Source organism: Pyrus communis, chromosome 8 (genome assembly GCF_963583255.1).
Source record: "Pyrus communis chromosome 8, drPyrComm1.1, whole genome shotgun sequence".
NCBI classification, from domain to species: Eukaryota; Viridiplantae; Streptophyta; class Magnoliopsida; order Rosales; family Rosaceae; genus Pyrus; species Pyrus communis.
In genome coordinates this window covers 21848054-21992232 of record NC_084810.1, presented here as the reverse complement: position 1 = coordinate 21992232, position 144179 = coordinate 21848054, and the positions used below count along the sequence as shown (strand labels likewise).

General features: G+C 36.1%; 8 protein-coding genes and 3 pseudogenes across 10 annotated transcripts; 4 read left to right on the top strand and 7 right to left on the bottom strand.

Moving 5' to 3' along the window:
- Window positions 1-5003: 5003 nt before the first annotated feature.
- LOC137743937 (deoxypodophyllotoxin synthase-like) lies at window positions 5004-7266 on the bottom strand. Its single transcript, XM_068483867.1, has 3 exons — window positions 6841-7266; window positions 6013-6337; window positions 5004-5705 (listed from the first exon to the last, which is right to left on the bottom strand). The coding sequence occupies exons 1-3, from the start codon at window positions 7212-7214 to the stop codon at window positions 5448-5450; spliced, it is 957 nt and encodes a 318-aa protein (XP_068339968.1). The 5' UTR covers window positions 7215-7266; the 3' UTR covers window positions 5004-5447.
- A 12357-nt stretch (window positions 7267-19623) lies between these two features.
- On the top strand, window positions 19624-21592 carry LOC137742511 (uncharacterized). The gene is made up of 2 exons (XM_068482396.1): window positions 19624-20083; window positions 21040-21592. The coding sequence occupies exons 1-2, from the start codon at window positions 19732-19734 to the stop codon at window positions 21567-21569; spliced, it is 882 nt and encodes a 293-aa protein (XP_068338497.1). The 5' UTR covers window positions 19624-19731; the 3' UTR covers window positions 21570-21592.
- Window positions 21593-28797: 7205 nt separating this feature from the next.
- Window positions 28798-33182, top strand: LOC137742441 (methylsterol monooxygenase 2-2-like). Its single transcript, XM_068482305.1, has 7 exons — window positions 28798-29005; window positions 30364-30501; window positions 31439-31584; window positions 31755-31874; window positions 31951-32163; window positions 32272-32352; window positions 32869-33182. Exons 1-7 carry the CDS (start codon window positions 28976-28978, stop codon window positions 32948-32950), a joined length of 810 nt encoding a protein of 269 aa, XP_068338406.1. The 5' UTR covers window positions 28798-28975; the 3' UTR covers window positions 32951-33182.
- A 6756-nt stretch (window positions 33183-39938) lies between these two features.
- LOC137743378 (probable protein phosphatase 2C 24) lies at window positions 39939-41963 on the bottom strand. Its single transcript, XM_068483261.1, has 4 exons — window positions 41349-41963; window positions 40942-41253; window positions 40712-40817; window positions 39939-40632 (listed from the first exon to the last, which is right to left on the bottom strand). The coding sequence occupies exons 1-4, from the start codon at window positions 41826-41828 to the stop codon at window positions 40316-40318; spliced, it is 1215 nt and encodes a 404-aa protein (XP_068339362.1). The 5' UTR covers window positions 41829-41963; the 3' UTR covers window positions 39939-40315.
- Window positions 41964-79926: 37963 nt separating this feature from the next.
- Window positions 79927-83063, top strand: LOC137743132 (RHOMBOID-like protein 1). The gene is made up of 4 exons (XM_068483033.1): window positions 79927-80136; window positions 81446-81569; window positions 82255-82418; window positions 82998-83063. Exons 1-4 carry the CDS (start codon window positions 79927-79929, stop codon window positions 83061-83063), a joined length of 564 nt encoding a protein of 187 aa, XP_068339134.1.
- A 2456-nt stretch (window positions 83064-85519) lies between these two features.
- Window positions 85520-89492, top strand: LOC137741347 (probable LRR receptor-like serine/threonine-protein kinase At3g47570). Its single transcript, XM_068481070.1, has 2 exons — window positions 85520-88971; window positions 89067-89492. Exons 1-2 carry the CDS (start codon window positions 86253-86255, stop codon window positions 89432-89434), a joined length of 3087 nt encoding a protein of 1028 aa, XP_068337171.1. The 5' UTR covers window positions 85520-86252; the 3' UTR covers window positions 89435-89492.
- A 3668-nt stretch (window positions 89493-93160) lies between these two features.
- Window positions 93161-100273, bottom strand: LOC137743382 (tropinone reductase homolog At1g07440-like; annotated as a pseudogene).
- Window positions 100274-104433: 4160 nt separating this feature from the next.
- On the bottom strand, window positions 104434-106986 carry LOC137743765 (tropinone reductase homolog At2g29330-like; annotated as a pseudogene).
- Window positions 106987-108503: 1517 nt separating this feature from the next.
- Window positions 108504-114596, bottom strand: LOC137743762 (tropinone reductase homolog At2g29330-like). Its single transcript, XM_068483707.1, has 5 exons — window positions 114523-114596; window positions 112776-112983; window positions 112303-112519; window positions 111934-112040; window positions 108504-108850 (listed from the first exon to the last, which is right to left on the bottom strand). The coding sequence occupies exons 1-5, from the start codon at window positions 114594-114596 to the stop codon at window positions 108662-108664; spliced, it is 795 nt and encodes a 264-aa protein (XP_068339808.1). The 3' UTR covers window positions 108504-108661.
- A 6474-nt stretch (window positions 114597-121070) lies between these two features.
- Window positions 121071-124078, bottom strand: LOC137743761 (tropinone reductase homolog At1g07440-like). 3 transcript variants are annotated; one of them, XM_068483704.1, is made up of 5 exons: window positions 123926-124078; window positions 123570-123741; window positions 122915-123131; window positions 122011-122117; window positions 121071-121430 (listed from the first exon to the last, which is right to left on the bottom strand). In XM_068483704.1, the coding sequence occupies exons 1-5, from the start codon at window positions 123997-123999 to the stop codon at window positions 121242-121244; spliced, it is 759 nt and encodes a 252-aa protein (XP_068339805.1). In that variant the 5' UTR covers window positions 124000-124078; the 3' UTR covers window positions 121071-121241. The 3 variants fall into 3 exon arrangements, with proteins under 3 accessions (XP_068339805.1, XP_068339807.1, XP_068339806.1); XM_068483706.1 differs by having other exon boundaries at window positions 121080-121430; window positions 123534-123752; window positions 123926-123994; XM_068483705.1 differs by having other exon boundaries at window positions 121081-121430; window positions 123534-123741; window positions 123926-123999.
- Window positions 124079-126567: 2489 nt separating this feature from the next.
- LOC137743295 (tropinone reductase homolog At1g07440-like) lies at window positions 126568-141319 on the bottom strand (annotated as a pseudogene).
- Window positions 141320-144179: the final 2860 nt, after the last annotated feature.

Below are 144179 nucleotides of genomic sequence, written 5' to 3'. Positions count from 1 at the left end.
ATGGCCGGCCACCCTTGAGGAAAACATCTAGCAATCTTACTTCCTTAAGGTCACTCATTTCTTCTCCAATCTTACCTTGGTGTGGAGACTTAGAGGTTCTCAATTTTGGGAACTTGGAGAAACCTTTTCATCCATCCAAATCCATGGATCTAAGATGCAAGGAATGAAGGCCCTCTCTTTGGGTGATTAGCCTTTGCTTATGCAAAGAGGAATCTACAAAGGTATTGATTTCTCAACTCACTTTGTTTTGAGTTGAGTCTTGGTTCACCTATCTACTAGGCTTTGAAGTTCATGGGTTAAGTTTTGTTTTTGAGTGCATATAAACATGATTCCGCCTTTTAATTGTTAATTGCATGTTGTTGATGTTGCTCAAATGAATTTGTTTTTCACAAATCTTCCTTCACTAATCACGTCCAAAATTGCTCCAAATTCTTATGCAGGAGGTGTGTACTGTTAATACTGAGCACTTTTAGGCCCGTCTAAGAGTATCAGACATGAAGGGAGCCATGAAGAAGCCCAAGGCAAAGTTATGAAGGCCAATAGCCCAAGAAGCTTAGGGTGGGACACACCCAAGCATGAGAGACCAACAACTCGTCACTCTTATGCATTAAATGCCGAGACAAGAGCATGTGGCAAACTAACAGCTTTATCGCATAAGCCTCTAAGGAAAGGTCTACTCAAATGTCATTCGCGCTGCTTAATGACTCGAAGTCAACTGGAGGGACCCAAGATGGGACACAAAGCAAGTCGAAAAGGTGCTTGGAGGGATTGGATTGGATAACCAAGACCGACCGAGAAGGATGGTGCACTTTACTCTGAGAACCTGTGTAGCTTCGACTAGACACCAATCACTTCACCGCCGAATGTCAAGTTGGCAAGTGAAAAGATGCCAGTAAGCTAGTCTACGTATGTGGCGCAACAAATGATAGTGGGAATAACCCAACGCAAGGGTTTCCTAATGGTCTATATAGTGAAAACCCCTAATACCGGGGCCAAACAACAAGACATAGAAATTATATGTATTAGACGGGCGCTATTTTAGTCTTGCAATCAATAGAATTTGTGCAACATGAAATTTGTTTAATCTAAATAGAGGAGGGATATTTGAATTCGAAACCTGAATAAAAGACCTTATGTATTTTAGTAAGAAATTTACCGTCATGAATAAAAACCTTATGTGTAATCAATTACGTGCCTTGATTTTTTTTCATGATAAATGATTGGATCATAATTTTTTATCCTACGATCAATGAGATCATCATTTTGTTTTGGGGAAATTATAATCAAACATGGAATTTATATGAAAAGTTTAGTATTGAGACAATTATATTATAAGAACAAAAGTTGTTTACGAGTTTTGATAGGATTACCACACTATATTCAAATAAAAAGTTAAAGTCATGGCGTAAAACTATATTACTATGATATTTTCTTTCAATGTAACTGGATCTTCCTCTAAATCGTATAGACCTTCATATATATGAACTGACAAAAAAGAAATTAATATTTATATGGTAAAACATAAGGCTAGATATAAGGCTGGGTTTAAGATAAACAAAAATATATATTTAAGGACCAGCAAGTTTTGAATCCATGCTTGTTTGAAACTAACAAATTATACTCACCGACCCATGTTATTTATTGTCTAATCTTGCACATAATTGATATACATTAGAAAATTTTTCGAATGGACCTGAACTAACCCTGACCCCAAGTGGCTCCGTCACTGATCAGACTAGACCATCAGTTATTCAGGATATTTGGATGCGCTCTTGTAATTATTTCAATACTATTTCTTTGTGAAATGTTTCTAGAAAGGCTAACTTTAGACGGATACATAAAGTTTCTCGAAGTTTACTACATATCTTTATTTAGATTAATAAATTTAGGTCGGCAGGGAATAATTTATAGACCTATTAGTTGGACCTACATGTCAATAAAATGTGAAAAAGATTTCAATAATTTATCATGCCAATAATAAGAATATAAAACACACGTGAACTAAACTACTTATTGACATGCAATCGACATGGATGCATGAATTTCAAGCCTGTAGAATGCCTATGCTAAGTCTAGAAGCTCGGAATCTTGCATTCACATGCTGGAGAAATTTTATTGTCAGGTATTATTGACATGTACTTAAAGGATGAGTATTTCTAAGTGAAAAACTATATTCTATAGTAAAATGATTTTCACACGATTTTTTAGTTAAAATGATTTATGAGATTGACATAATTTTTTATTTGGTCCATGAGATTTAAAATTAATAGAACTGGATCCTGAGTTTGTTTATTGTCAAGCATTTTGGTCCTTATGTTAAAAAATTTCGTTAATAATGACAAAATGACAAAAATACCCTCAATTTTGTAAAACTATTTTGGCCCATTGTTTACTAATTTGAAAGTATTTTTGTTATTTTGGTCCTTGGTTAATAGAGATTTTTCACGAAATGACCATCTCAGAGACCATTTTGACCAAAAAGAGAAGTTATATTAATCTCAGAGACCATTTTGGCTAAAAAAAAAACATTTTCACACTCTATTTTCTCTTCTTACACATTCTCTCGCTGTTAATTTGAATACGACTAAGGAGAATTAAATGATAGAAATTAACATAATGTATACTAAAATGGTAAAATGTGTGTGTGGAGATCACCCCTAACACATACTCGCACATGGAAGGGCAAAACGGCAGATAGAGAACTTGTGTTAGGTAGCAAGCCAACATGGCACATTTTGGTTTTGTTCAGGCTAGATTGTCCCTTATACAACTCCCCATGTCTTGCCTGTCGGGCAAGGTTTGCTGTTTGGTTCACTACAACATGAGTTTGAAATTAGTTTGAATGGTGCATTTGTGAGGCCTTTATTAGGTCTTCAGGCTCACAATCAAAACTAATATAGAACTGAACGTGCCACTGTTGTCTTTGTTTAACATACTGTCTTTTTTATTATTAGATTCATTGATTACTTGCACCACAAGTCACAACTTCTTAATTTAATCGAATTGCTTACAGATGGGTTAAATTTGTATCAAGTTCTTTTTCTTGCCTTGTAAACAAGGATTTCAGTTGAATATCATATGACCAATTATAAGAAAGTTCATGTTCTTTTAAGTGCTTTCCTTAGTAACAACAAGGAAATAAGAGCAATCAGTTTTACATGATAAAACATATAGAAAAACCTTTAAAGAAAGCAATGGAAATGACATGAAGACTAAATAAGATGCATAGAAGTCAGATCCACTTTACACAAATGCAAATAAAGGACATTTGGACAAGGTTACAACCTTGTGGGGCAAGGTTTATCTCATGTGGGTCACTTCTTCTTGTGTTTTACAATGGCTGGTGCTTTTATAAAATAGAATAACAACAAAGGCTTACAAAAAGGATTTGGTATTACAAAAGGAATGTGCAGCAGAGCTTCTAAAATTGACAAGAAAAGGCTTTTCTATGGTGGATCTATAACTTGAAAAAGGATAAACAAAACAAAGCTATCTAATTTTTTGGTGTCAAGTTCAGAGTTGAGTGTGTTGAGAGAGCTTTCTACTTGCAATCTTTGCTGCTTTTATAGACCTTTTAGCCCGGATGTCCAAACCTTCTCTTTTTTTAGTGTACTTCCCTCTCAGTGATGGCTTATGGAACAAAGTGAGTCACCATTTGCTTTTTTTATATTTACCTATCCTTGCCATGAAAAAGTACTTCTTATTGAGGGTGAGCTGCCCTCTACCCTTTGTCACTTCCATCAGACCAAGTCCAGCAGGGCCTTTAGCCCGATGGACCGTAGATTGCACAGGAGCAAATTGTTGGGGCGATCAACTCCAGTCCATGCGGGCTTCAGTGCAGGAGGGGTCCTGAGCAATAGGCCTGGCACGAATCGATGGCCCGAGAGCCCGAGGTGGGCATTTGCAACGCTGAAGTTGCTCTCATAGGCTTGTTGCCTATTAGCTGCCAAGTAATAGTATTATATTCACCATGGGTTGCCTCCTTCACCAGCCGAAAGCCAATAAGTTTTTTGCAAACTTGGCCTTTACTGAATTGAGCCCAATATTAGTTATTCACTCAAATAGGTTTCAGTAGTGGTGATTTTTGATCGAATCAAATTGGAAGCAGATTTTCTAACCAAAATATTTCAAATACTATAAGGTTGACTCATATTCCTATATATCTAGCGAGCCTAGATAGCTTCATGAGTTTGGCTAATTGTTAGATTGATTAGTTTGCTTGTATTTGGATCAATCTTTATTTGCAAATTAAAGTTCCATTAGAGACAGCACGGATTACTTATATTTGATGCTAGAACAGTGCATGTTAGAGCACTCTTTTGAGAAATGAGAATGACTGGTTTTAATTAGGATCTTTCCACTGATAATTAAATAATAGTATATATTTGATCCTAAAAAAGGCACACAGAACAACATGCTAAGCAAAAGCACTAAAACAAGCGAAACCATTTTTACCAAAAAAAAAAAACAAGTGAAACCATGTCAAATGCAGGTCATCAGAAATAAATAAACACATTCCTTTTAACTTCTCACATACTTCTGTTGAATCGTGTTCGTTGATTTTATTTGATCCATTCAATTAGATGGCCAAATATTAAAGAGAGATGAGAGAAGTTAAAAGAGGTGCGTGAAAATCACATATCAATAAGTGGAGCAGGAAGACCTTATCCACCCGTCGCAATTACTCTTAAAGCTAGAAATTGTTTTGCTATTGACGCTTCAATCCATCCAATAATCAACTTAACTGTTATTATTTTTTAAAAGGAATCAGCTGGTGGCGAAGCCACGACAGTCCATCCTTCTAGAGATTAGAAAGACACTTATAGGCATTTCAGCTTTTTTCTAGGCACATATTAGGTCACCATGGTCCATATTTCTATATGTATGTAGGTTAAGAATTTTATTATAATAAATCTTTTTTTGATGTCCATATAACATTTGTTAACAATTCAACATCAATATGACTCCATATACGAGAAAGACAGGTCAATTAAGAAAGAGTTCTTTTACAGGTAGGGACCAAAATGTTACTTGCTCTAAACTAGAAGGTGTAAATTGTAATTAACCCATTTCTAACACAACAGATATTGCGAGTTAGGAAATCAAACAAAACGATCAAATACAGTAATGAATGTTCTCAATCATCTGAACTATAAACTACTTGCGACTTGTGATAACTTTTTCCTACTGATTTCATTTGTACTGGTTTGGACTTTGTTTATTGGGTTGCCTTCTTTCAGGCCTCGCTTTTTTCTTTTGTGAACAATGATAGCTAGGAGAGGTTTAGAAAGCAAATAATATATTTACACTTGCAGGAGGCTTTGTATGGTATGGGTGTATCCTTCAGTGACGTTTCATGCCAATACTACAATATATTACTATCCAGCATCAAAACAAAAAAGTATTATTATCCAGCATCAAGGTTGAGTCCTCCTCAGTCTTGCATATTAGGCTGTAGAATTTGTAACACCACAAAAGGTCTTGAGAGGAGAGACTAAATTCCTGGCCTCACCTCTACTGTGAAACCTCATATACTCAAGACTAACCAATGGGTTATAGAGCAGTGGGTGCCTCTCGTCCACCAGTTCTTCTGGTACCTGTATTATTCCGTTGTTGAATGTAAACAACCCAAGTGAGTACCTCGTCTTATCTCCACAATGCTTCACTCGATGATGACATGCTTTTATTCTATCATTGCTCCATACCTAATCAAACCAAGTCAAAATAACAAAAACAAAATTGTTACTATTTGTAGCACGCCCACATCAAACAATGCGTAAATTAGTGTATTATCACCTAACTAGCTGACATTTTTGTATTTTCCTCGCATTTGTATATGAAATAGGTGTATGTTGAATTGGTCAGGTATATATTGTTGAAGACAAGAATATAGAAATAATAGAATAATTAAAAAACTAATAGGGAGTTAGCTGAGCTAAGTAGCACTAGTATATATTGTAATTGAAAGCTAAGTACTTGATGGTATTTAATTATATGGCAATGGGAACAAACCTGCAATCCATCACCGGCCATGAACAAGAACTGTGAAGGTGCGGACTCAATGTTAATCCAGTCACCATCCTTGGTCTTAACCTCCAAACCACCAACGTCGTGTTGAACGACGATGGTGGTGAAGTTCTTGTCTGTATGGCTCGCAAATCTCAAGGTAGCACGATCAGCTTCCTCTGGTTTATTATACTTGAGGAATCTAAGAAGGTGGCTGTTGGCACTAGCAACAGACTCGTACTGCTTTTCTGCTCCATAGCTTTTAAATAGCATTTGTTCAACTTTGTGCTCCAACTCTGATAATAATTGGGCAAATGAATCTGTAGTTTCACTGCAGCAAAACAAGAAGAAAAAAAAATTATAACTATGTATGATACATTTTAAACGAAATTCAACGTTTGATTTATGTTAAGTGGGTTGTGTTCTCTTTTTAGACATGTTTGACACTGCTTCAAGTAAAATTTATGCTTATGCTTTTATTAGAAGTGCTTTTTAGAAATACAGCTGGAAGTGTTTATTAATTGAACAAGCAACTTCTAAAAGCGCTTTTATAAGCGAGAATTATTTTCATGTTTTTCTGAAAGTTGCAGTCATAAATGTTTTCGCCGTCACGCAAGCGTCTTTATTTTTTCTAGAAGCAATAATCCTAAATATGACTTTAGAAATAAGAAAATAATTTAGTTATGTTGGTAGACTAGGAATTAGACCATCTTCTAGATAATAATCAACAGGATCAACAGATTCACAGTTTAGAATGTAGACAATTTGGCAAGAAAGCATTTTGTTTTTAATTTAACCAACATGTAAAATACAAAGAACACTACAACTGCTTACCAGAAATTGCTCTTTCCATCGCGCCACATGAGATTTTTGAACTTCTGAGTTTCTTGTGGGGATGTGACATTATCAATGGCGATACCTTCATAGAGTGGCATGAGGTGGTTGGGTCCAATATACCCACGATATGGTTCATCACTAACGTTCTTCACTTTGTTTTCCAAAGGAACCTCAAACAAATCTTTGGCCTGCCCAAAGATATTGTTCAGAAGTTGTGCAGAAACTTGATCGTACTGCGCCACGAAACAACCGTACTCTTCGAGTGCATATCGAACTTGTTTGGAGGTGGACAGCCAAGAACTTGAGCCAGGCTTCAAGGCATCGATGGAGAAATTGATGGTAGGAAGCTTTGGAAGTGTTAAGGAACCCATTAGTTTCACTGGTACAAAAGATGCTGTGCAGTACTTTTCTGATCTCTACTAGGTGAGGAAACTGATGGGTGGCAAAGTGAGATGTTTCATGCTGCTTTTATAGTGGTCATGCAATTTGGGTCCCCTATAGTCGTAATAAATTAAAATGAATATTAGTACGTCGAGCATGTAAATATTCCGGTCATATTTTTTATTTTTATAACTTTATGTGGTCATCAGGTTTCGTCATTTTGAATTTTTGAATTTCTTATGTTGTCCTAATCATGTTAACTACATTTCACACTCTTTATTTTTGAGTGAATTTCAAAATAGATCACGAGGTTTTAATTTTCTTATATTGTCTCATAAGCATTAAGGTTTTGAAATTGTATCAATTTACACATTTTGATTGACTAAGGATTTGAATCTTCATTAAATTTATGACATAGTGAGCATAAAACCTGTAACTGGATCGACATGTAAACCACGTTGCACCACATAACCTAAAAACTCATCAATTTAATGAATAATAGATGTTCAAATAAAGGAAATGTGTGTTTAGATACAATTCAAAACCTTAGAGGGTAATGCGAAAAAATTGAAATCTCATGTCTTATTTAAAAATCACCTCAAACTTGAAGATATAAAATGTAATTAGTCTTTTCTGTTAAAAAAATGTAATTGGTCTTATTTTTTATTTGTCTAAAAGACATTAACTTTGTTGGTAATTCATATTATAATATTAATTTTCAAAATATAACAGTTTTTTTCCATTGGAACACATTACAACACTTAAACAACAATAACACACAATCTTTCCTTGACGAATGTGATTGTTAATTATATAGTTGGTGGATTCTGTGACTATTAGTGTCCTGATATAAAACTCATTTCGATCACTTAATTCAATGGGTGGTCAAAATGCGCATGCGCCCTTCCTGTCTCAATTACTGCCTCTTTCGTTAGGTATGACGTTTTAATTTAATTATTGGGATATTTGATATAGGCTTGCTGATTTTGAATTTTTTAGACTAAACATATATGTTTTTTAGAAATTTGATTAAACATTTAAAAAAAAAAACATGTATTAGAATTAATCATTTTCTATACCAAAATTGCATGACCTGTCACTACACTATAATTCCTAAAATCTCACTCCAAAAATATACACATCATACTGAAACAAATTTCTTATAATCTAACATTTTTATTACTTTCTCCTCCTTTAGAGATAATTGTTAAAAAAAGGTGATTGGTTCAATTTATCGTCACAATATCCCTACAATTTAGCAATGATTATCTATGATTTAAATATATATTTTTTCCAAAACGGGTTTAATTTTTTTTTTTTTTTACCAAATCAGTTTTTCTTTTAGTACATTAAGAGAAAGTAGGACTAACAACAATATAAACATAAATAAACAATGTGTACGAAATTGAACGTACCAAAATAAAAAATAATGTACCAAATCAAACGTCCCAAAACTGCAATAAATGTACCAATTAACGATTTTTACGAATTCAAATGTACCCATTGATTACATATATACAATGTATTGTACCTAATAATAGTTCATCAACAACTCTAAGTTAAAAAAACAACAAAGGAAAATAGTTTCACAAAAATATTGAAAAAATTACACATAACTTTTATGTTGGATCACCAACTATTTGGAAAAATAATCAATAAAAACAAAGCATTTTGGAAAAAGAGATAATGTTAATGTATGTAGAACAAAAAAATATTATGATCGAAAAAACGTATTTGGAAGAAGAGAAAATATATTAGTAACTAATATCTCCACTAAATAAGAAAAACTCATCAAGCAATTAAAAGTTAAATTAAAAAAATATAATAATGACATGTAATTTAACTTAACAAAAATTGTTGAGGTGAATATTAATCAAAGCGCTTTAGTCAAATCTTAAAAATACTAAGGTGGGTATTGGTCAGCTTTAGACACGTCTAAAAACACGTGGGTCATGCAGGTTGGTGCTTCGAATTAAGTTAATGGGGTTCAGGAATGGCTCTGGCTTCTGAGTCGACTTTCCAAAATAGGAAAGTTGGGTCTTCTGACTTCTGAAGGTCAAATTTTTCATTAATAGCACATTTTGGTCCAAATGACCAAAATGCGTTCCAAATTAAAACACTTTTAATTTATTCGTTTTAACTCTGATTCACAAATAGATTTCACTGATACGTTTGTGAGGTTGAGCTCTATCTAACCAACTCAATAGTTGACCCAAAAGGTCAAATAAAATTTAAAATGACAAAAATACTTGTCATTTCATTTTTCTCAAAACCTGACAATATAACAAACTAACTTCAACTAGATCTCTGAAATACTTCTATAAATGAAATAAAATACTTAAATTGAGGACGGGATATCACATACGTCCTGCTTGTGAATGCAGTGTGCCAACTCGCTTCTGAACTCAGTCGAACGAATAAAATAGATGTGGCGGTGGTATTGAATACGTTGCTGACTTCTGCACCGAAGTGATTACAACCGATGAACAAACATGTCTTAGCCTTGGGTTCTAGAATATAAAGACAAGGTTACTAGGTCTTCATTGCGCCGAACAAGGGGTAACTGGGTATTTAATGAGATAGCATTTTGAGATGAGAAAAATGAGAGTTCTTCGTCCACAGAGACTTAAATAGATAATCAACCAATCAGTTATAGTGTTATTCACTGATCTTAACTGAAGGTGACTTCAATAGACAATCAACCAATCAGTTATAGTGTTATTCACTGATCTTAACTGAAGGTGCTTTGAATCGCCTGTTATACGGCTCCACTGCTATTAATGCAAATTGAAGATGTCGCCAGTTGTCAACACTTGTCTGAATTTTTTTTTTCTCATGGATATGAGCAAGGTTTCTTGTAGAGCGTTTTGGGTTGTTTGTCGAGTTAAAGAAGGTTCTCTACGTTGAAAAACCTCCTTTATTTATAAGTAATCCGTAATGGTCAAGACAAAAAATATAAATTGATACAATTTCAAAATCTCTTAGCCCTAGTTTGGTACTGAGGTGATTCTGAAAAAATAAAAAAATAAATAAAAAGTGGCTATCAAAAAAAGCTGGGAGCTTTTTTATGTTTGGTAAACATTCAGTTTCAGTTTTTTTTCACAGTTTTAGGTGAAAAAAAGCCAAAAACACAAAGCTGCAAAACCCAGCTTTGAAAAACCAACTTTTTTTCACATCTGTTTCACATAAAAGTTTATCAAACACTATAATACTGTTTCTTTTTTGTTTCAAAAACACTTTTACAAAAAAGTTTACCAAACATTCTGTGGGGCGTGGAGCAAACCCCGCGACATGTAACACGAGATGAGTTTGGTAACTCTCGGTCTAGGAGAAGAGAAAGACTCGGATCCAGGGAGGGAAAAATACCGGTATCCCAGCTCCATTTCAAGCCTAAGCTCTCCCTCCGCTTATAATTAAAACTTCACCACTTAATTTGAAAAGCACGTCAAACCCAAAAAATGTAAATGTAATTCGCATATTTTATTATTATTTTTTTAATTTATGAAATTCATCGAAAGAAGAAAGATGCTCAGTGATATTATGTGACATCCCACATCGCCCAGGGGAGTGATCCTTAAATGTATATTCTCATCCCTACCTAGCATGAGGCCTTTTGGGAGCTCACTGGCTTCGGGTTTCGTAAGAACTTCGAAGTTAAGCGAGAAGGGGGCTAGAGCACTCCCAGGATGGGTGACCCACTGGGAAGTTGCTCGTGAGTTCCCAAAAACAAAACCGTGAGGGAATGATAAGCCCAAAGCGGACAATATCGTGCTACGGTGGTGGAGCGGGCCCAGGAAGTGATCCGCCCTGGGCCGGGATGTGACATATTAGACCAAGGAGGTAGATTGTCTGCCCTTCTCTTACCGTGCCCTTCTCATCCCCTTATATTTGTGCAGTTACAGTTAAACCACGTCAACATTTTATATTCCTATTACTTTTTGTCTTATTATCTCTATTAAAAAAATTAATATAAAATGTTGACGTGGCTTAACTGTGACTGCACAAATAGAAGAGGATGGGAAGGGGACGGTAAGAGGATGACAGACAATCCACCACCTTAGACCAAAACACAAAGAAGCACGTGGAGGCACTAGAAATTTGTATTTAATTAGTTAGTTTAGTACTTTTGATTCTTTGAGTGGAGATATTTTTCAGTGTGATCGGTACACGGCGTGGTACACCACGTGTCATTAAACAAATGGAGGGATATGTGTGCTAAAAAGTTAATAACTTAAAAAATAAAATTTCCCACCATTCCTATTAAAACACTTGGTGTACCACTTCTGTTCTCGTCACAACTAAAAATTTCTCCTTTGAGTGTCTACTATTTTGCAGTTCAATTATTGTTTTGTTTAGGGTGAGGATTAATTTAAGGCTTTTTTTATTAGCATCTCATGTACTGTTGAATACACCCCACATTCAAATTTGATATTAAATAACTTATACACTCTACTATGCAATGTTAATTTTGAGTTTATTAAGTTTTAAAATAAAAAATAAAAAATTTCTGAATAAACCTTAAATCATTTTCAACGTATTATTTATCTACTTTTTTTTATCTTCCCAACAAATGCGAGCAAAATGATGAAACTGCCGGATTAGAACTTGAATGGAGTGCGAAGAAATTAACAATATTTCCTTATGTATGTCGTCTCACGGCATAACCCCAATTTAAAGAAATGATAATAGTAATAAAATGGCTAAACACAATCTCTGTTCTGCAATTCAACACCAATAAATAAATATGTTTTCTTTTTTTTTCATACATCTGAAAATGCAATGAAACTACATCAACATTCAGCTACGTTTTTGCCAATCTGGGCAAAGTCCTAGTGCCATTCACATTACAAGAGACCCTCTGATTGTTCTCCTTTCCCTTGCTGCTTTTACCCTCGAATTTTTGTCATTAAACCTCAGCGAATTACCTCGCCTGCCACCCTCTCCAGAGTCTCAGCAGCCTCATCTTCCTCCAATCTTGATTGTGACTGAGTATTATAAGATGTGAAGAATGTGGGATGTGTATAGAAAGCGTAAGGTGTATGATGAAAATGGGGGTGGGAGGGTAATATGGGGAAGTAAATGAGGTATATTAAGATAAAATTTAATTGAAAAAATAAATGCAAGATATATGTGGAGTTTATTTAACAATATATGAAGTGTACATATAATAAGCCTTAATTTAAACAATTATTACAAGTCGGATGGTGGGTTGAGAGATAGATCGAGTGGGCGTATAATATTCTTGCTAATGCTCTAATGGTGCATTTTGGTGGTTAATCTTATCCCACTGCCCATATCTGCAGCATGCATATATTCGGTGAATAATATAATAATTTGCATCTTTCTTCTAGAAGTAGATTAACTTATGTACTAAAGTAATTAACAAGAATATGATAATTTCAAACTCATGAAAAGGACAGTTCTTTTACGTGTATGTACTAAAGTCCACCAACTCTGACCAAAAACAGTATTAGGGTTATCTTATAGCCTTCTAGAGACCTTTTTCATCTTTCGGCTTGGAAAAAGTCCACCAACTCTGACCAAAATTTAAAAATCCAAAAAAACCAAAGAAGTCCACTACAGTTTAAAAGAGATTGAGGAAACCAAGTCCAACAAAAATAGTACCTGGACTAACAAAATTCTCTTTCTTATTTTTTTAACTTTTGCTAGAATTTATATTCAGTACCCGTTTGAAAGTATTTATAAAAAATGATTCAAAATATTTTTAGAAAAAATATTTTTGAGTTTCAAAAGTACTTGGAGTGTTTTTCAAGTTTCACTTGCATGTTTACCAAGAATGATTCTAAAAAAAAAAATCACAAAAAGCATTTTCACTAATTTTAAAGACACTTCTAAACAAACCTTTAAAATTTTATCAAAACAAAAGAAGCTGTAACTGTACTTTCTTATTGTATTTTTTTTTTCAATTAATATTGTTTTTAAAAAGGAAATACGATATCAATTTCATGAAGAAAAAGGGTATTAAAATATACATATTCATGAAGAACAACTCTCAAAAGGGGTCCTTACAAGTTGCAACAGCATCTAAGCTCCGAAAAAAAATAATAGTATCTGGTAAAATACATTGCAACAAAACTATCAAGATAATGAGTTGGAAATACCTATCTCACTAAGAACTGAAAGAGAGAGAGGATCTATAGAATAGATGAAGTCAATAGTACAGAGACGTGTGAGATGAAACTCTCAATCCAATTTTGGACGGGAAACATGATGCTCAGCTCGTTGAGCTACTTGAAACTCTCAATCCAATTTTGGACTATATCAGGATGGTAGGTGAAAAAATGCCAGCAAGCTTACATATGTGGTGCAATAAATGTCAGTGGAAAGATCCCAACGCAAGGGTTTCCTGATGGCCTATATAGTGAAGACCCCCAATACCGGGGTCAGGCAACAAGAGACAGAGATTATATATATTAGCGGGACGCTATTTTAGTCTTGCAATCAATAGAATTTGTGTAACGTGAAATTTGTTTAATCTAAATAGAGGAGGGGATTTGAATTCGAAACCTAAATAAAAGGCCTATGCATTTTAGTAAGAAATTTACCATCGTGAATAAAAACCTTATGTGTAATCGGTTACGTGCCTTTATTTTTTTTCCATGATAAATGATTGGATCATAATTTTTTATCCCATGATCAATGAGATCATCATTTTGTTTTGGGCAAATTTTAATCAAACAAGAGTGAAGGAACTTTAAAATTTATATGAAAAGTTTAGTATTGAGACGATTATACCATAAGAACAAAAAATTGTTTACAAGCTTTGATTAAAAAAAAAAAAAAAAGATTACCACACTATATTTGAATAAAAAGTTAAATTTATGGCTCAAAACTATTTTACTATAAGATTTTCTTTCAACATTAACTGGATCTTTCTCTAAATCGTATAGGCCTTATTTTATATGAACTGACAAAAAAGGAATTAATACTTATATGGTAAAACATAAGGCTAGGTTAAGATAAACAAAATATGTAAAGACTAGCGAGCTTCAAACTCATGCTTGGTTGAAACTAACAAACTATATTCAGTGAACCCATGTTATTTATTGTCTAATCTTGCACACAATTAATATACACTAGAAGAATTTTCAAATGGACTTGGACCAACCGTGACCTCAATGTGGCTCCTTCACTGATCATATCAGACCATCAATTATTCAGGATATTTGGATGCTCTATCGCAATTAGTTGCATAATTTCTTTGTGAAATGTTTCTAGAAAGGCTAACTTTAGTTAGATTAATAAATTTAGGTCGGAAGGGAATAATTTATTGACCTGTTATTTGGACCTACACGTCAATCAAATGTGAAAAAGGGTTCAATAATTTATCAAGCTTCTAGAATACCTATGCTAAGTCTAGAAGCTCGGAATCTTGCATTAACATGCTAGGGAAATTTTATTGTCAGATATTATTGAAATGTTAAAGGGTGAGTATTTCTAACTTCTAAGTGAAAAACTATATTCTATAGAAAAATGATTTTCACATAATTTTTTAATTATTAATCTTTGAGATTGGCATAATTTTTTATTTGGTCCATGAGATTTAAAGTTGATAGAACTGATCATTGAATTTGTCCACCGTCAATCCTGTTAGTCATTCTGTGAAAAATTTTCATTAAATAACGACATAATGACAAAAACACCCTCAATTATTGTAAAATCATTTTGGCCCATTGTTTACTAATTTGAGAGTATTTTTGTCATTATAGTCTTTGTTTAAGAGAGATTTTTTTTTCTTTCACGAAATGATCAAAATAATTGACGGTGGACAAACTCGAGGACCAATTGTATCGATTTCAAATCTTATGAACAAAAAAGAGAAGTTATACCAATCTCAGAGGTCATTTTGGCTAAAAAGACTTTTCACACTATGTTTTCTCTTCTTAAACATTCTCTTGCCGTTAATTTGAATAGACAAAGGAGAATCAAATGATAGAAATTATAATATGTACTAAAAAGGTAAAATGAGTGTGGAGATCATCCCCCCAACATATACTCGCACACGCAAAGGGCAGAACGGCGGATGTAGAACTTGTGTTATGCAACAAGCCAATGTGGATGGAATCATCACACCAGGTAATTCTATTCATGGCACATTTTGGTTTCAGTAGAGGTGATTTTTGATCGAATCGAATTGGAAGCAGATTTTCCAAACCAAAATATTTCAAATACTAAAAGGTTGAATACGGGTCTAACTCCTTCTTCTTGCACTAAAGATCTTGTCATTTCCGAAGAAACTAGAGTTTACATCTCTTTTCCATTTCCATTGTGTTTCCACACCCCTTCGAGATCCCAAAAAATGGACAACTTCCTTTTTTATGGAACACATACAAGATTCACCACTAGAAAAAGGATAATGGTAACCCCACCATTAACTACTTCATTTATGAACTTCATAGTAATATACATGTCCTACCGAGACATAATTTGTAACTTGCTATTATCTTGCCTAGTAGGTAAAGATTTACCTTCATGGAAAGAAAAATTCATTTGGATTGATATGAGAATCCAACTATATTGCATTGCCAAAATCCAAGTTGAAATTTTGAAAGAGGTTAACCCCCTTTGCATCTCTCATGTTACAATCCTCTTTCGTTATATCCAGCTAGCCAAGGTAACATCATGAGTTTGGCTAATTGCTATATTGAATGGTTTAGTTTTATTTGGATCAATCTTTATTTGCAAATTAGAGTTCCATTACAGCATGGATTACTTTTATTAGAAGGCAAACTAATGAAAATGATTTGAAAACTTTGAGTTTTAACGATAAGAACAAAATAAAGGGTAAAGTGAATAATACTATAATTAACTTTTTAATGTAAAAATATGATTTTTTGTTAAAGTGCACAGTACCAAGAGTTTTTCGTTAAAGTTCTCTTTATTAGATGCTACAGAACAGTGCATGTTAGAGCACTCTTTTGAGAATGACTGGTTTTAATTAGGGTCTTTCCACTGATAATTAAATAACTGTATATATTTGATCCTAAAAAAAAGGCGCACAGAACAACATGCTAAGCAAAAGCATTAAAACAAGCGAAATCATGTCAAACGCGGGTCATCAGAAAATGATAAACAACATTTTTTTTAAGTTCTTATATACTCTTATTGAATCATGTTCGTTGATTTTGTTGATTTATTCAATTTGATTGTCAAATATTAAGGAGAGATGAGAGTTAAAAGAGATGTGTAAAAATCTAGATATCAATAAGTGGAGTGAGAAGACCATATCTGCCCATCACAATTACTCTTAAAGCTAGAAATTGTTTCGCTATTGACGCTTCAATCCGTCCAACAATCAACTTAACTGTTTTTTTTTAAGGACCAGCTGGTGGTCAAGCCACGACAATCCATCATTCAAGGGATCATGAAGACTCACATATGTATTTCAGTTTTTTCTCAATCACATATTAGGTCACCATGGTCCATATCTCTATCTGTATGTAGGTTAAGGATTATATTATGAAAATATCCTTTTTTAATGTCCATATAACATTTGTTAACAATTCAACATCACTCCATACGCGAGAAGGATAGGTAAAGATAGGTCAATAAGTGCTACCTTAAAAAAAGCAAAATAACTTAACAATTGTTTTCACAGATGGCTTAAAAGTGTCAGAATCCCCAACTGAAAGATAAGAAAGTGTCTTCTTTTACAAGGTAGGGACCAAAATGTTACTTGTTCTAAACAAGAAGGTGTAAAGTGTAATCATCCCCATTTCTGACACAATTGATATTGAGAGTTAGGAAATTGAACAAAACGATCAAATGCTGTAATGAATGCTATTAATTAATTAATCATCTGAAGTACAAACCACTTGTGACTTCGGATAACTTTCTCCTATTCATTTGTAGCTGGTTTGGACTTTGTTTATTTGGTTGCCTTCCTTCAGGCTTTTTTCTTTTGGGAACAATGATAGGAGAGGCTTGGAAAGCAAATAATATATTTACACTTGAAGGGTGACTTGTATGGTAAGGGTGTGTCGTTCGGTGACGTCTCATGCCAATACTACAAGAACATGCATTGGTCTTTCTCCACATGTCTTTGTATCATTAACACAAGACGCTACTATGACGTTGTATTTATATCATACAAGTTGCTCTCTTGCACTTGAAACACAACCCTGGGAACCGGCACTATTTGTATCCACTTTGTCATCTACATATACCACCACAAAATTGAACACTCTCGGGCTTTCTCAGACAATGTTTTAGATCTCTTCTCCTTAGCATCTAATAAACATGTGCCATACTATCATTACTCATTAGCCAACACCCTATCAATAGTGATGAAAACACGTCTATATAATTTCACAGATACAACCTTACCTAGCTGCTATCAATCAACGAATAGCACCCATATTCTCCGTGATACATGCGTCCATAATCTTCCTTAGTAAGATTATATGTCCATTTCAACTTTCTAAAGAATCTTTTGGCTTTTTCTTTCATGATTTACATAACATAATCATGTTCATAACTTAAAATTTTTGTATTAGTACAACGCATTAAGAGTTTTTCTGTATTAGTACAACACATCAAAAGTCTTATCCCACGTCCAAAATTGAAGCCTTTCATTATAGTTTAAAATGCGTCTTGATTTTTTTTTGGATGACAAAACGCGTCTTGGTTTCTTCTATTGTCAGTTAGTTTTGAATTAGATGCTTTAATACTACTTCACTTGTTTAACATAATTTACATATGAGGGACGAGCTGAGTGTATAAGTAATAATTGCGTATGTATTATTAAGTATAATCAAAGTAGGTAAAAGAAGCTTTGAACCAATTTGAAAAATGGAAGAATACGAAAGGAAAAGGTTATCGGTCATTACCATGATCGTGTTACACGTCATGATATAAAACTTGTTAAATAAGAAATGATCATGTACAACTAACACGTGCTTTCACAAACCATTCATTCATGCGTCTCTTATAATTTAGATGTTTTGATGCTAATATTCGTTAACCAAAATTAACATGAAGAGCAAAACCACTTGTTTCTGCATACCTACAGGCCGCAAACACAAAGATCATCAAGAGAAACTGCAGGATGATCGGTCGTCTCATTCCAGCTCTCGTCGAAGCCGCAAGAGTAGAGGACATCATGATGGTGCAACGGCTCCTGGTGGTGGTCAGGTTGATGGAGGCACCACCACAGCCGCCGCAGCCTCAAGCAGTGATGTTGGTAGCGCAGCTGTTGTAGTGATGACTGCTGCCCACCTGTCTATTATGGATGGCGGTGACAGTGGTAGTGGTCATGGTGGTGGCGACGGCGGTGGTGGCAACGGTGGTTGATGACACTGTAAAGTTGGTGCTTTCTTTTTGCACTTTTGTTCAATTATTGTCTACAATTACATCGCTATTTATTTATTTATTTTTTTTTATTTGTAAGGAATTTGGGAGGTATCCTTTTGTGTTTGTTGTACTAGGATTGTTTACTGCGTGCGATTGTGAAGTTTTGCATTTGAATGAATGGATTTTCATTTTCTCTGTCTGCAAACCTTTTTTATTGTTGTTCATCATGCATGGTGCCTTCGGTAGCAAATTAATCTGTCTCAAAAGCTTTGTTAGGCTGATCTGCAAACCATCAGTTGGTTGCAATTATCGAAGTCTGACGCAGTGTGACAAAGAGAAGATCAATCAATGTTAATTTTAAAAAACGAGAAATTCAAAATTTATTGATTCATAATTGATAAGATAACAAACCTAAAGCCAAAGAGTCTTATATACTGTGTATCTTAACCCTAGAAGCCCTTGGAGTCGATGATTTTTATTTTAACAAACGATATATCTACACGAAGGGAGAGGGATAGTCTCACAATGGGTTAGCAATTATGTTATTCAAATTCGTTTTTAGCGAGAATCAAACCAAAGACCTCTCACTTACAAGTGAAGAAGAATACCACTAGACCGTAGTACTAAGTGGCAAGTCCATGATTAGAATGAAAAAATTAACAAAATAATGACGTCCATAAAACTTAGAACTCTAATAAAACACTAAAAACGACAGAATTTGGCTAAAAAGTCCATATATCACAACAAAACAATGTGCTTAATGCGCGTCGTCGTCACTTTAACAACATACCATGGCCCAAATTTGACACATAGCAGTGTGGTTGTTGCCCGATTTGCGCCTTTCAACTTGATCCTCAATCCATTCCGCCATATGATCTACATCAAAACTAGATTTCACTATTATACTATTTTGATCACATATGATAGTTAAGATATGAATATGTATTGCACTTTGGAAAGGCCTCCCAGAAGAAATAAAACCAAGCTCACCAGCCCAAAACAAACACTAACGTAATTAAAGGCCCAACAAAACTCAATCCACCAGCGACCAACAACACATGCATAAACCCAACCAAAACGCTTTTGCCTTCATCTCTCTAACTCGGCACACACTCTCTCTCTCACAAAGCCCTAATCTTTAACCCTGAAAAAATCCCCAAATCTCTTCATCTCCTTCCCCCCGCACGTACAGCGATGGCTCTAGTGAGACCCGGATCCGGAAACCAACCCCCAAAGCTCCGATGGGGAGAGCTCGAGGAGGACGACGGCGAAGACCTCGACTTTCTCCTGCCGCCGAGGCAGGTGATTGGGCCCGACGAGGACGGGATCAAGAGGGTGATCGAATACAAGTTCAACGAGGATGGAAATAAGGTCAAGATCACGACCATTACCCGGGTTCGGAGGCTCGCCCAGGCCCGGCTCAGTAAGCGGGCCGTGGAGCGCCGCTCCTGGCCCAAGTTTGGCGACGCCGTGCACGAGGACGTCGGTGCTAGGCTCACCATGGTCTCCACCGAAGAGATCTTTCTCGAGCGCCCCAGGGCTCCTGGTAAGCTTTTGAATTCTTCTTTTCAGGTTCTCGGTATTAGGGTTTTTAATTTCGGATTTTGAGGAAGATTATATGGAATTTGTGTGAAGAACTACATTTGGCTAATTTGGAATATTTCCCATGAGATTTTGGTCATATATTTCTCTGTTGGTATTTGCGATAGACATCTATTAATCCTTTAGATTAAATTTTGACTAAATAAATTTTTGCAATTGGAATAAATGAAGCTAAAATTGAATTGAATTTGTTTTATTTTGTTGTTTGGAGGAAGGAGAGAGTGGAATTTTAAATGGTCGATACGAATAACCTAACCATTACTACGCATTTTCGTTTTATTTCCCTTGCTTTTATCTTGTTTAATGGAAATGTCTGTTTGAGGCAATTTCTATGTTTAAATGAACAAATGCTGGCTTGGTACATGAGTCCGTAGACTGTCTAGCTGACCACCGGGATTGGTTTAAATCTTATAACTTCATACGGACATGCGGGTATGTCTAGTTATACGATGTAGATTTCTAACCCGAGATTGTGAGTATGTTTAGTTTAAATCTTATAACGTCATCTGGTTCCGTGCTCAAATCCCCTAATTAGGTTTGTGGAGAGGTTAAAGGTTGTTTTAGTCAAGTGGCCTACTGTTATTATGGTTACTTTCTCGGATATGATATAGTTCAAATTTGTCGGATCAGTTTGATTTTTGAAGTTACCTTCACTAGCCATGTGATTTAGTTTTGTGGATGATGCATTGTTAACATGGAGTAAAATAGAGGAACTATTTGTTGATGCCCTCATATATTGCATTGCATCTGCGGCTTCTCTGTTATGTCTTTTGTCAGAGATTTGTTTGATTTTCTCTTGATATAGAATAGATTTATTTGTTATCGATCGATGCCAATTGGTCATGGTAATTGGTATGTTGGGTTTTCTGATTATTATTTTCTGTATATGACTGTGAACAGGTAGCAAAGCAGAAGAACCAAAGGCTGGAGGAGACCCTCTGTCTCAACTCACAAAAGGAGGGGCTGCTCTCAAACTTTGTAGGACTTGTGGTAAGAAGGGTGATCACTGGACTTCACATTGCCCGTATAAGGATCTTGCCCCACCGACTGAAGGATTTATTGATAAACCTCCTACAACAGAAGCAGTGCCTGGAACTCCTAGCACAGGTAAGTATGTTCCTCCAGTCCAGAGAGGAGGTGGAGACAGAGTTGGAAGTGATATGAGACGAAGGAATGATGAGAACTCTGTTCGTGTCACCAACCTTTCAGAGGACACTCGTGAGCCTGACTTGCTTGAACTTTTCCGGCCTTTTGGTGCTGTTAGCCGTGTTTACGTTGCTTTGGATAAGAATACTTCCGTTAGCAGAGGATTTGGTTTCGTCAACTTTGTGAACAGGGAAGATGCCCAGAGAGCAATCAACAAACTGAACGGGTACGGTTATGACAATCTCATCCTCAGGGTTGAATGGGCCACACCGAGGACAAATTAGAGCTTCCCCCACCAAGCCCCCCCCCCCCCCCCCCCCCTCCCGCCGTTTTCTATAAAGATATTCACATTAGGAATGTTTTGCAGGATTTTGGGTCCTAATGCTTTGTTTAAACCTATGTTCAGGATTTTGTTGCTCTTGCTTGTAAGAGTACTAAATGAGTAATTAATATTAGTTGCTTTCAGCTTAAAAATTGGTATGCTTGAAAATTTTGATTGTCTTTGAAACATTTTGGAGATGTGCCTGGAGAATTTAGGTTTACGCTGCAACGAAAATTGTTGCTTCTGCTGAATAAACTCGAGGGTTCGAGTTTCGTACACAATTCTTGCATTAGTGAACAAACATTCCATGCAAAAAAAGGAGAATACAAGAAACTCAATAGCGTATCATTATTTTTTCACAATAGGCTCCTGCTATCAACATTTTTCTTAGTTATTCTGTAAGCACCAGGTGCCGATTTCTTGTTAGGATATGAGTGTGCTGGAGGAAGAAGCGCAAACAGGGAACTGGATCCCAGAAGAGGCAATGGGTCGGAAGCTCGGGGGAGGACTCATGGCCGAGGTAGAAGACAAGAGACATTCGGACAGACGGAGTTGGATTTCCGCTCGATCGGAGCTTGCAGAATCTGCCGGACTTGTTATGTATGGCACGACAGGCAATTTGCTGTACCAGGAGTCTTCCATGGTCAGTTGCCCACCGGCCTTATACCGAAGTATCGCCCTGTAAACGAAGGGTATGAGGCCCTCCATCCGAAAAGCGTATGAGAGCCGGAGAGGTGAACTTTCCTTCCGTGGGGGAAAGACTTGGGAGTGGTTATAAGCAAGAGGAGGGATGGATTATGGTTAGTGTCCGGTAGAATGTCATTTTCTTCACGCCTAAAAGTGACCCAGTGAGGTAAAATGAAAGCTCATCTCGCCCACTGTTGGAATGTGGTTGGTGCATTGGTGGATATTCTTTCCACTTCCAATCAAGTGTTCATGAGACTTAAAACTTAGGGTGTCAATTTGGTACGTTGCTTCAGTAATCAACACATTGATCTGTAGTGAATTTGCACAAACAAGCGATTAATTAAAAATTAAAAATCCCTAAAACAACTACCACTAGTCAGGTGCACCAGTACAAATTTGTCAAAAGACCGATATATGCAACAAAACCTATACCAGTGCACACACCGATCTTCGCTGATGAGCAAGGCCACACAACATCATCGCTAGAGGATGAGACCACATAGAGTAACCTCTGAAAGATGAGACCATAGAATCATCGCTCGAAGACGAGACTACATCATCGGCCAAACGCTGAACAAACTCAAATCTCTTCAGCAAAGACAAAATATTGGTAAAAGCACGGACAAAAAACATGAGTCTCTTCTGTATTTCTGTATGCCAAGACAGTTATTTCTTTATAGCTTACTCCACATACTGAGTTGCTGTCTCACTATATAAGTAGTTAGCATTATAGTTTATGAATTGTCCAACAGTGAACTGTGAATGATGGCGACAGGGGACTATTATATTATCAATATCTATTAGATATATATGCTCTGTGAAATTAGATTTAAAATTTTCAGAATCTTTGTTTGATACTGTGTCCTCCTGCCTTTTTAACAAGGGATTTTTCAGTGTGCTCTAGGGTCGTTCGAATTATTGGATTCTTACCAATGTTTGCGTTACTCAAGTCGACATTCTCGCTTCCACTTCGTCCGCCGTCGCTCGCGCAGTTGCTTTACTAAAAAAAAAAATTGGTCTAATACATAAAGTGAAATAATACAATTGGTTGGAAACTTAAAATTATATATACATCTTTTCTTAAAACGGGTCATTATGCAAAATGTGGACCTATCATCTAAAGTTTCAATTTCTTCATGGCGGTACTATCCACATATTTCTTTTTATCTTCTAAGATTCTACACACTTTTTTAACTTTTCGGTCGTCAGGTGGAATGAATTGAAAATGATCAAATAATACAAATTAATAAGAAGTGGTGAGAAATATAAAAAGAAGTGCGTGGATACCATCACCTTGGTACCCTCCCTTTATTCTTCTTTTAGTGAAAAGTTCAATTTCTCTTGTCAATTATTCATGTATTTTATACAGATGACTTAATCGGTTCATAAATGTGATATCCCGTCCCCAAAATTATTATTTTATTTTATTTTATTCTTGATGTATTTCGAAGATTTGATTGGAACTAGTTCTTTATTTCTCCAAATTTAAGAAAACGAAGTGAGGGGTACTTTAGTCATTTCCAATTTTCTCAACCTTTTAGGTCAACTCTTGAATTGGTTAGGTAGAGTTCGATTCCATGAGCGCGTAGGCGTAAACAGATCTTATTTCCAAGTCCGAACGGAGAAGTTAAGTCGTTTGAAGTTGGTGGTGTTTTGGTAATATTACCAAAATGCTATAAATTGGGGGGAAACCTCCAGAAATGGTGGGGTGGGGTTTCAGAAAATGGAAATGGGGTGCTGCCTAACCCGTTTTAGGGGGTAATTGACCCATTAAAACACCAAACTTGACCCGCTTGTATCTTTTTCATCCGAGCTCCGTTTTGGATGATCTTGGTGTCCATGGAAAGCTCTTGACGAGCCCTACATTTCTGTGATTTTAGATTTCTCCATTTCTTTTCCATCTTTGCAGCTCGAGGTCGCAAAGTCCACGACTTTTCCGGCGATTCCGGCAATGATTTCCTACGAGTGAGGTATGAAACTTCATCTACTCTTCATAATCTTCAAGTGGGTATGCTTAGTTTATGCTTTCGTATTCATTTTAGAGTTGGGTGTTTAGAACACCTAGAAATCCGGTTTTCTCCGGTGAAATTGGACGGTTTCCGGTTAGAATTTATCGTCGGCCTAGTTGTGAAAAGTGTTTCCCTTGTTGAGCTCTAGCTACCACGTAAATTTGAGCTCATCTAGTTAATGTTGAAATTCGGGGTTTGTAAACCCTCCACCTTGACTTCCACTGCGTGTGGCGGTGTGTGGGATCGTTCACGAGTGTTGTCTAGGTTTCAAATACCTTCTAGTGATCATGTGAACCTATGTCTAGCTTGGTTGCCAAAGATTCAATTGTTGGGTGTGGTGATCAATTTGGACCGCCACTTGTTTGTGTGATTGACGACAATTCGACCATTGGATCATAATGAAACTTTAGTATGTTATCCTCGAAGCATAATGTGGACTTTGGGAAGTTATGGATCATAAATCTGATTTGCGGATTGTTGTGGACCCCATCGTTGACCGAGAGTTGAATTGTGGTCAACATGTCTCGGCACGTTCTAAATAATAAAATTAGTACTATGGGAGACTTAAGTGAAGTCTAATGGGCCTACATTAGTTAGAGAGTGACTTGAACATATGTGGTATGGTTATTATCTTGATTCCTTATATTGGTATCATCTGTGAATTTTACTTGGTCTTATAATGTGATTCTATTGAAATGTGATTATATATATATTTATATATATTTAGCCATAGACCTATGTTTATCAAACATGATTTGGCTTGTGTACTGATGATGATCGTGATATGTGAATTGACGTGCATATTCGAAAGGTGTTTGATTTACATAGATGGTATGTTATGATGAAATGTGAGTGACTTTAAGATATGTGAATATGAAATGGTTTTATAATCATTTTTCCTATAAATTGTTAATTTTCATATTTAGCCAATGATATAGTTATATGAAGTGGGATTTGACATGCATATTGGAAATATGGTTTGTTTTGTATGATTGGCTTGATATGATGTGGTGAGGGTAAGTGGTGGACCGTTAACCCATTGTCATGGGGTTTGTTGTTTTGAAACATGTGTCAATGCTTGTTTCATTATTTCATATCTTGTTTCGTTGAGTCTTTATAACTGGAGTAACTTGAGTCATGTGTTGTTTCATTGGTTGGTGGTTATGCAATGTACTCCGCGATTCCGTTGAGTGATGGTCCGGAATCGTATCCTGGTTTGGATTCCGTTGAGTGATGGTCTGGAATCCTTCCTACTCCACTCTGCGATTCCGTTGAGTGATGGTCAGGAATCGTATCTTGGTTTGGGTTCCGTTGAGTGATGGTCCGGAATCCCTCTTACTCCACGATCCCGTTGAGTGATGGTCCGGGATTGTATCCACCTTAGTTCATGGAGTTTAGTTTGAGATGGTTGCAAAGTGTAGGCTTTGGATGAACAGTGTCGCCTAATTCTACTTTCATTGTGTGTATGTGAATATGGGTGTGAGATGTTATGGTCGTTTGAAATGAACTTTTGGATGTCTGGGTGCCTCCCTCGGAGTTTTCAAAAGTTTGGTATTGATTTCCTATGAAAGATTTATATTCAAGGTTTATAAATTATGATTGATGGCTGGGTTTATTATTGTATCACATGCTTATTTTATTGTCCCTCACCCGAACCTCTCAGCTTATCTGAGTGCCTGAATTGCCAATGCACCAATTCCATAATATTGGCATTGACTTTACATATGACAGGTCTGGGTAGATTATGAGAAACCGCTTGATATTTTGGTTCCGTTGAGTGGTCCGGAACCTAATGTTGTTGGATTCCGTTGAGTGGTCCGGAATCCTTGCTCTTGTTCATTCCGTAAGGTGATTTAGAATCCTAAATTCGAGTAGATGGGAATTACCCACAATAGATATTGTGAAAATAAATTAGAATTACCATGTTATTATTCGTAACCCAAATTGGGAATTATGTAGAGTTCTTTAATTAAATTTGTGAAATGATATGTTATCTCACTGATTGATTAACGCAATTAAATGTTAATATTGTACTTCGTGATTCCTTGATATGTTACAAGCTATGTATTGAAATATAATGTTAGAAGTATAGTGATTGGTATGATGAAGTGAAATGTGATTTGACTTGTGTATTGGAAATGGTTGTGTCATGTGATTGAAACGCATATTGAATTGCTTGGAAGATGTGAGGTCTAGTAATTGGCCGATAACCCATTGTGATGTGGATTTGTTGCTCGATATTGTTTCGTTTCGTTGAGTTTTTGGGAATTGAGTAACTTGAATCATGTCTTGTTCCTTCGAGCCGTTGTTATGTTTCTTGGACTTCCGTTCAATTCGGTTGGGTGGATTGGAACTGAGTTCTGTTTGGATTCCGTTGAGTGATGGTCCGGAATCCCCTTTGGAGCCTTGGTCCGTTGGGTGGTCCAAAATCCCCTTTTTCAAAGATGTAGTCTTCAACTGAATTGTGTTGCTCTAGCCTTGCGTTTCGACTTGTTGTATGTGTTATTGATTGATGTGATTATGGAATGACGTTGGATATGAGTGGAGTTATCATGAGTATTTTAGTTGATTAATATTTCTAGAGAATAGTATGTACTTTATTAATTCTTAAATATGTTACACGCTATGAAACGCGAATTTATGTGGGAAACGTGATGATTTATGTGATGGATGAAGTGGAAATGTTAATCGTCATGTGGGATTGTTATGTTGGATATCATTGTTATTGTTATGATTAGACTTGTTGATAAATGTGGCTCGAGAATGGTATTGTACATCGTTGGTTCTTTGAAATGATATATGTTGTGAATTGCGGTATCATGTTGTGACATAATGGCCTATATATTGATGGAGGGGAAATCATGATTTTCAGATGGGTTGTTATGTAACCCTGAGTCTAGTATTTTCATGCTTGTCAAGTTCTATTGATTGATTGAGAAATGTTATACCTTTCGACTTAATCGGACTGTGTTATATGTCAATTATTGTGCATGACGAACTACGAATGACTTGATCCTTGTTTAGGGTACGTAGGCAGTCTAACGGGGAGGTTAGATGCAGCCATAAAGCATACGAAAAATAACTATGTGATTCGATTATTGTGTTGTGCTTGCCCATATCTCGGAGGTGAGATATGATAGATACGGATTTTGGTGACGTCACGTGTCAATTCTGGACGTATGTCGGGATTGGGGCGTGACAATAAACATATATTTTTTTCACAAATTATAAATTTTGAATAAATATTTTTTGGCATCAACAAAGTAGAAAATTCGAACTTAAATACTTTTTTAACATCTGTACTGATGAACTACTAGACGTTTTGTCGAACTTAAAATCTTAGAGAGTTAAATTCAGTCACCGTATCGATTAACCCCTAGACGTTTAAAAATTAAGAATAGACGTCTAGACTTGTTTAGGCGGCTGCCTAGACATGCCTAGGCACCCACTTAGATCTTGACTCTCATTTAGACAAAAAATACATCACTTTCATTTGGCTTTTTTTTTATATATAAATTATAAGAGACTTGTTGAATACTTGGATAAACACTTATCATATTATATTTCCCCATGTTTTTATCATGTTTATTACTTTGTAATTTATATGTCATTCTATTTTAATTTATGCATTCTAATAGAATTTTATTTTTATATGATATATAATAAGTTTACTTAAATCCGCCTAGGCGCTAAGCCTCAATTCACCGCCTGATTAGTGCTTAACATCTTTTAGAATCTTGATTTCAACACACATTTGTTCTCCACATTCACACGCTATACTTATTTCTGATGGTTAGATCAAATAAAGTATATAAAAATAAACCAACGAATAAGATAAATTAGCAAAAAATTTTATACAATAAAAATTAAATTTGATTATTTTCTAATATTTAGAAAGAAAAAAAAATACCACTAAATCAAAAGCAAGTTAATTTAAGTTGATTGACTAAGAGATAAGTGGCAGAATTATATGAAATTTGGAGAAGCTGCCTTACCGCCACTAATTACAGCAAGCCAAGTGATTCTTCCCCAATTAAAAATCAACTCCTCAATGGGTAATATATATATATATATATATATATATATATATATATATATATCTACACTAAGAGAAGGTGGTGTGTTTAGCTTCACAATAAACTAGCAATAATATAGTTCAAATTTTCCTTTAGTAAAAATCGAACCTAAGATCTCTCATTTACAATTTAAAAAAAATACTACTAGATCGTAGTACTAAGTTGTCTTAATGGGTAAATATTAAAAATTCAAAATTTTCATATGCAAAGGGATGCAAAGAGGGTAAATTGGGTAAACCACAGAAAGAATCAGAGGAGGAGCAAAACTCCAAAGTGGCAGATAGACGTTGTTTTCAAAAAAATAAATTTATAAAAAAAATAAAAAAATAAAAAATAAAATAAAATAAAATAAAATAAGTGGCAGATTAGACGTGCGCACTCTGAACTCCGCTCGTCAGCTCAGCTAAGGTTATCGTATATAAATCCAACAGGGCCCAAATATACAAAGAGCTCTCCAGATTCCTATTTGCGAGAGACAGTCTGTCTCATCTCGCCTGTGGGCTGCTTCTTGTAACTCTCCTTCTTCTTCTTCTTCCTCTGCATTTTCTTGGGTTCTCAGATATCTGCTTCTTCTGCCCCCCAGAAGCTGCTTTTCCATGGCTTCCATTGTTGAATCTGGCTGGAGGGTACTTTTTCTAACAACCCTTTTGGTTTTATAGCTCAAAGATTTCACTTGGGGTTTATTTATTTATTTGTTTTTTGGACCAAGATTTGATATTTTTGTTGGGCATTGGTTGCTTTTGAATTGGAATTGCTGTGTTTGTTTTTACCCGTGTGTGTGAATTTGGTGATAATGCTGGCATGTGGATTATGATTGGTGTGATAGGTTTTTTTTTTTTTTTTTGGGTGGGATTGGTGTAATGATTTGATCTGTACGGTGCATTTGAGTATTGTGGTTATTGAATTTAGTAATGAGATCGCTGGGTTGTTCTTTTTTGGATTTCTTTTGAGGAATATAGATTAGGGATAGTGGGGCAGCATTAGGTGTTGAAAGTTGATTTTTGGTGAGGATTTTGGAGATATTTTATTAAGATTATGTTTCTTCGCAAAGAAGCGGGTTGGTGTAATTTGTGGTCAAACATTGTGATCATATATTCGAAGCAATGTAATTAGATTCAAGTGTTATTATTTGTTTGTGCGATAACGCAATGATTTGATGTGCCTAGTGCATTTGATTGTCGTTACTGTTTTCATGGTGGCGGGGTTATTTGGTTTTTGGTTCTCTTTCAGTTGTCAATTTCTGTCCTTTTTCCGTTATAGTGACATTAGGGAAGCATTAGATGTTCAAGATTAATGCTGCGGTCGATTTGGAGGCGCTTTGTTAAATTGTTAGGATTATGTTCCTTCAAACATAAGTGAGTTTCACGTAGTTTGTGGTCAAACAGTGTTAGCCCATGATGCTTGGATGTGAAGTAATACAGATTGAAGCGGACAGAGAACTTACTGTACCTGGAGGTATGTGGACAGAGAACTGATACATGGGCAGAGAATTCAAAAGGAGACTCTGTTTCTGTATCTGATTGATCTTGTAATTAGCTGCTATTGAGATCTGACTCAGAAAGTTCTGTTAATCTTTTTTTTTTTTTTTTTTTCTGTGGTTGGTGGTGGTTTTGTTTTGTTTTTTGTTTTTTTTTTGTGTGTGTGTGTGGGGGGATTGAGAAATAAACTTTTTTTTTTCATAGGCGCTGATACATTTTAGGTAGACGGTCCTAAAAATCGTCCAACCTGTATGTCATGCAAGTTCAAACTTCATTAGTTTTTGTAGTATATATTGGGCTACCGAACACATGGATTGGGAACTGAGTCTAGGTTGTGCACATGAAAACTATAAGCGTTCACAAATGAAAGGAAAATGTAACTGATTTCTCTTGAGCAGCTCCTGTGGTATGCGATGATGAATTTTCCTACTTCATGCACCTAATGGTCTCTACTGGTATCTGATATTTTCTTACTTTTTTGAGATTCTTCTATTTTGACTGTGCAGTATCTGATCACAAATTTCAACGACTTTCAACTGGCATGTCTAGGAAGTTTCTTTCTCCATGAAAGTGTTTTCTTCTTTTCTGGACTCCCTTTTATATATCTTGAGAGGGCAGGATGGCTGAGCAAGTACAAGATTCAGGTTCATCTCTCTTCACTGAGCTCTTAGATATGATTCTTTAGAAGATGAAATTTCTTTCCTTTTCTCTAAGATTCATCGGGCTAGTGGCATTTGTAGGACATGTTTTTCCAGCTCTGTTTAATATAGCTTCCTTAAGGAAGTATTTAGTTTGCAATTATTTGGAGATTGTATGGGCAAATGTGGTCTGAACTGTAATTTTAGCTGAAGTCTAAATGATTGGGGATGGTTGGGGTTGCGTGAGGTTAGAATTGAAGGTGATGGAACAGCGTAGTTGGGTGGAGTTTATATTGTAGGAAGAAGTATGAGACCAAAGCTTCTTACTGGGCCTTATTGCGGCTGTCTCAGCTTTTGTCTCTTTGGGGAAGGGCTCAGGGGGCAAGTGATGCTCTAAAGGTAGCCCTTTATACAAAGGGTGCAGGTCTTAAGAAAGTATTGACATTTTATATATGTGAATCTGTGATTAAGAGAAAGGATTATGGTTAACAGGTGTAATTTTAAGAAGGTGGAAGGGGAGGCATTGTATATATTTTGTTTTAGGCATTTAGCTTACAGTGGTCTATGGGTGGGGTGTAATGGGCTATCTCTTTCTTTGATTGGGGTGACTCAGTTTATAGCTAGTTTGGTGAGTGAGCTATTGGGTTCAAATAGTTGAATTGCCATGAAGAAAAATAAAAGTTATGTGTGTTTTGTCTTTGTGGTGGAGTGGAGGAGCTGATGTTCTCTAGTGGAGGTAATGGCACATATGTTGAGAAAGATGTTTGAATGAACTAGATAGGCTATTGCTACTAATTTTGCAGATTCATAATAGTTTTCCTTCTCTTTAATGTTTCTTTGTTATCTTCCATTCATACAGCTCGTGTATGAAGGTTCTGTCCCCATGGCGTTTCAATAAAATCTTATCAAAATAGTGCCATGACTTTATTCTAGTTTTGTGCAGACAAAAAATAACAGCCCTGCAGCCCAGGAGAAATGTATTACTCGCCTAGTCCTGTATCATCTTTGTGTCAATCTGCCAGTTATGATTGCTTCATATCCTGTCTTCAAATTCATGGGCATGCGGAGTAGTCTTCCATTGCCGTCCTGGTATTTTCAGGTTCTTTATATGCTAGAGCATATTTTCTCAGACATCGTGGAGTTTGATGCCATTATCATATGACCCATTTAGAATTAACAAAGACCCTAAACTTTTCCGTTTCTGAACAATTTAGACTTTTAAAATGCTTAGTTCCGTAATTCTGCATTTGGTTTGGCAGGAAAGTTGTTTCCACTCAGATCATTTTCTACTTCATCCTCGAGGATTTTGTATTCTATTGGGGACATAGGGTTCTGCATACAAAATGGCTGTACAAGCATGTGCACAGTATCCATCATGAGTAAGTGAGAGTTATAAGTAACTTACTCAGTGCTAAGAGTTTTGAATGGTGTAATTTATGAGTTGAATCTTTGCAGGTATGCTACACCATTTGGACTGACTTCTGAATATGCTCACCCGGCCGAGATATTATTCCTTGGCTTTGCCACCATTATTGGTCCTGCCATTACTGGGCCCCACCTAATTACTCTGTGGTTATGGATGGTACTTAGAGTGCTGGAGACTGTCGAGGCACATTGTGGTTACCATTTCCCATGGAGCCTCTCAAACTTTTTACCTTTGTATGGAGGGTGAGTGTGCTTTTTTCACCACTTGGTCATTTTTAGCAATGTGTATACAATATATTTTTCTCTGTTTGGTCATTTGTAGCTGAAAATGTTTCTGCTTTCATCGTACAGCGCTGATTTTCACGACTACCATCACCGTTTGCTTTACACCAAGTCTGGCAATTATTCATCAACTTTTGTTTACATGGACAGGTAAAGTTTTACCATGTGTTGCTTAAGTGTCTCTGAACTAATTAGTGAAAAGGAGATTGATCGGTTACGAAGGAATTTCTTTACCTTTTCTTTTACATCTGATTGTTCATTAGTTTAAATAAGTATTTTAACAAGGATAAGTGTTACTAATCTAACAAGAAACCAAATTTTGTTCATTTTAAGAATGTTATTGTTATGACTGACGAGCTCTGTTGCATACTTGTATTTTGCACTTTCCTAATATACCGTCAGTGGTTTGCTTTAAAAATGTTTTATATTACAACATGAACTGGCTCTCGATTTCTTTTTCATTGTTCATATTTGTGCGGATGGATCTTGTTGGCCCAAAGTCTTACCTAACGGTTAAACATTGAGACCAGTGATGCTTCGAGACTCTGGAACTATGACTGGTTTTAACCCAAATGATCAGTCATGTTTCATATCACAAATTAAACCAACAGATGCCACAATGCAGCTGAAGGTACGCTAACCATCCCTTTCTACTATACTTTTCAGGTTATTTGGAACTGATACAGGTTACAGAAAGCTGAAAGTGCTGAAGAAAGCCGGAGTAGAAGATGACGGCAAGGAAATGTGATGTGGGAGCCAGAATTTTTAAGAACCAACTGGACATGAGTAAATCGGTTCTTTGATTTATCGGCAGTGCTGAAGATGTTTGTGTCTGCCCCCGCCTCATCGTGTATTCAACCGCATTTTTGTGTTTGATTTCTTTCTGATTTAGAGCTTATGTTAGTGTGGAATCAGTGGAAATGCTTGATGGACATTTGTGCGCTCCTATTTCTTACATGATTGAAGAAGTTGCCCTTTTATTCTTTCCTCTTCTTTCGGTTCAATTAGGAGCCTCCAAGAAATATGATTATTGAATCATTCAATGATACTATTGAGAATTTTTTTTGGCAACAGACGCAAATTTTGATGAATAGATTTCCAATTTTGCGTGTTTAAGAGAACGAGCTATTGTTTCGCCTAGAAATTCTACTGTAACATAAATACGTAATAGATTTATTATCATACAAATAATGCACCTATTTCAGTTTGGATTCTATGTGCTCATCATCTGGTAATTTGGAAAACTTTTGTGTATTATATCCTACAGAGTTCCTTAATACACTTGAACTCAATGCTTTGCATGTACGAAGCTTCACTTGAAAAATAGGAATGCCTATTTATGTTATTAAGAAATTTAAATCAGTCTTCATGTTTATATAATGGAACTAGAATGGTTAACCCAAATGACTAATAAAGTTATTGAAGCTAAAATACTTTACAGGTAACAACATTAGTTGTAAAGTATTTATCCCTAGAATCGCTCTTTCAACGACATAACACAAATGACTTTTTATTTTTAAAAGACGTCAATTTTCAATTAGGCCATGTTATATCATGCCAATAAATAAAATTCACAGACAATATTTGAAACAAGTTGGATTATATCTTTCCTAACATGTATTCACTCTACATTATCATGAGTTACAGATAAGGTCACAAAATCTTAATAGACAATAATAAAGAAATACTAAATAAATATAAGCATAATGTATAAAGATATTCTTCAAAATTTTATGGCAGGTTGAACTTTATACATGCATTGTTAAATTTTTTTGTATATTTGACAACGATTTACATAATGTTACACATTTGTTTACTAACAATACCATTTTACTTTCAGATTTTTAGCACAATGAACATAGTTCCAATCTGCAATTTGGATGTCTTTCAATCTGCCAAAAATAAAATAAAAATTAGAGTTCACGTGTGCAGAATTTGGAGATTCAAACATTTGAACTCGACAACCAGTCCTCCAACTTGCACATCATAATTAGTTGATGCAATCGTAACCAAATCATTCTCTCATACTATTTTTATCTATTAACTTAATACCTTTCTTCCTGAGCCATGCTTTAAAACCCTCACAATCCATCCTCAAGTGCTCAGAATAATTGCAATGAAAACATCTTTTAAAGTGAGGCTTGTTAGGTTTAAGGTCAGAACTAGTGGTGGCAACATTACCCTTATTAGGTTTGGCAGAACTGTTTGCGTTCTTCTTGGTTCCAGAAGTTCAACCGGACTTCAAATTCTTTGTTTTGGCTTCCACTTTTCTGAGTTTTGAATATCAGCAACCTTTTTCTGAGTTTTGAATATCTGAACGAGATTCACTCTCACTTTTTTTACTTCTTCATCACCTCCCCTCTTGGCAACAAATGGAAATGAGTTCATTAACACTCCAAGTCTCATTTTGAGTGTTTTAGCTCACTTGTAACTACTCATAGCATTGAGGTTGTTGACAAGGTTAACCAACTTGAGGAAATGCAATCTAACACTCTTAAATTTTAGGTAGATGAGCCATGGGCCCACTCTAACAACATTGATACTGTTCCCACTTGGCCACTTGCTCAATCCGTCAGGTGTGAGGTTTTAATACAAAAGGCATCGGTGTTAGTTAGAGTGGGGTAATTCTATTTAAAGAGCTTATTCTTAAGCTCTGTGGCCGATGTGGAACAGAGGAATTCTAACAAACACTTCCAATGTCATCAGGCTTGGCATGGATGAGTTCTGATAGGCAGACACCAGTCTCGACGTTATTTGACCTCTTGCACTTTTCTTCAATTTTCACCATAAACTCATTTGCCAAACCGCAGCTTGGAATGCCAACTCTTATGTGATCCTCCATAGCATTTTGCATGATCAAAAGCGACGTTTGATTTGCTCTATGCCATTTGACAAATTCCTTTCGCTGTTGACTATTGCTATCAGTATTCAGAGCTGAAGGTTGTGGCTGTTTGAAGGTAATATGAAACTCCAACATGCCCAAATGCATCTCGATTTGCCGCTTCCAAGTTTTGAAATTGTCCTCATCCAACTTTTCAATATTAATGAGATTGAGTAGATGTACAACATTATTTGCAAATCCACAAGTTTGTGAAAATTAAGAGAATAATAGCTACTTTGTCACACTAAAGTTATATAACCAGTCACACCTTTGAGCAACTATATATATATATATGAATAAATTACAAGTCTTTGCATAGCCAAGTGTACAACGCAAGAATAAGCAGAAAAGGACATCTTTAGGCAATAACTTTTTACAGAATTTCATCTCAATCATGTCAGTATACATTAGTTTATAATGAACCCAATAGACAAATTTTTTTTTGGAAATAAATATACCTATTTATGTATATAAACTACAAACGGATTTCATGAGAGACTCTCGGAGGAAAAGAATAAATAAACTACTTTGATAATTCATTTAAACAATCCAGAGAGGAATAAAAAAATCAGTCATTTAAGTTATAGGTAAATAACTCATTCATTAGTCGATTTAGACAAAACAAAATTAGGTTTCCATTTTTATTCATTTCAACAAACAACCAATTCATTATCTTGATGACTAGCCAGAACTCATTGTCCAGTTATCAAGATAATTTTGACCAGACGAAAAGAACTGAGAGTTAATATGAATCTAGATTTGTATAGAATATTCACCGAATAAATGTAAAAAAACAAAACGAACAAAATTATCGAAAATAAATGCAGCAACATTTAAACAATATGATTCTGATCTTTAAACGAGTTTAAAGTTTTGATTGACTGACTTTGACACCACATAAAGCATTGCATAGACACCCTAAGCACTATCGAAATTAGTAAAGCCATTAACCACGCTCTATGAATTAGAACGTCTATCAGAAGTTAACCCTAATCAATATTAGTTCGTACCTGCAGAAGACTCAACAAGAATGAGTTCAAACTTTGTGTTGGAAAAAAGCTTTTTAACCAAAATGATCCTAGATATTTGCATAACACATCACTTTGGTCTTTAAGATTGAAAATCAATAGAAATGGTTCCTAAGATTGTCCACCATCTATTATTTTGGTCATTCAGTTAAAAACTCCGTTAAGTATCCTAAAGCTCTTGGCCGGAAGTTTGGGTAACTTTCAAAGCTTTGTAACTCAATCGTTTCTTAACCAAATTTGACCCATAATATATCAAAATGAAGATAGAAAAGTGTAGAACAAGATTTACCTATTTGGAAGCCCAATGATTGCCGGAGTTGGCTAGAAAATAGTCTGAAAGGTGACTGGTCTGCGAAAAACTAGAAAACTCCCCGGAAACTGGGTAAACTTTAAACATTCATAACTTCTTCAATACTCAACGAAATTGAGTGATTCAAAAAGTAAAATCATAATTTTCAACAAGAAAAAGAGAATGGTATGTTTCTTGATTGTTAATTCTCCATGGTTTGGCTGGAAAACGGCTCAAAAGTGGCTAACTCGAGACTAAGACAGCCATTTTCGAGTTGTTTTTCGGCCAAAACGAGGCAATTTAGCCATCGAAAAAGGTACCATTCTCTTCATCTCGTCGAGAAGTATGATTTTTATTTTTAAATCACTTGATTTCGTTGAGTATTGAAGTAGTTATGAACGTTTCAAGTTTACCCAGTTTCCGGCGAGTTTTTCAAGTTTTCCTACGGACCAACCACATTTTAGGCTATTTTACGGTGATCTTCGGCAACCTTTAGGCTTCTAAATAGGTATAATCTTGTTCTACACTTTCCTATCTTCATTTTGATATATTATGGATCAAATTTGGTAAAGAAACGATTGAGTTACGAGGTTTTGAAAATTGTCCAAACTTTCGGCCAAGAGCTCTGGGACACTTAATGGAGTTTTTAACTTAAGGACCAAAATAATTAACGGTGGACAATCTCAGTGACCATTTCTATTGATTTTCAATCTCAAGGACTAATGACACACCCTGACCGAAATCAGGGCATGCTGATCGTCACGTGAGGGTGACGTAACCATGTGCACAGTGCGGAAGCTAAGAATAATAATAAAAGTACGAATAAATCAAAATCAAACTACACACGGAGTAGCTAACAAACATGTGCAAGCGTAAGCGTGAAAAACAATACTCAGTGCACAGAAAACCTAATGCAGTCTAGAGGAACAAACACTAGCTAAACACACCCAGAAGTGGTCCTACATTAGTGATGATCTATCAGATATGTCGTGGATTCCTCGTAAGCCACCAAAAGAGCAACCCAAACTAGAACCTAGAGGGGCACAAAACAGAAAGTGTGAGTGGGCAAAAACAAAGCTTTTCAAAATCATTTCATTAACAAAAGTTCTAACCCCTCACCGTAAAACCTGTATTGTTTCCCAGAAAATAGAATATACACATATATCAAAAACATGCTCAGAAAATGCCATGTGGAATGCCTCTACATAAATAGTAAGTAACCCGGGTAATGTCAATCAATGCAATGTAATATGTCAGTCGAAGTCACCTAACGTGACCTATACGGCTGAATCTAGAGCTCAAATCCCCAACTCACTAACGATACCTGCACACGAGTCGAAACCACCTAAAGTGGTCTGTACGACAGGATTGGGTGTAAATAAATACGCTCAAGTACTACGATCACGTGAAGACTGTGCGAATAATCGCGGGTCACCTACGAGTCGGAACCACCTATAGTGGTCTATCTGTGCACCTAACTTGGATCCAAGATGAGCGTGTGGTGCGGGAGGTGAACATCACGTAAAGGACTGTGTCCGACTCTAGGCGGGAGCACTAACACTGGGGGTGCAAGTTATGAGCTCTCAATGCATCTCACATAACCACTAATTCACAATCATGAACCATAAACTTACCTGGCACTTACCTGTGCGTCTGCAGCACCAACGTACATATATGCAACTACTAATGCATAAATAAATAGGCAACGTAATGCATGACATTTAAAACATATAAACATTCCATATCATTTTCTGGGAAAAACCACGAGTATATAGGTATATATGGAAAACCAAAAGCCCACTCATTGGTATGTGGAAGGGTCGTAACCCCCTTGCCTCGAGTGACTACGCTCGTCCTCGGGATAGGTCTCACCTATATGCGAAACAACTATAAAAACGTTAATTTAAAGCACATAACCAAAATTAGGTAATAACTTCTCATACAATGCTCAAATGGGGTGTGTGAATACACCAACGTGATTTACTCAATCTCATGAACATCCCCATATTTTTAAAATAATTTTCTGACGTCATACGCGCCCCCACGCTCCGGGCACGTGTGGCAACCCTAACGGCGTTAAGGAATATTCCGTTAAAACTAACAGATTCCGTTAAAGTTAACCTAATGCCGTTAAGAATATTCTGTCCAAATTGACGGAATATTCCGTCTTCTTCTCCAGCACACCTCCGGTGCCGTCGCTGTAGCCGGAAAACGGGAAAATTTTCAAACCTTCGTTTCTCACTTGTTTTCCAACCAAATTTCATGAAATTGGTACCAAAATGAAGCTTACAATAAGTAGAACAAAACTTTACCACTTTCAAGCCCTGAAATTCACGGAATCTTGTCGTAGAAACTTCGCAAAATCCGGCCAAACTTGCAACTCACGATCCCGATGTCCAAATCCTTCCAATGAACCACCCCAAGCTTCCTAAGAACCTCACTAAGCTTCCTACAAGCTTCAAATTCCCTGAAACATAACATTTCATGTGTGCATGAACAGTGACCAAAATCGGGGTTATCTGGTTCAACGTGAAATCGAAGGATTTCCTACTTGAAATTGGTATGGTTGAACTTGTATGGTCCTCACGAACACAAAGGTATAGTTTTTTACCTCGATCTGCAACGTTTTCGAAGGTTTTGGGTCTTGTCCGTACAAAGAAGAAGAAGAAGAAGAGAGAGAGAGAGAGAGAGAGAGAGAGAGAAAGAGTGTTCGTAATAGAGAGGGATACGGGAAGGAGATGAGGATAAGAGAGTGTGTGTGTGGTCCAGATGCAGCCAACAAGCCCACAAAACAATCACCCCAAAATGAAACATAACCACTAGGGGCAAAATCGTCATTTCACACCTACGGCACAAATAATTCGGGACGGGCTGTCACAACTAAAGTGATGTGCTATGCAAATCTCAGAGACAATTTTGGCTAAAAAGCCGTTGGAAAAATATAAAAGAAAGTATTTTAGAGATTTGATTTGATTTGATCTACTTTTCCTTGTCTTGTGTACAAAAATTTAATTTACGTAGTTATTTTTTTTTATTATGTGAGTAAAGCTACGTAGACTAAACTAAATGATGTGTCACCAATAACAACGTTAATAACACTTAAGTAAGAATCCAATCATTTAATTTCATGTCATTTAGTTTACATAATTTAGTCTACACGTTTAATCTCCCTAACATTGCCCCTTTATTATGTAGGTTTCATTATTCTCAAGGAGTTAGGTTTACTTTTTAAATTGGTTTACTTAATCAATTTGGTTTGTGTTTTGTACTCTTATACCTCCTTCCGAAGAAGAATAAAATTACAATTGTATTTGAAAATTATGACAATGTAAAAGAATACTAAATTTATTCCTCAACCGTTTAATTTTCTCTCTTGAATCTTCTTTATTCTGAGTTCCTTACGACTCTTGCTAAAAAAGAAAGTGCGCATTTGAACAACGTTAACTGCGAAGAACTACCAAAGACACTGCACATATTGACTATAACCACTCAACTGTTATACCTAATAGGTTATAACCATCTATTAACATAAAATAGGCTCGATTAATTTGTCTTTCATAAATTCAAAACTATTATCTGTTCAATTATTTACACGTCAAAACACATATACATCAACCATAATTTGGTCTCACGCATTAAGAGTAAAACGCTGAACGTAACTTCTAGCTTCTGTCGGTTATAGGAAAACAGACTCCATTAAAACCGACTACAAACACCAGGCAAAGAAACTTTCGATTCAGTCGGCTTTATTTCCTTAATTTGCCGAACAAACCTCTTTCTTCCCCTTTTTTTTTCTTAAAAATGTTCCCAAAAAAAAAAAGAAAAAAAGCAAGCTAGACTTTAAACTTTCGACTCCAAAATAATTAAATAAAAAAATAAAATAAAAAGCTCCAGGCAACAAGTAGCGCAGACTGTCTACGTGTTGAGTCTCAGGTTCACCACGACGACGCTCACGTTGTCAGTGCTCTGCCTGGCCAATGCCAACTTCGTCAGCAGCATCGACGCATCGGAACACGCCTTGTCCAACGCCGCCGCCTCCGGCCCTGCGCGCTCGGCGGCAGCAGCGGCCCGTTCTCTTCTCAGGCACATTCTCGCCACCCCGCACGCCGTGTCGTTCGACACCACGTCCCAGAGCCCGTCGCTTGCCAGGATCAGACACTCGTCCTCCACAGTTCGATCCGTGATCGTCACCTCTGGATCGCAGCTCACGTACGGCTTCAAGTAGTTGTCGCCTGCAAAAGAAACAATTAATATACTGTCGTAAGAAGCCGTCCCACCAAGTTTTTTGCTTTTTTTACAGTTTTCACGTACCTAGGGCTCTTGACATTGCCAAAACTCCGAGAACCCGGGGGCCATCCCAGTATATGACCCGCCCACCCGCCTCCTGGATCCGACTCAACTCATCGGGGCGATCCGGCTGTTACAGTAACAAGAATAAAAAATAATTGACGCAGGTCCATCGAAATAAAGTGGACTCGCATAAATTCCACAGCAACCATACAGAACATAAACAATGCGATGAAGCCAATTGACCAATTGACCTTGTGATCAACAGAGAGGGGAAAGGCCTTGTCGTCGCGGCAGAGCACAGCTCTCGAGTCGCCGCAATTGGCCACGACGATCTTATCCGGAGAGACGATTGCTACGACGGCGGTGGATCCGACAGCCTCGGACTCCGGAGTTTGAAGCTCGCAACGGCAATTGCTCACTCCGACGCCGCCTTCGCGGCTCCACGCCACCACCTCCTTGTCCATCCGCACGAAGCTCCGCTCCATTGCCGTCTTCCAGTCCTCCATGTTCTCCACTTCCTCCTTCACCAGCTCATGCATCCGCTCTCTGCATTTCGTCGCCACCTGTAAAAAATACATAATGACGAAATTAATTTCGAACGACAATTAATTCAAAAGTCGTTTCAGCGAAAAAGAGACTCTGGAGTCGTTTTAAGTACGTGAGAGCAACCGTGGCCGTCGTAGACACCGAAATAATGTAATTGAGCGGTGGCGTCTCGGATGCGCCGGCAAAACAAGGGGTGTACAGACACAGCGTCCTCCATATCTCGACGGCGGCCGCAGACGGAGGCCAGTCCGTACTTCGGGAGCTCTCTCAAACCTTCAGGGATGTTCGATGACGAGGACGCTCGGAACTTCGTTGACTTCTTTTGACTCGGGGGGAATTTCTCTTCGTCGGAAGAACCGGAGCACTGCAGGGCGTTTTCCAACTCGTGAGAAGCCGACGACGTCGTACGTGAAGCGGCTTTCTTCCGCTTCTCGGAATTTTCCGGTGACTCCGGCGCCGGTGGGGCCACTCCGGAGACGAATTTGCAACGTCGGATATCCATCCTCCTCCGCCTCGCAGCTCGTGAACTCGCCTCGCAGGGATTTGAAGACGCGTCGCTTTCACTCACTACTCCGTAGCAGATCTCCGCCATTTCAAAGTTGCCAATTCATGAATGCTGGAAAGTCGGAAAAAAATTTATTTTATTTTTTTAAAAATATATTGAGAAAATGTTGCAAGAGTAGGCTCACGCGCTCATGAGTGAAGCTTATAAAGACAGAGGTTCGGTGGGTTCCCGGGCCCAACCCCAGCTTTTTATGATTGATAAATTTTTTATTGTGACGGAAACACTACTTGATATAATAAATTATCAAGTCGGCTCATTCATCTATATATTGATTGTTATAGGCCTCTTAAATATTCTATTTACCTATTTTCTTTGGTGTTATTTATGTGCAATGCAATTTTACTGTTGTTTTCTTTATTATTAATAGGAATTCTCTTGTTAAGACCTTATGAATTGATTAAAACCTCATATTCATACTAAAACCACGATGATTCAATAAAACCCTTTCAGACTAAGTCTAAGTCCCAAAATTCCTTAAGTAAGAACCAATAAATTATTTATATTATGACACTTGTTATATACTAAATCGTGTTTCTGACCTCTTGAAAAAACCTCCCTTTACGTAGGGAGACATGCAACTCCGGCTTCTCTCTTGCCCGAAGTCGTCTGGGGTAGGCCGGGCTGGGAAAAATGGTGCGTGACGTAGTGCTCCTCTGTCTAAATAGATTCGTAAATTCTTGACCGTCGATCTTGTTATATAGGTTTCATCTCGTCCGTCAAGACCAAACACGTGTACCTAACTTTGCGGGAGGGCTGAGATACGTGGGCGAATCAAAATCCGACAGTCAAGAAGGGAAGTGAGCTTGACACGCATGTGGTCCACTGCGCGGTCCCCCTGGAGCTTTCAACCTTTTTCTGTTCGACATTTCAGTACGTGTAGCCATGTGTCCTCTTCCATCACGAAATAGGGTTTTGTTTGATTAAAGTTAGTGATGACGCATTTTTTATCCCAAATAGTGGTTCATGTTTTTCTTTTTATATTTCAAACTCATCGACATCTAAACACTTTAGTTTTGCGTCTCTAACATTCTTGTTAATTTTTAAAATTTTAATTATTGATATTCTTTAAATATCAGTTTTAAAAATATTTTTTTCTTTAGAATGCAAAAAATTCCGTAAAAAAAATGTAAAAGCAAATACGAGAGAAATAGATCGGCAGTTTCTGGGTCGGGTGCCGGAGCGGTGCGACAGCCGGTTAGAGAGAGAGAGAGAGAGAGAGAGAGAGACAGAGAGAGGATGTCAACTGTAAAGGAAGGTGGGTGGCACTGGGCAGGGACAACAGTAGCGCTGCCTCTCCTCTACCTCCAACCTCACCTCTTTTACATTTTCGAAACCTAATTCGTGAAGGGGCAGACCTTTCTAGTTCCATGTTCGGATGGCTTCTCTGCCCTCCCACTTCTCATACATTCTCATCATCTCTTATTTTGTACGATCACGGTTAAGCTACGTCAACATTTTATATTGATTTTTTTATAAAGATAATAAGATAAAAAACAATATTAATATAAAATATTAAAGTGGTTTAACCATGACCGCATACATAGGAGGGGATGAGAGTGTATGGGAAGTGGGAAGGCAGAGAAGTCAGGTCCTCCATGTTCGTCGTCCCCCCAACTTGCACCAGAGTCATAGCCGACCCCATCCCCACCATCAGTGGCGAATCCAGGAAATAATATTATGGGGGTCAATAAGAATAACGCGTGCAGCGCACAATTTTTTTTTTACCAAAAATAGCATGTATATCGCCATTTCATCAAGTCTTGGTAGGTCTGAAGTTATTTGGAAAGACATAATGCACACTTGTTAATGCTTCATTTGCGAGGGTAACTAACATGTTCTAAGACTGTTCCCATACGAATGTTTAACAAAGAAACACATTTATCTTGAACACACTAATAATGTTTGATTTCATTACATCCCATTAATATGTTTGTTAAAAAATGATGATGTTGGAGGGTATGTATGAAACTAACTCTAATCTTCAAAAGGGCAGCATCCAAGGTATCCATGGATATTCATCGAAGTTCGGAAGATCAGCAACCAAGATATCTATGGACGTTCATAGAAGTTCTGGGGGTCAGCTAACCCCCTTGCCCCTCAATGCATCCGCCCTGCCCACCATATCCTACGGTCCATGATCACCGTTGTCTTCTCCCTGTCATTGTCTTCTTCCCCAACTTTCTTCTCTACGCTTTCCTCAGAGCCGCCATGGCGAATGACTAGCCCCTTATCCCAGTCATGTTCCAATGATTTTCTTGTACCCATTTTTTTATGGTAACGATAGAAAGATTAAATTTGGAATCAAAGTTTAGAAAATTAAATGATATAGAAGTTGATAAGTGGTTTATTACTTAAATGTTGATAAACGTTTTTATTTTTATTAGTGATATATTATTTAGTTTATAAATTTAGTCTTCATAACATTTTTTTATTTTTTTTATGTTTCTAATTCAGCGTTTAATAATAATGCATTTGGCGATTGTTATTTGTTTCGCTTAATAAGGGCCAATAAAGAACGGCAATAGGACAGTCAAATTTTTAAATTAAAATTTATAACCAATTGATGTGGATGGTTTTTTTTTTTCACTAAACAACTGATATTATTTATATTAAAAAGATAAGCTTAGTTTCACAATAATTCAACAATTGATGTGAATTTTAATGATTAAATTATTATTTAAATGTTTAATAGGTTTATTTTTATTGATACCATATTATTTAATTTGTAAATCTAATTAGTCGTCGCAATAATTGAAACAATATCATAAATAAAATTATAAAATAACATTTTTATTTAACATATTAAATATAGCTAAAAATAATTTTAAAATATAATTAACACATAAACCATCCAATATGATTTTCAAGTTTTACATTTGAGGCTCGTTTACGTAACCGTAATCAAAATAAGAGGAATTGGAATGAGGAAGAATTGGATTGAGGAGGAATTGAAATGAAGAGGAATCAGAATCAGATTCATGTTGAAGCTGTTTACTTAAATGTTCAGGAATCAAAATAGAAATGAAACTGAATTCATAGAAGTTGTTTACTAATTTAGCTGAATCGGAATAAAAAGCGATATGATTACTAAAATACCCTTTTTGTCTTATTTATTATATATTTATTTTTAAAAACGTTTAACTACTTATTTTTAGTTATTTAGTTAAATTAAAGAGTTAAATGTCCACAATTGTATAAAAGCTAAAGAAATAACCCAGCCACATTCATCTTCCTCCCTGCAGAAGAAAAAACCCAGAAACAGAAAGCACTGAGCCGTCAAGACCAGACATGCAAGCAATTTGACCCTAGATCTCGAGGTTGCAATCATCAAAGTGATGTCGCAGAAGTAAGGGCCGGCGAGCGAGAAGCATGTTCGTGAGATACGGATGTTGACGTCATCGTCCCGAAGCTATGTCCGTGCATACTTGTCAGCGGTGTCGAAGTGGTTGATCCATCACCTCCTGAACAACGGCGATTCGGTGTTTGGGGATGAGATCTTGTATGGGACTAGTAGATCTCCTGAACCTATAGGCTTTCCAATTCTCTCACCCAACTGGAATTCAAGCTCGTGAGATTAATTTGTTGGGTTATATGGCAGATTGATAAAAGGGCATAATAGGAAGAGCAAATGTATTCCCGATTCCCTCACCCTCCTGGAATTCAATTACCACATTCATAGAGGGAGTCCAATTCCTCCAATCCCAAGAATTGAATTCCATTTTTTGTGGGTCCCATGCATTTTTTATTCCTTCCAATTTTAATAAACACAAGTATAATATGTAATCGGAATCGAATTTCTTATTCTCATTGTAGTTATTTCATTGTAGTTTAATTCAATATTTTAATTTTCCGTTACTTCTATGCATGTTGGTATATGTGGTCCAATCAGATGGCTCTACGTAGAGGAGACTTTATTGCGGGGTGGGACCAGGTGTCTACGTCGTTGACCCTTCCAGGATTTCAAGAGACAACGATTGTCAATACGCGTGTCGCATTCTCGTCTCTCTCGTTCATCCAAAGCCGGGAACACGTTTCAAGCGTTTGGAACGTTTATATCTTCTTGTATAGAAAAGTATAAAATCTTTGTTAAAAAAAATATATATATATATATATTAAATCTCTTTCCCTTGAACTTTGACAGTAACATATTTGTGTGTTTGGGAATCTATAAATGTCTCTCGCAAGCTAAATCTTAACTAAGTCCAACACTGAAAAATTCATTGTAGAAAGAGAATTGCTAACTGACTCTTAAAGTGGAACGGTTTATGAACTCTCGTTATCTCACCGTTTAACATTATTCACTTTGTTTTAGAATATAAAGTTCCAGATAACCGTTAAGAGTCACATTTTTGATAGAGTATTCTTAACATTTTTCTTTGTACAAAACTATTTATCTCCTAAGAGTTTTCAATGGTTTGTACATTTTGTTAGACCAGGTTGTTTACTTAAATTAACTATCAAGAACATGAGTTTGTTGTAATAGAAAAGAAAAAGAATTATATTATGGAGTAATGTTTGTCTTATTGAATATTAGATTAATTTAGAGGGATTCTCGGTACTGTTATAAAAATTTCCACCTTGCGCCGTTAGGTATTGTCTAGACGCTAGGTGATTAGATATTGGCCTGGTTAATCCTTAGGCGTTTAAAAATTAAAAAGAGTGTTTAGACCGACTTATGCATCCATCTAGCCCAGTTAGACGCTTGCCTAGCCTATACCCATTCAGGTACCTGCTTAGGCCATGACTCTCACATAAAAAGAAAATCAATAGCTTTTATTTTGTATTTTTTTTAATAAATTATAACAGATTGGTTGAATACTTGGATAAATACTCTTTATCTGCTTGTTCCTCATGTTTTCAATGTATTTTAATACTATACATTCTACTTTCATTTTATTTTGCAATTTATGTATCTCAATACAATTATATATTATTTAAGTATAAATAAGCACTTATTTATAATATATGTTCCGCTTAGTCTGCCTAGGGTTCCGCTTATGTCCCGTCTGACTGTCTACGCGCTAGACCCCAACTCGCCGTCCGAGCGCCTAGCATCTTTTAAAACTTTGCTTGGTATCCAACTGCAACAACTATATCTCCTTCTTAAGAGTGTTAGAGAAAGGGAATTTATTTACATATCAGTTAATAAATATGTCGTTTTTCGTAGAACAACAAAGTATTATCTCACTAAGTAGAGTCAGCTGTATGAATCTAGAACACACTCAGTTTTGCGCCAAGTCTTCCAAAATATGTTGCTTCCATAAAATGGAAAAATACAAAATTTAATCAAACAAATCCAAGCGTTTTTTTCAGAAGAACAAGGAGGAAATTTCATTAAAACAGAGGTCAAAATGGGATGAATTTGGATGAGCACCACAATTCCAAATGCTGGAGTTTCATGCCAAATACAGAATAACCAACAAAGATAAAACCAAGGAATAAACAGTAAAGAAAAATCAATACTAATCTCTGCGCCCGAAGAAATGGACATCTCAAGCTCGTAATACTAGTGTCGGATCTAGAACACATGTGTTTGCAAATCGCCTTAAATTCGAGACAAACAGATCGACACCAAAGGGAAGGGCATACCACGCAGCTTAGAACAATTTAGGGTGAGACAGCCCCTATTAGAAAAATGTTAAAAGAAGACAAAACTCTAAAAACGAATGGGGGAGAGCAAAAACGATGTTGAGTAAACTCCTTAATTCCTTAAAGCTTACAAAAGATCTCCGAGAAAAACCCCCAAGACCGAAAACGATGGCTGTGATTTGTTTAATTGGATGAGGTGTTCGAATGACCTGATAGAGAGCGTATATAGTGGCACAAAACAATAGTCTCTAGAAGTATTTTGCTATTGTTATATATACGTTATTAGCAACTTGAGTCTTACAGTGTGGATTCAACCTCCATCAATAATTAATTTAATAAAATTTATCATTCGACAAAAAAAACATTTTGTATAATGTCATTTATTCTTAATTGACATGTACATACTAATAAATTTAACCTTTATTAATTTTATAATTATATACTTAACACATATCAATTAATATTAAAAAATCTACAAAAGTTCAGAATATTTAAACTCTATTAGCAACACCTTTGCTAGTGAATGAAAACTGTTATACACCATGTGTATATTTATTATTGATATATCCTAAGTTGAAAAGCTATATTTTGTAAAAGCACTTGTAATCCTTTAAGAGATCTCGATATTGGAATCAGGACCGGCCCTGAGTATTTAGGAATCTTGTGCAAAACTTAGATGGAGGCCCTTCATTTTTTTTAATGTTAAATTTTTTTAGTATTATATTTTTTTTCAATTTTTTCATCTATAAAACTAAAATATTACAAGTTACTACAACAAAAATAAGTTGTTTGATCGCCCATGTGTTTTTGTTATCTCCTTTTTAAGTTTACAAATTTGCAAAAACTTAAAATAGCAAAACAATATCACAGGGATTCGAACCCAGCACAACGGATATAAGGAAAAAGAGCTAAACCGCTAGCACTAGAACCGCATTTAACATTGTCTTTTGCATGTACTCTATTTTATATGCATCTGTATACATGTAATGAAAATTTGTGGCCCTTCTGAATCGGGGGTCCTGTGCGGTGGCGCTTGTTGCACACCCTCAAGGGCAGCTCTGATTGGAATATGATTTTTTCGGCTTCAAATTTTTTAATTTGTTCTTATTTGAAAGGTTATGATTAAACGATGAACGAGAAAGAAAAAGAAGAAAATGAAAGACTAGGGACCGTGGGGAAGGAGACTTCGAGTAGAGAATCATACTCTCTTAATATCAACATAACAGTAATTTTAGAGAGATTAAATTGTAAAAGAAAAATTGTAAATTAAATAATATAAAAATTAATTAGACTATTACTTAATTATTGATTGAGTACTTATTTTTTTAATAATACATCATTTAATTTATAAATTTTACCTACCAATTTAATCTCTTAGCATTACTCTTTAACGTTATCACCAAACATGATTTGTTTAACACATGGTGAAGCATCGTAGGATGACGTGGAGAAGGACATAACCTTGTAATAAAGGAGTAGGATTCTTTTCTTTTCTTTTTTCCCTTCTCTTCCCTCCTCTTTTATTTGAACCATCATGGTTAAGTTACATCAACATCTTATATTAATTTTTTATATAAAAAGAAAGATAAAATAAAAAATGTGAGATGAAGGAATAGAAGGAAATAGAAAGATGAAGCTATAGAATTCTAGTCTTGTAACAAATCTTCAAGTTAATCTCCACATATAAAACCTCGCTGTCAACCAGTTGTACTTAAATATGCCACGTTATAAAGATGCCAAACTCTACGTACCAACCCTAAGTCTGATGGTTTCCTTCAGGCAAAGGAAACGGCCCGGTCCGATCCTATCCGGTCTGGTTATATCAGAACCCTCTCTCCGACATTGAAATCACTACTAAACCCTAATAAAGCAAAACCCTACTCGGAGGGTTCTTTCTTTCTTGCCACGTTGGGGATTTGGAAGGAAGACACGTCACACGTGGCAAGAGAGTCTAAAGGGGGGCGTCATGCATGCAATGGTTTCAGTACGTTGCTGCTGTGTTCGGACACGTATGTCGGTGATGGTGAAGGAGTTTTGCGAGGGTTTTTGGGTTACGTGGTTGGTGGAAAGACGAGTCACACGCGGAGGGTTCTGGGAAGGGAGGCAGATTATCTGCCCTCCTAATATGGTGCCCTTTCTATGCCTTCCTATTTTGTACGATCACGGTTAAATCATGTCAATATTTTATATTGATTTTTTTATATAGATAATAAGACAAAAAAAATAGGAATATAAAATGTTGACGTGGCTAAACCGTAACCGCACAAATAGGAAGGCATGTGAAGGGCACCATAACAAGAGGGTAGACAATCTGCCTCTTCTGGGAAGCCCTAGTTTTCAGGGCTCGGGTTGCATAGCATTTGGCGTTTTCTATATCATGTGCGCAGAAAGTGAGAGGGACCCGGCTTCTCTACCCTCCCAATTCACATATACTCTCATCCCCTCTTATTTTGTGCGGTCACAATTAAGTCACGTCAATATTTTATATTGATTTTTTTTTTTATAAAGATATAATAAGACAAAAAGCAATAGAAATATAAAATGTTGGCGTAGCTTAACCGTGACCGCACAAATTGGAGGGAATGAAAGTGTATGGGAATTGGGAGGGCAGAGAAGCCAAGTCCAAGCGAGAGGGAGAAGGAGAGCGAAGCTTTAGGTACATATATCTGTTTCTGCAGAGGAACTAGAGTGTCAACACATTTGCAACTCTTCCTCATTGCTTATAAGTGAGGATCTTATATTTGAATCTCATCAATAATGAATTTGATATTAAAGTAGGTTGTCTATTATGTGGCTTAACCGAACTTTCATTCCTTTAGTGTAAAAATATCGATGTACTAAAAAGGAAAAAATCTCTATTTGGCATAGCCTAATACGAGTGACTAATCAGGAATATAAATTTGTTTGCATCTATATTTTTTCTTTTGACAAACAATATGACACTGAGGATGTAAAGGAGTGAACTAAACCTCACAATAGGCTAATAATAATATTGTTCAATCTAATAGATTAAACTTAAATGCTCTTCTCTCACTTATAAGTGAAGAAGAATACCACTAGATTGTAGTATTAAGTAAAAAGCTGCGTGTAAAATTTTAATATTTAAAAAGCAATAATGTTGGACTAAATTTATAGATTAAATTTGCAAACTAAATAAGGTGTCGTCAATAAAAAATAAGCACATTAAATAACAATTAAGTATAATTTAATGCACCAGTTAAGCCAACAACCTTTTTTGGCATTAGGGACGGATCCACCTTAGGACAACGTGGGTTAACTGCCCTTCTCAATCTCATAAATTCTCCATGGAAAGCGCCGAGTGTTGCCCTTGAAAACATGAGATGTCCTTGAAAGTTGTCATCTAACTGCTCGGTAAATTATCTTTCCAAACAGTTGACTGGATAGTTGCTAACCTGATACCTTTGTATGATTGCTATGGGCATATAACAGGCTCCCTCATCATAGGTTAGCATATGTCCGAATGTTTGCTCCAAAGTAATTCACTCGACATTCTTTTTCGAAAGCTATAAGTTTTTGTCAACATGCATGTAATATAAATTGGCAAATGACTTTAATTAAGCATCCAAAACTCGATAAAATGCCAAGCATGCATTGCCGTCCAATAATTTGGCATTGAATATTTTTAGAACTAAACGTTCGAGTTTTTCACAGCTTTGGCGGAACGACCACTTTAGCTTTCTATTTTTGGAATGTTAAGAGTTGTTCTGTGTTTATCTCTACTTCAGTTTTGATTAAATATTACATAATAAATTATAGGGTTCTTTAGATATAGACCCTTGAAACTCCTATTTTCCAAATAAAAACCCATCTAAATTTAAACATTCAAATAAAGCCCAAATTTCAAATAGCCTACCATGTAGACAAATATATGACCAACTATTACAATACAATTACAACTTATGCCATAGAATCCTAATTTGGTCAATAAATGTTATTACTCATCCTAATTATGATGAGCAATTAAATCCATATGGATATTTTACCTTTCTTGTATCATAAATATTAGCAACATATATAAATTAATTTACCAAATTTAAAAGAGAAAGACAATCTTGTACGGAAAAAATAATATTGTTTGAATTATGTAATTACCTACATACAAATTAATTTACCTACTTATAAAATATTATACTAATAAACCTGCATTTTGAATCATGTAATTACCTACATACAAATATTATACTAATTTACCAACATTTAAATTAATTTACCTACTTATAAAATATTATACTAATTTACCTACATTTAAATTAATTTACCTACTTATTAATATTATACTAATTTACCTACATTTAAATTAATTTACCTATTCCAAAAAAAAAAAAAAATTAGTGATATTAGATAATGTTCGAATGTTGTGGGTTTGTGCTTGTAGGCAATTAAATAAACTTTTAATCTAATGCTCATAAATCATGTAGGTAAATTAGACCATTTTGAAAGTACACTAGACCCTTTAAATTTTGGTTTGATGTAATAGGTAAATTAGACTATTTTGTAGGTAAGAATTGTGCGGAACATATAGCTTTTGTTTTGTGTATTAGGGATTGGAATATTAGCCAAAGCTGTTTTAGGTTTATTGTTGTGTTGGTAGGTAAATTAACTTATATATGTAATGCACAAAATTATGAAATTAGTATTATTATTTTTCAATTGGCACGTTATAACAATTTGAAAGTTAATACATTGAATATACAATGAATGGCATGAATTATTTTATAAAATATATAAAATTAATTAAATGGATATAACAAGTAAATGATCCAAAAACCCCATCTAAGTATTAATAGGGGTAGTTTAGGCATTCGAAAAATACACAATTTGAAAAGTCAAACTTAATTAAAGAATTTGTTTAATTGGAGGGTAGTCAATGGGTTTTATTCAAGAAAACAAAAGAAGATGGGTTTTAGTAGAGGAAAATATAGTTTCAAGGGGTAATATCAAATTTTCAGTAAATTATATGCCAAAGACAAAAAATCTCTATAAAAATCACTTACAAGCTTACGTAGAGAGTCAATATTTTTGTATATAGTCATTGACCATACAGGGGCAGACGGGCCGCCTTTTATTAATTTAGCCTTCGTGCACATACTTACGTATGTACAAAAAATAATTTTTGAATCACGGCATGCTACTTGTTATTACATATTTTTTGAATCACATTATTACTAGCAAATTGTGAGGTTAAATCCACCTCCTCCCTCTTAGTATGGATAATATCTTTTGTTCAAGAAAAAAAAAATTCGTGACAACTAATTGAATCACATTATTATGCACGTGCGAATTTTTTTTTTTTATAATCGGCACTATGCCTCTTAAGATGTTTTGAATGTGTTTAAAAATAGAGAAAATAAGATTTAATAACCAACTTATTGAATCACATTATTGTTAGCCCATTGTGAGGTACTAATTAAATAAATAAATAAATAAATAAACGCACCAAAAAATTTACATATAAAAACACTATTTATATGAGAAAATACCTATACCTTATTTGATGCATTATTTTAAATTGCTTTTGGACATTTTTGTTTTGGGGGCATTTATGTCCCATTCTCTTTGGTGAAGCCCATGATCTCAAATGTGGTTATTGGCTTTATATAGTAGTATAGATTATTTGTTTCTTGAGTTTATATAGGGCAACAAGTAATACTTAGGCACATAGTGTTAGGCGGTCAATAATACATAGCAAAAAATGATTATAACAGAGATAAGAATAATTCGTTAGATATGTAAGCACACGAAAAACGACATTATTAAAAATAAGGATATCCAAGGCCAAATAGGAGTGATTGCAATTGAAAAGAATTAAGATGAGAGAAAATCGGTTAAAGTGGTTTGAAAATGGGAGCCGAAGACCTATAGATACTCCGTTTAAATGCAATTACGAGCCAGAGGCTCAAATAAAAAGAGTAGAGTAAGACTTAGGAAGTTTTAGAAAGAGACTTTAAGAAAAGACATGAAGTACCTAGAGCTAATTGAAAAACTTAGTATAAAACCAAGTGCAACGATGTTTTAAAATTCATACAGACCGCACTTAATTAAATAAGACTTTGTTGTTTGCTGTATTTCTTTATTGAGTTTGATACGATGCACTATATAGTTTATACACATCATGACCATTAGACTTTATCAAGACATTGACCAAAATAGATAGTAGAACCGATTACAACCAAATAGACTTGCGTTTCTGTTTGAAGCATGTTACATGCAATTAGGTTTGGTCAGAACAAGTGGTGTCTTCAATCAAAAATTAATTTTATAGAATTTTCAAATGTGAAAGATATTAAAGGATTTGGAGGGGTTTCATAGTGTAATTCGGCATGATCCTCTTAAGATTTCAAAGGAATTCATTCATACTCTACATAGAACATTAACCTAAAACTCCATCAAACTCCTCGTATTTTCAACTCTTTTAAAACCCTTCAAAACTCAATTGAATACACCCATAGATAGAACATTTTTACCAAATTTTTTTGTTTGTGGTGCTTCTAAAAAAGAGCTTCAAGAAAAAAATTTATAAGCATAAGTATTTTCGAACAAGCCATTTTGCAGTGTTTTTAAAATGACCAACAGAACTTGTAGCTAACTAAAACGCTTCTAATAACTTTTGACGTAAAGAATAGAAGTTCTTTTAGGTGAAGTGATTCTAATGTCAGAGCTTTCAATAAAACCACTGATGACCTGCGACAAATTTTTTTTTTTTTGTTGAATCGCATTTTCCTATTGATCTCAGCCCAGTTGCCCAAGGTCATACGTGAGTGTTCGAGAGTGTCCAAGCATCGATTAAAGCACATGTGCACGTTGACAAACTAAAGATATCACTAATTACGGATACATGATACTTCATCATGATTGTCTAATGTTGCATGTGCGTTAAGAGCGCATATTGTTTTAAATGTCTTTAGCTCAATCATTAGCGCATATTGTTTTAAATGTCTCTAGCTCAATCATTCACCTTCTAAATTATACATCATTTTTCGTGACGATCCATCTTTTTTGCAAAACTCAAATCCTTTTTCCTTTTCAAATTCCCTTTTCAAATTCCTCCGAAACACCCATATAATTCATTCATATTCTCAAATTTTATCGCTTGCATGACGTAACTCTGAAAATTTATGTACTTTATTTGTCTCAACTGTCCAAATATAACAAATGTTCCTTTTTTTATACTGTCTTTTCATATTTACCTCCAAATAAGCTCTCTTTATTCATAGGTGACCGAGAGTCTGCCATAGTCTCACTTGTTGGTACGTACATAATGACTAGGGGCCATTCACAACATGCTTCTTTAGAAAGCACTTATAAACATAAGAGTTTTTAGTAAACGTGCTTTTGTTAGAAGAAAATCGGTATTGGTTGGAAAAATAAGTCTAACTGCTCTATTTTAATAACATCAAAAAACAATAAATAATTTATGCAACCAAATACCAAATTTAATGCATACTCATAATGGAAAACAATGTCAAATGCACATGAATATGTTTTTTTTTTTTTTTTTTTTTTGAACAAACATTATCTACACTAAGAAGGTGGGGGAGTGAGTTAAGTCTCACAATGACTTGGCAATAATGTGGTTCAAATTCACCTTAGGCAAGAAACGAGCCTAAAACCTGAAATACTGTCGAGGCATGTTAGATATTATGTCTTTAAGACAATTTTTACGGCCCACGATGGTGCTCATGGTTGATTAACACTTGTTTCCCAAGATACAACGATCACATCTTTGTAATAATATCACTCCACATCACAAGGTTCCATTGAATCACGATTGTGTTAAACTCTCTCAGACTCACTTAATCTCTAAACGTGATCTGACTCATATGCACTAGTAATGACTCAGTGTGATGAGGTCTTTAGATAAATATGGAAGTGACTCTTCATAATAGTTATGTATTTCCTTGAAGAGTTAATAATTGCATATCTTTAATTAAAAAGCAAGGGTTGTACCTACAACCTGTTCGTGAAATCACAACACCATATATATTTTCCATTCAAATAAAATAATCAAATTCACTATGAATTGAATTTTCCAACAACCCTTCATATGAATGGAAATGAACTCACCACTATGCAAATGACAATGCAGACATTGAAAAGAATTCATTAATGAAAGATACCACATTAGGATAGGTAGCTTTTGGCCTTGAACCTTCCATAATGAATTACTATCGAATTTACTTGGTTAATTAGTGGACGCGTGTTTGTGTAAACCAAGACAATATTAATCACACAATAAATTTCGTAACACTTCATGGTTGCACTTTTATGATGAATGCTCTAGAGAATTAAGCCCTTTAGAAAATTATCATAGAAACAGTTCCATTCCTGACTTAAGAGTGGTGACTTCCCTTTAAGAGTATTTCCCCACTTGGACCTCTAAGTATTGCAAGCTATAGGAATCACTAAAAGCATAAAACTTAATCAAATCTTGATGGCAGACAACATTGTTATCATCATGGGACATGGGGGATGAGAGTATATACAGATCTTTGGAGTGTTATTCAAAGTTGTCATAATTCAGTTGTCTCTTTTTTATCCTAGATCTTTGAATCTCCAGTCAACTAGATTTGGTTTCCACTATATATATGTGACTACTCTAATTACAGGTTTTTAACTCATTTCTCTCGATGATCCGCTAGGTTGATTATCTGTAACATATGACCATCACAAACTTCATATCCATGCATGGAAATTAATTTCGTCCAAGATTAGTTGTTTTCTAATGTTAGTCTTCCAAACATAATTGGGACTTACTAAGTAATTTGCTAACACTTGCAAAATCCCCCATATTTAAGATATTTGTAGGAAAGTCTCTATTCTTTCAGTACCTTAAGCATTACTCATTCTATTTTGGCCAAAAAAATTCTATGAGATAATTAGTGAGCTAATCAACTATATTTTTATTCTCTCTTTCAAAAAGAAAATTACGTTTTCTGTTCTTCTTAATTAAGTATATATAAACACTCAAACATAACTAAGCTACACCCCCACAATTCCCTCATATTGTAACTGCTTTCAATGCTATTAACATATCATTCTTCATACTTAACAAGTAGGTTAACTATGAAGATATGTTCCATTTATCTTCACTTGTTAGGGATTTTTCCTTAGGACTTATCTAGTTCCCATGATTACCTCACTCTAGAGTACTTAATCCTTTCAAGAAGACATCTGCCCTCATAATGCAGTGGTCATCTTTCCAAGATAATGCTAACTCATACAAATGAGTTCGAACTCCTTCTATATATGGTCGTTACCAAATGCTAATGCCTCATTTTTATCAAAGGTATAAGTGCTTTATGAAAAACACTTGAATTACTTCCTGAAAGAATAAAAAAAAAAAAAAAAAAACAACATATATAGAACTTCAAATTCTTTTTGTAACATATAAGCATATTGTTAAAGCTGCGTTTAGTAATTTTAAAACCACTTAGAGACAAATTCTAACTAGAGTGTACACTACATCTTTCAAATATTACATGTTATATATGAATCTACATGCACCAAATAAATTGAATGAACAGAAACAATGACCAAACTAAGTTAAGAAACAAGCAAGCATAAAGGACACACAATCTGATGTGGCTCACTCCCAATATTGGACTATGTCCTCGGGCTTTGTGATGATTCTACTAACTGAAAAAAATTTCAATCTGACCGGAACGCGAGGTGGTACACCATGTGTTACTATACAAATAGTGAGATATGCGTATTAAAAAGTTAATAACTTAAAAAATACAATTTTCCACCACTTATATAAAAACATATAGTACACCATCTGTGTTCCGATCTTAATGAAATTTTTTTTTCCTACCAAGCAAACATGAAAGGCAATTACACTCACAAAGATGAAATAGCATCTTCGAACCTTCTCAATAATCATTCTATTAAGTACATAGATTGTCAACTGTAGAACGAAATGCTCGCACCTTCAATAGAACGGTCACCAAACCTACAAGACAGAAGAAAAACCCCTTGACATTCAAGACTCGGTATTTCTTCCCCCTCCTAAGTAGTGCATTAACTAACTTAATTGCAATGGAGTCTTTGCAAAAGGATGATTATACTCTTTTAGCAAGAAAAATTGACGTTCAATATTAATCCTCACAAAATTTTCCTTCCATGTCTAAGTGACGAAAATGATTAGCGAAAGACAATGAGTTATCAGTGCCATTTGGGGCAAATGTCAAATAGAACTGTCCAGTGACGGATAATGACATGATACCTCATCCATCATTTATCAAAATCAAGATTATTATGTATTTTGGCTACGGAATTAGGTTTTGTTTTGCAACTAATTCAACTCAACGCTTGTCGAAATTTCCACCCTACCTCTAAACCATTTCCCGGAAACAAATTAATCGTATACACACACAAAAAAAAAAAAAAAAAAAAAAAAAAATCAGTACATTTAATAGAACTTTTACGGGAATATTTTCTTGTATTACTTGTTCTGAAATATATATATGTACAATCTAAGTTCCACAAGGAAACAAAAGCTTTAATACAAACCTACTTAAAAAAGGACTCCTATTATTTACATTCCTATTTTTCCTAATATTGACTCATGATCAACACTCCCCCTCAAGTTGGTGCATAGATATCACACATGCCCAACTTGACAAGTGAGTCATCAAACTCTCGACTACATACTGCATGAGTTAGAACATCTGCAAGTTGCTCATCTGAACTCACAAACGGGATCGATACAATCTTCCTTTCAAGTTTCTCTTTAATAAAATGTCGATCAACTTCCACATGTTTTGTTCTATCATGCTGTACCGGATTATCAGCTATATCTCTCGCTGACTTATTATCACAGTATAGTCTCATGGTCTCCTTTGGCTTGAACCCAAGCCCCTCAAGAAGTTTTCGAAGCCAGAGAAGCTCACAAATGCCGTGAGCCATCCCTCGAAACTCGGCCTCAACTGAGGATCTTGATACTACCTTCTGTTTTTTACTTCTCCATGTGACTAAATTGCCTCCTACAAAAGTAAAATATCCCGAAGTAGACCGTCTGTCACCTACACTTCCTGCCCAATAAGCATCCGTGAACCCCTCAATCCTCAAATGTCCATGCTTCCGATAGAGAACTCATTTTCCAGGTGCAGACTTTAAATAAGCTAAGATACGCATAACAGCAGCCATATGATCTTCACTCGGTGAATGCATAAATTGACTTACTACACTTACTGCATAGGCAATATCTGGTCGTGTATGAGCCAAATAAATTAGTCTCCCTACAAGTCTTTGATATCTCCCCTTATCAACCGATTTCTGATTCGGATCCAAACATAGATGATGTTTTTCAACAATAGGAGTATCAACTGGCTTACATCCCAGCATACCAGTTTCTTTTAACAAATCCAACACATACTTACGTTGTGACAAGAAAATACCTTTCGAAGATCGAGCAACTTCGACTCCAAGAAAATACTTCAAATCCCCTAGGTTCTTCATTTCAAACTCAGCCGCAAGATTTCTCTGCAGCCTTGAAATCTCATCACAATCATCCCCAGTAATAATCATGTCATCTACATAGATGATTAAGGCCGTCACTTTTCCCTGTCTCCGTTTGACAAACAATGTATGATCAGAATGACTTTGGTGATACCCAATCTTTTTCATAACTTGAGTAAACCTATCAAACCATGCACGAGGCGATTGCTTAAGCCCATAAAGAGACTTACGCAACCGACATACTCCGGTACTTCTACCAGCACTGTACCCAGGAGGAAAATCCATATATACTTCTTCCTCCAAGTTCCCATGAAGAAAGGCATTTTTCACATCAAACTGTTTTAATGGCCAGTTCATATTAGCAGCTAAAGATATCAGAACTCGTACCGTATTCATCTTGGCAACCGGAGAGAACGTTTCTTGATAATCTACACCATATGTTTGGGTGTATCCTTTAGCTACCAACCTTGCTTTGTACCTGTCGATTGATCCATTGGCTTTGTATTGGACAGTGAACACCCAGCGACAGCCAACTGTTTTTTTTCCCTCTGGTAAAGACGTCACCTCCCAGGTATTATTCTTCTGTAGCGCCAACATTTCTTCATCCATTGCGTTTGCCCATTTTTGATCCTTTAGAGCCTCCTCCACACGGGTTGGTACTCGAGTAGCCTCCATATTGTCCACCAAAGTCTTGCGCTCTGGTGCAAGACCATTGCATGAGACATAATTGGCTATTGGATACTTCACTTTGCCTTCCGGAGAAAATCTGTTAGGTGGCACACCCCTGTTTTGTCTCGGTGGCAGCTAATATGTATTTACATCATTACTTGTATTAGTTACATAATCATCCACAATACTTACCTCAGGTATATCCAGAGAAGAGTCATTGGGCAACACTGTGGAGCTAGAGAGAGAGGGGGGTACATTAGTAGGCTCGTCAACAACCTGTACTGACTGCATGCTGCTCTCGGCAACAGTCTGCAGACTGCTCTCGACAACTGTTGGAGATTTATTACTCTCGGGATCACTCTCATCTGGAACCGGTCCTGACTGCATGCTGCTCTCAGCAACAATTGCAGATTTATCATTCTCGGCATGTATAATCACTGCCCCATTATGCACGGCATCAACCCCAGGGATTCCTTCCAAGTTCAACCATTTCAGATCATCACTAGAGCTCTCCCCCTGGTGATCTGAAGATGAAGATACGGGAGCATAAAAATACTCTGATTCAGAGAAGGTCACATCCATGGTAACATACATATGACGAGTCGCAGGGTGATAACATTTATATCCTTTTTGGTGAGAGGAGAAACCAATAAACACACAGCGAAGTGCACACGGATCCAACTTAGTGCGATGAATTTTCTGAATATGCACATACGCCACACACCCAAAGACCCGGGGTTGGAGATTATGAGAAGACACCACAGGAACATGTTGAGTGAGGACTTGAAACGGAGTTTGAAAATTAACCACCCGAGAGGGCATACGATTAATCACGTAGACGGCATAAGTAACAGCTTCAGGCCAAAAAACCTTAGGAACAGAAGCACCCAGAAGTAGTGCACGTGCCGTTTCTAAGATATGGCGATTTTTCCGTTCAGCCACCCCATTTTGCTGTGGAGTATAGGGGCAAGTTGTTTCATGGAGAATGCCTTGATCACCAAGAAACTCTGACAACTCACGATTAATATATTCACCACCATTATCAGAACGAAGAACTTTAATCACAGAGAAGTATTGGGTCCGAAGCATTTGAGAAAAATTCCGAAATACCATACCAACATCACTCTTATTTTTTAACACATATAGCCACGTCATACGAGTGCAATCATCAACAAACGTAACAAACCACTTAATCCCAGAAGAAGTAACAACCGGAGATGGTCCCCAAACATCAGAGTGCACAAGTTCAAACGGTAAAGCTCTTTTATTCATACTAGGCGGAAAAGAAGCACGATGGCTTTTAACAAGAATACATACTTCACAATGTAAGTCTGATTCAGTTATTCCACTAAATAAACTAGGTAACATATGCCTTAAAGACCCAAAAGATGCATGGCCTAACCGACGATGCAACAACCACACTGCTTGTAAATTACTAGACCGGGACGCGCGAACTGCATTTGCTCTTCCAGAAACGACGTCGTCCACGTAGTACAACCCCTCTCTCTTAGTGCCACGCCCAATTATCTCCTTGGTCTGAATATCCTGGAGTAGACAAAAAAGCGAATACATTAGAACAACACAATCCAATTGTTCAGTAACATGTGGTATGGATAATAGGTGATGGGATAAAGACGGAACAAGCAAGCAATGATGTAAGGGAAGTGACGGGGTGAGATGCACAGTGCCGGCACCACACACGGGTGCCAGAGTACCATTGGCAGTTGATATATTTTTCCTGTGAGATATAGTCATGTATTGAAACATATTTTTATCATATGTCATATGATCCGTTGCCCCAGAGTCCAGAATCCAACCTGTATGATGCTGTTTCTCGGAGGCTAAGAGAACATGTCCCATGGTACCTGTGTCGGACGACGAGGCACCCTGAGTACCAAGCAACAAATTCTGACTAGAGTGACTAGAACTAGGCACGGCTTCCTGGACTGTGGTTGTAGCCGCAGCAAGGGAGGCACGGCCTCCACTGGATCCGGCTGCTCCACGCTCCTTGGCACGCAATTTTTTCTTGAACTCTGGAAACCAATCAGGCACCCCATGCTTAGTAAAGCATGTATCCTCAGTATGACGGGTTTGTCCACAGAAAGTACACTTCAAATCATCTTTATTTTCTCGGTTGAAAGGTCGAGAATTTAAAGATTGATTAGAAAAATTACTAGCACGATGAGTACCAGCTGGCCGAGAGATCATTGCCATGGACGGCAATCCTCCTTGATTGTTACTCCCACCCATCATGGTAGCATGTCGTTGAGCTTCACGTCGAACAACAGAAAACACCTCCTCAACAGAAGGTAAGGGCTGAGTACGTAAAATATCACTACGTACTTTATCAAACACATCATCCAAACCCGCCAAAAAAGCATACACACGATCAACCTGAATTTCTTCTCGAAGTGTCTTGAAATCCACAGCACATACCATCTTGATTGGTCTCCGTTGATCTAACTCCTGCCAAACGGACTTGAGATCAGCATAATACACACCCACTGGCCGACCCTCTTGACGGAGTCTGAACGATTTAACCTTCAATTCATAAATCTGAGAAATATCTGAACCATCATAATAAGTTCGAGCCACCTCTTCCCAAACTTCTTTAGCAGTACGTAGGTGAATAAAAAATCCCATGATAGCAGGTTCCATAGAATTGATCAACCACCCTTTCACTATTGCATTCCCTGTCTCCCACGCCTCATACTCAGCACTAGCCTCAGCAGGCTCCTTGGTACTACCAGTCACAAAGCCTTTCCTACCGCGTCCAGCAATGTGCATCTCCAAAACCTTGGACCAAAGAGGATAATTTGATCCATTTAATTTCACGGTATTTGGTACAGCAGACGCATCACTCTGAATAACGACAGGATTCACTACTTGATTATTGGTTGAATTACTGCCCTCTAACTTCAACATGCCACTGCCTCCTTCTGATGCCATTCGACTTTACCCAAAAAAAAAAAACCAAAGCACAGCAATACACAAACAAACAACAACAACTTCCGCCGGAGTCGAACCCGTGACCTATTGGATTCGAAAATGGCTCAAACCCAACAACGCACAAGGGTACTGGCAGCAATACACACAGCAATACGCACACTGCACTACCAGCAATACTCACAGCAATTCCACACGCACACGGCACTGCCTCCTTCTGATGTTACTGTCCCCTGATGATTTACCACACTGCTACACCCACAGCAGTACCACACACACACGGCAGCACTGTGCAGACACAGCACCACCCACACTGCTGCACACGCAGCCAAAAATACACACACACGACAACACTGTTTTTCTGCAAAAGATTTGCAGAAAAAACAGTCAACGCACAGCGGAAAAGAAAACTAGGGTTTTGGCTCTTGATACCAAATAGAACTTTTAAGGGAATATTTTCTTGTATTACTTGTTCTGAAATATATATATGTACAATCTAAGTTCCACAAGGAAACAAAAGCTTTAATACAAACCTACTTAAAAAAGGACTCCTATTATTTACATTCCTATTTTTCCTAATATTGACTCATGATCAACACATTTTAGGGATAAAGATGCATGGTGCCAATTCATTGATATTTGATTAAAAAAAATGAAAAGAGAATTATTAGTTAGGGGTGAAATTATTGTCGTTATACTATATTATATCATTGCAATTAGGGGTGGGTTTGAAAAACCAAAAACTAAAAAAAAAAAAAAAAAACCAGACCAAAAATCGAACCAAGACCGAAAAAACTGAACCAAATCTATCAAACCCAACCGAACGGAATTTGGTTAGTTCGGTTTCGCTTTAGTATAAGATTTCAATTTTTTTCATTCAAAAATTTCAGATTTCAAAAAACCGAGAAAAAAAATAAACCGAACTGAATCAAAATTTTGGTTCGATTTTGATTTTGGCAAAAAAATCTAACCATTTCGAACCGAATCCAGTCCTAATTGCAGTACCGCATCATATCAATTTTGTGTCGAATATTAATGATACGATAATTGTATCAAATCAAATCATTTGGTATGGTATTAATATCCAAAAATCGATACCGACGGTATCACCATACTAGACTATATATATATATATATATATATATATATATATATAGAGAGAGAGAGAGAGAGAGAGAGAGAGAGAGAGAGAGAGAGAGAGAGAGAGAGAGAGAGAGAGAGAGAGAGAGTTTAGGGTGCGTTTGTTGCACTAGACTAACTTCAGGGACTAAGCTGGACTGGCTTAATGAAGCGTTTGATGCAGTATCGGACTAAACTACATACTAATTATTTTTTATTATTATTTATTTACTTTTTCATTTAAAAACAATAAATATTGAAATATTATTTGTAGTTATTTAACTTTTAAAAACCTAATTAATGTTTCATTTGCTGACTTTACTTTTATTTTAGAAGAACATCCTTTATTTTTTGAAGAACAGACCGATATTTCCAAAGCAAATCCTCTATGCTTCTTCATTCCTCTCCGCCTCCTGCCTCTTCACTTCCTCTCACAAAATCGGTTGCAAATCTTAAAATCAAAACACATAACAAGAAAGAGATTGAAGGAGGCAAGGTGCATGTGTGATTGGCTTGAAGGTAAAAGATGAGGGTTGGATCCAGTTTGGGTTTTCTGGGTGAAATTTTCAAGCTCATCCCACTGCAATTTTTTTTTTGGTTTTCTAGTTTATCTGGGTTCGAATTTTGGGAGTTGGATCTGGTTCTGAAAAGGGAACATAGGAAAATTTTGTTGCTTTTTTGTTTCGGATTTTGTAGGATCTGGCTTTGAAATGGGTTGTGGGACGCGAGGAAGGGGTAGATGGGAGGACGAAGCAGGTAGGAGTGAAGCGGAGTAGAGTGGTCTTAGCAATCCGCCCAATTTCGGGGGGTCTCACTAAGACCCTGTAGCTAAGCTGTTAGTTGGACTCAGTCGAGGCGAGTCTCATTAAACGTAGTCCCCGCGTGAAACAAACACCGGATTACAGTCCAATTTAGTCCAAGGAAGTTTAGTGAAGCCAAACAAACGGGCCCTTAAAGGAAATGATCTTCATTTCTTTATAAAAATAGGAATTAGTTGTGAGGTCAACACCACATCGAACTTTGACGATCCGAACTGTTCATTTTTTAAGTTGTACCTCATAGATCATTCTTACAAAGTATTAGCCAAATCGGAAATATTTAAAATATCTAATTGGGTTTAAAGAAATGAACGAATACTTTATTAGACAAAAAAAAAAAAAACAATGAAATTTGATCTTGATAATAAAATAAACAAATGATTTCGGATTGAATTAATTTTTTTGTAAGGATGGTTCGAATCTTTGAAATTCGATATAGAGTGGGCTAAACACCTAATCCCTTTTTCTTTCCCTTTTTTTTTTCAAGAAATGGGGATCCTTTGCATAAAAGACCGGTATACATATATGTTATATTAACCAGTCCATCGTTCCTAAAATTGTTTGGACAATACTACATTTATTCAAGTGCATTTACTTCAACGAGATTTGTTGCTAGAATTTAGTAGCTCAAAATTGTCTGACAATATAACATTATTTCGGACAAAACTTAAACGGTATAAATTATAAGTTCGAACTAAAGACACTATGCAACAATTGTCAGGCCTTGAGATTGCTAGCAATTGGTGGCATCGGGCCTGACTTCAAGTAATAGAAGACTGGGCCCACCACGTGCATCGAAGTGAGCCGAGCATTTCCAATTTGGGTGTTCCACAACCATTGGATTTCCATCGGTTTGTTGATCCAGACCGTTAGATTTCCAACGGTAAAGGAAATTTGGAAAAAGATGCTGATGTGCCACGTGGTGCTTTGTGGCGCGTTTGATTTCAAACAATTGAAAATTTCAACAACCAGAATTAATCCAATGGAAAAAAATCCAAAAAAAAATCTAAAAACCTTACAAGGTTCACACTTGAACAAAAATCAGAGTGAATATTACTAACAGATAATGATACGTGGTCAGACGAAAATGTTTGAAAATCTCATCAAAAATTTAAGACAATAATGACATGTAGAGGAATAAGACCAATAAAAGATTTAAAAAATAAAAATATATTTATGAAAAGTAATTGCACTTAGCCTTGCTATTTCTTTTCAAACGGATAGACTTGAGCAGATGCAATTACTACCTTGCCCTTGACCTCCTAAAAAAACTAAAACGAGTGAACTTGCTCTTATATAAGGTACACTAAAGCATGATAGAAAATCTACCATTGCATCCATCTCTCTCCTTTTTCACACATTCTATATATCATGTTGATTTCTGAAAAAGCAGCCCTGCTTCACTGGCAGCCTTGTCTACCTCCTCTCCCTCTAGTCAAACTGCCTTACAGTTCAATGTTCCTCAGTCCCCGTCCACTTATTCCAAAGTGCAAGACTTTGTTCCAGAAAAATATCAGTCAATTATTTTAGTGACCTTTTGCAACTCCTCTGTTGTTTTTCTGCATCAACGTGAACTCATGTCAGTACACATGCAGATTACCCTACTTCACATATATATATATATATATATATATATATCCAAATAATAATAATAATAATAATAATATCTGAAGGAAATTTGATTATTTACAATATAAAGGATTATATATACATGACCCATATTTTCTTCATTTATTTTTGAGGTCACATTTCACGAACTACAAAAGCTTCAAAATTCGACAAACAAGATGATGTATGAAGGATTTATTTTCGATTAAGATCACATAGGAGAAGATCGCAGATAGGGATAGGAGATGTATATGCGTGCAAAACTATATATTTTGTGGGGGCATAATTTACATGTTCCCTTTGCCAAGTTTCTTCTCTGATCTGCTTGTCCTCCTACCCACATGTATATATGGGTATATATGTTTATCTTTCTTGTTATTTTCTCCACATGGAGTGTTACCATTTGGTTCTGACAATTTGGATTTTTTTTAAAGTGGAAAAATGTTATATATATAACAGCGATTTTGATATACTATAACAAAAACAAAATAAGAGCAAAAATAGAATAAGTTATCGTTGTTTATCTCTTACTTGATATTTAAGCCCGTAAGTTTTAGGTAATTCATTATATGAGTGATATATGGTGATAACCTATCTCGTTTTTACTAGTTCAGCCCAATCCCCTTTATGAAATATATATATGAAGTTTTTAAGGGAAGGGATCTCCATTTTTTTTTTTTAAATGGGAACATCTTCTTGACCGTTAGATTTGGCTTTAATGAAATCCTGTGGTTGAAATTCTATGGCTTGTGATTTAATCTCAGCCACAAAATTTCATTAAAGTCAAATCTAATGATCAAAAGGGTGCCCCCATTTTTTTTGAAAAATAGAGATCCCTTCCCTTAAAAGGCCTATATATATATATATATTTAGGAGTTCAAATTGAGATTCTTTTTATATATGGGAAGAAATAATCAGTAAACTAAAAGTTAGTTGGTATAGGAGAAAGTTATCCAAGCACTAATGTCATGTTCATTTTTTAGCTCGAATGAAAAAAGTTTTACCTAGGGTTACGACATAAACTATTGACATTACATTTATTCTTCGCATTAGGTTACAATTTATACGTGTCAAGTAGGGTTTGCGCGACATTCACTTATGCAAGTGGATTCTAATTATATGTGATAGGTAAACATGATACATGTAACATTACTTTTTCATCATTTGAGACCCTTTCATGCCTTCATGAGTTAGAGATCACCGACCAATATCATGAGATCAATCTTGATGTAATTCTCCTTCAATGTAGGGCCATGCAATTGCATTAATTTGTCTCAACAAATAGCAGTTTACAAGTATGACTGGATTTCTTCACTTCCAATTAACCACACAATCAAGGCTAAACTGGAGACGAAATTGTCCATATCACCAAGCCAGTTCCACCATAATTGTCTATACAAACCATGTGGGACAACACCATCAGCTTAAAATTGTGTTGGAACGCGGAGAATAACTTATTACATGGCATGGATATGCGGCCATGTGATATTTCATGTTAAGAAAATAAGGACATGTAGACACAAATTTACACATGTTTTTATTTCATTAGCACGGGAAGCAATCGTAGCAGTGTATCAAAGGCTTTAAAATTAAAGATTAAAAAATATGTACCAATGAATTAGATTTGTAATAGTTGCAACGAGGAGGACATGATAGAATACCATCTTTCTTTGGCCAAATTATATTTATACCCTTGTAGTTCTTAAGATGTTTCGCTCAAAAGGGATAACTAGTTTCAGTATTTTCAATTGAAGTCGTGTAATTTGCGGAAGTTTCAATTAAGGACAATCCATTATATCATGAAACGAGATTTGACGTTCTGGTCACAATATAAAATAACATATGAAATGGCAAATTGACCATTAATTAATTTGGAGCGTGGTAATTAGTACATAAATACTACTTTGGAAGGGCATAACAGACTATTCCTAGTTGAAATCGTAAACTTACTATAAGTCTACAAGGCCTCAAGTGCCAAAGTTAAAACTACAAGTCCTTAAGTTAAAGAAATGTGAAACTACAAGGACTACAATTTAATTTGGCCTTTTCCTTTTCTCATTTTTGAATTTAAAGGTTACTATTTTTATGGGGTGACAATGAAATATATATTTCGTTTTATAAAAAATGATGATGGAATTTTTTTCCATAAGTGAAACTTTAAAAATCATTTAGAAATGATTTCATAACAATTGAATGTTTGTTTTGAGAATGCAGTCTCAACACTACTACAACAAATCACAACTAATTATAACAACTACTCTAAAACCTGTTCTGGTGTGATCGATGTCCAAGAGCAATCAATAAGCATGCATTACACCTTTCACTTCTCCCTAATATAACTTCCATAGGATAAACCATCATTTTTTGCTTTAGCTAATATAAGGGGCAGATATGTGACACACGTTTTTTGTGGGGTCTACTCCGTAATGTATTTTAACGATCCGACTCGTCTATCTTTTAGAACATCATTCATAAATCATTGAAAGACTCATCAATCATCTTGCAAAAAATTAGACAAATTCAAAATCATTAAAATATTCATTTGTAGTGAAGAAAGCAATTCTACAAAGAAACCCTTGATCCAACGGTCATATGGGTTTCAGATTTGAATGATTTTTGGTAGACATGATCTTTAAGGGAAGATTTAAAATATAGACGATTTGAAGCGTTGAAATGCACTATAGAGTGGGTTCCAGAAAAAACGTGTCAAGAGTCATGCAAAAAAATTGGCGTCACATATCCTTCCATATATGTATATATATTTTGTACTGTACTAATATTTTACTTTGATAATCTGAGTTATACCAATTGTTGAATTTCTAGGTGAGTTTCACTTGTACCTTTCACTGATGGATTCTCCTTTTTCTTCGATGGCCATGTTAAAAGCTAAAACACACTGAAGCTGCATTCTTGGATCACTGTAAATGCAAGTTTCCCACCAAAATTTGGCCCCCAACAGATTCGAATTTTCTTGCAAAGTCCACCAAAAAATCCAGCGTTCTCCTTCTTTTGATGTCAATAGTTCGATATGTTGACAAACACAGAAGGTTCCTATTTTTTTCTTGATTTATAAAGCAAAGGAGGGAAAAATGATCAAGGGTAAGGTTAATCACAATCATTATCAACAGTCACCGTCCTTGTTTCATATATATATATAGCATGCGTATCCAATGTAGTATTAACAAGCAAAGATGTCAGCGCTTTGCTGCAAGTTTTGAAACCGTACCCACATTTTAAAACACCCATCTCCAAATAATTTAGAAACCGATCAAAGCAGTTAAACCCAAATGGTAGAAATAAGTCTTCACTTTGCATGTATGTTCTATTGAATTTACACTAAGAGATTACGTACAAGTAAAATGGCAGCTTTCTAAGTACAAATCAGAGAGTAAATAAATTGTTCCCATCATCAATTTGCACCTGATTATACTAACTTTATATTAACAACCTATGAACAACAAAAATGATTCACATGCTTTACTTCTCAGGACTTAATTTCTTACTTCACATTCTTCTCTTGCCCTGCATTCGGAAACACTTTGAAACTTCCTTTTAAAACTGTAAAGACAGAAATTTAATCAACTAAATACAAATATATTGAAACACTGAAAAGTAGAAACAATATTGAAACATAAAGAGTTCATGGAAAGATCAAACAGTGAACAAATCATGATTTTTTTTATTTATTTCGAAAACATACTAACAAATAACTAAATGAGTACCGGCTGAAGTCCTTAAACCATTGTTGTAGAAATAAAGAGAAATATTTTAGAATAAAGTTGAGATAATTACGTAACGAAATAACTGATTGATTTGGAAGCCATTAAATCCACAATCTAGCCTCTTTTTCAACACCATATATCTCAAGCATACATGGCAATTAACAATCATCAAACACAGAAAAGATAAATCCCATATACAAACCCACACTAAAGGGTGCTTAATTTGTCCGAGAGGTATACAATTCTAAGTATTGGGTTTACTTCATATTGTGTGAAATCCTATTTAGAGAATGTGGATAATTGTTGGTCTATTCATTAATAACAGCCTCCATGCGATGTGCAAAACACTTTAAACGTTATTAGCATAGAGTTGATCAGCAATTACACAGTGGGTGGACAATCCTTGGTTGAAATATTTCCTTGCGCTTTTTCAAGATGTCTAGAAGCACCCGGGTCCAAAGTCTCTAAACTCAAACACCATAAAACACATCGTTGAAAAAATCACAACTTAAAAATGGTTGAAAATTTAAAACTTGGTAAGCAAATCTAAGAGAGCTAACAAATTACCTGCACTTGCAGCAGAGACTGGTGCACTTGCAGCAGAGACTGGTGCACTTGCAGCAGAGACTGGCAAATCCGCTGAACCGCAAAGATCAGCCTTGCCTTCATTCGTGTGTATTGGATGTTCTGCACGAATGATTCCTGCAAACCTTGAACCCCATTGCCCCAAATTCAAACTCTCCAAAACCCTAAAAGCAAATGAAACAGAGCAATCAAACCTAAATATTTAAACCCCTTATGACCAACACCCATAAATTAAAACATAAAACCCAGCATTAACCTGGTATTCTTTTTTTTTTTTCTTCTCATTACTCATTTACAAAATATATTAAAATTCATATAAACTAATAAAACCCAAGAAAAGGAAAACAGAGCTTGAAGTTTTTTTATGAACTTACAACAAACAAATTTTTTTTTTTTCTGCAACCAAGTAGCTGATTGTTAAGCCAGAGGTTCTGAATCCCAGATCCAGAAAAACGTTTTGGGCAAAGGACCAGTAAAGTTATTGTAAGAAAGCCTCAGGTTTTGCAAGTTTGGAAACAAATCGAACACATCAGGCAACGACCCGTATAAATTCACATTACCTGCAGCGAAAGTGACCAAGCTGGAAGCTTCAGTGAGCTCCGAGGGGAAAACCCAAATGTCGAGATTGATGTTCTGGCTCATGCTCAAAATCTGCAAGCTCGAGAGGCCTGTGAAGTAGCCGGCGGGAATGGAGGTGAAGTTGTTCGTGTCGAGGTAGACTTCTTGGAGGGAGGTTGGCCAAAGAAGGAAAGGCGCCGCAGAGAGAGAGTTGCTCTGGAGAAAGAGAGAGTGGTGAGCTGAGAGAGAGAGTTGATAATAGAATGATTAACCCCTTTGCTACAATTGCAGAATCAAACAATGAAATTATTATTAACACTCTAAAAACCTTATTTTACTTCAAATTTTTTATATTAGGAAAGAAAAATACACGAGAAGAGTAGAATGAAATTTTTAGAGTGTCAATAACATTTTCATCAAACAATAGCATCTATAACCTAATTTAAAATTTGTGGTTGACTTCAAAGAATGAACTACTTTATAACAGATCAGATTCTTTATGAATACTTCTTGAAGTGCTTACCGTTATTGAGGCCTTATGCCACAAAAAAAAAACATCCAAAGTAGAACTCTTTTACAGATCTAACACCAACCTATCACAGCTCGATGATCACTCAGAACACTAAACGGAAAAAAATAAAAAATCACCATTATAAATTATCATCCGTTTCATTTTCTTAAATCCACTGAAAAAAGTAAAAAATTAAAATGAAATTAAAAAAGCGAACCTAGTGGTCGCCGCTGCTGCCGTGGATGATGAGGAGGTCGAGATCATGTGGTAAAACTCCTGCCTTGCAAGTTGGGCGATTCACGGGCCGAGGGGGGCTGTCAAGGACTTAGCTCAGGCTCAGCAACGTCAAAGCGCAAGACCATAACTAATGCAAGTTAGAATGTACCAATCAAATAATGGGTTTAAGGATGCATTTCAGAACACTACATACCAAAAATGTCTATATGATGATATATATATATATATATATATTTACATATGAGAGCAAAAAGCAGCCTCAAAGAAGGAGAACGAAGGTTTGATCTCATTAGCTACTACATAATGGATGCATAAAAAAAAAAAAAAAATCCACCCATATATGACATTAGCGTAAAATTATATGAAATGGGCTCAGTCTAAAACTTGTAATAAGCTAAGTTGTACATTTCTTGAATTCATCTAGCAAAAGGCTAGTTCTTTGTCTTAGCTAACTTGTAATATACTTCTACTTTCAGAAAGAGAGAAAAATAGATTATAAATACATACCAACAATCTAAGTTTAAGTTCCTATCACTACTAAAGCATTCCATCTTTCAACTCTAAATCTTAAGAATAATCTGAAATCCACCAACTTTAAAGATATTTGACCCTCCCCACAACATAGAATTGATGGTTTACACAGAGTATCAAATAGAAAATAGTATTACATATGAACATGATTTGAACGAAATAGGAGTCAGAAGAAAGAAATGCCCACCATCCTGTCATGAACTTTTTTGATACCCAACTTCTAACGACTTTGGAAAACGTCTGCACAGAGATGAAAAGAGATCAGAATGATTGTTATGAAGATTAAGAAAAAGGAGCACAAACACTCAAAGCATCGGAAGACTTATGCCCCAACTTAGGCCACCAAAAAGTAACAAACTTTGACGCACTGTAACTGTTTCTTCTTCTCCTTCCGATTCATAGTGTATTATGCGTCTTGCCCAATTGTATTACGTTGAAAAGCTGGACTGGGCATTCATGTGGCTTCCCTTTCTCGGGCCAAAACCAAACAACAGCTTGCTGACCCTCTGCAATTAAAATACAACAAACAAAAAAAATCAAAATAATAAGTTAAAATTTAAAATCTCATCTGGGTACGTTGGGTTCGATATTTTATCAATTGTTGTTTCTGAGTTGTGTTTATTTTCACAACCAACAATAATCCTTAATACCAAACCTAAATTTCTTGTTCGGATTTTATCTGATTTTTTATACCGTATAACTTGCCAATTTCCATTGTGTTTGAGAAGATAAATTGCTTTTGTAAAGAACTTTAGAATTCTGAATTAGGATAAATTGCTTACCTTTAGCAAAATGGATTCTACTGCTATTCTTCACAGGCGACGGTGAATGTTTGGGTGCCGCTGCTGGTTGGGATTGTGCTAGTTGTTGCACACGCGGCGTTGAGGTGGACCGATGGGTTGTCGTGGACGAAGAGAGCTCTGCGTTGTTGACTGGTTATGCGGCGCGATTCTGCGAATTCATGGATTTGGATGAATCGGTGATGGCGGTGGTTTGGGAAAACTATTTGGAGAAACAATTTACAGTCTCACACGGTGGGGAAGCAACCAGAGAAAAAGGAAGAATCCAGAAATGAAATAAAAGACCAAAGACTAAAGCAAGGCTAAAGACGGAATTTCATTGTACAATAAACAATGACGACAAAAACAAAGGGGTAAACATGAAATAACACTGTAGAATAAATAGTGTTTTAGGCAATTTTCTCTTTTAGTGTATGCTAGAAAAGCTGCCCCGCAATACTGTGGAGGTTTAAAAAACTATATAGATAGTTTTAGATATATTTTTACATACATGTAAAAATATATTTACAACCTAAGTCTTCAATTTCTTTGTCACGGTGAAGTCCTTAGTATCTTCAAAACCCTGAATAAAAGGCACCAAAATACTGCTTACAGGGAATTAGAAATATGAGGAAATTTGCAAATTAGCTAAACAATGCTATTATTTATCCAATCAAAGTCAAATTGAAATGATGCAGAACTAACACTACAAAAGTCGTTAAAGAAACTAAACTATGGGTAGAATGTTTCTAAAATTTATATTTTATACAAAAATTAATCTTCTTAAAAAAGCAAAAAACACAAATTTGAAAGGGGAAAATATATAAAGTTTGGGTAAAAGGTCACAAACACAGAAGTCATTTAATATGCATGGATTATATATGCCAAAAATTAGATGATGGTAGATGATATACTAACTGGAATCTTGAACTTCAAATATTATTTATATTCAGCAAACACAAATACAAAATGGCAAGTAAAAGAGTCTCTAATTTTTAATATAGCATACCAATTTAGTAAAAATATACTCTGGCATGGCCAGCTCAAAAGAAAGAGATTCCTCGACTCTCAATGTGTTATAGTGAAACAATTTCCTGCATATTTCCATATATCCCTTTGTCAATGTATCCATTATATCCATGAACTACACTAATTGATAACCATTGGATCGTCATTGTAAAGGACCAATGAATATTTGTTTCATGTATGTGTGTAGATATAGAGATCGACTAATCCAAAATTAAGACATGTACGAAATATTTGAGCTTTACCTGATTACTGAAGAAACAAATGGCTCAAAAATAGGATTTGAAATCAGGTATGAACTCATATTTGAACTTGAATTTGATCGATGCCTGCTACCTCTTCCCTTGAGCTCTAAGCTGGCAATTAAAGAAAATACTATAAATTTTGAGACATGCAATTCAAATTCTAAACAAAAGACTAAACTTTTAAACATGCAATCCGTTTGACAACAACAACAACAAAGTCTTTTCCCACCAAGTGGGGTTGGCTGTAGAATAAATAGTGTTTTAGGCAATTTTCTCTTTTAGTGTGTATATATCTTTAATCTTTAATCTTTAATATTAGAAAGCTAGAAGTAAGTTTTGGTGTCTCAAGACTTCACCAAAAATAACTGGACACAAAAGCTCCTGAAACAAAAAAAAATTACAACTACCCCATAAAAAATATATATATAATACCAAGGGTAGTTTCGTAAACACATTTATTTTATTTTGTTTTAGATAATAACAGAAAACACAAAAAAAATAAAAAGTGGTATCAAAACTGAAACCACACAAAAAAACTGCCACAAAAAACTGAAATCTACAGCATGAGAGGGGAGGATGAAAACGCACGACGCGATCGTGCTTTTCCATAGCAAAAAAAAAAAAAAATTGATCGTCCTGCTCTACACCTAGAATCCACATACCTGTATTTAAAGAAGGGTCGGCAGTGTTGTGCCTTGGCTGATTATCTTCACCAACATACAAACCCACGGTTGAATAGTTTAAAATACAAGAAATAAAGACACCGAGAAATTTACGAGGTTCGGCAAAAATCTGCCTACGTCCTCGGAGAGATATTGCTCTTCACTATGAGAAAAACAGTACAAGTTACACATGAGTTAAATCGATATAACCCAATCCCATATCCCTTGTACACCCACTCACAGAATTTTCCCAAGAGCCTCACTCTACCCCAAGAGTTCTTTCACAGGAGATCTTTCACTCTAGCTCTCTTGATTTCTCTCACCCTTGCCCTTGCTCTCTGCAAAAAAAAACTCTTTCTTCTCCTTTTTTTCTGCAAAGGCAAATGAGCTCTCTACTCTCTCTTCTTTTCTCTTGCTCTCTACTACTCTCCTTTTTAAACCGAAATGAGCCCTCACGGGTGTTTAAGACACCAAAACTTTTTCCTTTTACTTTTCCCTTTTTTCCTCCTTGCTTTTCCCTTGTTTCCTCCTTGAAATAAGGAAAGATGTTTTCTTTCTTTCTTTAGCCGAAAGGCATTTTGGAGGATAGTCCACTTGGCCACAAACTCCAACAATCTCCACCTTGGCCAAGCTGTACCAAAGTCCATTGGCCTTACGTACCAGCATGCACACTCTGAATCAACATCGTTGGTCCTGTTCCGATTCAGTCACTGCCAATGCATGTGCAGCTGCTGCAAGCAAAAAAAAAAAATTTAGCTTCAGACTGGATCTCGACACATCCTCGTCTCCTCCAGCAGGTTTTCCTCCTCTTCATTGTCTACAACTTGGAAACTTGTCAGTGCACCCATTTCCAGCAACACCCGTCGAGCCAGACAAACATTCCTCACACTTCTCATTTTTCAGGACCATCTCATCACCTGTGAATCTCATAGCTCCACCTGCTGCAAAACCCCTGCAACACTTGAGACTATACATCACCAGGAGATGTGTTGCTTCGAGTACCTAGAGGGCATACTCGAAGTCTTCCGCCACAAAATTGCTGCTACCTGGACCAAGATCATCCTTTCTTTTTCTCAAAGGACAATTTATCCTTTTATGCCCGAATTCTTTGCAGTTATAGCATTGTGGTCCCTTGCCTTTGGAGCTTGATTTGAACCTGCTGTCTCTCTCAAATCCTCCTCCCAATTTTCTTCCATGATTCCAACCTTGAACAGCTAAAGCAGTCTCGTGCCCACCATCAACAATGGTCTTCCTCTTTTGTGTATCATAAGACACCAAAGAAGCCTGCACCTGCTCCAAACTTACTGTATCTTTTCCATGCAATAAGGTTGTCACAAGATTCTCATACGAATCTGGAAGTGAGGTAAGAAGTAAGAGGGCTTTATCTTCTTCCTCAACCTTAACATCAACTTTCCTCAGTTGATCCAAGTATCCATTGAACACATTCATGTGGTCCATGAGATTCCCGCCTTCATCCATCTTCAGCTTGTACAGCTTCCTTTTCAGATGTAACTTGTTGGTCAAACTCTTAGCAATATAGAGTTTTTCCAACTTCTCCCATAGTGCAGGCGCAGAATCTTCATCCATAACATTGTTGATAATGTTATCAGCTATGCAGTGTCGAATCGTACTAACACAACGCGACTCCAGCTCCTCCCACTGGTCATCTGTCATTTCTTTAGGCTTCCCATCTTTTCCCTTCAAAGCTCTAACCAAGCCTTGTTGAGTCAAGACATCCTTTACTCTCATCTGCCAGAGAGTAAAACTGCCCTTCCCATTAAACTTCTCAACTGAAAACGACATGTTTGTAGTCATCATGGTGAATAATAAATCTGAACCTTCAATGAACCAAAGCTTCCAACAAAGCTCTGATACCAATTGTTGTGCCTTGACTGATTATCTTCACCAACATACAAACCCACGGTTGAATAGTTTAAAATACAAGAAATAAAGACACCGAGAAATTTACGAGGTTCGGCAAAAATCTGCCTACGTCCTCGGAGAGATATTGCTCTTCACTATGAGAAAAACAGTACAAGTTACACATGAGTTAAATCGATATAACCCAATCCCATATCCCTTGTACACCCACTCACAGAATTTTCCCAAGAGCCTCACTCTACCCCAAGAGTTCTTTCACAAGAGATCTTTCACTCTAGCTCTCTTGATTTCTCTCACCCTTGCCCTTGCTCTCTGCAAAAAAGAACTCTTTCTTCTCCTTTTTTTCTGCAAAGGAAAATGAGCTCTCTACTCTCTCTTCTTTTCTCTTGCTCTCTACTACTCTCCTTTTTAAACCGAAATGAGCCCTCACGGGTGTTTAAGACACCAAAACTTTTTCCTTTTACTTTTCCCTTTTTTCCTCCTTGCTTTTCCCTTGTTTCCTCCTTGAAATAAGGAAAGATGTTTTCTTTCTTTCTTTAGCCGAAAGGCATTTTGGAGGATAGTCCACTTGGCCACAAACTCCAACAGGCAGTACATGCCCCGGTTTGAAGATAGTAACTTATTACTCCATCAATTTTCTTGGTATTACTTCATTCAATTTTTTTGCCACTTGACCAATTACTCCATCAAAACTATATTTAATTACTGTATGTATGTGTTTGTATATTTATTTAATTTTTATGTAATTTAATTTTGATTTTAGCATCAAAGGGAGGCTATGATGAAGGGACTGATAACTCTGCAAGATGTCGAAATGGCTGCTGCCGATGCTGATGGTTACTCCTCCTCTCAATCTCTCCGTTGAATTTGCTATTGCTATTGTATCTTTAATCGTGTACACCAAATTAAACAACGCATTGTTTCTGGCTAAAGCCTTGCAAGTATCTAAAACTGATTCAGTTTGTTTCTCTTGGACCGAATGAAAGACTTCTCATGACTTTTTTTTTCATGCAGAAGTTCGTTTCTTTTTGATTTGATAGCAGGTGGGATCTTAGATAGGATAAATGTCAAAGCAATGTGGAAGGAGATGACAGGTTAATTCAAAAGTTTTTTGTATCTCTTTAAATTAATAAGAGGTGTGCCTGATTATGTAAATGTGTAATTATCGTTGAATCGAATCATAATGCAATTAGTTTAATAAATTTCTTATTTTTATTTTCTTCATCTTTCTTTTCTTTATCTCCTTATTTTTGCTTTCCAAGTTTATTACTAGGTTAAATATTTGTACTAAATTATTTTATGCTGCATTTGGAAATATAAGCAGATTTTTTCAACGTGTACATATTACAAATTCAAAAGAAGAAGATGACGAGATTATTGAAATCAGTGGTCAGTGGGCATTCAAAAACTACATTTGATTTCTCCTTTTTTTGGTAGTTTTTTTGTTCATTTACTCGGTAAAGGGATGATATTAGAGGTACCGATGAGTGAAGATTCCTTTACAAAGAACCAGATAATCATCTCAGTTTGACTTAGAGGTTAGATTTTGGTTAACAATAGAATTTGGTGGTTTGCTTCTTAGTGTTGACTTAGAAGCATTGATTATTTTGCTTCGTCCGAATCAGGTATTTTGAATTTTATTTATCGCTAATACTGTTCAAGAATTTTGTTATTTTAAAAATTATGTGATGAGGCTTATGGAAGTATTGGATATTACATCCTAAACCAATGTAAATTCTTGAACCTTTAAGCAATTAAGCCCATGTGCAAAGCTATAGCATCCGCTTTGTCAGTACCCCTTTTCTTGCATCACTTTTCCACTTATCCTAACTTCTAAATGTCATCTTGATTTGCTATATTTTATGACAAAAATCAATTATCCATTTCTTGGCTTCGCAGGCTTCATAGGCTTCATAGGCTTACTCAATAGGTGATCAATTTATCAAAGTTGCAGAGTTTAATTATTTGGTTGTTTCTTTGTAATACCTCTTTAGAATAAATCCCTAACATATTCATTGATGCTCTCCCTCTTCATCGTAAAGAAGTGGTCAATTGCATTTTCTTCTACCATTTGGTTTCCATTGAAGCTTACAATTTATCACTTTGAATTAATCGTATCATGTTAATTGTCTTGCTTCCATTTTATAGTTGTAGAGATTGATAACTTCTATGCATTTGTAGGTAGTCGTGAAGAATGCAATTATAGAACAATATTATGAGATATTGCTAAATACCTTACAACTAAACTCAAGCATGTGGCCTATATTAGCAGTCCACCGGATTTAGTGATATATGAAAGGTCTTATTAACGTATCTGTATTTGTTTCACAAAATGAAAAATGTAGATATTGTATGTTAGTCTGTACAAACATTTAATTATTATTTTTTATTATTTTTTTTTTGAAAAGTGATTTTCACGCACCAATTTTTTTTATCTTACACAAAGTTTCTGGCACTTCCAAATCTTCTAAGTGAACATATAAAAAAAATTCTTACATTATTTTTGTTGTTGATAATGATCGGTATCATTAATTTGAAAAAAAAAAAAAAAAAACTACGTATGTCGCATGTAGCGCGCCTTGATTAAAAATAAGTTTACCCACATGCAGAAATGTTAGTATATATAATTTGCGTAGTACGTAGCACTCTGAGAAAAATGACATGTACTACAACAACAACAATAACACAAGAACTACTAACTCTTATTCCATTAAGTATGTTAACTGTATAAATTTTAAAATGTCACTAGACCAATTTTGTGACAAATTTTTCGTTGACCTCAAGTATTCCATTTTTTACAATTTCTTTCCAAATGTTCCTGCATCCTCCTCTGCCCCATTTGAACTAACCCAAGGAACATAAATGATTTTTTTTTTTTAAAAACCCCCAACAAGTAGGAAAAAAAAAGAAAAAGAGGCAAAATTCAAAACCCATTTCATTCAATTTTGTCCCACATTTTGATTTCGATGAGATTCGAATCAAAACCCAAATGGGGTTTCTGGGTCTGACTCAAAATCCTTGATTGAAGACAAAAAAATGAAAAAAGGGAGATTTTTATGGAGAGAGGCCAACCTGCTGCGTCGAGCAGCTTAGAGATAAAGGCGGTGAGTCCACGGCGCAGCGACAACGTTGTGTACCCGGCGTGACAGCCTCCGGAGATGACAACGCCGCGGCGGTCGTTCAGCGACTACAACCCGTTGAAAAGGTGGGTGTCATGGCTGGTGCCGTCGATCGTGGTGGCCAACATTGTGGATTTTGTGGTGACCATGTTCGTGAACGATTGCCCCAAGAACTCCGACACTTGCATTGGTCGGTTCCTCGGCCGCCTCTCCTTTCAGCCATTAGCTTTCACTCTTTTATTTGTTGTGGTTTGGAGTTTTGGATTGAAATTTGTGTTTTGGGATTTATTGGGTATTTACATGTAGAAATTTGGAAAATTTTAGTTGTGGATTGTGGGAAAATGACGGAGTGACAGTGAACCCGTTTTATGTAAATTAATTTCGTTTGTGTGTATTTGGTGAAACTATGATGAAGAGGGTTGGATAGTTGGATTGGTTTTGTTGTGAAATTAGAGTGAGATCAATTGGTACTGAGGTGATTCTGAAAAAAGTTGATATAAAAAAAAAACTAGGAGCTGTTTTTGTGTTTGATAAACATTCAGCTTCAGTTTTTTTTCACAGTTTTTGGTGAAAAAAAAACCATAGACAAGAAGCTGCAAAACCCAGTTTTGAAAAACCGGCTTTTTTTCATATCTGTTTTACATAAAAGTTTACCAAACATTATAATACTGCTTTTTTATTTTTCAAAAGCACTTTTACAAAAAAGTTTACCAAACACTCTGCTGATTTATTTCACAGCTGCTTATTCTCACAGCACAACACAAACAACTTTTTTTTAAAGCACAGCAATAGCAAACCAGCCCTAATTGTGAAAGTTATGTTTTTACCATTTTTTTGGTAAATTTTATGACATGGTGGATTTAGAATTTTGGTTATATTACATATATTTGTAAAGAAAATAGTTGAACTGCATGAAGCTTGATGTAATTCTGCTTTTAATCAATGTTGGACTTGGGAACCCTAGTTAATATAGAGGCGAATCTACGATTAGTTGAGAAACATAAAGGAGCTTGACGGGGAATGAGGGTTTATGTATTTAGTGACATTCAGGCAATGCTTGATGTCTATTTGATGTCGGCATATCGGAAATGCTTGAACAAAGAAGAAAGGTGCTTGGAGAGCTGCGAGTAGTGAACTACTTGGCTTGATTAGATTGCTATGTTAACCAAAATGTCCCCTGTAATATGTTACAGGGTTAAAGTTTTACAGTAGTGTTCTTTAGCGATTTAGTTTCAAAATTTTCGTTCAACTTTCCTTGCCCTGTGAGGTCAATGGTAGAATGATTATGGAAAAATGAAATTGTTTGTCCTAATATCTCTGGTAAGAGCGGGTATGTGTCCTTCAAGGACTTATTTGTCATTCTTTAAAGCTGTTTAATGTGCTCGTTTCAGTATGTATAACTGCTAAAAGTCTATAACTGCTACAAGTAGCACTACAAGGGCTAGGGAGCTATCATCTGTATGGAAATAAGAGCTATAGATATGCCCCATAAGGGTCAATAGGTCTCAGCTGCACATCTAAGTATCTAACTTGTTTCTCATGTGTTTTCATCCTGAAGGTTAGAAAAGATGGGTGCTCTAGACATACAGAGAGTGGTTCATCGACACCAGGGATGGCGGCTGATCTCATGTATGTGGTTACATGCTGGAGTTTTCCACGTGCTTGCCAATATGCTGAGTCTTGTATTCATTGGAATTCGGCTTGAGCAAGAATTCTGGATTTTTAGCTTCATGCATGTTATCATGCATGCATAGCCGCATCCATAAATGTTTGTAGTAAAAGATAAAGCACACGACATAAATTGTAGAATAAATTAGTTACCAAGTGCAAAAACTTCTTTCATAAATCTAGAAGAGAAACACTTTCCGGATGGTTTCAGCTACCTTGCGATTAATCTACAGAGGATTTCTATGCATTTGTTTATTGAATTGTGATCCTAGAGTAGTGGTCATGTAGTGCTGGTTGCATTATAACTTTCACCAGTATGTTGCTAGGTTTGATGGAAACAAGAGGACGTTTTATTCAGCGGTGAGCAAAGAAAAGAGTTCATACACCGAAGATGGGGTTCAAACTTTAGTTTTAGACATAATATTTCATTTTATAGAATAAAATTGCTTGAAACAGAAGCCGAGAGATTATTTCAGTTTTCCATCACATCTGTGGGAACAAGGATTGTTTTGGATATCCTGTACATGTAGACATAGCGCCTCATTTTCAAATGTTTCGAGATGCCGTCTATTCGAAAAGATTGAAAAAATAATAGTTTGATGCTGATCTACATCTGTACATCATGTACAGTCGTTTTGATGAACGGTTTTAACTAATTGGTTTGAAATTCTAATGTTTTTCTGATTTGTTCTTCTGCAGTTCGAATTGGTTTCCTATATCTTATGTCTGGTTTTGGTGGGAGTTTGCTTTCAGCTCTTTTTATTCAATATGGTATTTCTGTTGGTGCTTCAGGTGCGCTTTTTGGTTTACTCGGAAGCATGCTTTCAGAGCTCATATCAAATTGGACAATGTATGTAAATAAGGTAAATAAAGTTTCTGTATGCTCAACGATGCACCTCTTTAATAGTATGTGCACGACCCCTTGATCTTACAGTTTCAGATTTCTATCCGCAGTTAGCAGCATTGCTTACTCTCTTTTTCATCATCATAATAAACTTAGCAGTGGGAATTCTACCACACGTGGACAACTTTGCTCATATTGGCGGATTTGTCTCCGGATTTCTTCTTGGATTTTTTATTTTTTATTTTTTGATCCGCCCCCAGTTTAAATGGCTTACCCAACGGAATGCTCCCCCTGGACGTGTTACTACTCCAGTTAAATCGAAACACAAGACGTATCAATATGTCTCATGGGTCCTCTCTTTGATACTATTAATTGTTGGGTAAGCTTCTCCTCGATCTCTAAAATTTAATTGTTTGACTTCATGAACCTAATCGATTCCCTGCATGAGAATCTGGTAGGCACAGTTGACGCGTGCACATTTTTTTTGATCAAATTAGAGAACTTGATTTACTGTAGATATGTAGATATCATGCGTCCTGCAATATGTCTTCATTATTGTCATTGCGAATAGTCTCTGTATCTGCTTGTTTCTGATCAGAATGGTTTGGAGAAGGCATTGTGTTATCGCTATTCTCTTTGTAGTACTAATTGGTCACTTTGTTGATATCGGCTTCTACTTTGTTGTTTTGGGTTGTATGTGTTGGCAATACTTTGTTGTTTTGTTATTGGAAATAGAAGTTCATTTTCCTCGTATTTGCGTAGTATCAGAATATGCAGGCATTTTCTAACAGTCATCATGTTTTTGACAGGTATACTCTTGGCCTGGTTACTTTTTTTCGAGGGGTCAATCTAAACAATCACTGTTCCTGGTGTCATTATTTGAGCTATGTCCCTATGTCAAAATGGAATTGCAAGTCACAAAAAATTTATTGTCTGGTAAATTAACTTCCACCTTAATATTTGATGGATAGAAGTGCTTGCTTATTTATGCGATCATGGTTGCATTCAGTCGTTCTAGTTGACATGCCATTTAATCTAATGCCTTAAAGAAACGTAAGTTAAGAAATGACTAAGAAATTCTGAGTTAGGAAATTGCTTCTACAATGTACTTTGTTAGTACTATAATTTGATTTCGTTCTGACATATTGTTCTTTATATGCATATATGCACCAATCTTGTTGTCGAGCCAGATAGGAAATCAGCTGAACTTAATGTGCGTAAGCAACGGTAGAAATGGAACATATTCGTTGTTGGATCCCAGCCCCTCCTGGACTCAGCAGCTATGTGCTGGGCTTTGCAGTTGACCATACATGTACAAATTTCAGATTTGAATATTTCAGAATACTTCTTTGTCTGTTATGTTGGAGAATACTTATTTGTCTGTTATGTTGCAGAATACTTAACATTTGATAAAAAAACCATAATGATGCACCTCTTTATAGTATGTGCACGACCCCTTGATCTTATAGTTTCAGGTTTCTATCCGCAGTTAGCAGCATTGCTTACTCTCCTTTTCACCATCATAATAAACTCAGCAGTGGAATTCTACCACATGTGGACAACTTTGCTCATATTGGAGGATTTGTCTCTGGATTTCTTCTTGGATTTTTGTTTTTGATCCGCCTCCAGTTTAAATAGCTTACCCAACGGAATGCTCCCCCTGGACGTGTTAGTACTCCATTTAAATCTAAACACAATACGTATCAATATGTGTTGTGGGTTCTCTATTTGATACTATTGATTGTTGGGTAAGCTCCTCCTCGATCTCTGATTTAATTTCTTGACTTCATGAACCTAATCGATTCCCTGCATGAGAATCTGGTAGCCACAGTTGGCGCGTGCACATTTTTTTTTTTTTTTATCAAATCAGAGAACTGGATTTTGTGTACATATTGAGATATCATGCGTCCTGTAATATGTCTTCATTATTGTCTTTGTGAATAGTCTCTGTATCTGCTTGTTTCTGATCAGAATGGTTTGGAGAAGGCATTGTGTTATTGTTATCGCTGTTCTCTGTGTAGTACTAATTGGTCACTTTGTTGATGCGGCTTCTACTTTGTTGTTTTGGGTTTTATGTGCTGGCAGGTTGTTGTTTTGTTATTGGAAATAAAAGTTCATTTTCCTCATATCTATGTAGTATCAGAATATGCAGACATTTTCTAACAGTCGTCATGTTTTTGACAGGTATACTCTTGGCCTGGTTACTCTTTTTTGAGGGGTCAATCTAAACAATCACTGTTCTTGGTGTCATTATTTGAGCAGTGTCCCTACGTCAAAATGGAATTGCAAGTCACAAAATATTTATTGTTTGGTAAATTAACTTCCGCCTTAATATTTGATAGATAGATTGCTTATTAATACGATCATGGTTGCATTCAGTCGTTCTAGTTTGGCATGCCATTTAATCTAATGCCTTCAAGAAACGTAATTTAAGAAATGACTCACGAAATTCTGAGTCAGGAAATTGCTTCTACAATGTACTTTGCTAGTACTATAAATTGGTTTTGTACTGACATATTGTTCTTATATGAATGTGAGGCTTTGAGAAATATCAAGCATTGAAATCTCGTCAAGATTATAACTGCATGTTCAAGTTTTGATTCGCTTGGTAATGATTTCAAGGCTTTGGTTTATGAGTACATGGAAAAAGGAAGCTTAGAGAAGTGGCTGCATCCACCGACTGATATTGAGGAAGCAAGAGAGGCACCCAAGAGTTTAAATCTTTTGCAAAGGCTCAGCATTTCCATAGATGTTGCTTGTGCTCTCAATTAGTCGATTATCTTCATAATCACTCCGAAACACTGACAGTTCATTGTGATCTGAAACCAAGTGCTGTTCTTTTGGACAACATGTCGACTGGACATGTTTCTGACCTTGACTAGCAAGGTTCTCACAACTGACCGGTATAAAAGCTTCAACAAATCAGACAAGTTCCGCTGGAATAACAGGAACGATTGGTTATGTGGTTTTAGGTAAATATTGACATCCTCTCCACAATATCCTTTTTTTTATCCTTTTTTTCTGTTTTTTTTTTTTCATTTTTTAATTTTGCATAATTCAACTATTTTGTTCTCAGCTTGCTAACAATATTTTCTGATGTTTGAATGGCAGAGTATGGTATGGCAAGTAAGGCGGTAATAACTGCATATGTCTACAATTTTGAAATTCTCTTGCAGGAGATGTTTACAAGGAAGAGACCCACTGACAACGTGTTTAATGGGGACTTAGACCTTCATGTTACAATTTTCAATCAGTGCTCTCGAGTCTTGAGTCCCCATGAAGTTTAAAAATTAAGAAAGCTTGATCTCACTAGTAACTGTTACAATTTTTAGAAAGGTTGCATCCACAACAAGCTTTCTTGCAGTGGTACTTTAGGGGAACTATAAGAAAATCAGCAATCTCACAGTCCAGCCCCCAAAAACGTAGACTTCAAAATTTCCATTCATAGCTAGGGTCGCCTAGCAAGATAACTTTCATATTGACATCAACGTGACGTATGATGTAACCATAATATAGGATTCCATGTATTTGTTTTTTTCATTTTGGATGGTTGCCAAAAGTCTTGGTCCTTGGCGTACCGAAAGTGCCTGACAATGGGTCCCAGTAGTGGAAGTAAGCTAGTGAAGTCATCTTAAAAAACTAGCCGAAGTTGTTATCATTTACTTGGACTTATTCCTTTTCATATTTGAATATCAAGAACCAGACACTGTGGTGTAAGTTCCTCGTATGATCCTATCCTTCTATAAATTTCCTTGTCAAGCAACAAATGGAACTCACCAAATTCACAACTCAACACCCATCTCTCTATTTCTTTCTGCTTCTCTCCCTACTTATATAGTTAACCAGCTTAGGAATGGGGGTTTTGGTTTTCAAATTGATCTCAATATACTTGCTTTTCAGTGCAGTGTTCGTTTGCTGTAGGAGCTCCCTGCAATTGGGACTCCGAGAGAATGCGACGGATAGGCTGGCGTTGCTTGCCATCAAAGCTCAAATAAAGCAAGATCTCCATAATTACAACGTGATGAGCTCCTGGAACGAATCCACGCACTTTTGCATGTGGCATGGTGTCACGTGCAGTCGACGACATCGCCAAAGGGTCACTAAGCTGGACTTGCAATCTCAAAATCTGGTAGGGAAACTATCCCCAAACATAGGAAATCTAAGTTTTCTAAGGGAGCTATGGCTGCAAGGCAACAGCTTCAGTCATGAAATTCCTCCACAAATTGGGAATTTGCGTAGATTGCGGGTATTGCAATTAGGCGCTAACTTGTTTGGTGGCAGTATTCCACACAATATATCATATTGCTTTGACCTTATCCATGTGAATTTCTCTGGCAACAAGTTGGTGGGTAAAATTCCTTCAGAAATTGGATTGCTCTCGAAACTGCAAATTTTTTTATCATACAATAATAATGTAACGGGACAGGTCCCTCCTTCCTTGGGGAACCTGTCGTCTCTCCAGGTACTAAGTCTTAATGGTAATAACTTGATGGGAGACATCCCCAGTTCTCTTGGCCAATTGAAAAAATTAACCTTCTTGGGATTGGGGTTAAATCAGTTGTCGGGTAGCATCCCTTCCTCCGTTTATAACCTCTCTTTGCTTGATATATTTTTCGTGTCAAATAACCAAATTCAAGGGAGTATTCCATCAGATATTGGCAAAAGTCTTCCTAATCTCGGAGTCTTCAGCGTCGCCTCAAACCAACTTACTGGGTCCATTCCTCCCTCAATATCCAATGTCACAAGTTTTATTTCATTTCAAGTTGGGGGTAACAACCTAATCGGACAGGTACCGAATCTCCAAAAGCTTCGCAACCTCCTGTATTTCAGCATTCAACTTAATAATCTTGGAAGCGGTAAAGATGGCGACTTAAGTTTTCTCTCGGACTTGACCAATGCCACCCAGTTACAAAGGTTGATTATTAGCAACAACAATTTGGGAGGGACATTGCCCATGTCAATATCCAATCTCTCAACCAAACTTGAAATGTTTTGGGTTCAAAATAACCAAATATATGGAAGCATCCCATCTGGGATAGGGAATCTGGTGAGCTTGGAATTGTTGTGTTTGGGAAATAATAGCTTCACAGGTAACATCCCCTCTGACATGGGTAAGCTTTCAAACCTTGGAGCATTAGAAATTTTCATGAACAAATTATCAGGAAATATTCCGTCTTCCTTAAGAAATTTAACCAAGTTATTCCATCTTATGTTGCATGGAAATTATCTTGAGGGCAGCATTCCTTCAGGTCTGGGGGAATGCCATGGGTTGCAATTGTTGTATCTTTCTGATAACCGTCTTAATGGCACAATACCCAAACAAGTTTTTAGACTCCCCTCCTTATCGATTTCTTTGGACTTGTCTAATAACCTCTTCACAGGTTCCCTTCCCCCGGAGGTTGGGAATTTCCGTAGTCTAAGTGAACTGTATCTTTCTAATAACATGTTTTCTGGAGAACTCCCCAGTAGCCTTGGTGGTTGTGAGAGTCTAGAAGTCCTGCATTTGCAAGGAAACTTCTTCAACGGGTCCATTCCTTTGTCTATGAGTTCAGTGAGAGGGATTCAAGATCTAGACCTTTCTCGCAATAATTTTTCAGGTGAAATTCCACATTTTTTGGAAGGCTTTAGAATCCTGAATAATCTGAACTTATCATTCAATCAATTTTGGGGAGTGGTACCAACTGGAGGTGTTTTCAAAAATGCTAGTGCTATTTCAGTTGTTGGCAACATTAATCTGTGTAGCCCTGTTGCTAATTTAAAGCTTCCCAAGTGCAAGTCTAAAGAGACCAAGAAACGAAGATTTTCTCCTAGCTTGAAACTAATACTCCCTTTAGTATTTGGGCTTACTCTTCTAGGAATGGCCATGGTGTTCTCTTATTTCTTTCTTTGCTCGTCAAGGAAGAAAAGGAAAGAAATTTCATTGAGCACTTTGGGGAACACTATTTTGCAAGTGTCATATGCTGCTCTACTCAAAGCTACTGACGGGTTCTTAGAGGCTAATTTAATTGGTGTTGGTAGTTTTGGGTCTGTGTACAAAGGAGTTCTTGATGACAATGATAAAGCTCAACTTGTTGCCGTGAAGGTGTTTAACTTGTTACGCCATGGAGCTTCGAGGAGTTTCATAGCCGAATGTGAAGCTTTGAGAAATATTAGGCACCGAAATCTCGTCAAGATTATGACCGTGTGTTCAAGTGTTGATTTTCATGGTAATGATTTCAAGGCTCTAGTTTATGAGTTCATGGACAATGGGAGCTTAGAGGAGTGGCTGCATCCACCTACTGGAACTGAAGAGTTAAGAGGTCATGTACCCAAGAAGTTAAGTCTTCTTCAGAGGCTAGAAATTGCCATTGGTGTTGCTTGTGCACTGGATTATCTTCATAATCATTGTGAAACGCCAATAGTTCATTGTGATCTCAAGCCAAGCAACGTTCTCTTGGACAAGGAATTGACTGGCCATGTTTCTGACTTTGGATTAGCAAGGTTTCTCTCACAAGTAACGAGTAATGTTTCAACAATTCAGAATCAAACAAGTTTCGTTGGAATAAGAGGAACGGTTGGTTATGCAGCTCCAGGTATATATATGTTAGATATATACTTCATTATATTTCCTTTTTTATTTTGGAGTATTTAATTTACAAAATTCAAAAATGTGATGTTTGAATTGTAGAGTATGGCATAGGGAGTGAGGTGTCAACGAATGGTGATGTCTACAGCTTTGGCATTCTCTTGTTGGAGATGTTTACAGGGAAGAGACCCACTGACAACATGTTTGGTGATAGCTTGAACCTTCATAATTTTGTCAAGATGGCTCTCCCCGAGCGAGTTACTGAGATTGCAGAAGCACCACTTCTTCAAGGAGACACGAACAAGAATCTGAATCAATGCAGTGCGAGAATTCATAGAGTTGAGGTGTGCTTGAGTTCAATATTTAGAATTGGAATTGCTTGTTCTGCTGAATCTGCAACAGATCGACTAAAGAATATCAATGATGCTGCATCTGAGCTTCATTCCATTAGGAATACTTTTCTTAGATAGAAACTCTTTTTTATGTGCTTTTGTGATAGAGAAATTTCGTGTATTGCCTGTGAAGTCTAGCTTTTATGTTACCACAGTAGATATGGAAGTTTGCAACGTAAATAATCACCAATGAGGTTCATTGTGTGAAGAGTGTATTACTACTTCTTGTACTTGGTATTTTTGTGTAATATTCACATATATTAAAATCTAGTACGTATCATGAAATTGTTGAATATACACATCGACAGATTCCAAATTTTCGAAAGATTCATAATCTCAAGACCCTCAACTTACATTCAACAAAATCATCTTGGAAGCGGTAAAGGTGGTGATTTGAGTTTTCTATCAGACTTGACCATTATCAGTGTAAGGTGTTTTTGAAAATCAGAGTGCTATTTCAATTGTTGACAACACTAGATTCTGCAAGGGAATTCCTAATCTCAAGCTGCCCAATTGCAAGTCTAAAGAGCTCCATGAAAAGAAGATTAGCTCATAGCTTGAAATTAATAATCCCTTTTAGTATTCGGACTTGCTCTACTTGTAAGTGTCATATGCTACTTTCTCAAAAGCCATTGATCGGTTTTCTTCAGTTAATTTGATTGGTGTTGGCAGTTTCGAGTTTGTATGAAGGTGTTTAACATGTTAAGTCATGAAGCATCAAAGAGTTTCATAGCCGAATATGAGGCTTTGAGAAATATCAAGCATCAAAATCTCGTCAAGGTCATATCTGCATGTTTTCACGGTGATGATTTCAAGGCTCTAGTTTATGAGTTGATGCACACCAAAGGATATCTAAAAAAATATCTAAAAAAACTATACAATTCACACTTAAACAAAAATCTGAGCTGATATTACAAATAGATAATGACATGTGATGCGATGAAAGTGATTGAAAATGAAAAAGGATCCTCTCTGGCTCCATTCCACCAAATCTACCAAGTTCAAGAACCAAGCCATTGAAATTTAATCCAACGGCTACAAACAAGAGCTCATTTTAAAAGTTATAATAGATTGGATCAAATTTCAAATACGGGGAATCCGACTGGTGGATTTTTTTGGAAGGATCCGGAGTCCTTTCCGTTGAAAATCTCACTGCCTCTCCTTTCAGCCCTTCAATTAATGGAATTGGATCCCATCAGGATATCCCCACATCTTAGCCATTCATTATGTATCGTGCGGTTAGAAATTATTTGATTTTTTTAATTTAAAATTAAACATAAATTGTATCTGACCAAAATTGACCGCACGATGTACGATAAATAGTTAAGATGTGGGGATCCCTAAAGTGGATCCGGCCGGATCCTCTTCCATATTTAATTATATATATATATATATATATAATATTCTAATCACTAACTTTTATCTTTAATATGTTTCATTTTGTTTGTAACTTAACTTGAAGTCTTTAACTTATATTTGATTTTATAATCCTAATTTTTATTTTTAATCCTTGATGCATGGTTTAACTTATTAAATGTGTGAAATAATAATAAATGATGGATCTTGATTAGAGGTTATAGGTATATTAGATTATTTCAAAAATTAAAGATGATATTAAGTTTTATCTTAATATGTTGGCTACTAGCAGGCTAGCAGCCATCTACATAGTGTACTTGCAACATGGTGTCGGTTTGAACTCCATCGACTCCTTAATCCAACATCTAATCTAATAAATATATAGTTTGACAAAAAAAAAAAAAAATGGTGGCCACTAGCCCATACCAAATTGGTACAAAACCATTACCGTATATGGCCACCAAATTTTATAGCATACCGAAATTTGGCATATTGAAAATTTGGAATGACAAGGGTACTAAATTTTGCCATGGCAAAAATTTGGTATGGTAAATAGTATGGTAACCGTACCAAACCTACTCCTTAGAAATTATATTAAGTTTTATCGTAATATGTTGGCTACTAGTGGCCTCTACCATAGTGTACTTGCACCACGACGTTGGTTTGAATTCTATCGGCTCCTCAATTCAACATCTAATCTAATAAACATATCGTTTGACAAAAAAAAAAAAATGTTAGCCACTAGCCCATACCAAATTGGTATAATACCATTACCGTATATGGCCACCAAATTTTATAGCATACCGAAATTCGGCATATTGAAAATTTGGTGTGATAAGGGTACTAAATTTTGCCATACCAAAAATTTGATATGATAAATAGTATGGTTACCGTACCAAACCTACTCCTTAGAAATTATATTAAAAACAAGTGATGGAATCCAACCTCTTTTTGCCTAGCTTCACGATAAATCCACCTCCACCTGGTTTATGTTCTAAGGTTGTGTTACTATATTCGTAAAACGTAAAGAAATAAATAGACATAGTATTTTTACTTGAATGGAAAATATGAAACTATAATTTACCTTAATTTTTTCAAAAATGAATAATTCCACTCGACGAGATTATCAATATGTTTTTTTTCGAGAATGAATAATTCCACTCGATGAGATTATCAATCTGCTGCGTCACCAGCACATATAAAAATTGAAATATTTGGTAGGTTTTCAAATGTGACCTAAAGACCAAGCAACTATATTTTTTTAGACTTTGGTTTGGTCCTTGTTAGGCCATGTATGTGTTTTTTTATTGTTGCTCACTCGATGGGTCACTCTCTTGAACTGGGACACATCATTCTCCTTGTATCCACCACGTCCTCTTCACCATGAAAGTAACCTCATGTAAGAATAATTTTTGGCTTGAGTAGGAGTTTCTACTCTAAATTACTCGTTGTCAATTCATCAAACTTCGTGTTTATGATGAAAATTTTTTATATCAAAAAGCACTCTAAAAGATCACCTTTGCAAAAAATTAATTTAAATTAAGGTCGTTTTAGTTATCAAACTGTATAAAAACAAATGAACAAAATTGATAAAAGTATTACAAACCGTCTATGTATTTGTTACAATTGATTAACTAAACAACTTTGATTTTAATTTAATTTTTACAGATATGATCTTTATAGTGTGATTAATAATATAAACGCTTTTGATCTTAAGCACAAAAGTCTGTAATTTGGACACAAAGAATTCTGAGTAGGTACTCTTAGTCATGCTTGACTAGCTAAGCATTGTTCCTCATGTAAATAGGTGATCCGTCATTTTCAACCAACATATTATTATGCCCTTAATCAAGGCTGAAAACAACCTTTTATTCGTTTGGACGTCAAATCTTTAGGGTACCATTAGAACTTTCTTTTAACAATTTTTGAGTGTGAAAGTCATTGCCTTTCCTTGAATTGATTTCCTTCTAAATATTTGTTGGACCTATTTTCACACGCTCAGCCCATATACTTGTTTAGACCCATTTTCACACTATCGAACCATGTAATATAGGCCATTTAATGAAGGGAAAATCAAGAGGGTTATTGACAATTCTTATAATCTTGGGTTTTTATTTTATTTTATTTTATATTTTTTTAATGAAAAAAAAAAGGATGCTAATGTGATATGCAACTTTATAATGCATGGAAGAGTTTAGTATGGAGACGTGTAATGGAGCGTAGATGTTTTGAGAAGTTCTTTTGGACTTTGCTTTCTAATTCATTGGCTCACAAATCTCTGTACGCTGAAGTTGTGGGAAGACATGCACGCATTCATTGATGTCGCGGTTATTAAGTTCCATCAGGATAATCGGGAAAGAAAATGTAAATTAAACTTACGAAAATATTGTTTACGAAAGACTCACTCACGTGTTAATACATATAACAATTGTTCATTCTTACGCCACAACATAATTATCTTTTTTTTTTAATTAAAAAACACACAAAATTACCAAAGTAGCCAAAGTTCTCTTATTGAAATCACTCGACCTAGATTTTATTCACCATCTGTGGTAGTTAGCACTAGCGCCACCTACAAGTGCTATATTTGGATAATGACACATTTGTATGTGCTTTTTCGAATTCATGGTTCTGGGAGAGGGAATCCATTTACACTCATTCCCCCATCAATGCCAATACTCTGCCCAGTTACGTAAGAAGCTGCTGGGAGGCATAGAAAGGACACCACAGCTGCAACCTCTTCTGGCTCTCCAGGACGTCCTAAAGGGGTTCGGGCGTTGATCGCATTCGAAATTTCTCCACACTGAGAAACTGTAGAGAAAACAAAGATCAGCTTATATGTGTAATGCATTAGGTCAACCAAAGTTGCTCATCAAATTTTATAATCTAGTAATGCATACATGTCAGCATCTCACTTGCCTCAAATTTGAACGAATAAGATGAGCATCTTTTTTTTTTAGGAGATGACTTCTTTAGATTTGATTTTGATTTTGGTAGTTTGATAATTAGGTGCATTACTATGATTATACACACGCTACATATATGATTACATCAATGCTCTATGTGCTATTCAGTCACACAAAATTGAACACTTTGCTATGCATTATAACATTGTATGTACGACTTATCTATATTAAAATGTGTGAACACCGCTCTTATATAGTATACTTATCTGGAAGAACTAACCTTTCTAAATAATGTACATACCTACCGAAGTAGCAAAACTTATAAAAAAGGAAAAAAACTTAAAAGTTGTTAAAATTGCAAGCATATGAAGACTATGAGTTTAGAGATCTCACAGGTGCAGAGAGGGGTGTTCGAATGAACCAAGGTGCTACACTATTGACCCTTATGTTATCTTTTCCCCACTCACAAGCCAAAGATCTTGCCAACGAAATTATTGCTCCTGAATATAAATTAAGAGAGAAGAGTCACAAGCTTTCATAACGCAATGACGTTTAAAAATGAAATTACATAAATTAAAAACGAAAATTTATCCATCATATTATTGTCAGAAACCTCCTCGTCTCGATTGATACCATGTTAACCAATATTGATTGAAGATCTTTGATGTATGTAACGATGAACAGTTTCTAGATAGAGAGAAAGAAGAGAGAAGAGAAATGTGTATCTTATTTCTTAATGACCAAGTAATACAAGGTACAATACTATTTATGCACAACAATCTTAACTACCTAACAAAGATACCATCTAATCTTATGACAAGTGTAACAATCCTACATTCACTAACTCATACACTTTAACACAATGGTCATAATTAAAGCAGGTTACTGGTGTTCAAGGTGACTGCAAAATTTTAATTGATCGACATACCGCAACAAACGTATATTAGAAAACACATCGATATGCTTATTTAGGTCTATCAGTATGATCATGCCATGCTTGTGTTTGGTTTAGTAAAGTTGAAACTAATACGAATGACGAAAAGGCTAACAAACGGAAGAATACATTGACTATATATAAACAAATATAATATTATCAACTGAAGAAAAAGATTGGCATGAGACGACTAAAAAACTACAATGTGATTGACTCATTAATAATAATAAATACAAGCACTACTATATAAAGTGAAAACTAAGACAAAACCATAATATTTAACGGACAAGAAATCTTATATCCTTGACTCACAAGAAAACCATAAATAATAATAAAATAAATAACTAATTTCCAACAAGTAATTTTCCTCAATTTTCACTACCTAGATTACAGTTTATATGTATGGTCTAATGGCTAGTTTGATACTACTGCACTTAAAAAAAAAATATGTTTATGTTGTGTTGTGAGAATAAACATCTATAATATAAAGTTGTTGAGTGTTTGGTAATTTTTTTTTTTCTTTTCGTAAAATTGCTTTTAACAAACAAAAGTATATGAGTGTTTGATAAAATTTTATATAAATTGTTGTGAATATGTTAAATGACTGAAAATGATATGGTATTTAATGTGATATATAGTTAGTGTCAAAGACAATAATGTAGGTGCAAAGATTGTGATTTTATAAAATATGTGGGGGTATACTTGTTATTTGAAAATTTCATTAAATGGGCACTGATTACTGTGGTTTGAAAAAAAAAATGTCATGGTCTACCACGCTTCTGCTTTTCTACTGTCATTAACAGAAGTTTTTTGAAAAAAAACATTTTTTTTTTGTTTTATTTTTCCAAACACATTTGATGTTCTAGATTAAAAAAAAAAAAAAAAAAAAAAAAAAAAAAAAAAAAAAAAAAAACCACAATACCAAACTAGCCTTAAAGATCATCACATGATCTTTTTTTATAATCATTTGTTTGTAAGAAAAATTTTCTATGAGAAAGTTTTAAGCAATATATTGTAATTAGCTGAAAAACAGTACCTTTGGTCGCAGCATATACACTTCCAATCCCCGCAACTGATACCACCCCAGCAATAGATGATACAAAAACAATGTTACCAGCTCCTGAAGCTTTCAGAAGAGGATGTGCAAATTGGGACAGATTGTAAGCAGATTCAAGATTTGTAGTTGGAACAAATGCGTAATCTTCAGCTGTGCAATCAACTGTTGGTTTTGATTTGGAAGTTCCCACATTGTTTATCTACAGGCAAACATTGGGGAGCACGATGATTAGCTAGCTGATAGCCCAAGAGTTCATGAAATACTAGAAGTAGATTTTTAGGTTCACGCACGTAGAAGCTAAATTCATAAATTAAAAAAAGGATATATATTGCAGACATGCTACGACTTTTTATATTATTCTAGATTAAATTCATGATTTTAGTTTTTCTTGTCCGTTTTCAAAATAAAACTATGTAGTCCACTATGCGTTGCTTATAATGGAGTTATTGCAGTTGAGTTAGGAAAGGCACAATAATGACTCTTAGAATGGAGAAATCTTTCTAGTGTGCGCCATATTCAAGCGGGTACTTCACATATCATAAAATAAGTGGAGAAACATGAAAACATACATCATTTCTTCCATTGTATTATGATATTTGGCGTGCCGCTTGAATACCCAGCACTTTGAAAAAAAAAATGATACTAAGTTGTGAGAAATACAAAAAAGACCCTCAACATTTAGTAGATATTTTAATATTTCATAGAGGGTAAAATGCTGATTTAGTCCCTGTATTATCACCTTAGTGAAAAATTAGGTCCCTGAATAATTTTTCGGTAAAATAAGTCCTTAAAGTCATTAAAAATTGCTAATTTCATCTCTACTATTATATTCAAAGCTTTTTTTATCCAATTTTTCGTCAACTTAAAGTCACTTGACACACTTTATAATGAAATACCGTCATTTTCTCGCCTATAAGCTCTTAACATTTTATATAGGTTGCAAATCTAACATCTAATTTACCCTTCAAAGTTAACTTACACTATTTCTTATGAAAAACTACCAATTTACCCTCCAAAGTTAACTTTACACACTATTTCTTTATGAAAAACTACCAATCTACCCTCTAATATGTATCACATGCAAGTAATGTGACTTAAATTAACGGAAAATTGAATATAGTAGCTCCGAATATAACAATAGGATGTGATTGGCAGATTTTATAATTCAAGGATTGATTTTTCTGAAAAAAAATAGTTTAGGGACCTAATTTTCACTGAGGTGATAATTCAGAGACTAAATTGACAATTTTCATAGATGATGTTGATATTAGGTATCCATACGTCAATATAAGTTAAGATAAACATTGATATTTCATATTTGGTTGAACTATCATCTTGTGACGTTCATATTTAGTTGCAACATCATTATCCACGTCGTTTAAGTCGCTTCTTCAGGTCATTTTTGTAATTATCACAACTTGGTATGATTTGTGTGAGAGGCTAAGAGCTCATTCTGGGAGTATCATTAATGTGCGTTTCTCATTGACTTACTATATTAACCATTTGTCTTTAAAATAAATTATTCTTTCTTAGAAACGAAATATAATTATAGACATTTAAACAGTAAACTTTGTAGCATGTGTGAATCTAGAAATTGGGTCGAATTCTCTCCATTTGCCCTAAATTTTAAACCCTCAACCTTTATTAAATTGATAGAAAACTAATAAAAAGAACCACCCCAATATGTGGGATTCTTCAATTTAAAAATTGAGGTTCAATTACTATTGTACCCCTGTTAATTAATTTGTCATTCATTTGTAGTCCTAACTAATTAATGAAGGGATTTTAATGTTTCATCATCTTGGTGCTCGTAGGGGTGTTTTTTGCAAGGGTCGAAAATAACATTTTCAATTTCCGTTTCAAAATTTCGGAATTGGACCATATTACAATTTTTAAGTCCAGAATTTTAGGCACATTTGGAAATTTTAGAATTGGGTAATTATGAAAATTTTAGAACATAATTTGGAAATTCATATTTTATATAAGTTTTCGAATATTTTTTAACTTTTGCGTACCTTCAGTTTATTGTTCATTCTTAATGCTTATGTATAAATTTAATTAATTTTGTAGTGTACTATTATACTAATCCTTATTAATATATAAGTGTATATTTTATATGAAAACAATGAACAATGTATCCAAAATTAACAATAAGATACAAAAGTTGATTACAAGATATATAATTTGACTAAATAACTATAAAAAATCAGAATTTCTTGAGAATTTTTATTGGAATAAGTTTGAAATACTTTGGAAAAATTTGGATCGGAAATTCAGAATTCTCGAAATCTTTAAATGCTTTCCAATTTTCCAAATTTTCACAAAATATTTGAATTTAGAATTTTCAGGTTCGAATTTGGAAATCTTAGTGTTGGAATTAGAAACAACATTCTAATTTGCAGCCCTAGATGCTCACTTTATATAAAGAAATTAAATTTTTGGTTTTTTGTTTTTGCTGAGATATGGAAGATAAAGTTATTTTAATGAATATATATATATATATATATATATATATATATATATTTTATTTTAATAATTCAACATTTTATTTTCCAATAAAAGAATTCCTTTATCCATATATATATATATATATATATATATATAAATGAGCATCCAAAAATGGTGAAACATTCAAAAATACCATAAATTTCCCTTTAAGAATTTCATAAATTACAATTGAACCAAAAGAAGCTAAAGTATTTAACCATATTTTTATTTTGAATGAATTTAATATTTAAAATTATAGGGAAAAAAAACAAAAACAAAAACTCCCACGTTAGTGGGTGATTTCACGTTTTAATTCATTTCTTTTTTTTTAAAAAAAAATATGTAAATTAATTATTTAAATAAAAAAATATAAAAAAACCAATTGCCACACGCGAGGCTAGTTGAGTATTGAGCATGGAGGTCTGGAGGGGAACCGAACGGATTCTCACCTGTCTTTGAAGAAGATATCTGACGTTTCTTCTTTAATAACAGTATTATCTTATCTTTTGTCACCAAAACAGCAATATTAATATATTATCGTATCTGTTGAAAAAGCAGACGATAATATTAAAAATAATCTCTTTTGTTTCCCCTTTCCATTATCAAGAAAAAAGAAGATAATGTTAGTGAGCGCATTAATTTAGGAAATTATTATTTGTACTTCAAAAATTTTATTTGGTATTTCAAATTTTCTAACACTTGTGAGAGGTGTAGAATAAGATTTGTGGAGTGCTAATAATAGTTCCCTTAATTTAAATCAATTTTTGTAATCCATATGACATGGTTATTAATGATTAGATGATACTTAACTATTACTTAACGTGTTTATTTCTTATTGGTGACAAATCATATGGTTTGCAAATTTGGCTAAAAAAAATATATGTGCCATTTTGTGTGGTATTTTTGTGATTTATCATTGATTGACGTGTGTTAAGTTGACGACAACGAAGTTAATGAGGTATAAGTTTATTAACACGTGTCAATGAATAATAAAGGCCATAGAAATGTCATACACAAAATGAGTGCATACGATTTGAACAAAAAGAATTGATCTCTCTAGTATTACTCCTACCAAAAAGAGGAAAAATGCACGTTTTATTTTTATAATTTTAAAAATTAAATATTTAAATTGAATACTTATATATATTTAATATAATTACTCAGATAACGCCTGTATTAAATACATATATATTCACAAGAAACCGAACTAAACTTTTACGTAATAATGAATGACTTTGGTTTCCTTTCTCTAGCTCAAGGTTTGTGTATGCATTGCTGAGTCAGGTTCAACTAATAAAACAACTATTTACAACAATTAAAAAAAATCTCTAATCAAACAAAAAATGTTAATGAAACCTAAAGCTAATTAGGAGTTATTTGAGTTTCATCATGACTTTATTTTCTATTAACTATTAGTACAACAAATTAAATTGAGAAATTAATTAATAAATATAGAGTACTTATAAGGATGTTAGGTTTTTCGTTAAACTGTGATGAGACCTTGTTTATTAACTCCTCCCTTTGTGCACTTGAAGACACATCACAGATTGAACCAGTGACTTGATGAAAACCCTTGGCCTGCCATTGACTCAAGCAATCATCCAGCTGCCCTTGACTCCGAGAGCAAGTATGAACAGCTGCACCTAGCCCCACCAGTTCCCCCACAATAGCACACCTAATAATAAACACATTACGCACATTTATCGCAGTGTAAAGATCCATTACACACTCATAAAATCTCTTCTCACAAACTTTCTAGCAATGTTAGGTTAGACAAAGATACAATGGTGCTCCGAAATTTTTAACCGTCAAATCTTATTTTCTTTTGTTTTTACCAAAGATCCAGCGCTTAAAAGAGATAATCCAAAGTACTGTAGAATATCTAGGTTAGAAAATGGTTGTGTTGCTAGTCGCTAGATTTGGTCAGTAATAACGCATAAACATGTTTAAATGGAAATGTGGAACAACGGGTATGGCCGCTGGGTTCAAAAAACTACCTTATTTGTTAGGGTAGTAGAGTTCAAGATGCACTCTCATCAGCTGGGAAAACACAAACGTGAGTGACAAAAAGTGAAAGAGAAGACTATCCCCATCCCTTTGGTTCCACCAGTGACACGAGCAGTCTTTCCCTCAAGAGACCATCTGCGACCTCTGCCATTGATCTCTGCATTCGCCATCCCTCTCTCTCTCTCTCTCTCTCTCAATTCATCCCACTTCCATCCGTGCACTTTTTATATTGGAGATGAACTAGTTACTTGTTATAATGTACCGTAAAACACGTGCCAACACATGCAAAACACATGAAAAATACATGCACCCAAATTTGAGATATATTCTCTCTCTCTCTCTCTCTCTTTTTCTTCTTTTTTTTTTTCTTTTTTTTTTTTGTGGGGGATTCTATTCTCTGCATGTAAAATTACAACTAGAATTTGAAAATTTAAATCATCACAACTTCATTTACTCTATAATCTTCCTTAACTTAGAGAGAAAAAATTTAAATCTAAACCTTCCACATGGCGACAGTATTATGTGATTATATGATCAACCTAAATCGTCTAACAGAAGTGTTTTTAAAAGTCATCTGATAGAAGTGTTTCTTGAACTCAAAGCCAGTGAGACAACTATGTATGTTTCATTTTCTTTGAACCTCACACTAGCTTGCGCGTACTAATTCATAATTTTTCCATTTACGAGTTAATTAATTGAATATACAATGTTCCAAATAATTATTATTTTTTCACTTTCTTACCTCAATAGCACTGTGAAACTAAATAATTTGAAGGGGAATATTAGCAAGCTTGTCACTTCGATCTTCTCTTTCTATATTTTTGGCTTTTCTTCTCATGTTGCAATATTACTTGATGATTGAAATGTCTATCTTTTAGACCACTTTTTCAGGAACAGTTCCCATCATGAAGCAACATTGCATAATAAAAATGAGATCTAAAAAGTAAAATGAGAAGATTAAAGTGATATAGTTGCTCGCATCCCTCAAATCTAAACAACACCTTCCTGTTGAATAAAACGTGACTAGCATCCCTCAAATCTGAACAACACCTTGCTAAGCGTGACTAATCGAAATCGAAATTCTACTCAATATCCAAATTTTTATTCTGTCTTTATAGGGACAAACTAAATCGCATTGATTCGCTTTGTTTATAAAAATCTGAATATGACCTGGCTGTTTAAAGAAACAAAAGAAAGAGACCCGGCTAGCTTTTTATTCTACCGACAAAGGTCGCAAAATCCAATCTTCTTTTTTTAAGAGTAACGGATCGTATCTTTTCTTTGCCATTTTTAATTTAGTTTAGAAAAAAAATTGGCTCCCTTGGAATTTCAGGCAAAAACAATAGTATATAATATATTATATAAGAGCTTTTTTAGTGTTTTTGAAATATAATTGTATATACTAGGCCTCGTTTGGCAGCTCGGACTGTACTGACTATTTCTGTCAGATAGGATAAATAGCAACCGGATAGTACTGACTAAATTAGTCGGGTGTTTGGTGCAGTATCGGACTAGTGACCGTATTATTTATACTGTGTTTGGTATTATACTAGATAAGAGGAATCAAACTTAAATTTTTTTTTTTTAAAAAAGTGAAATCATTTTTTTGTTCCCAGATCTCTCCGCACCCCCCAAACACCCTCCCTCTCTCTCCCTTCTTCTTCCCTGACTGCAGAAGAATCCCAAATAATTGTTCCCCAGCTCTCTCCGCCACACCCCCCAAACTCCCTCCCTTTCTCTCCCATATTCTTCTTCCCCGACTAAATAATCCGGACGTTTTGGTTGGTTTTATTAAGCGGGTGTATACCGTGTTATCCTATCCGACCGGTTAAATTAATCCGGCGCTTATTTAGTACGAGTGAACGCCAAACACCCGAGTCCGTATAACTAATCCTATCCGATCCTTTATCTGATCTGCCAAACAGGGCTATGTCATGATATAAAGGTGAAATGTTTAAAAGTTATTTCTCTTACTACTTGTGTTATGTCGTATATAATGTACTAGGTCATGTTCTAGAAATACTAAAAAATTCTCATAGTATAGAGATCCATGATATATATCTTCTCTTTCTCAGACTGTATTGGCCATGCCATTGAGACTTATCTCGATATCCACTGACACATTGACAACTAATGCGTGGCTACCACATTCAAGTTGGCTATAATAATTGAGTAGCTCAAACCAAAAGGAAAAGAAAAGAAAAAGTATTTTATATACAATGATTTTTACACTAAGAAAGCAAAGGATTCGGGCTAAGTACGCAAGAAGTCAGCATAATAAATTTATATTAAACTCGTTATTTACAAGATTTAAACTCAAAATCTCATGTCTTAGGTGAAGAGTACTAATAGTGATTAGCTTAAAATTTGAAAGAATGCAACACATGAAGAATTGGATTAAAGGACCACTATTTCAAAGATACTTTTGGAACAAGAAAACAAATGGAAAATATTAGAGAGTGGAAGAGAACTTGTGTGTTTACAGTCCCACGTCAAGAGTGAGAGCGATGTCTTTTTGGTTAACTTTTGGCAAATAGATGTCATTGAGACTATTGTTTAAAGGCATACAATTCTTCCTTGCATTTTTTAATGCAATCTGTTGTTAATGGTCAAACAATGAGTTTAATACTCACACGATGATGCGTAAGAATCTCGGCAACAGGTGGGATGAAAATATGCTCCGTTTGATAATACTTTTTTTTTTTAGAAGTATTTTGCTTAGAAGCGGCTTTTAGTATAAGCATATCGAAATTTTTACTATGAATACAAGTGTTTTAAAAAATAAAAAAATAATAAAAAATAAAATAAAATAAATAAAAGGATTTCAAAAATTGCATAGCATGTGCTTAATCCAGAAAACTGTTCAAGATCTCTTTATACCCATAAACATTTTGAACTATTTTTACTTAACATCATCATATTTAAAAGAGCTTTAGTTCTTTCAAAGACACTTTCAATTGGAAACCGCCCCCTATAACAACCTAGACATATGAAGTTATGAGAATACTTGAAGAGCAAGTTGTCCAAATAATCTTTATGTGATCTTTGGAGGGGTCAGTTGATGTTGCTTAAAGAGTTTTTGTAACATCTCTCGTCTAAGTTCACCTCAGCACTTAAGTTTAGTTATTTTTTAATCTTTAATTGTACGAAAAGAATCTTTAATTGTACAAAAAGAAAAAAAAGGGACATATTACATGAACATAATAAGCAGTGGCGAAGTTAGAATTTTCAAATAATTTGATCATCATATCAACTAAAAAAGCTTCATTGGACTATTTCATCGAGCACCTAGTAGGCACTTACAAATTCCTACCAACACATACTGAAAGCTTATGCTAACGTATGTCGACAACTACTTTTATTTTAGAGGCTTGTCAATGGTGAATGCAAGATACCGTGGAGTAATATTGAAGATTGTCAAGGCTTGTCAACTAAGGTATTTCATCGAGCACATGGTGATCACAATAGAGTCGCACACAAGAAGAGAAATGGAAGACAACTGTGATAGAATAAAGTAGAAAAAAAAAAGTGGGAGGAGGGGGTTGTAAATTTCGTTTGCCTTAGTTGTTTATAGGGGTCAAATACAATACACAAACAAATATACATGGAGGTTTTTAAGTTGTTGATATCAAGAGCAACCAATGACCCTATACTAACTTTGTCACTGGTAATAAGATCCATGTCTTAATTTTTTCCTAAGAACATAAAAAACCTTGTGTCGTTGAGTATTGAGAGGAACAAGTCATCCAGTAATCCAGGATATCAGCCTTGTTGTATCTTTGAGGGGCCAAGGAAAAAGATGATGTGCAATGCTTCTTGAGGAGTTTTGTTGTTTCTCAATAAAATCTAGTCATTTGAATTTCTGGGTTCTAGTACGACCTAATGCTTGAAGTTTGAACATGTTATAGAAGCATTTTTTATTGTTCTGATCATACATGTCGATCATTTTCAATGAACTGGCGACTCGATGGTGCTCTTTGGAGGATGTTGGAGTCTTCTCTTCATCAGGTTTGGGGGCCGTGTTTGGCGTGATCTCAGGTGTCTGTTGGGATGATGGTTCGAGATGGTGGGTTGGTGGCGTTCTGGCAGTTGCGGAGGGTAGCAAGTTGCTAGGGTTTGTTGCGGTTTTTTCTTTTGTGGTGGCCTCAAACTTTTGTTTTGGGCCATTTTTGTTTTACTCTGGAGGTCCACATCTATGTTGTGTGCTTATTGTGATTGAGCCTCTTTCTTTGTAATTATGTTGTCTTGGTAATGATTTTATCCTTTAAACAAAACCCAAAAATAAAAAATAAAAAATAAAAAAAATCCAGGCTTGGAAGCTCTTCCACTAGAGTGAAATGAAATGTCAATATACCAAATGGTTGGCAATCTTTTACTTACTTATTTAATTAGAAATTAATGTCACCTATTTTCATATACAATTAAAGCACACCACTTAGGTACAAGATTTTATTTTTCCAGACCTGCAACACTGTCTCTACAGCTGCATATGCAATTATGTATGGGGTGTGCTATCCACACATCCTTTTTTACTTCTCACATACCCTTTGTTAATTTCTGTCTGTTGATCTTCTTCAATTCATTCTATCCGACGGCCGAAAATTAAAAGGGTGTGTGGATATCACACCCCTTATGTATACATGCAGAACTATTTCCAAGTCATGCTCCTTGGAAGAGTAAGCCATTGACGGTCACCCCGCCGTCGACGATAATAGTCTGCCCAGTAATGTAAGAGGCTGCAAGTAGGCATATAAATGCTACCAAGGTAGACACCTCCTCTGGCTCTCCAGGACGTCCTAAAGGGCACCGAGAGTTTATCATCTCCAATTTCTTTTCATTTCGGAGAATCTGCATGCATAGAAGAGATAATGGATGAAAAGGGAATGGATGTGTAGGACACATATATTAGCGACGATCTTAATAATTGGTCAAGCTATTCGTAAACAAATTAATTAAGACTAGATGTATGATCTACACTTGCTGTAAACTTTTCACCGAAAAACTTGGTGTAAACAAGTCAGGTCTAAGAACCTATACATGAATAAACAAAAGACACATGGACTTTTGGCAAAACCTAACTTTTTATTCTAATTTCGACTATGGGCTTTTGGCAGACTCATCAACGAAATACAGATTAGCTTGAAGTTATGAGATGATTGTAATATAAGAAGTTAAAAGAATTCACTCGTGTATCTTAAATGCGGTTTTGATTTTCTTGTCACAACATTGATTGTATTTAAAAAACAATAAAAATAAAAGGCATGCGCAAGAATGTGATCCGAATAATCTTACAGGTTCAACAAGGGAAGTCGTGATGAACCAAGGCGCCACACTGTTGATCCTTATGTTATCCTTTGCCCACTCACATGCTAAGTTTTTTGTTAACTGATTCATTGCACTTGAGATGCAATAAAGAAAAGCCACACTTTGGTCTAACATTAAAAATACACACCAAAAACATGTAATTAAATTTTAGGTTAGTCTAAAAGTGATATAAACAATGTATGATACTTTTCAAATTTTTAATCTGATATAAGGTGTTAGTCTAAAAGTGATATTTAGATTTGAATGAATTTTTAACTAATTATAAACAATATATGATACTTTTCAATTTTTAATAAAAGTCGAAATCTATGTAAGGAAATTAACTATAAGCACCTTTAGCAGCAGAATATATAGATGCACCATCTATTGAGACCACACCAGCAGTAGAGGACAAAAAAACAATGCTAGCAGCTCCTGCAGCTTTGAGAAGAGGATGTGAAAGTTGGCAAAAGTTGTAAGCAGATTCAAGATTGGTACTCATTATGAATGAGTAATCTTCAGCTGTGTACTCTAGCGTTGCTTTCGGTAAGTTAGTCCCCACATTGTTTATCTATAACAAGACATTATTGAAAAGGTTTAGCATAACACAACGATTTTAGCTTACATGTATTATTGAAAAAATGCATGAAAATTATGTGTATTAAATGTAAAAAAGTACATACATACATGTACACATCTTTGAGTTTTAAAAAATGTACAATTTTACAAATTATTGAAATTTGAAATGTGTACAACAAACATATTTATTTACGAGAGGATGTTAAGTTTGTCATGAAAGTGTGATGATGATTTGTGATTCATGCACATATGTTATTTCAACTAATCAGTCTTCTACTTACAAGGATGCTGAGTTTGCCATCAAAAAGTGATGAGACCTTGTTTATAAGCTCCTCTCTTTAGGTTTTTGACACCACATCACAGACTGAGTCAATGACTTGAAAACCCTTCTTCTCCCACTGACTCAGGCAGTCATTAAGGTCAACCTCATTTCGGGAACAAGCATGCACAATTGCACCCAGCCCTGCCAATTCCTCCACTATCGCATACCTAAATAAAACTTTACTAATTTTACACAGAGCATTAAAAAATAATTCAAACCCATAATTCTAAAACAAAAGAAAACATAGGACAAGTGGAGAAATAAAGAGAATAATGCATTGGATGTATAGGAAAATTGAAACTAAAAGAAGATTAAGGTTCTGAAGCATTCAAATTTAGAGAATCTAACCCAATTCCTTTGGTTCCACCAGTGACAAGAGCTGTCATTCCACGAAGAGACCATCTCCTCTCTCTGCTATTCATCTCTATCTGCTCTCTAATTTATCTTTATGCAAATACTTTGTGGTTTCGATTATATTTCTTTTCGATGGGATAATTATTGTATATTTTGGTGGCCAGGGAAAAGTACGCGTGCCATCTGTTCACTCAGCAACTTGCAACATTTTGTTTGCTTGTTTTGATGTGGCAAACTATGCAAATTGATTGTCCAATTTGAATTTGACTAAATTATATTTCATCCAATTTCAACATCGTACAATGTCTTTCTATTTCATACAACTTTCGATTCAATTATTACACAGTGGTTCAATAGTTCATAATGAATTCTAGACTTGTATTCTATAAAGCTCGTTTTGAATTTGATTCATGACACTGATAAATCATACACTATAAAGAATTGAAGTTTAAAGAACACTATTTCAACGAACTTTTGGAACTAGAAAGCAAAGATATAAAATTTTGGAGCTAGAAAACAAATGTAAAGTATTACAGTTCGTCCAAAATGAGATCGATGTCTTTTTGGTTAATTTTTCAGCAAATAGACATGTCATTGAGAGTATTGTTTAAAGCCAGACAATTCCTCCTCCACATTTTTTGAGTGCAATCTCGTTAATGGTAATAGAATGAGTTTAATACTCACACGACTATACGCAAGAATCTCGGTAACTGATGGGATGAAAATTTGGCTCCCTTTGAAACTACCTTTCCCTTTCTTTTTTCTTTTCTTTTTTATTTTTTATTTTTTTTAAGTACTTTTGCTTAGAAGCATTTTCAAAAGAAGCATATAGAAATTTTTAATAAAATGCAAGTGTTTCTTAAAAAAAATCTTAAACATTGCATAGCATGTTCTTCTTCCGTAAAACAGTTCAAGTACTTTTTAAACAAAAAACATTTTAAAATATTTTTACTAAACATTATCATGTCTGCAAGTGCTTTAGTTATTTAAACAGCATTTCGAATTGGAAACAGGCCGTACAACAAGCTGGACATATGAAGTTTTGAGAATAGTTGATGAGCAAGTTGTCCAAACCATATTTATGTAATCTTTGGAGGGTTCAGTTGATGTTGCTTAAAGCGTTTTTCTGACATCTCTCATCTAAGTTCACCTCACCATTTAAATGAATTATTTTTTATTTTTTAATTGAACGAAAAGAAAAAAGGGGCATATTTCATGAAACGTAATAAGATTCCTATCTTAATTTTTTCCAAGAACCAAAAAAAAAAAAAAAAAACTTGTATCGTTGAGCATTGATAGAGACATGCCGTCCTGTAATCCAGAAAATTAATTTTATGATCAGCCATGTAAGGAAAACGATGATGTGCAATGCTTCTTGAGGAGTTTTGTTGTTTCTCAATAAAATATATTTATTTGAATTTCCTGCTTCTTGTACTACCTATTGCTTGAAGTTTGCATAAGATTATAGAAGCATTTTTCATTGTTCTAATCATACATGTCGATCATTTCCAATGAACTGGCGATCTTGGTAGTGTTGTTTGGAGGATGTCGGAGTCTTCTCTCCATCCAGTTTTGGGGTTGTGTTTGGCCGATCTCAGGCGTCTGTTGGGAACGATGGTTTGAGATGGTGGGCTGGTGGCATTTTGGCAGTGGTGGAGTAGCAAATTGCTTGGATTTGTTGCGGTTTTTTAGGCCCAAACCTTTGTTTTGGGCCATTTTTGCTTTACTCTGAAGGTCCATATTTGCATTTTGTTCTTATTGTAATTGATCCTCTTTCTTTGTAATTTTATTGTCTTGGTAAAAATTTCATCCTAAAAAAAATTCAGGCTTGAAAGCTCTTCCAATAGAACGCTACTAAATGTCAAAAGACCAAATGTTTGGCAATCTTTTATTTTCTTATTTAATTAGAACATTAATGATGTCATCCATTTTCACATACAATAAAAGCACACCACTTTGGAATTATTAGATATGAGATTTTTTTAGAACTATTTCCAAGTTATGCTCCTTGGAAGAGCAAGCCATTGACAGTCACTCCACCGTCGATGATAATAGTCTGCCCAGTAATGTAAGAGGCTGCAGGTAGGCATAGAAATGCTACCAAGGAAGACACCTCCTCTGGCTCTCCAGGACGTCCTAAAGGGCACCTAGAGTTCATCATCTCCAATATCTTTTCATTTCGGAGAACCTGCATGCATAAAAGAGATAATGGATGAAAAGAGAACGGATGTGTAGGACACATATATTAGCGACGATCTTAATAATTGGTCAAGCTATTCATAAACAAATTAATTAAGACTAGAAGTATCATCTAAACTCGGTGTAAACTTTTCTCCCAAAAGCTTGCTGTAAACAAGTCAGGTCTAAGAACCTATACATGAATAAACAAAGGACATGGACTTTTGGCAAAACCTAACTTTTTATTCCAATTTCAACTATGGGCTTTTGGCAGAATAATCAACGAAATACGGATTGGCTTGAAGTTATGAGATGATTGTAATATGGGGTGTGATATTCACACACCCTTTTAATTTTTGACCGTCGAAACAGATGAATTAAAGAACAAGGGACAGAAATCAACAAGAGGTGTGTGAGAAGTAAAAAGGGGTGTGTGGATAGCACACCCCTTGTAATATAAGAAGTTAAAAGAATTCACTCATGTATCTTAAATGTGGTTTTGATTTTCCTGCCGCAACATCGGTTGTATTTAAAAAAAAGGAAAATAAAAGGCATGCACAAGAACGTGATTAGAATAATCTTACAGGATCAGCAAGCGGAGTCGTGATGAACCAAGGTGCCACACTGTTGGTTCTTATGTTATCTTTCGCCTGCTCACATGCTAAGTTTTTTACTAACTGATTTATTGCACTTGAGATAAAATAAGAAAAGCCACACTTTGATGAAACTGAGTTTCCTTATCTCAGCTTACTGAAACTGTCCAAGCAACCTGGTAGTTCGCCTATGTTACCACAACAATCATGTTTCACATCATCACCAACATGTCTTACACTAGTTCCCAATGTTAACAATATATTGGTAGTACCTTTGTCTCATTCTCATTCCTCATCTCCTACTTTTGTTATTCAACCTTCAGCTTCGAGTGTGCCTATTTCTAGTCCTATTGATCATGGCTCATAACCTGTTGTTTATCTTTCACCTTTACCATCTCATACTTCTCGGTCCATTGCTGCTCCAATACCTGATCATATTCAACTTTCCGTGGGTCCTGAATTTAGTCCAGATTATTTGCAAGTAGTGTTACCCATTGCACAATTAAATATGCATCATATGCAGACCAGAAGTAAGAGTGGTATTATCAAACACAAGGCTTTCTTGAGTATTATAGAGACATCTGGTGAGGTTGATACGTCTCTCATTGAGCTAGTTACATAGAACTGCTATGAAATCATCTGTGTGAATGAATGGTACGAAGGAAGAAATTGAAGCCCTTCACTCTCTAAGAACTTGGTCTCTTGTTACTCTTCCATCTCAGAAGAACTTAGTAGGGTGTAAAATGGGTTTTTAAGATTAAGAAGAATGCTGATGGATGTGTTGTAAGGCACAAAGCTCGATTAGTTGCAGAAGGGTTCAGTTAAGAAGAATGATTGGACTACAGAGAGACCTTTAGTCCAGTAGTAAAGCTTACCACAGTTTGAGATTAGTTTTGGCATTAGCTGCTCAATTTAACTGGCCTTTTAAGGCAGCTTGATGTTAAAAATGCATTTCTGCATGGCATCTTGCAAGAAGAAGTTTACGTGGCACAACGACCTGGATTTGAAGATCCCAAGTATCCTCATTTGGTTTGTAAGCTACATAAGTCTTTCTATGGATTAAAACAAGTACCACGGGCTTGGAATGAAAGATTCACATCCCTTCTTCCTTCCCTAGGGTTTCAATCTACATATTCAGACTTATCTCTCTTTGTGAAGTATGTTGGTTCTGACATAGTGGTCTTACTTCTTTATGTTGATGACATAATCCTAACTGGCAGTGCCACAGTTGCTATTCAACATGTCATTGATTCTCTTATTACTGAGTTTGATATCAAAGATTTGGGACCATTGCATTATTTTTTTGGGCATTCTAATATCTTATACAACAACTGGTTTATTTTTGTCACAAACCAAGTACATTCAAGACTTAGTGAACAAGACATAAATGAGTGATTGCACCATGTAACACTCCACGCTTACCCTATAATTAACTATTGAATGATGATGAGCTTCCATTTCCAGGTGCTCAAACATATCGAAGTATAGTTGGTGCTTTACAGTACCTTACTTTTACTCATCCAGATATTGCATTCTCAGTGTATCAAGTGTCTCAATTTATGCAATAGCCTATGGTCTCTCATTATACTACAGTTAAATGCATTTTGAAAGGAACTAAGTCTGTTTAAAAGCATTTAGGGATGCAGATTGGGCAGGTAATCCAAATGATCAAAGGTCTACAACTGGGTTAGTTGTTTTCTTGGGCTCGAATCCAATATCTTGGTCATCCAAGAAACAACAAATTGTTTCTCGATTATCCACAGAAGTAGAATATCGGGCCATGTCATCCACTGCAGCTAAACTTGATTTGATTAAGCAATTCTCTACCTTCTTGAAGATTAAAGTGTCTTCTGCTCCTGTGCTTTTTTGTGATAATTTGTCAGTCATTGCACTCTCATTTGATCCGGTTCAACATCAAAAGACCAAGCATATTGAGATTGATGTTCATTTCATTTGTGAAAGGATTGCCCAAAAGAAGTTGTTTGTGCAGTTTGTGTTTTCCCGAGAGCACTTCACATATATTCTTACTAAAGGGCTTAGTGCTCCTCTCTTTCAAACTTATTGCAGCAATCTCATGCTTGGTTTTTCACTGTGAATGAGTTTGAGGGGGGATGATAGAGATAATACATAAGCTTGGAATGTGTAGGATTGTGACACATGTAATGAGATTATATAAGTTAGTTATGGTTGCTAGAATGTATAGCTGCGGAAGATTCTTGTATAAATACCCTCATAGTGTATTAGCTTGGTTGCTAAGAAACGAAATAACAAGAATTAGTTTCGTTCTCTTTCTAGATTTTCTGCATTTAAGCTTCTCCTTCTTGGTTAACATGAAATACGAATTGGCTATGAAGTTATGAGATGATTGTTATATAAGTAGTTAAAAGAATTCACTCATGTATCTTAAAAGAAGTTTTGATTTTCCTGCTGCAACATCGATTGTATTTAAACAAAATGAAAATAAAAGGCATGCACAAGAACTTGAACAGAATAATCTTACTGGTTCAACGAGGGGAGTCGTTATGAGCCAAGGTGCCACACTGTTGGTCCTTATGTTATCCTTCGCCCACTCACATGCTAAGTTTTTTGCTAACTGATTCATTGCACCTGAGATACAATAAAGAAAAGCCACACTTTGGTCTAACATTAAAAATCACACACAAAAAACAGTGTAATCAAATTTTAGGTTAGTCTAAAAGTGATATAAACAAATATATGATACTTTTAAAAATTTTAATCTGATATAAGGTGTTAGTGTAAAAGTGATATTTAGATTTGAATGAATTTTTAACTAATTATAAACAATATATGATACTTTTCAATTTTTAATAAAAGTCGAAATCTATGTAAGGAAATTAACTATAAGCACCTTTAGCAGCAGAATATATAGATGCACCATCTATTGAGACCACACCAGCAGTAGAGGACAAAAAAACAATGCTAGCAGCTCCTGCAGCTTTGAGAAGAGGATGTGAAAGTTGGCAAAAGTTGTAAGCAGATTCAAGATTGGTACTCATTATGAATGAGTAATCTTCAGCTGTGTACTCTAGCGTTGCTTTCGGTAAGTTAGTCCCCACATTGTTTATCTATAACAAGACATTATTGAAAAGGTTTAGCATAACACAACGATTTTAGCTTACATGTATTATTGAAAAAATGCATGAAAATTATGTGTATTAAATGTAAAAAAGTACATACATACATGTACACATCTTTGAGTTTAAAAAAATGTACAATTTTACAAATTATTGAAATTTGAAATGTTAAGTTTGTCATGAAAGTGTGATGATGATTCGTGATTCATGCACATATGTTATTTCAACTGATTAGTCTTCTACTTACAAGGATGTTGAGTTTGCCATCAAAAAGTGATGAGACCTTGTTTATAAGCTCATCTCTTTGGGTTTTTGACACCACATCACAGATTGAGCCAGTGACCTGAAAACCTTTCTCCTCCCACTGACTCAGGCAGTCATTAAGTTCAACCTCATTTCGGGAACAAGTATGCACAATTGCACCCAGCCCTGCCAATTCCTCCACTATCGCATACCTAAATAAAACTTTACTAATTTTACACAGAGCATTAAAAAATAGGGTAAAATACAAAAAACTACCTCAACTATTGGTATTATGACATTTTCATACCTTATTTTTTTTAAATTGATAATGTCATATATACCTCATCTTTAGAATTTGGTCCAATGTTATACCTTCCATTACTTGGCAGTTTATTTTTCAGTTAAATACTGACGTGGCTTGATTCGAGGCCCACTTTATATTAAAAAATTATTAAAAACTAAAAAAAAATTTATTTAATATTTTTTAAATATTAAAATAATACTAAAAGTAAAAAAAAAAAAACCCCTTATTTCGTCCCTCCCTTGCCCCCTTTCGCCTCCTCTCTCTTCTCCCTATCTTCATCTTCTTCCCCCACTTGCAAATCAAAACATAAAAAAAAAAAAAAAAAAAAAAAAATCCAATTTGCCTTCCCCCACACCCACACTCAGTTTCCCCCACACCCACATCTCTTCTCCCTCCTGCAACCCATAAAGAAAAAAAAACCCCAGATCCCGTCGGCGGGAAGATGGGTGCGTAGAGAAGGTGGAGGATGGGTGCGGAAGAGGATGTGGAGAATGGATGAGAGTGGTTGATTTGGGGTTTGATGGGTTTTCAATTTTTTATTTTTTATTTTTTTCTTTCCTCCTTTTTTTTCTCTTATTCTTCTTCCTCCTTCTCCTTCTTCTTCTTGTGCAGGGGAGTTGATGGTTTTCAAAAAATTTTTTTTTTTCCTTCCTCCTTTTTTTCCTCTTCTTCTTCTTCCTTCTCCTTCTCCTTCTCTTTCTTCTTCTTCCGCAGGGGGATTGATGGGTTTTCAATTTTTTTTTTCTTCCTCTTCTTCTTCTTCCTCCTCCTTTTCTTCCTCTTCTTCTTCTTCTTCCTCCTTCTCCTTCTCCCTTCTTCTTCTTCCGCGCCGGGGGGGGGGGGGGATTTTTTTTTTCTTCCTCCTCCTCCTTCTCCTTCTTGTTCTTCCGCAGGGGGGTTGATGGGTTTTCAAAATTTTTTTGTTTTTTTTTGGGTTTGCAGATGGGGGGAAGAAAATGAAGATGGGGAGAAGAGAGAGGAGGGGGGAGAGGGAGCGGACGGACGAATTGATTGTTTTTTTTTTTGTTTTTTGTTTTTGACTTTTTATTATTATTTTAATATTTAAATAATATTAAATAAATTTTTTTAGTTTTTAATAATATTTTAATGATTTTTTTAATAGAAAGTGGATCTCGAATCAAGCCACGTCAGCATTTAACTGAAAAAGTAAACGGCCAAGTAACGGAAGGTATAACATTGGACCAAATTCTAAATATGAGGTATGACATTGTCAATTTTAAAAGATGAGGTATGAAAATGTCGTGACACCAATAGTTGAGGTAATTTTTGTACTTTACCCTAAAAAATAATTCAAACCCATAATTCAAAAACAGAAGAAAACATGGGACAAGTGGAGAAATAAAGAGAATATTGCATTGGATGCATAGGAAAATTGAAACTAAAAGAAGATTAATGTTCTTAAGTATTCAAATTTAGAGAAGCTAACCCAATTCCTTTGGTTCCACCAGTGACAAGAGCTGTCATTCCACGAAGAGACCATCTCCTCTCTCTGCTATTCATCTCTATCTTCTCTCTAATCTATCTTTATGCAAAAACTTTGTGGTTTCTACTATATATCTTTTCGATAGGATAATTATTGTATATTTTGGTGGCCAGGGAAAAGTACGCGTGCCATCTATTCATTCAGCAACTTGCAACATTTTGTTTGCTTGTTTTGATGCGGCAAACTATGCAAATTGATTGTTCAATTTGAATTTGACTAAATTATATTTCATCCAATTTCAACATCGTACAATGACTTTCTATTTCATACAACTTTCGATTCAATTATTACACGGTGGTTTAATAGTTTATGACGAATTCTAGACTCGTATTCTATAAAGCTTGTTTTGAATTTGATTTATAACATTGATGAATCATACACTATAAAGAATTGAAGTTTAAAGAACACTATTTCAACGAACTTTTGGAACTAGAAAGCAAAGATACATCATTTTGAAGCTAGAGAACAAATGTAAATTATTACAGTTGGTCTAGAATAAGATCGATGTCTTTTTGGTTAATTTTTCAGCAAATAGACATGTCATTGAGAGTATTGTTTAAAGGCATACAATTCCTCCTCCACATTTTTTTAATGCAATCTTGTTAATGGTCACAGAATGAGTTTAATACTCACACGACTATACCTAAGAATCTCGGTAACTGATGGGATGAAAATATGGCTCCATTTGAAACTACTTTTTATTTATTTATTATTTATTTATTTATTTTTAAAGTACTTTTTCTTAGAAGCATTTTCAGAAGAAGCATATAGAAATTTTTAATAAAATGCAAGTGTTTCTTAAAAAAAAAAAAAAAAAAATCTTAAACATTGCATAGCATGTTCTTCATCCAAAAAACAGTTCAAGTACTTTTTAAACAAAAAAACATTTTAAACTATTTTTACTTAACATTATCATGTCTGCAAGTGCTTTAGTTATTTAACAGCATTTCGAATTGGAAACAGGCCGTACAACAAGCTGGACATATGAAGTTTTGAGAATAGTTGATGAGCAAGTTGTCCAAACCATATTTATGTAATCTTTGGAGGGTTCAGTTGATGTTGCTTAAAGCGTTTTTCTGACATCTCTCATCTAAGTTCACCTCACCATTTAAATGAATTATTTTTTATTTTTTAATTGAAAGAAAAGAAAAAATGGGGCATATTTCATGAAACGTAATAAGATTTCTATCTTAATTTTTTTCCAAGAACCAAAAAAAAAAAAAAAAAAAAAAAACTTGAATCGTTGAGCATTGATAGAGACATGCCGTCCAGTAATCCAGAAAATTAATTTTATGATCAGCCATGTAAGGAAAACGATGATGTGCAATGCTTCTTGAGGAGTTTTGTTGTTTCTCAATAAAATCTATTTATTTGAATTTCCTGCGTCTTGTACTACCTATTGCTTGAAGTTTGCATAAGATTATAGAAGCATTTTTTATTGTTCTAATCATACATGTCGATCATTTCCAATGAACTGGCGATCTTGGTAGTGTTGTTTGGAGGATGTCGGAGTCTTCTCTCCATCCAGTTTGGGGGTTGTGTTTGGCCGATCTCAGGCGTCTGTTGGGAACGATGGTTTGAGATGGTGGGTTGGTGGCGTTTTGGCAGCGGTGGAGTAGCATGTTGCTAGGATTTGTTGCGGTTTTTTGGGCCAAAACCTTTGTTTTGGGCCATTTTTGCTTTACTCTGAAGGTTCATATCTGCGTTGTGTGCTTATTGTAATTGGACCTTTTTCGTTGTAATTTTGTTGTCTTGGTAAAAATTTTACCCTAAAAAAAATTCAGGCTTGAAAGCTCTTCCAATAGAACGCTACTAAATGTCAATAGACCAAATGTTTGGCAATCTTTTATTTTCTTATTTAATTAGAACATTAATGATTGTTAAACCTAAGTATATGCTGAAAAAGATCTCTGCGAACTGGAAGGATTGTCTTCTTAAACAACTAACAAGAAACTGGCTATAAATAAGCCTTACAAACAAATGGAACGGAAAAACTGCAGCCCACGTTAAACATAATCCTAAACGTGGTAAATGACTAAGTCTCTAAGTAAACAACAACAACTGATTCCTAAAAACTAGGATTTATTGAACCATGCAGTTAACCTGCTTACAAAAGATACCCTATGTTTACGTAGTGGATAGAACCACTACGTCCACAAACCTTAATATTCTATCATCCTCCCTTAAACTAATTGCAGTGCAATCAGTTTACACCTGGTTCCAAACGCATCCCCATAAGCCCACGCATCTTCAGAAAGGCATCAGTCTTTAAAGGCTTAGTGAATATATCTGCTATTTGCTCCTGAGTGGTGCAATGGACCAGCTGCACAGTTTCATCTTTAGTCAATTCACGAAGAAAATGGAAGCGCACATCTATGTGTTTGCTTCGACCGTGCATGACAGGATTCCTAGAGAGCTTTATTGCTGAGCTATTGTCACAATAAATTGTTGTAGGACCTCGCTGGACTTGACATAGTTCTTGCATTATCCTTCTCAACCAGATTGCTTGACACGCACATGAAGCTGCTGCTATAAACTCAGCTTCAGTTGTTGATAATGTAACTATAGGTTGCTTCTTCGAAGCCCAACACACAGCTCCTGCACTCAACATAAACAGATACCCCGATGTGCTCTTTCTGTCATCTAAGTCGCCTGCATAATCACTATCTGAAAAACCTCTGAGCTCAACATGTCCTCCCTTGCTGTATTGAATCCCGAGACCAATCGTGCCTTTCAAATACCTCAGAACCCTTTTTGCTGCTGCCAAATGCATTTCTGTTGGACACTCCATAAATCTGCTAATTAAACTTACCACAAACATAGTGTCAGGCCGAGTGGCTGTAAGATACATGAGACTCCCCACAATTTGTTTGTAGACAGTGCTGTTGACCTTTTCACCCGTGTCATCCTTTGTCAACTTGGTACCTGGAACAATAGGATTCTGTACTGAGTTGCAATTCTCCATATTGAACCTTTTCAACACATCCTGTGCATACTTCTTTTGACATATAAATATTCCTTCTTTCCGCTGCAAAACTTCGATTCCAAGAAAGTATCTCATCTTGCCAAGATCAGTCATTTCAAACTCATTCATCATTGACTGCTTAAACTCAGTGAACATGTATTCATCATTGCCAGTATAAATGAGATCGTCAACATATAGACAAACAACAAGAATTTTACCTCCATCGCCAGTTTTGATAAACAAGGTGTGCTCATATGGACATTTCACAAACCCTTCCTTCAAGAAATAAACTTCTATACGACTATACCAAGCACGAGGGGCTTGTTTAAGTCCATATAAAGCTTTTCTTAGTTTGTAAACTTTATGCTCTTTATCCTTCAGTACATACCCAGGTGGTTGTTCTACAAATACTTCTTCATTAACCTCCCCATGTAGAAAAGCGTTTTTCACGTCCAATTGATGAATTGTCCAGTCCTTTTGCGCAGCAAGTGCAATTACGATCCGAACAGTTTCCAACCTGGCCACAGGAGCGAATACTTCAGCATAGTCGATCCCATATTCCTGAGCATACCCCTTAGCCACCAGCCGAGCTTTGTACTTATCCACCTCTCCATTCTCATTAAGCTTCGTTTTGTAAACCCATTTGACTCCAATCTTCTTTCCCCCTTTAGGTAAATCCGTTAATTCCCAGGTGTTATTCCTTTCAATGGCTGCAATTTCAACATCCATAGCTTTCCTCCATTTCGAACTTGTCACAGCTTCATTGTAGTGAAGTGGATCACTGTCAGCTAAAAATGCCAGATGCACCATGTCCTCTTCTTCAGATAATCCTTCTCCTGTTACGTAATCTCTCATCCATATTGGCGGAGCCCTAGTTCTGCCTTCCTCTGGACTGGATGCATTTACTTCCGAGACTTGATCCGAGTCACTGTTGCTGCCTGTGTTATTGTCATTCTCACCAGAATCATTGCCATCTTCTCCCTGACTATCAACATCATTATCTTCAGTTGGTTCATCTTCATCGTCATCCCACTCCAACACTGCTATGACAGCTTCAGAATAATGTTCCTCCCAATCCCAGCTATTGTTCTCATCAAAACGAACATCACGACTAATTATGATTTTCTGCGAGACTGGATCAAAAAGTCGATAAGCCTTCGTCCCTTCGCTGACTCCAAGCAGCACGCACTTCAGACTTTTGTCATCCAGCTTAGTCCTCTTATTATCTGAAACATGTACATATGAAATACATCCAAAAATCCTGAAGTAACTTACTGATGGTATCGTCCCACTCCATGCCTCCTCGGGAGTTTTATTTTTGACTGCAAACGTGGGACTTCTGTTGAGCACATGCACGGTCCAGTTTGCTGCCTCTGGCCAAAAGGTCTTTGGCATCTTCTTCTCAATCAATAGACTTCGAACCATGTTCATGATGGTCCTATTCTTGCGTTCAGCCACTCCATTCTGCTGCGGGGTGTAGGCTGCTGTGAGTTGACGTTGAATCCCATTCTCAACACAGAATTCAGCAAACTCATGAGATGTGAATTCCCCTCCACGATCCGTGCGTAGACTTTTGATACTTGCACCTGTTTCTTTCTCCACAAGGCTTTTGAATGCTTTAAAGGTTTTAAAAGCTTCTGACTTCTCAATTAGAAAATAGATCCAAGTCTTACGACTAAAATCATCAATAAATGTGAGTAGATACCTCTTCTTGCTGTTAGATGTAGGTTGTATCGGGCCACATATGTCTGCATGAACAAGTTCTAAGATTTGATCAGCCCTCCACGTACTGTGCTTTGGAAAAGGATCTCTTGATTGCTTGCCTATCAGACAATTCTCACACACTCTTGAGGAGTCCCTTATTTCTGGTAGTCCGCTCACCATTTGCTTCTGTTGTAGCGTCTTTAATCCGCCAAGACTCAAGTGCCCATATCGACAGTGCCACAACTGAACTAGATCATCTGTAATGGCTGTGAAACATGCCTGTTCATTGAAATGATGCTGAGCAATAAGGATGAACATGCGATTTGCAGCCATGACCGTCTCTATGATCAGTCCTCGTTCAGGATGGTAGATCTTGCACCTTCCTTGTTTAATGAGAATAGCAAGACCTCTCTCCTGAAGCTGACCAATACTCAGGAGATTATTCTTTAAGGCAGGTACGTAAAACACTCCCGTGATCACCTGAATTATTCCATGCACTTGAAGTCGAATATTCCCTTTCCCCATCACAGCCATGCTAGTATTGTTTCCCAGTTTCACCGTTTCTCTGAAACTTCCATCAAAGTCCGAGAACAATGCTCTCTTTCCACACATATGGTTACTGCAACCAGAATCCAGAAACCAGATGTCCTCTTTGATCTCCTGAGTATCCACGTATGCCATGAGCAACATCTCTTCACTTGCTTCTGCATAGTTGACTTTTCCTTCCTTGTCTCTCTTGGGGCATTCATACTGAAAATGCCCTAGCTCATGACAGTTATAGCATTCAATTGTTGACTTGTCAAACATCTGTCTGCCCCTTCCTCTACCTCTTCCACGATAGCCTCCGCGACCACGGCCTCTTCCACCATAGTTCTCTTCGTGAACCACCTTTAGAGCTTGTTCTTCCACAACATGTCCAATCATCCGCTGCTCATGAACCAACAAATTACTTTGCAGTTCGTCAATTGAAAGAATGTCCAAGTCTTTGGATTCCTCAATTGAACAAACCACATAGTCATACTTAGGAGTCATCGATCTCAAAATCTTCTCAATGACTTCTACATCCGTCAGTTTGTCACCATTGATCCTTCTTTTGTTGGCTATGGTTAACGTTCGACCAAAGAATTCGTTCACAGTCTCTCCTGTCTTCATGTGTAGCATCTCAAACTCCTTTCGAAGAGCCTGCAACTGTGCTCGTTTGACTCGAGCAGTTCCTTGATACTTCTGCTTCAACGAATCCCAAATCTCTTTAGCCGTGCCCTTGTTCAGGATTGTTTCCAAAACAGCTCGGTCGATTGCTTGAAACAGATAGTTCTTAGCCTTTAAATCTTTCAACTTGTGCTCCTCGAACACTTTTCGTTGCCCTTCTGAGAGTGAACCTCCTTCTGCTACTGCAGGGATTCCATGCTCCACAAGACTCCAATATTCCTTTGAACGTAGGAAATTTTCCATAAGCATTGCCCAATGATCGTAATGCCCTTCCAGCTTCGGGATGGATGCTTGCACAAAACCACTTCCTTCTCCTGCCATGTTCACGTACTTCTACACTCAAAAGATTACGATCTCTCAAGCTTCGATCAAGAGCCCCAGGGTGGGGCTCTGATACCAAATGTTAAACCTAAGTATATGCTGAAAAAGATCTCTGCGAACTGGAAGGATTGTCTTCTTAAACAACTAACAAGAAACTGGCTATAAATAAGCCTTACAAACAAATGGAACGGAAAAACTGCAGCCCACGTTAAACATAATCCTAAACGTGGTAAATGACTAAGTCTCTAAGTAAACAACAACAACTGATTCCTAAAAACTAGGATTTATTGAACCATGCAGTTAACCTGCTTACAAAAGATACCCTATGTTTACGTAGTGGATAGAACCACTACGTCCACAAACCTTAATATTCTATCAATGATGTCATCTATTTTTACATACAATAAAAGCACACCACTTTGGAATTATTAGATACGAGATTTTTTTTAGAACTGTTTCCAAGTTATGCTCCTTGGAAGAGCAAGCCATTGACAGTCACCCCGCCGTCGACGATAATAGTCTGCCCAGTAATGTAAGAGGCTGCAGGTAGGCATAGAAATGCTACCAAGGAAGACACCTCCTCTGGCTCTCCAGGACGTCCTAAAGGGCACCTAGAGTTTATCATCTCCAATTTCTTTTCATTTCGGAGAACCTGCATGCATAGAAGAGATAATGGATGAAAAGAGAATGGATGTGTAGGACACATATATTAGCGATGATCTTAATAATTGGTCAAGCTATTTGTAAACAAATTAATTAAGACTAGAAGTATCATCTAAACTCGGTGTAAACTTTTCACCCAAAAACTTGCTGTAAACAAGTTAGGTCTAGGAACCTATACATGAACAAACAAAAGACATATGGACTTTTGGCAAAACCCAACATTTTATTCCAATTTCGACTATATGGGATTTTGGCAGACTAATCAATGAAATACGGATTGACTTGAAGTTATGATATGATAGTAATATGGGGTGTGATATTCACACATCCTTTTAATTTTTCACCATCGGATTGGATAAATTAAAGAAGATCAAGAGACAGAAATCAACAAGAGGTGTGTGAGAATTTAAAAAGGGTGTGTGGATAGCACATCCCTTGTAATATATGAAGTTAAAAGAATTCACTCATGTATCTTAAATGCGGTTTTGATTTTCCTGCCGCAACATCGGTTGTATTTAAAAAAAGGAAAATAAAAGGCATGCACAAGAACGTGATTAGAATAATCTTACAGGATTAGCAAGGGGAGTCGTGATGAACCAAGGTGCCACACTATTGGTCCTTATGTTATCTTTCGCCCACTCACATGCTAAGTTTTTTGCTAATTGATTTATTGCACCTGAGATACAATAAGAAAAGCCACACTTTGGTCTAACATTAAAAATCACAGAACAAAAACATTGTAAATAAATTTTAGGTGCTTCTTGTCTCAACCTCTTATGCAACTAGCCACTCCTCTTTTCGCCTCAAACTCCATAGTTGCCGGTCTCTTGATCTGATTGGAGGCCGATGGCAATCCCTCGCCCCATTTTTCTAGCCTCTCTTCTTTATCCTTTCATAGATTGTTGCTTATTTATTTACGTCTTAGTATTTTTATTAATAAGTGTCTTTTTGGTGAGGTTTTTTTGTGGGTATTTCTTCGTGAGTGTTTTAAGTTTGTATTGGTGGGTAGGTTCGCTGCATGTCTTGCGCACAAAATTAGTTTTTAATCTTATATAAAATGGGGTTATGATTTTCACACACCCTTAACAACTTTTCCCACACCTCTTCTTATTTTTTAATACTTAATTGGTATCCTACTATTTAATCTTCCATATATACCCTTCCTACTTTTTTATGGTAATTAATGAAAGATTAAATAAGGAGGGGTATATATGGAAGATTAAAGAGTAGGATACAAATTAAGTATTAAAAAATATGGAGGGGCGTGGGAAAAGTAGTTAAGGGTGTGTGAAAATCACAACCCTATAAAATATTAGTCTAGAAGTGAAGTTTTTAAGAATTTGAATGAAGGTTTTTTTTTTTTTTTTTAATGGAGTTTTTTTTTTTAATGGATTTTTTTTTACAAATTAAAGACAATATATGTTTATTTTTTTATAAAGGTCAAAATTATAAAAGGAAATTAACTATAAGCACCTTTAGTGGCAGAATATATAGATCCAACATCAATTGAGACCACACCAGCAGTAGAGGACAAAAAAACGATGTTAGCAGCTCCTGAAGCTTTGAGAAGAGGATGTGAAAGTTGGCACAAGTGGTAAGCAGATTCAAGATTGGTACTCATTACGAATGAGTAGTCTTCAGCTGTGTACTCTAGCGTTGCTTTCAGTATGCTAGTCCCCACATTGTTTATCTATAACAAGATATTATTGGAAAGGTTTAGCAAAACATAACGATTTTAGCTTGTATGTATTACTGAAAAAAGCATGAAAATTACATGCATTAAATGTAAAAAATACATACGTAAGTGTACATCTTTGAGTTTTAAAAAAAGTACAATTTTATGAATTATTGAAACTTTTATAGCAAACAGAAATATTTACGAGGATGCTAAGTTTGTCATGAAAACGTGATGATGATTCATGATTCATGATTCATGCATATATTGAAAACGTGATGATGATTTACGAATTATTGAAACGTTTATAGCAAACAGAAATATTTACGAGGATGTTAAGCAAATTTGTCATGAAAACGTGATGATGATTCATGAGCATGCATATATGTTATTTCAAATGATCAGTCTTCTACTTACAAGGATGTTAAGTTTGCATTCGAAAAGTGATGAGACCTTATTTATAAGCTCCTCTCTTTGGGTTTTAGACACCACATCACAGACTGAGCCAGTTACTTGGAAACCCTTCTTCTCCCACTGACTCAGGCAGTCATTAAGGTCAACTTCATTCCGGGAACAAGTATGCACAATTGCACCCAGCCCTGCCAATTCCTCCACTATAGCATACCTAAATAAACACTTTACTAATTTAACATAGAACTGTAAAAAATAATTCAAACCCATAATTCTGAAACAGAAAAAAACAAGGGACAATTGGACAAATAAAGAGAATACTGTATTGCGTGTTTAAGAAAAATTGAAACTAAAAATAAGATTAACGTTCTTAATTATCCAACTTTAGAGAAGCTAACCCGATTCCTTTGGTTCCACCGGTGACAAGAGCTGTCATTCCACGAAGAGACCATCTCCTCTCTCTGCTATTCATCTCTATCTGCTCTCTAATCTCGCTGCCTGCTCTCTAATCTATCCATATGCAAATACTTAGTGGTTTATATTTTATATTTCCAATCGATAATGATTATTTGTCGTATTTTGGTGGCCACGGAAAAGTAAGCGTGAGTATGCAAATTGATTGTTCTGTTGAAAAGTCAGGTGGGTAATGAATGCCCACATAGAAACTGGATAGATTTTCAATGCCCATAAAATCATTCTTGACTTTGGGGATGAAGAAATATTATATTGTCAAAGATGTATGCTTGGAGTTGCTCTATAAATAGAGCACTCCGTATGCTTTCAATATTAAGCAGAAAGAGAAAGAGAGGAAAAGGAGAGGAGAGAATACATAGAGTTATCTTTGTACTCCTATTATTCCAAATTATAATGAAAGCATCAATACTGCCGAGGACGTACTCCAGTCACACTGACTATAGAGGAACCTCGTAAATTTTGTGTCTTATTTTATTTATTCCACTGTACACACATCGTCGATTTTACAACATGTTCTTCAATTTGAATTTGACTAAATTATATTTCATCCAATTTCAACATCGTACAATGTCATTCAATTACATACAACTTCTAATCCAATTGTTACAGGGGTGGTCCAGTAATTGAGGACAAATTTCAGATCCATATTTCACATAGCACGTTCGGAATTCGATTACATGTGCTGGTGAATCACATAATGATGGCCAGAGAGATGTTGAAATGTCACCAACTGCTTCTCTTTTAAAAGATTAATAAAATACCTCTTATTTGGTATCAATGTCATACAATCGTTAGTCAATCTGTCAAATAAGTCATTATGTGATGATGTGACAAGTGCAGCTCACATTTTGTTAACTTTTGAGTCCAAATTTGTGTCCCATGGTTAAAACAAATTAAAAGTAAAAAAATTAGTTATTAATAATGTAAAAATTAGAAATCATTTGCAATATCATTTAATATTTTATCTAAAAATTAAAAATAAAAATAAAAAAAATAAAAAAATAAAAAAAGAAAGAAAGAAAATTTGAAACGCAGATCTTCATCTTCCTCTCCACCCAATGCAGGTGACGATCCCCCTCCCTGCAACGTCGTCTCGGCTATGTACTCCGGGACCATCCCCCTGAGCTCCTCCTCAACGATCGTGGACCGCGTCTTCTCCTCTCCCTTTCTCGCATACGACACAGACCACCACCACCACAAAGTGCAAAAAGCTCCGCCAAAATCAAACAACCACAATCATCAAACCACCACCACCGTCAGATTCCCATGTGACCATGATAATTAAGCAGTGCGATTAATTTCATTTAGCTTTATATTATTACCTGTTTAATCTTGTACAAACATATTAATTTCTTATACTCTAATTGGGCAATTTACTGTTAAAAAGTTATGTCTTTACTGAGCTGTTTTAACTCACTTCTCTTTTGTTTTGCAGGTTTAGAAATAGACAATCAAAATGGTAGATGGAATGAGATTGAATTAGATGTGAGGCTAGTAGTTCAATTAATTTTTGTATTTTGGCCTTGTAAATATTTCTTGAGTTTCTTTTCCTAAGATGAATTAAGTTCTCACCCCATTTCAGTTTTAGTTTATTTATTTAATTTTTAGCCGGATGTGGAGTTAATTTTTCTAATGACTCCAGGCACACAATGGTATTAGAGCTCAATTATTGGACACCCTTAGGACAAAGTTGTGATACCAACTAGATAGTTGATTGAACAAACGGAACATTCATTCACGGACTTTTACTTTTCTGTGGATGTTGATACTTACCTTATGTTATCAGTTTTGTCCAATCTTTTGTTTGGACTTGAAGCCATTTGAGGGAGAGACTAGTAGAAAAGTAATTCAAACCCATAATTCATCCACGGACTTTTGCGTTTTTGTTGATGTTCATACTTACCTTGTGTTATCAATTTTGTCAAATCTTTTGTTTGGACTTGAATTCGTTTGATGGGGAGACTAGTAGAAAAATAATTCAAACCCATAATTCATCCACGGATGTTTGCAACTTTTTGTTTGCTTGTTATGATGTCACAAACTACGCAAAATGATTGTCCTTAAATTTGAAATTGGGTAACCTTAAATTTTCGTCCAATTTCAATATTATACCTCTCTCAATTTTATATACCAGCCCTCAAATTTGATTAAGTGATGAAATGAAAAGTTTGGAACTTATATTTTACTGATTTGGAGTCCAAATTTATGCCACATGTTAGAACAAATTAAAAAAAAAATGGTTTAATTATTAATAATGTATAAATTAGAAAATCATCTGCAAGATCATTTAATATTTTATTTAAAATTAAAAAAAAAAACAAAGGAAGGGTTTTTATCACAAATGGTCCATGAAATTGACCCTCTCAATCATGATGGTCTCTGAAATTAAAAATCGATTAATGTAGTCACTGAATATTAGTCCCGCAAATCAATATCGTCTTTCTATCACTGTTCCGTCCAAACCAGCGTTAAGAGATTTTTTGGAATTAGATAAGATATATTTTTTTTCCCTGATCTCAAGTACTCTCTTCTACTACATATGCATACATATAGAACTATTTCCAAGTCATGCTCCCTGGAAGAGCAAGCCATTGACGGTCACCCCGCCGTCGACGATAATAGTCTGCCGAGTAATGTAAGAGGATGCAGGTAGGCATAGAAATGATACCAAGGAAGACAACCTCTGGTTTTCCAGGACGTCATAAAGGGCACCGAGAGTTTATCATCTCCAATTTCTTGTCATTTCCGAGAAACTGCGTTTATAGAAGAGAGAATTGATGTGTAGGACACATATATTACAAGCGCTTCATAAACATATTAAATAAGGCTAGAAGTATGATCTAAACTTGCTGTAAACTTTTCATAAAAAACTTGCTATAAACAAGTCAGGTCTAAAATCGAACCTATACATGAATAAACAAAAGATATATCGAACACGATCTAAGATGTTTAGAATAACGGTAGTCGGCCATTGACGGTCACCCCGCCGTCGACGATAATAGTCTGCCTAGTAATGTAAAAGGATGCAGGTAGGCATAGAAATGATACCAAGGAAGACAACCTCTGGCTTTCTAAGACGTCATAAAGGGCACCAAGAGTTTATCATCTCCAATTTCTTATCATTTCCGAGAAACTGCGTTTATAGAAGAGAGAATTGATGTGTAGGACACATATATTACAAGCGCTTCATAAACATATTAAATAAGGCTAGAAGTATGATCTAAACTTGTTGTAAACTTTTCATCAAAAAACTTGCTATAAACAAGTCAAGTCTAAAATCGAACCTATACATGAATAAACAAAAGATATATCGAACGTGATCTAAGATGTTTAGAATAATGGTAGTCGGCTATCTAGGCAGCTTTGGAGGTGGTTAGCATTTCAATTATGTACCTCTTTGTCTTTTTCAGATTCTCTAGTTGCTTTTTGGGATGCCTACGTAAGCCCTTTTCCTAGCAGCTACACAATCTCTGTATTTTTGCGAATCTTTCTACTATTTCGGCTATTTGGAAATCTCGAAATAGGTTTATTTTTTAGGGTTACCTAATCTATTTTCATCGTCTTTGCATGTCTATCAATTCTGGGATCGTTCATGGTGGGAATTTTAGTCCTACTTATTCTCAAGACGCCAGCCTATCCTTGGCAAGGTGTCAGCTATTGGTCATGTGCTTTGGTCTTCTCCTTGGTTTCCTTGGATTAAACTTAATACAAATGGTTTGTCCAAAGGAAATTCCAGTCATATTGCTTGTGGAGGAGTTTTTAGAAATTGTCATTACATAACCCGCCCCGATTTATTTTACGGGTTTTACAGAACGAAAGGTTAGTCTCATAATTTCACTTTGGTTTTTAAAATGTGTTTGAAAGGGGTTTGTTTTGGACCTTAAATGGTGTGCCCAAGGGAGCCCACCCTTGATTTTCTATCCCCGGTTCCTCTCTCCCCCGTCTGCCACGTGGTAGACCCCTACCCACTTTCTTTATCCTTTCTTTTCTCCCCAAGCACTCACTCTCTCAACTCTCTATCACTCTCTCTCACACACTCACCCTCTCTCCTTCACCCCGATTCACTCACACATCCACACACCCAAATCAAGGAAAGCAACGGCGATGGCGACACCACCACGGCCACCGTGGTAGTACTTTCCCTCGTCTCTATGAAGAAACGGGACACCTAGAGGGCACCTAAACCCAGACTCCGGTGAGCCTAGTGGGTTTCGAGCAAGGAACAGGCCACCTCCAGCCATTCCACGACGATTAGGAGGTAACAAATCTTTCCCTCTCGTCTCTATTTCAATTTGGTACCTAGATCGAGTCCTAGGTATAAGCAGCGACGTCGATTGGAGCTCGGGGAGGCTCCAGCCTCATTCCCTAACGAGAACAGGTAGGCAAGACCTTTGGGCCGAGGAACCTAGGGCTTTTGGCTCACTAAACCTTCAGCCCAAGACCAAAAGGTTTCAACTCGTGAGCCTTAGACCCAAACCTTTTTTATTTTTATTTATTTTGTTTTCTTTTAAAACCCCAAAAACAATCGGGCCAGGTTTCAAGCCCAGCCTATTTGAAAACCATTTAAACCTTTTGGACCCAGGCCTTTAGGCCATGTGAGATTAGGTGTTCAGGCCTTTGCATCCGAGCCCAAACTGTTGCAACCCTAAACCCTTTGAAGCAAGTATTCAGGCAGTGTGGAAGTTGGGGCCTTTGAGGCCTTTGGGACCTGTGTAAATCAAACCCAACCCAGAGAGAGATAGGCCATTAAGCCATCCAACCTGGGCTTCTAGCTCAATAGTCTCAATCCCAACCCGGACCCATGAATCTTTAACCGACCCGGACCTTTTAACCATTGACTTGGTCAACGTTGACTGTTGGCTTTAACTTTGGCTTGTCAAAGTTGACCTTTTGTTGACTTTTCTGGTTTTGTTCGAAAACCTCCTAGGCTAATTTCGACGTCTTGGATCCTTTTTGGATGTTCGTTTTTCCAAATTCAATTGTTTGAATAGAGTTTTATTAATTGGAGGGGTAATTATTTGTGGTGTTTCCATCTTCGCTAGTTTGCCTAGCTTTTCGGCAGCGAAGTATCTGTGAGTGGACCCCTTCTAAAATGCATATTTTAATAGTTGAAATGCATACATGAAAAACATGATTTAATGATTACGTTTTATGAGATATTATGCTTAATGAGAATATATTGAATTATCATATTTTATCAAACTGATGTTCTTCGTAGTATATATGATGGATGACTATATACTGCTTACGAACATGCTTTTACACACTTCTTTATAGTATATATGATGGATGACTATATGCTATGAAGATGATTTGAGATAGATGTACTTATATTTTGGGAAAGACTATATTCAATGTTTTTGTGCGTATCTAGTGGTCACTGTTCTACCTATGAGTGATGATATTTATATTGGCTTCGGCCGAGTGTAGGTTGGAAATGATACTTATATTGGCTACGGCTGGGCGTAGGTTGGTGCCTGTTTGGCAAATGAAGTGTTTTGAAGGAAGTGTTCTAAATGAGTAGTTTTCTATGCCTTCGGGCGATATTGATACCACTAGCACATTTTATACGTGATAAATTAAGGTTTTATGGAATGCTAGGGTTTCGGAAACCTATTACATATTATACTATTGAATTTCCATAAAACTTTGGGGGTTAGTATGTTGATAACTATTTCAGTATTATATGTATATCAACTTGGTCTACTCTTCTTTGTTTTGCGCCCCCTCAGGACTTAGATTCGAGGTGTACAATCCCTGCATCAAGGCACTTCCGCATCGGCATCTTCAAGTCCTCTCGCTGTAGGACTCATTCCTTCATTCATTCAATTTTATATTATTTCTTTTTAGTATTCTAGATTAGTTGTTTGCTCTGAACACGTTCCTCATTTGCATATTAATTATATTTAAATTTATAAGTATTATTTATTTCTTGTTCTCATGCATTCTAGTATGACTTCGTCACTTTCGGGTGTCGGCCAGCACGTACCTACCCTGGTGTTCGGGGAATATTGGGGTGGGGCATGTCAATGTGGTATCAAAGCGTGGTTGTTTAGAGCATACTTTGGATTTTCCGTTACTGTAGTGGTTTGTCGATCATGACATCATTTGGATGTTATGACTTCCAGATTTGTTGTCTTTCAACATGGTTGTGCAACCTTTATACTGCATGAATAGTCACACCTTATGGAAGAAGAAGAAACTCGTGTTGGGACTATGCTTCATCGATGATGAATTGGTTTTTTGAACGACTTTCAACATCGAACCGATACTCTGCAACATGTGTTCCCTAGGAATTGCGGGTGAAGTCGGTTTTTACATTAAAGTGACGTGAATTAGAAATCTCAATAAGAGGAAGTCTGGTTAAGACCAGTTGAAAATCCGAAATTGTGATGCCATTCTGCAACATGCGTTTCCCTAAGAATTGGGGGCAAAGTCGGATCTACATCGGAATGTTGGAAAACGAAAAAATCTTAGTGGTACGAGTTGGTTAAGACCAACTGGAAATCTAAAGCAGTGTTGTACTCTATGACATGTGTTCCCTAGGAATGCCGAGTAGAGTCATATCCTTATGGAAATTACTTGAAACTTTCGAAGTTCGTGTTGGAAAAAGCAAGTAAACACTAGTTGTTACGAAGTTTGGTAAATGGTAGTTTGGTGGGATCGAATCAATGTTCTTAGACTTGTTTCCACCGAGAAAATTCGTGTGGATCTTTAGAATAATTCTTGGTGATTGTTCTATCAATAATTTTCTTGCTTACTCTATTAGCGAAGTCAAGTCCCCTAACCTTTGACCGTTAACTTCACATTAAATTCTTCGAACGTTGTTTTTAACTAGAGTATAGAAATGTCGATTACACCATCGTGTACCATCCCCATTGTGCAAGCGTAGTTGTTGAATACCTCAATAGAAAAACACACAAAGCTCAAGGATGATATAGGTTGGATGTTTTGGCTTCCCAATTTTGAGGCACAGTAGATCAGTAGAGTAACGCGGTTGCATATTGCGATGATTAACCAAATAATCATAAACAGTGACTTCTACTTTTGCATGTTCACCTTCCCTTGCTTGTTTGTTCCTCAAGGTAAAACTGGATCATACTGTCGTACTGATGTTTTCTATTACCCTTCACCCCAAGTTCATCTGGATCATCCGAACCTATTCAGACAATTATCCAGTAAGACCATATTAGATTAGAAAAGCTAAAAAGCCGAATTTACTGAAATCATATAAATTTCTCAGGAGGTTCAAATTATTTCACGAGTTGTTGAACGAAATTAACTGACAAGTTATATTAACAGGTATGTTTCAGCGGATGTGTACGCCCAGTTTCATATTGATTCAGACAGGAACGTTTGGAGCATAACCTTTTGACAAGCTTACCAAAAATACCGGAAAGAGTTCCACGTGGATGTGAGGTTTAAGCCGTCTTTTAGTAAGAGACCGATGAAGATTATAGTGCAGGTGGTCAGCGGATTGCATCATCAATCACTATCTTCACGCTGAAATGAATAGTCACCACTCATTATTTTGCTACAATTCATGAACATCATATCATACTCTAGTAGTTCTTTTCCAACGATATGATGCCTATAAATTGTAGCAAGATAAAGAGATGTGTGCGCCTCAACGCATCTTTCCACTGTTTCACTCCAGGACCTTATTGTTCGTGAGTACGTGGATGTCGAAACGCTTTTAGCCGATCTGATTGGTACACTCTGGAATGGTACCACATCACGGTTAAGGCGATAATTGGATGATCTTTGCACACTCTCACGTTGCGGAGCAAAATGGTATTTTGGCACTTTTGGCGACATGGTACGAGAACTTCTACAGGCAACACTGGTTGACAGAGGAATTTTTGCAAACTTATATCCAGAGGATCGAATTTACGATGTGAGAAATTATGCACCCTTAAGAAATCACTGCTTGCTTATCAAGACAACAATGGGTGGTCGATATCACAGGGGGTCGACTGTGATATCGATAGCTTATTCGTTGGGTTCATTAAGGAAGTGGGTAGGTAGACCCGTCTATGGTAGATGTTACTGAGTAGTCATTGTTGGGGCTCGACCCAAAGATAATTTTTCTTGTGGTATGTGATGTTACATATGCATGGGCGAGACCCACTTTCATTTTCGATTTTGATTTTCAGTACAAGTATTTTAACTTACATATTATAGTTGTATGTGTTTTCTGAAGTTACAAATGTTTGGTCGAGTCATTTCCACTTTCACTGTTGAGTTTAGTATGAATTTTTCGACCTCTTTGTTATTACTTATCTATTTTGACGTTATCATATTTTGTGTACTTATTTTTGACCCTACGTCAATATATGTTTTCGCCTTTATATCTTTATAAAGTATGTTTTCTACTTTTACACCGGGAAAGAAAGTATGAGCCTAGAAATCATTGCAACCCGATCGCAATGATGTGGCACTTTCCTTTTTCTGCAACCACTTTGACTTGATTTATTCTATACATATATATTTTCTTCTCCCTATTTTCAAGTTTTTCAGTGTAGCAAGTTATTTTAAATTTCGAGATGAAATTTTATTTAACAAGGGTAGATTATGACAACCAGTCCCGATTTATTTTACGAGTTTTACGGAATGGAAGGTTAGTCTCGTAATTTCACTTTGGTTTTAAAAATATGTTTGAAAGGGGTTTGTTTTGGACCTTAAATGGTGTGACCAAGGGGGACCACCCCTAATTTTCTGTCCTCAATTCCCTTCTCCCCCGCTTGCCACGTGGAAGACCCCTACCCATTTCCTTTTTCCTTTTTCTTCTCCTCGAGCACTCACTCTTTGAGCTCTCTATCACTTTCTCTCACACATTCACCGTCTCTCCCTCGGACTTTTTCCCTCACCCTGATTCACTCACACATCCACACACCTAAATCAATGAAAGTAACGACGACGGTGACACCACCACGTCTACCATGGTAGCACCATCATTCTCCTTCGTCTCTGTGAAGAAACGAGACACCCAGAGGGCGCCCAAACCCAGACTCAGGTGAGCCCAGTGGGTTTTGAGTAAGGAACCAGCCACCTTCAGCCATTCCACGATGATTAAAAGGTAACAAATCTTTCCCTCTCGTCTCTATTTCATTTTGGTACCTAGATCGAGTCCTAAATGTGAGCAACGAAGTCGACCGAAGCTCGAGAGGCTCTAACCTTATTCCTCAGCAAGAACAGGTATAGCCAAAGCCCTTGGGCCGAGGAACCTAGGGCCTTTAGCCCGCTAAACCCTTAGCCCAAGACCAAAGGGTTTCAGCCTGTGAGCTTTAAACCCAAACCTTTTTTATTTTTATTTATTTTTTTCTTTTAAAAATCCAAAAACAATCGGGCCAGGCTTCAAGCCTAGCTCATTTGAAAACCCTTTAATCCTTTCGGACCCAAGCCGTAGGGTCATGTGGGATTTAGACTTCGAGCCTTTGCATCAAAGCCCAAACCCTTTGAAGTAGGCCTTCCGGCCATGTGGAAGTTGGGCCTTTGGGGCCTGTGTAAATCGAACCCAACCCAGAGAGAGACAGACCCTTAGGCCATCCAACCTGGGCCTCCGACCCGGTAGTCTCAAGCCTAACTCAGTCTGACTCGGACCAGTGAATCGTTGACGAACCCGGACCCGTTGACTGTTGACTGGTCTGACCGTTGACTTTGATTTTGACCAATCAAATTTGACTTTTTGTTGACATTTTTAGGTTTTGTTCGGGAACCTTCCTAGGCTAATCTCGACGTCCTGGATCTGTTTTTTACATCCGTTTTACCAAATTCAGTCGTTTGAATAGAGTTTTATTAATTGGACCCTTTATGTGCTTAGGGGCAATTATTTGTGGCATTTCTGTCTTCGCTAGTTTGCGTGGCTCTTCGACGGTGAAGTATCTGTTAGTGGACCCCTTTCTAAAATGCATGTTTAATAGTAAAAATGCATACATGAAAAGCATGATTTAATGATTCGTTTTATGAAACGTTTTATGAGATATTATGCTTACTGAGAATATTTTGAATTATCATATTTTATCGAACTGATGTTCTTTGTAGTATATATGATGGATGATTGTATACTGCTTATGAACATGCTTTGACACACTTCTTTATAGTATATATGATGGATGACTATATGCTATGAAGATGATTTTGAGATATATGTAATTATATTTTGGGAAAGACTATATTCAATGTTTTTGTGCGTATCTAGTGGTCACTGTTCTGGTTACAGGCGATGATACTTATATTGGCTTCGGCCGGGTGTAGGTTGGTGCCTATTTGGCAAATGATACTTATATTGGCTACAGCCGAGCGTAGGTTGGTGCTTGTTTGGCAAATGAAATGTTGTAAATGAGGAGTTCTCTATGCCTTCGGACGATACTGCTACCACTAGTTACCACATTATATACGTGATATGTTTCATGAAAAGTTTTATGGCATGCCAGGGTTTCGAAAACCTATTACATATTATACTATTGAATTTCCATAAAACTTTGGGGGTTAGTATGTTGATAACTATTTCAGTATTATATATATATATATATATATATATATATATATATATATATTAACTTGGTTCAATCATGTTTGTTTTGCACCCCCTCAAGACTTAGATTCGAGGTGTACAATCTTGGCATCAAGGCACTTTTGCATCAGCATCTTTGAGTTCTCTCGGTGTATGACCCATTTCCTTCTTTCATTCAATTTTATATTATTTCTTTTTAGTGTTCTAGATTAGTTGTATGCTTTGAACACGTTCCTCATTTTCATATTAATTATATTTAAATTTATAAATCTTATTTATTTCCTGTTCTCATGCATTCTAATATGGCTTCGTCACATTCGGGTGTCGCCCATCATGTACCTACCTTGGTGTTCGGGGAATATCGGGGTTGGGCGTGTGATGGTCAATTTCTTAGCGGCTTCTGCCAAGGGATTGGCCATCGCAACTATTTCTTTGCATAATTATCAATAATTGTTATTGGTGTAGAGTTTGCATATTAGTGGCGTTGGCATTGTCTTTGGTTGGAAAGTGACTTTTCTAATGTTATTTTTGCTCTGACTGATTTTGATCCTCATTGGCCTCTTTGTACGCAATAGTCTATTTGTTTGGACCGCATTCTAAAGATGACTTTCTACGGCTTTCACATATATCGCGAAGGAAATGTTGTTGTGGATAATTTTGCTAACATGGGTTTGTCTTCTTCAAATTTAGTACGACATGATTCTCCTCCGTTGCCAGCTCATGCTACTTTGTTTTCAGACTATGCTAGTTTTCCTAGGTACCGCTTTTCAAATTAATTTGCATATCGGCATGCAGGTTTGACTCACTTTTTTTTTTTTTTTTTTTTGCGTAACCTTGTGATGTTCCTTAATTTGTTTAATTTGCAGTTTTAGACTTTTAGGTTTGGTTTTAGAAGGGTTAGGTTTCATAGCCCCTCTCTTTTCGTTGTATTTTTATTGTTTGCGTTTTTAGAAGGGTACTATTTATGTCCTCCTTTATTTTTCATGTATTATGGGTTCAACTGCTCAACCATCACTTTAGTTTAAATGAATTTAGTATAGAATATATTTATCATTTGTCAAAATTCAAAATCCAACTTTTTATTCTAATTTCGACTATGGACTTTTGACAGACCCATCAATGGAATACTTCTTGGCTTGAAGTTATGAGATGAAAGGGACTTGTAATATAAATGGTTAAAATATCTCACTCAAGTATTTTAAACCCGATTTTGATTTTTCTGCTCCAACAACGATATTGTATTAAAAAAAGGAAAATAAAAGGCATGCACAAGAACGTGATCAGGATGATCTTACAGATTCAACAAGGAGAGTCGTGATGTACCAAGGTGCCACGTTGTTGGTCTTTATGTTATCGTTTGCCCACTCACATGCCAAGTTTTTGGCTAATTGATTTATTGCACCTGAGATACAATGTAGAAAAACCACACTTTGGCCAAAAACTAAAAATCACACACCAAAAACATTGTAGTCAAACTTTAGAGGCTTCTCTTCTCACCATCATAAGAGAAAAAAATAATAGCCGCTCATCTTTCCCGTTTTACCAAAATGTAAATATATAAACTCCATAGTCGCTGCCCTTCCTCCAACTGGAGGCCGGTGGCAATCCCTTTCCCCATTTAGCTAGCCTCCCTCTTTTATCTTCTTATAGATTGTGACTTATCTATTTTTTGTCTTAGTATTTTTGTCAATAAGTATCTCCTTGGTGAGATTTTTTCAGTCTTTCTTCGTGATTATTTTAATTTTGTGTTTGTGTGTTGTCGGCTTCTTCTGTGCAACTTTGTTGAAATTGGTTCACTGATTGTGTTGCACACAAAATTAGCTTTTAATCGAATATAATGTGTTTGTCTAAAAGTGATATATATTTTTTTTAATATTTGAATGAATTTTTAACTAATTATAAACAATATATGATATCTTTCAATTTTTTAATAAAAGTCGAAATCTATATAAGGAAATTAACTATAAGCACCTTTAGTGGCAGAATATATAGAGGCAACATCTATTGAGACCACAACAGCAGTAGAGGACAAAAAAATAATGTTAGCAGCTCGTGCAACTTTGAGAAGAGGATGTGAAAGTTGGGACAAGTGGTAAGCAGATTTCCTGCTACGAATGTGAAGTAGCCTGATGTGGAGCGAAGATCAGTAATGTTTCCTGACCAATCAGCATCAGTATACCCTTTTACCTCCATATGTCCATGCTTCTTGAAGATCAGTCCTCTACCCAGTGCACCTTTCAACTAACTCAGTATACACATCACTGCTGCCATGTGATCCTCACTATGAGCATGCATGAATTGACTTACAACACTAACTGCATACGCAATATCCAGACGTGTAAGTGATAAATAAATTAACCATCCTACCAATCTCTGATATCTTTCTTTATTGGTAGGAACTTGATCCTGCTGTATCGCCAAGTGATGATTCTACACAATGGGAGTTTCAACTGGTTTACAAGCCAACATTCCAGTTTCAAAGAGAATATCAAGAACATACTTCCGCTGAGAAAGTAAATACCATCACGAGAACAAGCAACTTCAATGCCCAAGAAGTATTTCAAGCCTCCTATATCCTTCATCTCAAATTTTGATGAAAGATACCCCTGCAACCTTTTTATCTCTTCTGTTTCATAACTAGTAACTACCATATCATCCACATAGATAATCAACAAAGTAACTTTACCTTCCATGCGTTTAATGAACAGGGTGTGGTCTGCATTTCCCTGTCTATAGCCGTACTTTTTCATTGCTTAAGTGAACCTTCCAAACCATGCTCTGGGTGATTGTTTAAGTCCGTAGAGAGCTTTTCGGAGTCTACATACTTTCCCTGCTTCATTCGATGTTTCATATCCTGGTGGAAGATCCATGTATACTTCTTCTTCCAGATCTCCATGTAAGAAAGCATTCTTCACATCGAACTGTTTCAAAGGCCAGTCCAAATTAGCTGCTAAAGATAAAAGGACTCGAATAGTATTCATTTTTGTGACCGGAGCAAACGTTTCTTGGTAGTCAACTCCAAATGTCTATGTGTACCCTTTAGCCACCAATATTGCCTTGTATCAGTCAATGGATCCATTTGCCTTGCGTTTTATGGTGAACACCCATTTACATACCACTGGTCTCTTCCCTTATGGTAGTGACACTACATTCCACGTTCCGTTTCTTTGTAAGGCTTCCATCTCTACTCCCATGGCTTCTACCCAACGAGGATATCGCAAAGCCTCTTCCACTTTTGTTGGAATTTTAATCCCAGCCATTTGATTCACCATGGCTTGGTACTTGGGTGATAGTCAATGAGTGGACACATACTGTGCAATTTCATATCTCACTTTTCTTTCTGGAGAAAACTTGTCAGGTGGTTTCCCACGGTTTTGCCTAAGAAGTAAAATATAGGAATTTTCAACAATATCTGCAGTATGAGAACGTACCTCTTGGATATCCACGGGGACATGAGCGTGTACTAGTGGAAGAGAATGAGGGTTATTTTCTGTTTGCACAGTCTCAGTATCACTCGTGGACCTATTACCTTCTACTAAATCCATAAATGGTGTAGGCCTATTATTCGACGCTGCATGAGTTATCTCTCGGTCAAGGGTTTCACAGTCAAGATCCACTAGGCTTTGGCTTGTTGTGTCGCGACCCTCTGGTAAGGCACAGTCAGGTGGATTGCTCATAACACCTAAGTCTTCAATCTCAGCCTCTCCTGTACCACTGGGACCATGCTAACTGTCTCGTTCATATGGAAGATCAAACCAACTGTAGTCTTCGTCTTTACTATTTAACGCCCCCTAAAGAGTACCGTGGGTTTGATCAGAGATGAAAAACATCTCGGTTTCAGAAAACGTGACATCTATGGTGACACAGAAATGCTGAGTAGGTGGATGGTAACATCGATATCCCTTTTATTGGCTATTAAATCCCATAAATACACAACAAATAGCACACATATCTAATTTACTTTGTTGATTCTTGTAAAGATGCACATAAGCCACACATCCAAATATGCGAGGTGATAATTGAAAAGAAGATAGTAGAGTGACATAATCCGTCAAGACTTCCATAGGAGTTCGGAAGTTGTGAACTCGAGAGGGCATTCGATTAAGAAGATAAATGGAATATGTAACTGCATCCGCCCAATAGGCATGAGGAGCATGAGCCTCAGTTAGAAGAGCCCGTTTAGTTTCCAATATATGTTTGTTCTTACGTTCTGCCTCACCATTTTGTTGAGGAGTTTGAGGACAAGTAGCCTCGTGAAGTATGTCGTATTCTGCGAAAAATTGTGATAGTTCAAAATTAAGATATTCTCCACCATTATCGGATCTCAGGACTATGATAGGAAGAGAAAATTGATTTCCAATCATCCGATAAAACTGTTGGAAATTTTACCCAACGTCACTCTTTTGTTTCATGGTATAGAGTCAAGTCATTATGGTGCAATCATCTACAAAGGTAACAAACCATCGAATACCGTGGCACGTCACTATTGGTGAGAGACCCCATACATCAGAATGAATTAACTCAAAAGGCAATAATCTTTTATTGAGACTCAAGTGGTAAAAAGTACGATGACTTTTTGCAAGAATGAAATCCTGACACTGAAAATCAGAGTCTGAAACGCCATTAAATAAAGACAGAAGTAATTTTCTTAAATAACCAAAAGATGCACGTCCTAGTCAACGATGCCATAACCAGATTCTCTTAACCTTGTTGTTGTGACCACTGCTTACTTGGTTGACTCGGCCCGGTACCACATCATTCACATAATATAACCCTCTCCTCTTAGTACCACGCCCAATGATCGCCCATGTCTGGATATCTTGTCGTAGGCAAAAAGTGGGAAACATGAGTACAACATAATCTAATTGTTCCGTAAATTGACCAACATAAAGTAAATGATTCAACAATGAAACATGAAAAGTGTTATGCAGAGATAGAGAGGGAGTAAGTGCGATGGAACATGCTCCTATAACTGGAGCAATTTCACTGTTTGTTGTGATAACATTCTTCTTGGGTGGCATGGTTAAGTGGTGAAACAGGGATTCATCATATGTCATATGATCCGTAGCTCCGGAATCAATTATCCAACCAGAATCTCGTTTAGTGGATGTTGTGAATGCAATGCCAATTTTACTTGGATCATCGGATTGTTCTTGGGATGAAATTAAATTCAATAATGAAAGCTGCTTGTCCAAATTGTTTTGTTCCGGATCACTCGCGTGGTCGAAAAACTAACAGTTTGCTGCTGGTGGGCTCAACAGGCCATTTGTCCCTTTACTGCTGACTCTAGAGATTGGCCCAACACTTGTGTCAGCGTGCCCTGCTTGCTGCCCCACTTGAATTTGGGCTTTTGGATCAGCTAGCCCAACTCGCTGAGATGAAATCTGGCAGTGCGCACTAAAAGTCGGATTGGAGAACTCATTCAAGGCTTGCGCTAAACCCAAGACATGACTCACAGCTTGGTTGTCGGCCATGGAAGTGATCTTTGCTTTAGATTTCTAATTTTTTCCAATATGTGGTGTCTCTTGCTTCAAGACACAAGGCTTGGTAGTTTAGGTTTATATGGTCTGGCTGTTTGTTTTGTTTTGCTTTTATGGGTTTGGATTGTAACGGAATCGGGTCTCTTGTTTCGAGACCTGAGTTTGGGGTTTTAACATAGGTCTTTTGTTTCGAGACTTCTGAGCTTGGTTCCAATGGCTGTTACGCAGCCAACAAAGAGAAGCACTGAAGATGGCAGTGAACAAGATTAGGGTTTATTGACAGGCCGAAACCTGCTCTAATACCAAGATAAAAGTCTTTAGGGTTTGAATTGTGTGTTTATTCTTCTCTCTAAAAGGTAAATATATAGTTGTACAATATCTCACATAACATGAATAAGAATCTCAATTATACAAAGAATAAATTATAGGATTACATTCCTAAACTAAATGCAACACTCACGCCAACATAATCCTCATCAATGTACTCTAAAGTTGCTTTCGGTATGACAATCCCCACGTTGTTTATATATACAAGACATTATTGAAAAGGTTTAGCATAACATAACGATTTTACCTTATATGTATTATTGAAAAATGCATGAAAATTATGTGCATTAAACATAAAAAGTACATACATACGTGTACATCTTTGAGTTTTTAAAAACGTACAATTTTACGAATTAATGAAATTTGAAACGTGTACAACAAATAGATTTATTTACGAGAGGATGTTAAGTTTGTCGTGGAAGTGTGATGATAATTCATGATTCATGCACATATGTTATTTCAACTAATTAGTCTTCTACCTGCAAGGATGTTGAGTTTGCCATAAAAATTTGATGAGACCTTATTTATAAGCTCTTCTCTTTGGGTTTTTGGCACCACATCATAGACTGAGCCTGTGACTTGAAAGCCCTTCTTCTCCCACTGACTCAGGCAGCCATTAAGGTCAACTTCATTTCGGGAACAAGTATGCACAATTAGAGCCAGCCCTGCCAATTCCTCCACTATCGCATACCTAAATAAAACTTTACTAATTTAACATAGAGCAGTAAGAAAATAATTCAAACCCATAATTCTAAAACAGAAGAAAACATGGGACAAGTGGAGAAATAAAGAGAGTATTGTATTGCATGTATAGGAAAATTGAAACTAAAAGAAGATTAATGTTCTTAAGTATCCAAATTTGTAGAAGGTAACCCAATTCCTTTGCTTCCACCGGTGACAAGAGCTGTCATTCCACGAAGAGACCATCTCCTCTCTCTGCTATTCATCTCTATCTGTTCTCTAATCTCCCTGTCTGCTCTCTAATCTATCTTTATGTAAATACTTTGTGGTTTCGATTATATTTCTTTTCGATAGGATTATTACTGGATATTTTGGTGCCCAGGAAAAGTACCCTTGACATCTGTTCATTCAGCAACTTGCTACATTTTGTTTGCTTGTTTGCTTACCCCATGAATTTCTTCTGCTTTCCCGACAATATATGCAATGATATTGATGATGCAGTTGCTAATTTCTGGAGGGGGCAAAAGAGGGGAGAGCGGAAAATCCATTGGGTTAGTCGGCAGTCATTGGGTTTGCCCAAACAGGAAGGGGGGCATGGGATTTCGGAACCTAAAGGAGTTCAATTTTTCATTATTGGCAAAACAATGCTGGCGTCTACTACAGGATCCCGAGTCACTGTGGGCCCAAGTTATCAAGGAAAGATACTTCCCCAATTGTTCTTTCTTTGAGGGTCGTAAGGGGGTAGGTCCTCTTGGGCCTGGGCTAGTCTTCTTGCAGGTAGAGAAATCATTGCTAAGGGCATGCACTGACAAATTATGGGTGGTGATCAAGTTAGAGTTTGGGTGGATCAATGGATCCCGGCCTCAGGAGTTGCGATGGACCTAACAAGGCGGGTATCCTCCCTAATCGACCCCCACTATCAGACTTGGTAGATGGAGTCAATTGAGAGGCAGGTGGCAGATGTTGTAATGACCCAAAATATCTAATTCAGAAGCTAATTACAAAGATAGGCCCCAAATTCATTTTCTTAGCAAATTTCACTAAAAGATTAATCTCATGTATTTTATTATGGCTGCATCTAACCTTCTCGTTAGATTGCCTACGTACCCTACTAAGGGATCAAGCCATTTGTAGTTCACATTACGCTTCTAGAATAACATACTAAAATTTCATTTCGATCCAACGGTCGGATCTCTGCCAATCACAACATTCGAGTGGCGGTCAACGTTTTAATTTACTAATTTGCAAATCCAATTCGGGAAGATCCGTAAGTTGGATTCCCAATTCATAAGTTCCTAAGGTCCTCAAATATTATGTACTATAATGTCTCAAAGTTTGGTTATAATCCAACAATTGAATGGTCATCAATTACGAAAAATCGTATGGCAGTACAATTATCCAAAAATTTTGAATATTTGAATTATCGTATCAAATTTCAACGAACGTAGTTTGGATATGGGCTCAAGACATCAAGAATGTCCCGCTGTCCAAAATCCATGAAAACAGATTCTCCACCACGCGTCGCTGAGCGTGGTGGTTTCCAGCGAACAGAAACCCACTTTTTCGTCTAACTCCAAATTCTACAAATTTAAGGGAAGATAGAGCTCAACAAGAGGAACAAGTTTTATACCTTCCACGAAATCCAAAAGTGGATGGATTCCGCTGATAAAGCCGGCAGGTGCCTAAAGCTTCCCAGTGTCGATTTGTCGCCTACGGTGGTCCACTGGGATCAAAGCTGGTCTGGATTTACTCCTGGGATGATGGGCTACAAAACCCAACTGGTGGCATCGGCCATCGCTTTGCTTGTTCACTGGAAAAATGAAAAGGGTGGCCAGAGCGCCATTGGTTTTCATCGGTTTTTATGTCCTCACACCGTGACATACGGTGGTTAATCAAGGTGGTTCTTAGTGAGCTTCAAGATGGTGGTGGTGGCGTCGAAAAATTTCATTAGAGTTGGCGAGAATCAATCTCAAAAAATGGGAGGTCGCAGGAGGTCAAAAGGGGGTTTTATTATAAAATACATCATCGTATAATTACATTAAGTCAACGAGGGACATTTTCATCATTTTACTTCCCGATAGAAAAAAATTTCCACATAATCATATATTTTAAAAATTTCAGGGGCATTACAGATGTTGATAGATAGGTGGTTCTGGATACTTCAATAGGCGTGCTTGAGCGAATAGATCGATTGATTTGGCCGCATGATCGGAGGGGCCGATATACGGTAAAATTTGGGTATCATTGGACTCACGATATTAGCTGTTGGATGTGGGACCTCCAGCCTTCTTCCCTAGCAGCTGTTGATTCGGGGGTCTGGAAAAGGCTATGGACCATGATTACAAGTCCAAAAATTAAAAACTTTATGTGGAGAGTTACTCAGCTGGCTATCGTTACAAAGATTATTCTATTCCGACGTAGGTGTGTTTCTTCCCCAATATGCCCCATCTGTTCTGAGCAGGATGAGTCTATTGAACATGTCTTACTCCTATGCCCTTGGGTGGATAGAGTCTAGTTTGGTGGTGCTCTGAGTTTGCGAATTGATAAGGCTTCGGTCTTTACTATTCACGCCTGGCCACATGGCACAGTCATCCGGGGCAGAAAGGGGATAGCAGAAAAACATTGTCATACATCGCGTTTACTTGTTGGTTTATCTAGAAGGCATGAGGTGATGCGGTATTGAATTCCTGGCAAAGATCTCTATTGAAAACCCTACTTGATATCTCCATGGCTGCCTCATCTTTCATGGAGGCATTCTTGGGACTAGGGATTGTGCAGAGTACGGCGACCCTTGGGCATCGTGCTTCTCCATGTTGGATTTCGCTGGCGCACGGGGTGGTTATGGTAAACGTGGATGCTAGTTGGAAGAGACTAAATGGGGGCTGCCATATTGGTGTCGTGATTCGAGACTCCGCCTCTCGATGTTTAGCTGTGCGTAGAAGAGAAATAATGGCCCCTAATGTGTTGGCGGCTGAGGCGAGGTGTATTTTGGAGAGTTGCATGATGGCCAAGCTGGGGGCTTCGTGAATATTGTGGTGGAGTCGGACTCAAAAGAGCTTATTTCTTGGTTGAATGGAAGTATTGACCAAGGGAACTGGGAGGTCTTCCCGACCCTGTGGGAGATTCGTAGAGAAGGTGTGGATTTCAGTTTGTGTGAATGGTCTTGGGTACCAA

Bases quoted from the DNA above. Each gene is read 5' to 3' on its own strand.
- LOC137743762 (XM_068483707.1), bottom strand. From the start codon at position 114,596: ATGAATAGCAGAGAGAGGAGATGGTCTCTTCGTGGAATGACAGCTCTT. The intron at 112,041-112,302 runs GTGCTTATAGTT...ATTGTATCTCAG, and splicing joins TATATATTCTGCTGCTAAAG to GTGCAATGAATCAGTTAGCA. The intron at 108,851-111,933 runs GTAAGATTATTC...TTATGCATGCAG, and splicing joins CGACTCCCCTCGTTGAACCA to GTTCTCCGAAATGAAAAGAT.
- LOC137743378 (XM_068483261.1), bottom strand. From the start codon at position 41,828: ATGGCGGAGATCTGCTACGGAGTAGTGAGTGAAAGCGACGCGTCTTCA. The intron at 41,254-41,348 runs GTACTTAAAACG...TATTTTTTACAG, and splicing joins ACGGCCACGGTTGCTCTCAC to GTGGCGACGAAATGCAGAGA. The intron at 40,818-40,941 runs GTCAATTGGTCA...TTACTGTAACAG, and splicing joins CCCTCTCTGTTGATCACAAG to CCGGATCGCCCCGATGAGTT.
- LOC137742511 (XM_068482396.1), top strand. From the start codon at position 19,732: ATGGCTCTAGTGAGACCCGGATCCGGAAACCAACCCCCAAAGCTCCGA. The intron at 20,084-21,039 runs GTAAGCTTTTGA...GACTGTGAACAG, and splicing joins CGAGCGCCCCAGGGCTCCTG to GTAGCAAAGCAGAAGAACCA.
- LOC137742441 (XM_068482305.1), top strand. From the start codon at position 28,976: ATGGCTTCCATTGTTGAATCTGGCTGGAGG. The intron at 31,585-31,754 runs GTATTTTCAGGT...TTGGTTTGGCAG, and splicing joins AGTCTTCCATTGCCGTCCTG to GAAAGTTGTTTCCACTCAGA. The intron at 31,875-31,950 runs GTAAGTGAGAGT...GAATCTTTGCAG, and splicing joins GTGCACAGTATCCATCATGA to GTATGCTACACCATTTGGAC.
- LOC137743937 (XM_068483867.1), bottom strand. From the start codon at position 7,214: ATGGGTTCCTTAACACTTCCAAAGCTTCCTACCATCAATTTCTCCATC. The intron at 6,338-6,840 runs GTAAGCAGTTGT...GTTTTGCTGCAG, and splicing joins GATGGAAAGAGCAATTTCTG to TGAAACTACAGATTCATTTG. The intron at 5,706-6,012 runs GTTTGTTCCCAT...TGGTTTGATTAG, and splicing joins TGGCCGGTGATGGATTGCAG to GTATGGAGCAATGATAGAAT.
- LOC137741347 (XM_068481070.1), top strand. From the start codon at position 86,253: ATGGGGGTTTTGGTTTTCAAATTGATCTCAATATACTTGCTTTTCAGT. The intron at 88,972-89,066 runs GTATATATATGT...TTTGAATTGTAG, and splicing joins GGTTGGTTATGCAGCTCCAG to AGTATGGCATAGGGAGTGAG.
- LOC137743132 (XM_068483033.1), top strand. From the start codon at position 79,927: ATGACAACGCCGCGGCGGTCGTTCAGCGACTACAACCCGTTGAAAAGG. The intron at 80,137-81,445 runs GTTTGGAGTTTT...TTCATCCTGAAG, and splicing joins TCACTCTTTTATTTGTTGTG to GTTAGAAAAGATGGGTGCTC. The intron at 82,419-82,997 runs GTAAATAAAGTT...GTTTCTGATCAG, and splicing joins GGACAATGTATGTAAATAAG to AATGGTTTGGAGAAGGCATT.
- LOC137743761 (XM_068483705.1), bottom strand. From the start codon at position 123,999: ATGAATAGCAGAGAGAGGAGATGGTCTCTTCGTGGAATGACAGCTCTT. The intron at 123,132-123,533 runs GTAAGTAGAAGA...ATCTTGTTATAG, and splicing joins AATGCAAACTTAACATCCTT to ATAAACAATGTGGGGACTAG. The intron at 122,118-122,914 runs GTGCTTATAGTT...ATTGTATCTCAG, and splicing joins TATATATTCTGCCACTAAAG to GTGCAATAAATCAATTAGCA.